The sequence below is a fragment of the Rhinolophus sinicus genome, linkage group LG14 (assembly GCF_036562045.2).
Source record: "Rhinolophus sinicus isolate RSC01 linkage group LG14, ASM3656204v1, whole genome shotgun sequence".
In the NCBI taxonomy this organism is placed as follows: domain Eukaryota; kingdom Metazoa; phylum Chordata; class Mammalia; order Chiroptera; family Rhinolophidae; genus Rhinolophus; species Rhinolophus sinicus.
Window position 1 is genome coordinate 53,093,998 of NC_133763.1, and position 115,163 is coordinate 53,209,160.

The window sequence follows — 115,163 nt, forward strand, 5'->3', positions numbered from 1 at the left end:
GGTGACTAATAACTAGAAAGATACGCTTTCCCCCCAAATAACCAAATCAACACTTTTTGTTATTTCAAAGAAGCTGCAGAAGTGAACTTTTCATTGGTGACAGTCAGCATATTTGCATCTGGACCAGTTTTGAGAACCAAATTCCAAACCCTAGGATACAGAAACACGTGCTCACCACAGGCGTCTTCTCACAGTAGGCCTTTCTCGTGGTTTTTTTTCACAGTAAGTAAACTGACAACAAAGTTCGTGATAAATCATAAAGGTAACAATACTATGAAAATTCATTTCCTAGCTTAAGCAGTAGTAGTTGGAGAAAACCGGTCTTTTAAAATATTTTTATACAGTGTGAACCGGTCTTTGTATATATAGCACGGGAGACAGCAGGCTTTAGAGACCCAGTTCATACAATCAGATCCTAGAGTGATATATATATTTTTTAATTTACTCTAAAAATACAAAGCAAATTGAATTTTAGGGACAAAAATTAAAAGCAGTTCCACAAAGACGAAACAAAAGGTAGCAGAAGTTCTGTATAATTATCCAATAAGAAAACAGTTGTTGAGCCTTGTGAATTTTCAGATTTTTTAAAAATCAGAAATGAAATCTTTGTTGTGTTTTATGCTATGACGCAGAATTATAATAATGATGCCAGTGTTTAATTATAGTGGTGATTCTTAAACCTTCTTATGTACGCTGATATCACTGATGTGCTGAAATGTTGCAAAAGTCTACAGAGATGGAGAAAACACAAACTTTCTTAGAAGGGTGACCAGCAAGAATCATCCTTTGCCAGACCCTCAAGTTGTGAATTTCCATGAATTCTAGAGCTGAACCAGGACACTCGAGAAAGCTTTCTCTGAGGAGCCCACTATTCACTTACTTTCCTTCTGCCCAAGAAAGGGTCCGACATTACATGCTTTTCTGGTCCACACAATCTTTTTCTGCTGTCTTATGTAAAAGCCAAGAGCCTGTTTGTTGGTTTGTTTGGAGACCAGACATTCCAGCTAAGAACTAGCACATTTCTGGAAAACTTTTAATATTCCTGGACTCCTGACTTACCTTTCCCGAGGGTCACACCCTACTGGGAACATTCTACTCCAGAGAGTGGAGGCAATTGGTAAATTATGACTTTTTTATGGAGAACTACTTAATAAGGAGAAAAGGGACAGGTCAGTAACCAAGTGTCATGGAATGGATTCCAGGCCAAAGACTTTCTGAGTTCTCAGTGAAAGACCCCCACTTCCTACCAATGATGATGGTGCCGTCCAGCCTTGTCCCCTGAGATGCTTGCTGGGTATGGACGCCCTCTGAGATGTGAGAGGCCTGGCTGGGCTTTTGGTGGCTGACCCTTAGTGCAGCTTGCTATGCACGGGGTAGAGTAAGGTCATGTGTTCCGCCCCCTTGAAAGGCAGCTTCTCATTGGAGTAATAGTGCACCACTTCCGGGATGCTGTCAAACACCGCACTCATCTGGTTCAGTGTGTACTTGTTGTCCTTGGTCTGAGCCACTATAATATGGACGCATCCTTGACTAGTCCTAGAACAAAACAGAAATCAAAACGGAGACATGAAGGCGCGCGCAGGGGATCCTCCGCCCCCCGGAAAGCAACCCCAGCAGGATTCAGAGGAGGGCAGGTCCTCATCCGTTCCTGGAACCGTTATATACAAGCACACATGCATTCAACACTCCAGTGGAGCTCTTGGGAGCCTCGCAGCCCTCGGCTCAATGTGTGTCACCCTTGATACACACACGTTATCAGGTACCGGACAAACAAAACAAAAAACAAACCCCAGTCCTTCCTGGCCCCCAAATTGCCAAACTTGCTGACGCCCAAGTATGACACCAAGGTGAGACTGAAACTCACCATCTGTGTCATGGCTGAAAGGATAAGTGTAAGGCTTCCTCTTTCTTTCTTCCCCAAAGAATACGTTAATAATAATAATAATAATAGTAACAACCTGTTTCCCATCCCACCTCAATCTGGAAAGACTGTTCCTGGTCATATGTAATGACAGCTGGCACCAAAGGCTCCAAGATCTAATCCATGAGCCCCAGTTTCAGGAACAGAGCAGAGCTATTCCTGGTATTGTGTATCTGGTGGCCTATCCCGTTTTCTGAGCTGTGCTGCTCAAACACCCTCCCGCCCCAACCTCTTTCCCCCACAGTCTGATTGTTTCAGCTGCAGGGGCTCAGCTTCCTCAGGAAGGAAATGCTGTTAGGGCCCTTGACAATGACCCTCCAATATAGCACCACTGAGCTCGTGGAGCACCGAGAATTTCCATGATCCAAGCTCCACCAGACCGACCAGGCAAAAAACGAATGTTCTGTGTGCAGACTGGGGGAGTAACAGCAAGTCAGCGATTCCTTCTTCACCAGAAGAAACAGGTTATCAAAATTGCAGTTGGCATTTGGACAACCAAGGGGTTTGCTGTATTTACATCTCCAAACACTAGGGAGTTAAAGAAGAACGACTGACCTGGCCTGTTAGAAATTATCCTTTTTATCAGGAATTATTCCTCTGGTCAGAGGACCTACTTTAGACCAGGTAATGTAAGGTAGAAATGGACTAATGTACACTGACAATGAGTGGTATTTACCCAATACCAATTTTGCATTCTAGTCAGAGCATTTCATAGTCTGTTGTCCAAGCAAATGCAGCTTATTTTCTGGCAATACACGCCCCTGTGGACCACCTGCAAGTGGTATCTTTTTTTTGGATTATGCATCTCCCCACGAAAGAAGACTGTCACAGCGCACCCCCCTCCTGTACCCAGACGGGGGAGCCCATGAGGCTTCCAGACTCACTTTAGTGCAATGGAGTACCTACTGGTCCCTGACTCGCTATTTCGAACCAGGTAACCAGCTTCTTTGCAGGGTTGCAGTCGACTCTCAGCCTCAGCCCGGGTGATGGCACCATGATACCAACTGAAAAATGGGGAGACGGGAGATGGCACGAGCGTCAAAAGAGAAATCATTCCATAAGGCGTTATTTAAAATGCACTTCTGCTGGAAGCTCCGCAGCCCCAACTAGACCCTGCTTCACTGTCAGGACAGACAAAATGCAGATTTGGGTACTCCTGGGTCACAAAACCTATTCATACAAAAGGAAGCTAACAGGGCTAGTGTCATTTTAAAGGTTTTCACTCTAGACAGGAGGAGATTAAACACCAGGTTCTAGGGATGCAGTGCACAAAGGCACTTGGCTTTGAAAGCGGGTTTTCCTCAGTAAGCCCCGCCCAGACAAGTAATAAGCAAGTAAAATGGGCCGCTGTGCTCCGCCCACACCCAGGCCACCAATGAGCTCCCAGCTACTGTTTGTTATGCGGCTGTGCCCTGACTCACGGCTGCTTCTCCAGTGGCAGGGCTGGGTCCACTCTCTCCCCCTCGCTGTGGTCAGAGAGGGCTGGCTTCAGGATCTTCTGGGTCCAGCTCTTCTGTCGGTGATGCTGCCTCGCTGTCTCCTCCTTTGTGGAAGGTCGTTCGGAGCCTTCGAACTGAACTGGAAGGAATGTTCTAGTTAACAGCTGAGGTCCTTGAAGAACCCATGTAAACTTCCAAGAAAAAACCTCCTGGTCTGCGTCAGCTTAGGAAAGCCTTTTCCCTCCCTCTAACAAGAGCTAACATACCCTGCAAACATGCTGGGGGGAAAAAAAAACCACCACCAAAAAACCCTGGGACAGCTGAGCTGCTGTCTTTGCTACCTGGCCACACTGCGAGCATCCACCGATGGCTACTTTTTCTAGTTATCAGTGTAAAACACTTTTAGAGAAGGAGAGGAAACCACCTGAATATAGTTCAGCATGTACTTTAAAAACAAAATAACAAACCTTAGTTCTAGTATATTTAGATTAAAAGACTAAACACAGTTACAGGTGATAATTCCTTGCAAGAGCGTGCCTCATTCTATGAAACCAAATGAACAGTTTTTACCATGAAATAATGAAACAAACAGAAAAATCAACTCCAAAACACAAAGACACTACTGGATAGAAACTACTGGAAAGATGCTAAGATATCCAGGTTGGAGAGAAGAGAGAGAAAATGAGCAGTGCCTAGCACAACACAGGTGCCCCATGGAGATTTGTGAGAAACAAGAATAAACGAAAACTAAAACTGACCGGAAGGTTTGCTACTGAAAATATGACCTTCTCTCATGGTTTTGCTGTTAGAGGAAAAAGGCATCCCTATTTTTTTAAATCAAAGGCCAAAGAAATTATGTGGTCAGCCAAGTAGAAAAACTATGTCCTGGGATAAACAGGAGAATTACCTTTAATACCTATTGACAACTTACGTATCAGCTTCCTCTTGAGTTATTTTAAAAACTCACACTGGAAGAACTGATTCCTATTTTTGACCTAAAAAAAAAAAGGAAAGCTGGCTTCATCCAGCTTTCCAAATACCCTCACCTGTAATCCACTTAAGCCAGTGCTGCCATGTAATTATAGGGGTTTTAAGGGGTTTGGGGGCGGCGGGGGGAGGGGGGGAGGGGGGGAGGGGCAGCAAATAAGAGTTGGAAAAACTGCTCCCAATTAGATGGCGTCAGACAAGGGTTTTCAATAGTCATTTAAGGCATTTCCAAAACAGTTGGGCACTGCGAAGAGAAAGGAAAAGAAAGATGCCCAGAAGGATTAAAGAGAAATGCGACAGTAAGGGCTCTTCTTTAGTCAGGGTCTTCCAGCCAGGCCCAATTTTTGTTCCCCCATAAAATTCCTTGGGAAGAGACTTGCAGCTGAGGGACAGAAAGAAGGTGGCGTTGGCTGAAAGGCCGGGGGGGGGGGGGGGGGGGGGGGGGGGGGGCCCCCCTCCCCGCCCCTCCCCCGACGCCGCCCCTCACCTGACAGCACCCGCACGATCTGCTCCTTCTTCCACTCCCACGGCTGCTCGTACTCGGCCGCAGGCCGCTCGTCGTCCGCGGGCAGCCGGCTGTGGGCATCCGCCGGCCGCGCCTTCCGCTCGGGGCCCGCGTCGGCGGCCGGCTCGTAGGGCGTGTCGTACAGCTGCGGCGGCTTCCCCAGGAGGTCCTTGGAACCCCGTCTCTTGGCCGGCGCCTCCGACTTCGCGCCGGTGTCCCCGGGCTCGCAGGGGCTGTCGAGCAGCTGAAGGGCTTTCACCAGGGGATCCTTGGAGCCTCGGCGTCTAATTTCTGAAAAACATGCACCACACTCAATACCTTGAAAGAAAGGTGCCATGGAAGCACGGGACCTGACCCAGTGACCTCTTCCCCTCGCACTGTCCGTTCTTTACAGGGCTGGTGACTTCCCAGCTGCTGGAAGGCGCCTACAACCTCTCCCCTCCAATCACCTGAGCCAGATAATGGGACCAAGTCATGGACCAGGGGTCACATCTGAAGACAAGTGCCCCGCTGGGGGCCCCTGCAGCTTGTGACAAGAGAAGTGGCCTGGGGCAACCTGTTCCACAGAGCTGGCCCCCAGTCGCGCTGAGTTTGATGCTCTGCAGTTTTTAATGTTGTTAGGAGGCGGAGAGCAAAGTATTTTAATAAAAATCAAGGGAGAGTTTACTAAATTCAAAGCAGTGGGCCACACACACTGCAGGGAGGTATTTATGTACATTAGACAGCGTTCTTGTCTTTTAGGGGGTTTTAACGTAGTGGGGGAAGCCAGACATGCACAAATAACACGTAACGTGTTATGTGGAAAAGCAACAGTAATAGCAGTTAACATTTATCTTCGGTGTACTATGCATTAAGCACCATTCTAAGTGCACTCTAATTTTTATACCACCCTGTGGATGGGTACTATTGTTTCCCTGATATTACAGAAGAGACCGAAGCATGAAGAGTTTAAGGAAATTGCCCAAAGCAGTAAGTGGCAAAGCCTGGATTCCAAAGCAGGAAGTCGGGCTCCAGAAGCCATACCCTTAACCACTACCCTTGGATTGACTCCAAGTGGAAGAGAAATGAGGATGAATTGACTTTGATAGAGAAGGTTATTTCCAGTGGAGGAAGCTGCATGAATGAAGATACGAAGGTGGGAACCGTAAAGGGCTTGTTCCCAGAAGGGGGAGTTGAGGGCTAAGTTCATAGGACAGAGGCCAGGAGAGGAGAGAGGTGGTGGGAGAAGCTGGAATAGTAGGTCAGGCACCAAAATGCAGAAGTTCAAAACGCAACAGGAGAAGGTTTCCATGGTTCCATATGGAATGGAGAATGATTATACTTGTTTTCAAACAGGTAAGGACCGTTACATTTGTGTTTCACTGGAAGATAACTCCATCACTGCGTACAGGATGGAATAAGCCAGAACGTATGGTCTGGATTGAGGCCTAGAAATGGATGCAAAAAACTTGATGCAAATCAACCAACCACAGCCAACCAGCCAGCCAGCCACTGTGGGAAGGAACCAGCAGTGTCTAGGGACTGACCCAACCAGCTTGGGGCCCAGAGGCCTTGGCCGGTAGAGTCTGGACAACCAGAGCTGCCGATATGGACCAATGGAAGCATCATGTGGTTCTTTTAAATGCCCATCAGGAAGCCTTCAACCTGTCCACCTGTCACAGTCAAAGAGGACCTTTTCAAACACAAACATCCCATCTCATCTCAGCCACGGACATGGTGTCCTCTCACTAGAGGCCCTGACTGAACTGGGCTGGGGTCCCGCCTGGGGGTGAGAGTTGAAAAAGCTCCCCCAGGTGATTCTAACGAGAAGCGAAGCCTGAACAGCATCTCCACACCTCCTGGGTCCCCATGTCCCCCTCTCAGTGCCTCCTGCTCTCCAAAGCTCATCTTCTCATTGCTAGCGCAATGCCAAGGAGAAGTGTTCTCGCGTATCTGAAGGGTATCTAAAGCGTCCACATCAGAAGGGTAGCTAGAAGAACTGTCCCGGCCCCAGGCCAGGAAAGGTGCCTGGGGTTGCCTCAGGTCTCCTGCACCTCTGGTCCAAGCCTCCTGACTTTCAATGCAACAGTTTTTTTTCTTCACTGCTGATTCTAGACGGAGTTATGGAAAATAAGAAACCAAAACATACTCTGCTCTTGGTTCCATTAAGATAAGGCTGGAGCTTTTTAAAAAAGAACTTTTCTATAGCACTCAGAAAAAGGAAAGAGAAAACACAAAGGAATTCAAAGGATGAATTTAGAAGTTTCAAGTTTCTGATCGGAGCCTACGCTGACCCTCCGTTTAGCCTGGCACAGAGGGAAACCTCGCCTCAATTCTGTCCCTGTTGAACTAAACAGAAAAAGACTCTATTCCAACCTTAAGACAGAAGGAGTCCTGCTCACAAGGAAAGTTCAGTAAGTTTGTGTTAAAACGATGGACAGTGATTAGAACCTTGAGTTCTGATTACACGTGTCTGAATTTTTCCTTTTCAGATGAGGTTCTTGCATTCCTTGACTTTGGGCAGTATGCACACTTAGAATTCGGGGACAAACACTGGAAAGCACACAACATAGAATGTTCCTTCCTGGGGTGGTCCTGGGATTGGGTGAAACCTGCAAAAGCATTAGCATCTTTTAAAATAACGTTTAATGAGGGGGAACAAAAGGGGCTGAATGTACAGGGGCCCCTTCGCCCCTTCAAGGGGAGTCACCTTCCAGTCCGTTCCAACACCTGGCTGCCCTCAACCTGAGGCACCATAGAAACAGAAACAATCGTGGGGCTGCGAGGCGACCCTTCCTGCAGGGAGATTAGCCCCTGACGTGCAGGGCTGGCTCCGAGAGGAAACGAGCCTGAGAAGGAGGAAATGGCAAGAGGAAACTACACCCTGGCTCTGCCGATAGAGGCCATTTACCCGGCAGACGACAGAATGCGGCCAGCGGGCTGCAGATAAACAGCCATCTGCAGAAAGCGAGGCCTGACCTGCACCAGCTAACGCACAGCCGGGGGGCGTGGAATGTAACATGGGCTCAAAATTTTCCCTTCCCCATTCCCAACTCTGAATGCACATAATTATGCCATTTACATTTAAACACATAGGAGGAGACTAAGACTTCCTTTTATTATAGTAAATTTTTGTACTTAGCAATTGATATTCCTCCAGAATTGTTCAGCATTCTCTTTGAAGAGGGAGTTCTCTCTTGGAGTGTCTAAATGATGGCTCTATTCATTGGGGCGGGGGGTGGGGGGGGTGGGGTGGCGTGTTAGACCCAGTATCTCAGAGAAGCCTTATGATGGGGTGAGAGACTTGTCACCCCATTATCACAGGTGAATAAACTGAGGCCACGTAGCAGTCAGTGGAGGAGCCATTTTATACTGACTCCGGAGGTGTCTGTATCATTCCTTACTTTACACCCCAAATAAAATGTTCATTATAATTTCTATAATGCCAATTTCCCCCTAATTTATTTTATGTTTTCAAAACTCTACACTTAGAGCCTCGGACAGCTCTATGCTCCTCTTAGAATCAGAGAAACGGCTGTTAGGTAACTTTTTCACTCACATCTCTTATCAGTGCTCAAGCTTTTGATTTACAATTACTTTAACTTTTCTGAACAAAAGCAGATACAGAAGTCCTGAAATTTAAGCTTAACAAGGGAAGGATAGACAAATCCGAAACAGTCTTCTACTTATATCTATTTTTTCCATAATGGCAAACTTTTAAAATAAGAGACCTGAACGATGAGACTCTCCTTTAGATTTCACTATTTAAACAAACCATCAAAACCATTTGGAGGCTTTCACACAGTGTGAGGGATATAAATGATAAATGTCTAAGTTTTGCTTTGTCTTGTGCACCTGAAACTAATTAATAAAAAAAAAAAAGAGAAAGAAAAAAAAAAAAAAAAAAAAAAACCATTCGGAGGCAACAATAAAAAATTTTGAAACCGTCGCAACCGGAGCCCAGTCCCTCATGCGGAGTGACCTCGTGTCTCCACTCGGAAGCTGCGTAACTGGGACAAATAACTGCATCTTTGTGAACCTGGGTGTCCTCAACTGTAACACAGAGACTTCTAACACTGGCTTCTTAGGGCTGTAGGATGTCGTCATGTGCCCAACTTGCGTGATACCAGCTGCGGGAGGAATTCTCACGCTGAATGAGGGCTGTGTTAGGCAGCTTCGTTCTAAGGCTGCTTTCAATGCCTCAGTTTTAATTTGGTGGCGAAAACCCATAATGCTAAATTATACAGAATATTTCTGCCCACGATTTAGCAGTAATGTTCCCGCGAGTTTAGCAGGGCAACAAAGAGCTTTATGTTATCTATTGCTGTGCATTCAAAGTCATATCTTTTAATGAACAATCCTTTGACTAAATCTAAGAGAGAACGTATTCATAAATGTATAAATTCTTAGCTTTTAAAAGAGCAAAGTTCTAGGAGGGACCCAGGGAGCTTGGGTCCCAGTTTTGTGGCCACAGGAAAGTACTCAATGCCTCTGAATCTGTTTCTTCCTGTTCCGAGGCAGACTGTGATTCTTATTCTCTACTTCATGGCACTTACCACACGTGTCAATGACATACTTTCTTCTGTATTGGTGGTAGGTCTGTTAGCCCCTGGGCTGTGAGGTCCATAAGGTCATGTGGGTCTTGTTCCCTGTATGCCCAGAGCCCAGCACAGGGCCTGATACATATGTAGTCAAGAAATATCTGTTGGATGTTATAACGTCATGAACAGTGTTCTACACACCCAAGATAGTGTTAAAATCAGGCATACTGTTCCCACTTCACAGGCATTAAAAACGCAGGACAGAGGCTGCGTGTTCCACAGTTAAATCATTCGTTAGTACCATCTCCTTCTCCTGCAGAAATGCTGAAACCAACTAAAAAGAAATCCCTAATGTTTCTCAAGAAATATGGGACATTTCTGAACTTGGACCTGACAACAAATCACACAAGAAGCAAACTGAAAAAAAGTAAAAAGGCTTAAAAAAAAACACCAAAAAAAAACCCAGCAGCAAATCTTTTATTTCCAGTTTCCGATAAACTCACTTCCTGTTATTCTGTCCAGCTGTGTAATGTACGGGTAGACTAAGAGGTATATTCTCCACATTGATTGAGAAGGTGCTTTTTGATATATATTTTAAGTGGAGAAACTTTAAAATTCACCAATATTTTTTAAAAGAGCAAAGAAAAAAGCTGGTAATTGAAAAAAGAGTTAGTAATTTTAAAATGTAAATCCAATTGAATGCACTGACTTTTATGTTTCTAAATGAATTTATTTATGTAAACTGTACAAAACGGAGCTTGAAACTTAATAAGTGCTTGAATATTAAATGCTAGTTATTACTATTGCCTTTATTTCATGTTGGACAATTTTGACTTTTCACTATACCCTTTGTGAGTCTCCGTGGCAAAGTGCCTTATTGTGTGTGAAATTCAAAGTGCTTTTGCATACATCATTTAATGTGTCCTGAGACAGCTGGGTATAGGAAGCAGACCACCGCATCTGGAGTGGGGCAGTCTGGTTTCTCTTTCTGCTCTGTCTTAACAAGTTCTGTGAGCATCATAGGCAAGTCAGATTCTTTTTGACCTTGTAACAAGGGCATAGCATCGCAGTCCCCTAGCTTACAGAATTTGGTGGGGATTATACGGAAAAAAATCATTTTTAAAAAGCACAGCACTTTCTCTATTATCACTACTAATTCCAGTTAAAGAGAAAGAGAGGAATAAAAACCCAAGGTCACAGAAGGGTGAATCAAAATGAAGCATTATTTCGTTTAGAATATCCTTTTTCCTCAATTTTATGGAGAAGTAAATCTTTCCCCCTCTTTTCCTTTCAAGCCTCTGATATTTTTTAAAATTCTGACTAAGTTCATTTTCACTTCCCTTCATTCACAGATTTCGTTCGAGGTCACAGTCCAGTGACCTTCAGGGTCACAGCCTGGCCAGGGTACACCCTCCCCAAGCCTGAGCCTTATCTCTGCAAGCAGAGCGCAGGGAACAGAGCAGCGCTTCCTGTGACAGCGCGTTTTCTTCCTGAAGCCTGTCTCGATCCTTCTAGGGTGATTACCCTTCTGCTCAAGTCTTCTGAGACTATGCTCACGGAGCCTGGGCTTGACAGCTTTTCAATCAGTTTTGAAACAGAAGAGACAGTCTTTGATATGTGACTGATTATTTCCCAGGCATGAAACCCATGGCACTCCAACCAGACTCCCTCCAGCCGGCATGCAGAAACTGCATTTCTTGTTACGGATTAAAGAATGCTTAAGGAAAATGAGGAGAATGACTAATTGGTTCTAAAATCCACAAAGCTAAATAATTAGTAAATGTATTATGTTTAAGCGTCGTTTACACCAGCTTAAGAGAATTAGGGAAGGAAAGAGAAAAGTTATATACCAAAAACGATTGCCTGGGTCACAAGTCAGAATTGCTTTGACTTGAAAGATTGTCGGCTTTGGTTTTAGGAGGTTGGCCTTGAGTGGCATGGCCTATGCCAGTATTTAGGAATCATTTCTTAGGAATCAATGTTTTTGTTCCAACATTGTAGAGCTTGTTGAGAAATCAATGTTCTAGTATAAGACAGAGGACCACGTCATGTTTGCATCTCTTAACAATTTAAGATCCTTTTAAGTATTTAATCGTCCTCGGTAATGATTTATGACTCCCGTTATGAATGTCAAAGCTTTGAAAGTAGCCAGGAAATGTATATAAACATCTTAAAACTAAAGATCACAGTCTGAGCGGCTCTGCAAACTCACAAGTGTCAGTTTACATAGACTTAGAAAAGCTTTCAAGATCCCTGCAAATTCTAAAACTGAAGGATACAAACCATAAAGGAAGTTCACTAGATATCTGACCTTAGTTTTGGGGTTCAATTCTGGTCCTACCGGTCAGCAGGATCTGGTTCAAAATGTTTTGCACCCTTGTCCCCAAATATACAGCAGTTACTATTTTACACATTCCCAGTGAGTGTGAGATTTCAGCCCCTACTAAGCAGCTCCTGGTTACAAACCTGTTATCATTTGCTGTGCATCGTAGGGTTCCATGTAACCGTCATTCTCTCCTACTCTCTCTGCGTCCCTTTGACCTTTTGTCCTTTTGGCATCATACGGGTCAGCGTAGTCTTCTAAAATGATGACCTGCGAAAGAACCAGAGGGGAGAGTTGCTGAGAATAGTCACACACCAGAAGGGCAGCGGTATCAAAATGGCTACTGACAACCTGCTGATCTGAGAAGAGGTCAAAATCTCCAATCAGTTCTGGACACCTTTTGAACTTGAGCTTGTTAGTCACCCAGCTGCACACATAACTGTTTTTTTTGTAGTATAATTGATTGTCAGCCATTCATCTAAACTCTGCTGATCCCCAGGGTTGTTTTCACCTCTTTTTCTCTCCCTAAGCAATAAAGCATTTGCTGGGTTAAAGGGTGGCAGGGGTGGGAGGTGGGGGGTGGGGGATGTCTATAGCTTTACAGCATAAAAAAGATGAACTCTGGTCTACCACCTTCCCCATGACTTTGGTCTTTTAAATGCCACCCAGCTGAGCAATATACTCATGGCACGTCAGTCAGTCACCCAGCGACCACTGCACGTCCACCAGCACTGGCTAGGGAGTCAAAATAAGACCAAAACCTGCTTCTTGTCCCCAAGGAATTTGTAACAGCTCTAAAGAGAAAGTCCTCATAAGAAGAAGCCTAAGAAATACGTCAAAACTAGACAGTATTGTGGGAGTTCCACGTTCAATAATTCACAGGTGGACTGATTCTCATGGGCTACATTCAGACAGAGTTTTGATCAGTATTTGTGTCAGAAAGCAACAATCCTTCCCCAAATACAAGGGGGCCTGGACGGTGGCGTGTGTGTAGTAGTTCTGTTCTGTAGCAGCCAGGTGGCAATGTTGGGGGTCAAGGCACCCTTCTCTGGAGGAAGCCCCAGGCCCTGGTCCACAATCTCTGATTACATTCTCCAGAAAGCTCACGGAGCAGGACCACTGGAGCTGGCAAGAAGAATTTAAATAAACGGGGAGGAGCCAGGACGAGGGGGCAGCCTAGATGAGAGCCCTCCACCTGGGAGGAGATGGCCTAAGAAACTCAGACGTCCAGAAGTGATGACCGCGAAAATAACCAGGCAACCACTGCCCGGGGCTGGGATTACCACTCACTCCTCGACTCCATTCTCCTGGCTGCCCACCCTGTGTACTGCATTCCCAGCGTACAGTGAGGAAACGCGGTGCACAGCCCCCAACTACAAGGTGCTTTCGATCTAGTCGGTCAGGTAGATTACTGACTAATATCTGGACGGACTGGGTCCTCAGCCGTCATTCCATGACTCCCCCCCCAGTGCCTGGCACAGGCTAGGCATGCTGTAAATGTCTGTGGAAGAAATGAATGGAGGAATGAGCAGAAATGCCCAGTGCAGACACACATGGTCTGCACTAGTGGCTTCTGACTTGATCCAGACAGGCAGCATGTTTGCAGCAGGGCAAGAGAAAATTAAAGTTCCCAGGACAGGAAGTGACTGCCTGGGCTGGAGTCTGAAAGCTCTATTTGAACTCATCTCTCTCCCCTTTTAGCACAGAAGAGCGGATTTAGAACGAACAGCCAACTCATCTCTTTAAGAATGGAGTGAGTCTCTTCACATCTCACACACCTTTTCCTGACTGCCTCATTGGACAGCACCCAGAAAACCTCGGGTGTGCGAGCAGCAGCTCTGCTCTCCAGATCTGCAGTTTTCCTGAGGGCATTTCCTTGTCCTGTTCTGTGCCCCTAATGCAATGGCGGCTGCACAACACATGGTCACGTGCTGTAACCTTGGGGTGCTAGTGAAGCTCTGAGAAACCCTTTATAGGGGGAACTGCAAAGGATGGAGCTTCCAAACTAGCAGAGCAGGGGGCTGACCAACCCCTTCCTTGAAGCTTTGAAATCCATACTTAGACAGTTTAGAGATTACCATTCTTTCTGCTCAAGCGCTACAGTTACACACCGCCTAGCTTTATAACTGCCCTGCATGTGGAAATTAAAATAAACCATATCTACATAGAGGTCCAACTGAACAAAGCAGGAACATCTCAATTACTCTTCTAAACTGCTGACAAAATGAAATCGACAGTACATTTCTGCAAAGTTCCCATCCCTAGAATGAGCATTAAAAAAAAAAAAATTCGAATGATTTGGAATGAACATTTAGAGGAGTCACCAAGTGTTCGAGAGGGAAACGCACCCTCAGCTTCCCGGAGGCATAAGGAACCCCAGGGCTTAGCAGGTTTCCTGCGCTCCTTCCCGGCATCCGCTGCAGCAGGGAGAGGTGGTCCAGGGAGGCTGTATTCTTACCGTGTCTTGCTGCTTAGTGGTCTTGCCCTTGTCCAGCTCGGGGCCCAGGGTGGAAGGGGAAGAGGACGCCGAGGACGAGCTGCTGCTGCTACTGGTGCTACTGCTGCTGCTACTGGGGTAGCTGCCCTTCCCGTTCTTCTCCTGAGTGTCCACTTTGATGAGCCTGTTGATGTAGGTGCTGCAGCCGGAGCTCTTGGCCGCGCCTCGGTGGGGCTCCTCGTCGGTGGTCCGGGAGTTCTTGCGGCCCTTGCCCGCGGCGGCCTGAATCAGCCCCTGCAGGCTGTCGCGGGACAGCCGGCTGTCCTTGGGGGGTCCGACGCCGGCCCTGCCGCCCCCTAGCTCGGCGGCGGAGTTCTTGCGGCCCTTGCCCGGGGTGGGCCCCGCGCCGCCCGCCTCCGAGTTCTTGCGCAGCTTGCCGCCCCCACCGCCGCCGGGCTTGGCCCGCTCCGACACGGTCTTCAGGTTCAGGGGAAACTCCTTGAACCACTTGGCCGCCATGAGGGGGGCCCGGCCGGCGCTACTCAGGAGCGTCGTGGCCGCGGAGCAGGCGAGCGAGGAGGCCCAGCCCAGACACGGAGAGGCGCCAGGGGCCGGGGGCCACTGCATTCCCCGGGGCTGGGGCGCTGGAGGCCGCGGCGAGACCCCGCGACGGCTGCTCCGCGCGTCCCCCGCCGGCCGTCGCCCACGCCCGACAGGGTGGGGCCCCTCTGGACCAGGGCGGGGGGCCCGGGGCGCCGAGCGGGCGGGCACAGGCCGCCGCTCCGGACACGGACGGCGACAGGCACTACGCACCGGGGCCCCGCCCGGGCTCGTCTTCAGCGCCTGCACCGCCCGGGACCTCCGCGACTCTCCGGAGGCGCCGGGCGCCGGGGGCTTCCCCTGCGTTTTCCTCCCGGAGTGGGAGAGGCCGGGCCCACGGAAGCCCCCGGACAACCCTGCCCACACTCCCAGGGATGAGAGGGCACGGAGCGGAGGCGGCAGGAGTGTCCCCGGCGCCGCGACAGACGGTGGACGGACGATGGGCCGCCCCCCCCTCCGTGCGCCCCTCCCCTGGGCGGTGGCGCCTCCCAGCCCTGCCACCTCCCGCCCATATCCGGGGGTGGCAGAGTGGACGCCTCTGCAGGGGCGGGTCTGGGGGTGCGCGTTCGGGAGTAGGTGGCAGCAGTTGCACGTGCTGGCTGGCCGCGCCCCCGAGCTTAGAGCCCCCCACTTCTGCACGAATAGCCTTCCATCTGAACCAAGCCGAGCGCTGCCTTCAAATGTGCCCAGGGTGCGCCACGTGCACCGCTCGCACCCGGGAAGCGGCCTGATGGCTCCCCAGAGAGCCAGGCGCGCGGGGTCCGCTCCATCCACGATCTCTGCAAACGCTATTTTGGGGGTGTTTGTGTGGAGTGCGTACTGAGAGTGGACGCAGAGGCAGCGCTCGCTCGCTCCGCACTCGTGCAGTTACACTCCCGGGAGCACCGCCCCGCGCCCCGAGGACCACGCTCTTCCCGCCCTCCGGGGCCGCCGCCGCCCGGGGATTGGTTGCGGGGAAGCGGCCCGCCCCGCGCCTCGCAGGGCGCTTAGGGAGAAAGCGCGAAGGCCGGCGTTGGGGCTGCGGAGTGGACGAACCTGACCCAGGAGAGGTACGGCTTGTTGGTTTCAGGCCCCGGGCTACGGGCGAGGGGTGGCGAGGACGGGGCGTTGGGAGGCGGTTGTGGAAACGGCACCCCCATTTCCACGCCAGGGTGGCAGGGCGCGCGGTTACAGCCGGGGCTGGTCGCTTACTTGCGGCAGGGATTTGCGGGATTTTGTGGTGGGACGATGGGTGGGAGTGGACCTCAGAGACTGACGCTGGGGTGCTGACGCTGACTGATGGGGAGCTCTTTGTGCAGAACTGTGGGGCACTTAGGTTTAAAGATGCCTCTGCCATCCCCCTCCCTTTGGAAGCAATTTCAAAACTTTTTAGCTTAAACTAAACGTGCAGCAGAGGCTCACGCAGTAGTTCTAGACCAGAGGTGTCCAAACTTTTTTCAACGTTTTTACCAAGAGCGATATGCGGTAAAATACACAAACAGCTGGGCCACTCACTCCAGGTGTAGTAAGTATTGCCTCACCTGGTTTATTTAAGTAAACTAAATATAGTTTTGGAATTTGCTGCGGGCCAATTAACAATGGATTGCGGACCGCAGTTGGCCCACGGGCCGCAGTTGACCCGTGGGCCGCAGTTTGGACACCCCTGTTCTAGACCCTCACATACAAGCCACCCATCACTTCATTTGTGTGAATGGTGGTTTGTGAGCTGGAATGGCAAAAGAAATGCTTGCTTACACGAGCCGTTCTCGAAAATGTATATTTTACCAAACAGAAAGCTTATATTGAGTTGTAATTTACGCACCATAAAATTCACCTGTTTTAAGCATACAATTTAAAGGTATTTACTGCATTTACAGTACAACCACCACCACAATCTCATTTAGGACTTTTCCGTTACCCCAAAACGAAACCTTGTGCCCCTCAGCAATCCCCCTCCCCGCCCCAGGCAGCTACTGATCTACTTTCTGTCTCTACAGATTTGTCTGTTTTGGACTTTTCTTGTCAGTGGATTCATACAATATGTGGCCTTTGTATCTGATTTATTTCTCTTGGCAGCATGGTTTTGAGATTCATCTATGTTGTAGCATTTATTAATACTCCATTCCCTTTTCATGGCCGAATAATATTCCACTGCACAGGTATCCAACATTTAATTATCCATTCATACGTGAGTTGTTGGACATTTGGGTTGTTTCCACTTTTTGCTATTACAGACAGTGCTGCGGTGACACTTATGAGCAAGTCTTTGTGTGGACATGTGTTTCAATTTCTCTTAAGTAGATACATACCCAGGAGTGGAAATGCTGGGTTGCGCGGAAATCTCTGTTGAACTTGTTGAGAAACTGCCAAACTGTTTTGCAAAGTGCCTGTGTCGTTTTGCTTTCCCACCGGCAACATGAAGTTTCCCACTTCTCTATTATCTTCCTTTTTTATCATAGCCATCCTAGTGGGTGTGAAGTGGTGTCACTGTGGGTTTGATTGGCATTTCCCTAATGAGCATCTTTTCATGTGCTTATTGGCCCCTTGTATGTCTTTGGAAAAATGTCTTATCAGGTTATTTGCCCACTGTTTAATTGGTTTATCTTGTTACTGAGTTGTACGAGCTCTTTTTGTATTGTTTGCTTGTTTGTTTTAAAGAAAACACACAAATAAGACACTTCTCGAGACCAAGCACGAGAGTGGAAGCTCATGACTTCTCCTTTAATTGATTTTATGGAGATTAAATGATTTTAGACAAATTAGCAGGCTATCATTTCTGAGCCTCCAGGACTTGATCTGTACAATGGGGTAATAGTGTCTAGCTCCTAGCATCTCTGTGAGGATTGAATGAGAGGATGTGTATTAGCTGTTTAGCATCTGACAGGCCCGTAATGGCATCTTTGAAAGATTCACGCTGGGCCTTTGCTTGGGAGGTGTTGGTGCTTGCCCGGTTCCAGACCCTGCAGACTTTTCTGGGGATCACCAGGAAATTGGAACTAACATCCATAGCCCTGATTCTGCCCATAAACCTCTTTTTATTGATCCATACTTATGTGTTTTAATTATCTTAATCGCTTTTAGTTCTATTTAAATTTAGTTGCAGCTAAAGTGGTTGTTTCCTCCCACAGCTGGGAAGAATTTAGAGGAAAGCGTCACCATTTTCTTTTAAAATTTAATGTTTTAATTTATATTTCTCATAAAGTAAGGGGAAAAAAAAACTTTAAAATTGCTTTGACAGCCTTCTTATCTGTAGGAAAAGAACCCAGGCTCCGGAATCACAGACCCGAGTACCTCAGTATTTTTAATAATCTTAAGCAAATCATTTGATGTCCTTGAGCTTTGCCCTTCGCATCTATAAAATAGGAAGATAATACTCCACAGGGTCATGGGAAAGGACAGTGCAATCCAAGAAAAGACCCAAGGCTACCATTTATCGAGCTCTTCGCACAGGCGAGTACTTTAAGCTCAACCACACCTCATCCTCCTGACCTAGGGCGTTTTGATTCCCACTTGACAGATAAAAGGTCTCTGGGCAGGACTCAGAGGCACATCCCTCTAACCCCATTCGAGCTGCAGGCTGGCCACCGTGCAGGGGTGGAGGTGGTTTTAAAGTTGCTCATGTCACCTGTATTTTCTATTTGCTGTTGTAACAAATTACCACTTGTTTTGTGGCTTAAACAATGCAACCCCCAGTTCAGTAGGTCAGAAGTCTGACACACGTCTCACTGGGCTAAAAGCAGGCGTCAGCAGGGCTGGCTGCTTCTGAAGGCTCCAGGGGAGAATCTTTTCCTTGCCTTTTCCAGCCTCTAGAGGCCGCCTTCATTCCCTGGCTGGTAGCCCCTTCCTCTGCTGTGTTCAAAGCCAGGGACAGAAGTCAAGTTCCTCCCATAATGCATTGCGTTAATCTTCAGCTGTTACGTCTCTGACTCTTCTGCCTCCCTATTCCACGTCTAAGGACTCCTGTGATTACTACATTGGGCCCACCTAGGTAATCTCTATTTTAAGGTCAGCTGATTGGCCACCGTAATTCCATCTGCAGTCTTACTTCCCCCTTGCCACGAAACTAACATGTTCACAGGTGTGGTAGTGTGTTTATGTTGACATAAGAAACATCCAAACCTGTAGAGAATTTTTAAGAGTTTATTGAGCTACACTGACGATAACCGCCAGGAAGCAAAAATCTCAACAGATGGAGAAAACGCTCCCGAAAATGGCAGTTTTGCAGCTTATTTTATACATTAGAATCAAGAGAGACCAAGGGGGTTACATGGAATCCATGGGCGGTAGATTAGGGAGATAGGAGAAAGCAAAGGGGGGACCTCTGGGATTGGATGAAAGTAAAAGGGAGAGACACTATTTTTACATTGTTGGGTGCAGGATAGTTAATAACATTTACAGCACATGGAGATGGGATTTGGGGGACAAGATAACAGTGAGGGGCTCTGTGGTCCGGTGCTGGTGGCTGTGCCCTGAGGGGTCTGGAAAAGATGACTCTGGCATTCCAAAGGTACAAGTATGTTATCCTAGGTGCAAGAAGGCGATAGTCAGGCTCACTTAGGTAAAGATTGAACTCTGTCGAGGAAGCTGCAGGTCTAGCTACCTGCCATGGCCCGATTTGGTTAGGAATTTTTATGTTCAGACCATCCTGTGTGGTTGCTATCGGTCTCTAAATTCGTAGGGCCTGCCATGCAGCCTCCCCTGAGCTTGTCGGGTTTAGTATGTGGCCCCTTTATCATCCACAATTATAATAAGGAATACCGTGTTTCCCTGAAAATAAGACCTAGCCAGGCAATCAGCTCTAATGCGACTTTTGGAGCAAAAATTAATATAAGGGCTGGTCTTCTGTAAGAGCCGGTATTATATTACGTTATAGAATATTTTATATTATTACATTATACTGTAGACCCGGTCTTACATTATAGTAAAATAAGACTAGGTCTTATATTAATTTTTGCTCCAAAAGATGAATGAGAGCTGATTGTCCAGCTAGGTCTTATTTTCAGGGAAACACGGTTTGTAGTTGGGCTTCTTGGGTTCCTGGCACAGAGCTCCTGAAACTCTTGGAATTTCCTAAGTGAGGAGAACAACAAAGGTGTCTTTTGTTATGTTAATCAGGTGACTTTTGGGAAGCCCCCAGGTAGTGAAGAAGGGGAATGGTTGCCAGGGGACCCAACCATGGGATTAGAGGGTTGGAGCTTTCTTTCCATCCTCCCCGCTTCTTTCTGCCCCATCTCTGGGAAGGGAAGACAGGCAGGACATCGAATCAATTGCCAGTGCCCAGTGATTTAATCAGTCATGTCTATATAGTGCGACCTCCATAAAACTCAAAGGACAGGGTTCGGAGAGCTTCCGGGTTGGTGAACACGTGACATTTGGGGAGAGTGGCGCCCCTGGAGAGGGCATGGAAGCTCTGTGCCCTTCCCGCACACCTAGCCCTGTGCATCTCTTCTAGCTGGCTGCTCCTGAGTTACATCCTTTCATAATAAACTAGTCATCTAGGAAGAAAATATTTCTCTGAAATCTGTGAGCCGCCCTAGTAAATTGAGTGATTCCCCAGGAGGGGGTTTCGGGAACTTCCAATCGCTAGCCAGTCAGAAGCACAGGTGAGAGATAATCTGGGCTTGCAAGTGCCTGGCACCTGAAGGGGGGAGGGGGCATCCGGTGGGACTGAGCCCTTAACCTATGGAGTCGGATGCTGTCTCCCAGTACACAGTGTCAGAGTTGAGTTGGACTGGAGGACACCCAGGGAGTGTTTGCAGCGTTGCTTGGTGGCATGGAGACCCCACATTGGAACCGGTGACCAGCATTCTTAATAGGGTCTGGGGATTAGGACGTCGACCCCTTGGGGGGGCGGGCATTATTCTGCCGGCCCCAGGAGCTACTCAGTCGTGCTGTGCTGGTGAATTATCCTCTAACTGTGGCTGGTTGGCTTTGCAGGAGGTGCTGTGGGGAAGAAGCTGCAGCATGTAAGTTGCTTGCCTTTGCGCTAAACAAGCCTCCATCCACCTAGGCAGCCTTCTCGCGCCTCTTCCTGCCTCCCCACCCAGAGCGTAGACGTTGTCCCCGCATTTCTTGCCTGCTGATTCTAACCCTAACTGTGCTTTACTTAGTAGCATGAAAAAGGTCCAGGGGAGGGCTTCCTGGCTTGGAACCTGAGTCTGGGAGAGGGCGGGGCTTATGCAGGGAGGGCCCTGCTTCTTATGCCCAAACTCCTTTTGCTGGAGTTCTGGCGTGGGACGGGGACACCAAGAACTGTGTTTGACAGGTCCTGGAGCAGCGGTGACTCCCGAGCCTCGGCTGAACTGTTGGGGAAGAATGGTGTGTTGGAGGAACAGAAGTCTCTACGTGAGTTAACCCGAGGGGCTGGGTGCTGGGACCCATCCATCTACACCTACATCTAATTAATCGACTCAGTTTCTATTCAAGGGTGAAACCTGGGATGCCCTTGCTCCCATCAGCTACCATGTTTCCGTACAGGGGCGGGGGCGCCCCCCTGCACTGCCGCGGCTGCTCCAGCCTCCTGGCTTCCCTTTAATTCTTACTTTCCCCCTCTACCATCTTCAAAGTGATCTTTCTAAACCCCAGCCGTGTCACAATCACCTCTGTGGTTGAAACCCTCCGCCCACTGCTCAGTGCCAGTGGCAGGTCCTCACGTGGCCTTGCCCCCTCTCGCCATGCACCCACGCACGGCCTGGCTCTTCCTGACCGCGTGTGGCTTCCCGCACCTCTCTCCGTGCCTATGCGAGTACTGGCCCCTCTGCCTGGGTTCCCTTCAGCCTCCCTCCTGCCCTTCCTCCCCTCCTCCACCTTAATTAACTCTGACACACAACACCCCTGGTCCTGACACTTCCCAAGAAAGCTCTGGATTTCTGCCAATGACTGTCCCCCGACCCTGAGCTCCGGCCTCAAAGCCAGTGATGAAACGCTGGGTCCCTTCCATAGCCTGGATAAGTGCTCGCTGAATGAGTGAGCACCGTATAACACTGTTCGTGAGGGGAGGACTGGTGTGTGTGCGCGCGCGCGTGCATATGTGTGTGTGTGTGTGAGAGAGAGAGAGAGAGAGAGAGAGAGAACATCGAAGAAAATGTGTTACTTATCATATGTTCCAACTCCTCTGAATCTTCTAACTTTATGCCTTTTTTTTTTTTTCTGGCTATTTTTCTTAGGATTCAAGAAAAGAGAGACCGAGGTGTATATCGGCAATCTCCCTCCGGACATCTCTGAGGTACCCTACCCTCTGAGCAGCTGCCTCTTTTCTGTGGTCGCCCCCATATGACTTACTAATCTGCTAGTCACTGAATCTCACTGGTGTGTAAAGACATCTCAGAGCTACAGACGTGCAGGCGGTCACAGCTGGTGACGAGGCTGACCGACCCATCACGGTGTGTCTTGGACTTTTCCTGGTTTTAGCGTCCAGCGTGGTTAGCCCCTACGCATCCCATGTTAGTCACCCCACTTATCACGGTGGGTGGATGGTGGGGCTGCAGTGAGGCAGCTTGTTTTTAGGAAGGGGCCTTATTAGGGTTCTGTGGTCACAGAAGTCTGCATCCATTTCACTTTGAAATGAACCAATGGAGTCCGTCGGCTGCATACGCAGAGAGTAGAACGTAGACAGAGCCTTTTTGACCGCGGGAATCTTGCTGTCTATTCGGGGAGGTCAGACCAACAAACCAGAAATAATTACAGAACAACATACGTACTTAAGTTGTGTCGTAAGTGCGTTTGAAGTACAGAGGACAGGAAAGCGGAATGTAATCTACCAAACTGAAGCATCCCCTGACTTTTATTTTTGAGCGTCTGCTATACGTAAAATAATGTGCTTGAACTTCAGCATAAAGAGAAATACCCTAGTCTTTGCACTCAAGGAGTTTAATCTTGGAAGAAAGATGAGCGAAACTAACTTTTGTGGAGACTCTGCTTCCTGCTAAACGTTTTCCAAAAATGTCCTGGTCTCCGTGCCCCCTCGCCCATCTTCTCTGCTCAAGTTGCACGTTATTCCCTCTGCACCGCATACTATGTTTTAATTATCAGGCTCCAGGAAATAGGGTAAAAGCTTCATTAGTGTGGTTTTGTTGAATACTTACAATTCTGGGTGGTGGGTGGTGTCTCCATCCTGGAGATGAGGCAGCGAAGGCTCTAGGAAGGGCCAGTGACTGGTCAGCCAGGAGTTGAATCCATGTCCAGTTGCCCCCAAGTACCAAGCCACACAATAAGACACGTAAATAACTCACCCTAAGGAAAGATGCACCTATTATGTTTTTATCTGACAGAGAAGAAAATGGGATTAGAACACAGAACGAAGCAATTCATTTTGACCCAATAAATGAAATCATGTTCAGTCAAAGGGGTGGGCTCGGGGGGGTCTTGGCACCTGATTTGATTGAATATGATTTCATTTATTGGGTCAAAACGAATTGCTTCACTCTGTGCTCCAATCCCATTTTCTTCTTTTTGTCAGATAAAAACGTAAAAATAGGTCCATCTTTTCTTAGAGTGAGTTATTTACATGTCTTATTATGTGGCTTGGTACTTGGGGGCAACTGGACATGGATTCAACTCCTGGCTGACCTCTGATTTCCCTTCCCCTCCTTGGCAGCCTGGTGCAACCTCTTATTTACAGTGAAATGGGTACAGGAGCCCCTGCAGGTGGTTCCTGCAGTGCCCGGGGGGTAGGCAAGGCATTGGGAGGTCTGCCACCTCTCTCCCTTGGCCCTGTGTCAAAGTCCAGCGCTGGGGTTGCTTGGCCTTGCTGCCCACACAGTGGGTGGGGGACTTTGGTCCTCATCCCCTCACAGGAAGAAGAAGCAGCCTTCTCCACAGTGCTTCCTTTCAACCTACAGACTCAGACCAGCCCCGTAAGAAAGACTTGAGCTAGTGGAGTAGAATTTGAACAGGGAATTTCTGATGATGACCCTAATGCCCCATCAAGAACACCTTCTTTACGCTGCGTACAAACCCACACATTTGCCTGCGGCAGTTTCAGGGTTGTTAGTAGACGATGAAAGTCTTGGAGCAGAGACAAAGGATGACTTATTACTCACAGCAATAACAATAGCCAGCATCTTTTTTTTTATTGCGATATAAATCACGAATCGTCAAATGCACTATTCTAATGTGTACAATTAAGTGGTTTTTAGTATACTCACGAGGTTGTGCACCCATCACCACTCATTCCGGAACATTTTCGTTACCGCCCAGATACACCCCACACCCATCAGTTGTCCCTCCTCCCCCCTCCCCGTCCTCCCAGCGCCTGGAAACCGTTCATCTACTGTGTGTCTCCCAAGGTACAGCCTGTCTCACTACTTCCTTCCTTTTTATGGCTGAATAATACTTTAGTCCATGGATATACCACAATTTGGGTTGTTTCCACATTTTGGCTATGATGCATAATGCTGCTTTGAACATTGGTGTACACGTTTTTGTGTAAACATATGTTCCACTTCCCTGGGGGATGTATGTCGGAGTGGAATTACTGGGTCACATGACAACGCTGTGGTTAACTTTCAAGGAACTGCCGGACCATTGTCCAAAACAACTGTTCCATTTGACATTCACGCCAGCAATGTCGGAGGATTCCAGTGTCCCCACTTCCTTGTGAAAACCTGTCTTTTCACTGCGGCAATCTAGTGGATGTGAAGTGGTGGTAGCTCATGGTGGTTTTGACTGGCATTTGCTTGATGGCTCACGGGCATCTTCTCATGTGCTTGTTGGCCATTTGTATACATACCTTCCCTGGAGAAGTAGCTATTCAATCCTTTGCCCATTTTTTAACTTGATTTGTCTTTTTGTTATTGACTTATAAATAAGAGGCTTTTTTAAATATATTCTGGTACATGTGCCTTATCAGATATGATTTGCAAATATTTTTTTTCCATTTAGTTGTCTTTTCACTTTCTTTATATTATCCTTTGACATGAAAAAGTTTTTAATTTTGAGGGAGTCTAATTTTCTGTTTTCGGTTTGGTTGCTTGTGTTTGCTTTAGGTGTCCTGTCTAACAAACCATTGCCCAATCCAGCGTCACAAAGATTTATGTTTTCTTACAGTGTTAACACTTATTTAGACCTGTGATCCTTTTTGAATTAGTGTATGGTGTTAGGTGGGGCTCAATTTCATTGTTTTCCATGTAGATATCCCTTCGTCCCAGCATCATTTGTTGAAAAGGCTCTTCTTTCCCTCATTGAATTATCTTGTCGAAAATCAATTGCCCATAAATGTAGGAGTTTATTTCTGGACTCTCTATTCCATTGATCTGTACATCTATTTATGCCAGTATTGCATTTGCTTACTATAGCTTTGTAGTGAGTTTTGAAATCTGTCACTTACTCTTGAACCCATGAGTGTGCTTTCTTCCCTCACCAGTTTTCTGAAACTGTTTTTGCTGACTGTACTCACCTACACGATGCCAGATGGATTGAAAACTTTCAGATGCCTTCTGTGTCCATAATTATGACAGAAGGGCAACCTGAAAACTCTCTCACAAGAAAATACTTGGAAAAAGAGGCTAACATATAAGAAACATCACTTTTTAAATGCATGCGAGGAGCTGAAATCTAAGAAAGTAAGGAAAATTGAGAGGGCACGAAAGAAGCAGGTAACTGCAAACCAGGAGTCTGGCCAGTGCCTTGGGTCTTTGCCTCAAAAACCAAAGGGCTGGGATTATAGTGGCCATCTGAGGGTAGGACATGACACCTTGGGTCTGTGCGAGGAGGGTCGTGGTAACTGACGCCATTGCAAAGGCAAAATCTTGGAAGAGCAGGGCCCTCAGTGAAAGTGTGAACCACAAGCCCTTTGCTCACTGGCCCCGGGGTGCTGTTGAGGAAGCTTTTCTGTATTGGCCTGGAAATGGGGCGCTTGGGGCTAGCAATCTCCCCAAGAACATATAACAATAGGTTTGGTTTTATGTGAATTGGGGTTTATATTTTACCTGCATGGTCTGGGAACCTCAGGCTAAAAATTAGCCATTGATAAAGTGAAAAACCTAATTCATGAAGAAACCTTTAAACTGAGTGGAAGGAAACGTCCGAAATCGGATAAAGAGCATCCACAGAAAATACCCAGAAAACATTTCCCTGGGGAGAGTATTTTAAAATCAAGCACAAGACATGAGTCCCTCTGCCACCTCTTCCATTTAACATTTTTATGGGCGGTCTTAGAGCAAGTGAGAAAAAAAGAAATGAAAGGTGTAAGAATGGGAAAGGAAAAATAACTGTCATTACTTGCAGACGGTTGCTTAAGTCGAAAGCCTAAAAGAATCTCAGGTGTTAGAATTGTTGAGAATTAGCAGGGTGGTTGAATATAAAATAAATATACAAAAGCCAATTTTATTTCCATACAAGGAGGTAGAAATCTAATGAAAGTTGTATAAGACATATATACGGAAAATTATGAGGTTTTATGGAAAGACATTAAGGGGAACCTAAATAAACAGGGAAATGCTGTTTTATGAATAAGAGACTGGTATTGTTATTTGAACCTGTTCCATATTTAAAGTAGGATGAAACAGGCAGTTAGATTAATGTTAGGAAAAGATTTTCAGTATAAGAGAAAAGATAAAAATAAGTAAAAACTAAGGCTAAGTGATAGGCATGTAGGCATCTGTTATACTATTTTCTAACTATGTCAAAAGTTTCCAAATAAAAATAAAAAGACACAAGAACATGCAAAAAAGGAGGCCCCACGTCCAAAGATGGGACAATTTATGCATCAAAACTACTGATGATTTCATTTGACTAAAACTCACCGATGATAAAAAAAGCAATCATTTGTAATGATGCCTAAAGAAGGGAGAAAGGAATAAAACTTGCTGGACGCAATAGAAGGTAGAAAGGCAACAGTTCATTAACGTAAAACTTGATAATTAAAAGGGAAAGAGTGTTTATCTTGCTTTTCTAACACACACTATTTTCAGACAAACAACCCTAGTAGAGGAGAAAAAGTCCTTTACAGAGGAAGTCTAGTTCATAAATGCAGAAGAAACTATGGAATTAGAAAAGCATCACTTTGCAGACCCATAATAAAATCCCCATTTCAGATAGTGGTTAGGGTTGGTAAATTGATTAGGAAAAATATTGATGGGTAGTTTGACAGTGGAGGGGTCAGTCTGTCAGCATCTGGACTTGCTGATAAATTTAGCATCACTAAAAGTGAGACACCCACATATAAGCCCCCCAAAGTGATGCATTGTTATTGGGCTAGAATACCATCTATAAAGTATTCCAGCACGCGCACACGTGGTCATAATGTCATAATATCTAAATGCTCAGTGGCTAATTTCCAGTGTAAAGGAAATGGGGGGGGGCGGGGTACAAGGTCAAGTTATTAATAAATGCTATCATAAAGAAGCAGAACTCTGTGTACAGGACGGCTGACCTGGTTTCTAGAACCAGTCCAAGTCAGGGAGAAATTAAAGTATGGGATCGGATACAGATTGAAAGAGATTTAAAAAACACTTCAGAGAAGCGACAGCCAAATATAATCAGATATTGTTTGGGTCCTGATTTGGACAGAACAACTGAAAAATATTTTTGAGATAGTTGGTGAAATATACTTATTAGTTGATAAGAAACTATTGTTAATCTTCTTAGTTTGATAATGGCATTGTATCTCCGTAATAAGAAAATATCCATTTTTGAGGTATAAAGTATTTAAGTGTGAAATGACGTGATACCTGGGATTTGCTTTAAAACCCTCTAGCAAATGAGGGGTGGAAAGGTAGATGAAACAACTGTGGCAGGATGTTGATGGTTGTTGAAACTTGGTGATGGGTTTCAAGGATTCATTGTACCTGTCTACTTCTATGTACGTTTGGAAATTTTTTTAAAATCACAAAAAGTGAAGTATATCCAGCATCTGAGCACGTAGCATCACTCACCACTGTTCCCCTGACCCAAGCAGCCATCCTCTCACCTACATCCCTGCAGTGGCCTCTGGTTTGTTTCCCTTCTGTCCTTGATCCCCTTCAGTCCCGTCTTCACAGCAGCTGGAGATCCTAGAAGATGGTAAGTAGATCTCAGCGCCCCTCTACTTAGCAGCCTCCAGTGGGTCCCCCTGAGGCCCCACACGAGCTGGTCCCAGCAGCCCTGTGCCTGCATCTCCTACGCCCTCTCCCACCCTCTCCCTTGCTCACTCCACATCCGTCCTGGACCTCAGCCCTGCCCCAGGGCCTTTGCACTTGCTGCTCTCTCCACTTAGCATGCCTTTCTCTCAGGTGTCACCGTCTCTAAGGGCCCTCCCTGGCCCTCCCCCCTGGATTGCAACACCCCACTCCCGTCCTCTCTTACTTTAGATGTCTCCTTAACACTTACCACTATCGAACTTACCATGCACATTACTTACTCACCTAATTGACGATCTGTCTTCCTCAGAGTAGGAGGGGGAGGGGTTTTTGTCTACTCTGTTCACTGTGCATGAAACATTATCTCGCACAGAAGAGGCACTTAGTAAAGATTCATTGAATGAGTGAGGAATAAAGACAGGAGGTTTGGACAAGTTTTTCAAGGATGTTTGTGATAAAGGAGAGCAGGAAAACAGTGGTAGCAGGAAGAGGACCTGGGGTCAGAGGTGTTATGTGTCTATAAGTCAGGTGGTAAAGACTAGGGCAAGGACAGGTCCTCCATGTCGAGGGGCGCTCACAGGGATGTGGGGAGGCTGAGAGATGTGCTGGCGGGGTGTGGGCGATCCCTTTTGCTGGCGTCTGCCTGCGTGAAATGAGAATCCACGTTATCAGCTGTGCGTGAGTATGTGTAGGACCTGTGTGTTCCTGGGTGTGGAATGGGGGCCACACACTGCACACAGCTGGACCCGGAGGGGAGACTGACCTGCACCCCCCAGCAGCGTGCATTCTGTCCTCACCTGTGCTTGGAGTTGTCCAGCTGCTGAATTGCTGCTGGTCTGATGGGCATGGCTTTGTTTAGCATACAGGGACCTTAACCTACCTGTCCGGCACCCCGTCCGTGGTCCATACACACTGGTGCCATAATTAATAGTCGGCTACAGATCCCATACCTGCTGTTTGGGGTCGTGATTGATCGAAGGGGATGTGTTGTTAAGTGAAACAGGTTATGAAGCAGAGGTACAGTGTGACCCCATCATGTTTGCATAGATGTGCAGTGCTTATATTTTGGGAGTAGGATTATAGGTGATACTTCTAGGTTGCTTTTCCGTATGTTTAAATGTACCTATAATAAACACTTAATGCTTTTGTAATTTAAACAGTTCTAGTCAGTTTCATTCCATTATTTAAAATGAGATGTAAAGGACTCCCTAAGGGGCCGGAGGCAATTTTAACTTAATGTAGCAAGCCTCCTGTCAAATCTATAATTGATCAAGACATTTTTAAATAAAATTAAACTATAGTCTTATCTGCAGTTTTGCTTTCTGCAGTTTCAGTTACTCGCAGTCTGAAAATATTACGTGGAAAATTCCAGAAATAAACAATTCATAGGTTTTAAATTATGTACCGATCTGAGTCGCGTGATGAAACCTGTGCTCTCACACTGCGGACACTAACTTTTATTTTTATTAGTTATTTTTGTTACTTTCTTATTTTGCCTCATTTATTTTATCTTAGGTGTGTATGTATAGGAGAAACCACTATATATAGGATTTGGTACTGTCCACAGTTTCCGGCTCCCAGTGGGGGGCTTGCAGTGTATATTCTGTGGATGAGGGGGGCCAACTACTGTATTAAGGGGCAGAAAAGAAAGTCGGAGGGCGTGTCTTCAGATGTGAGGCGTTCTTATCCACGGGTGGAAACAGTAACGGCATCTGAGGCGGGATGACCTCACTGGTAACATTGATTGAGGTCCCACGGATGTAAAGGTGTTGGCAACTTTTTTGTTTTTTTAGGTTTTTTTGGTATTTGTATTTGTGTGTGTGTGTGTGTGTGTGTGTGTGTGTGTGTGTGTGTGTGTGTGGTGGTGGTGGTGGTGGTTCTTCTCTCACCCTCAAGCACATTTTATGAAAACTAGTACTTCCTGAATCTGCTTGATAGTTTGTGACCTTGACTGCATGTTAAAATCCTCTGGAGAGCTTTTAAAAAATATCAATGCTTTAATCCCAACCTCAGAGATTCTGGTTTTGTTCATCTAGGATGGGCCAGCATTGCGTTGGTAGTTAAAAAAGGAAAAAAAGTAACTCTCCAGCTAAAGCTTATTTGCAATCAGCACTGAGAACCACTGCTGTGGAACAAGAGTTGGTGAACTTTTTCTGCGAAGGGTCAGGTAGTCAGTATTATACACTTTGCAGGTCATGTGTCTCCTTTGCCGATATGCAACTCTGCCACTGTAGCATGAAAGCAGCCTAGACAATAAGCAAATGAATTTGTGTGGCTGTGTTCCAATAAAACTGTATAAAAAAGACAGTGGGCTGGATTTGGCCTAAGGCTGTGGTTTTCTGACACTTGCTCTAGAAGATACAAAACTATTAAAAAGTTTCCTATCTTATTTTAATAATGGCAAAAGCTGGAGAGAAGAAAGCTGTAGTTTGGCATGATACAATGAAAAGAATATCGGATTTGAAGTTAGAAGCACTGGTGCAAATCCTGACTCGTACGTGGCTGTGCAACCTTAGGGAAGCCACTGAACCTCTCTGATCCTTATTTTATGCTTCTGGGAATGAGGACAGTAATAGTGGGCATTTCACAGGCTGCTTTTAGAGATCACATGGAGTAAGGTAGATGAACGTGCTTTGTAAACTGGAAATGCTAAGCTTGTTCTCACCAATTGCAATTGCTTGTAGCTCAGCCTCTTTGTGGACTCGTGTGTAAGAACCATTAAATATTTAAAAGTAAAGCCAATTAGAAAAGGTGAATGTAAATGTACCACAAACATGAAGACTGAGAAGAATGAGGTATACATAATGCATTTCTGTTTTCCTCAGCCAACAAAGTAACTTGAGATTGATTAGAAGATTTGTAGGACTAGTATACACTGTTTTCCCAAGATAGAATTTTCTAGGGACCTATGGGTTTTCATCATGGTGGTGGCATTCACAACTGCAGGGGGCTGCTGGGGAAGCCGAGGAAGGAGGGTGTGGAGAAGTGCAGGTGGGAGCCGGGCGGGAGGCCTGTGCGGTGGGGTCGGTGGCAGTGATTTTCCATAGCGGGCGGGCCGTCCGGAGGGAGTGGGAACAGAGGCATTAGGGGAGGCGGCTCTTTCGACACATTTGGCAGAAAAGAGGAAAGCTAGGGTGTAGCTCAAAAGGGCATCAGGGTTCGATGTTGCCTCAAAGAAAGTGGGTGGTGTGTGTATTGAGACAGACGAGGACGCCTGGCAAGCAGAGTGGGGGCCACTGGGGAGGGAGGCAGCCTGCGGGCAGACGGGGAAGACTTGAGAATGGGTAGGGGGAAGTGTCCAGGAAGGGGGCAGGCGACCCTATCCCTGGGCGCTGCCGGCCAGGCTGCAGTGAGGCAAGGGGGCAGGCGAGACTTGCATAGAAGGTGGTGGGTGGGAGCTGACCAGAGACACATGTCCACTCTCAGGGCGCTGCCCACTCAGGCTTCACTCTGCCCCATCGGTAGGACGAGCCTCGTGTATGTCCCGCCAAACTAGGAGCTCCTTGAGTGCAAGGCTAATGTTGAGTTCACATCAGTATCTACTGGGACACTCAGCGTAAAGCTTGCCCGGAGCACGTGTTTGCTGCAGGTCTGTTGAAGGCATGAAGAGAGAAATGAAGGAAGGTTTCTGTGAACACAAGACTGAGTCGGCCACGCATAGGAGGTTTGGTTAAAGCAGGCCACAAAACCTGGCGCCCACAGCAAATCACAGACCCGCATTAAGTCTGTGTTCAGTGGCTCACAGATTAGCTGGCTGAGACCCGGCTGTACGTGTTGTCTCTGGGTCTCTTTCTCTTCTAAACCCTGCCCTTCTAGGAGGATCTTCGGAACCTTCTGAAGGACTTCAGTCCGTTCCACGTGCACAAAGTCCAGAGCGGCTGCAAATGGTATGGATGAATCTTTGTTTTCTTTGGGAAGTGGCTCCTTTCCTCTTGGTCCGTTTTGCTGATGCACTGACGTTGCAGACTAGCTCATCAGCTCCCAAATCCATACCCACTGTTCCTTGGCAAAGTGACACCTGGGAGACCCCTGTTCCACATTTAACCTTCTGACTTGGCAGCCAATACTGTTTTGTGCATACAGCCTTGGTTTAGGAGTCCAGAGACCTGGGTTTAGTTTTGGTAACATGTCCTTGCTCTGTGTTGTGATAGGAGGTAAGTGACCTTACCTCCCTCAGCCTTTGTTACCGCTGCAAACTGGACCTCCTCATATTTTCCCTTTGTTATTTCCAAGGCAGTAACAGTGCTTTGAACTTTGGTGGGGACTCATATGAAGGAAGCCCAAAGCTGGAGCCATATGGTGTATAGTGACAGTTGGCACACGTCTTCTGATCCCCAGACCCCCAACCCAAGCCAGCCCCCCACTTGCTTGTGTATCTGGAAGCGCCCTGCTCTATGGCTGCAGGGGAGGGAGAGAGGAGACTCCCTGCACTGGGCTTGGCCCCCCTGCACCTCTCCCCTGCATGTGCTCAGAGCTGCCCCTCTCCTGACTTTCCAGTTTTGCATTCGTGGATCTGGGCTCCGTGCAGAAAGTGGCGCTGGCGGTGCAGGAGCTGAACGGGAGGTTCTTCCACAAACGAAAACTGTACGTGAATTCCAATAGAAGTTGTCCCAAGAGGACCCCTGACGTGGCCAAAAGGCCCCGGGAGCTGCCGGTACGTGTCCCACCTCTCCGTGCTCTGGTGGCTTTACGCTCCCTCTCCAGAGCGTGGCCCACCTGGCTTTCTGTCCATCGTCCTTCAGTCTGGTCTCACTGTGGAGGAGGTGGGGGCTTGGATGAAATCAGGCCACTGTTATGACCTTTAACAGTCAGGGGCAAGGTCCCTTACAGGAGACTTAGAATTTTTAAGGAAACGGAACGCCGTATTTTTGGCAAGGACGAAAAGGGTCATTAGGTACTTCATTCGGGGCTTGTTCAACCTGGGCTATGGGAATTGAGGTTTCTACTTGTGGAAGGTAATATAATGAGTATCTGGCTTGCACAGCCTTGTTCTGGCTGCTGGGGTGAAGTTAAGATAGAAGCGAACAAAATTTGGTCGTTCTTGGCAGGAAGACATATTGCCAAAATGGGAAGTACGGGAAGGGGGCAGTTAATGGTGGGGGTGGTGCGTGGTGGGGGCTGCAATCGTGGACAGAAAAGGGAGGGCCTCTCACTAACCCCCAGGAGCTTCCCTCAGGGGAGCTGGGCCTATTCTCACTGCAGAGAGCTGAGCCAGGCGCAGAGAATCCCACTTCAGGGTCTGAATTGTTAGGTTCGACTTGGCTGCATATACGAGGAAATCCAACAATGATGACGTAACAAGTTAGCTATTTTTCTTTCCTGTAGAAGAATTCAGGAGGCAGGAACCCCATGATGTTGTCAGGGTTCCAGGCAGGCAAAGAGTCGGAGGCCTATGTCCTCAGAAAAGGCAGATTCTCAGAAGCCCTGACCACTTTTCTACAAGCTTTCTTGTAGAAAACGGCAAGTCATGGCCTTAAATGCAAAGGAGGCTGGGAAATGTCGTTTTTCAAATAGGCATAGTGTTGCTAAACTTGGGGTTCTGTCGTGAGGAAGGAGAGAACGCATGTTGGCGGGCAGTTAACAGGGTCAGCTGTCGCTGGAGAAGCTGAGAGGTGGGTTGGAACCACCACAGTAATTGTCAGAGGTGGCCCCTTTGCTTGTTCCAAACGACTTTTCTTCGTTTCTCTCTAAACCGTAGTGTTTTGGCGAGCAGACTGGCACACTGTACTACGTACTGACCTCATAGCAGTCACCTACCACCATTTTCTCTGCCACGCCCTTTGATTCACTGATACCTTCGGTTTCTGGTTGACTGTCTTTCTCTCCTGTCATCACTCAAATTCAGGGTCCATGTGAATGGCCCGTCTGAGAGTCCGGACCATTGTATTTTTAATGATCTTTTCTTGCATCTGGTCACAGTTTCCCGTTCCCCGAGCTATATCTCAGACCTTGGCATTGCTCATAACCGAACATCTCCAGAGTATCCATTTCAGGCATCCTGTTCTGTCCCTCCCCGCTTCTTTGCAGCTCTCTTACTCTAGAAGAGTGGTTCTCAAACTTTAATAGCATCAGAATCAACTGAGGAGCTTGTTAAACAGCTTGAGCCCCACCCACAGAAAACCTGAGTGAGTACGTCTAGGGCGGGGCCTGGGAATTTGCACAAGTGCCAGGCGGTGCTGGTGGTGCTGGTCCTGGGACCATGTTTTGAGTAGCAAGTGTCTAAAGCCCAATGATTAGACACATTAGGACCCTAAATCCACTGCACCACCATTTCTTCACTATTCAACACATTCTTGACTCCCTCTCACTTTCCTACTTAGCTGAGATTCCATAGTTATAACTACCTTCGTTCAAGCATCCTTAACTCCCTTAACTCACTAGGTCATATCTTGCAAAACTCCGCTCCCAGTTGAACCCAGCCCTCTGCCTGTTCTGAAGCTGCCCTCTGAGCTGTTGAAGACGTTCACACCCCCTTGTTAACTGGTCTCAATGTGTGTTCCATCACAGCTTTCCCACTTCCAAACTGACCTGTCTTGGAATTCTCTAATCTTTTCTGCTATGCCCACCCAATCTGCTACCGTGTTTCCCTGAAAATAAGACCTAGCCGGACCACGCACTCTAATGCGTCTTTTGGAGCAAAAATTCATATAAGACCTCTTATATTAAGATACATTAGAGCTGACGGTCCAGCTAGGTCTTATTTTCAGGGAAACACGGTATTAAGCCCATCTAGTGAGTTTTTCATTTTAGGTAGTGTATTTTTCAACTTCCATTTAGTTATTTGTTTTTCCATTTCTCTGCTGAAATCTTCCATCTTTTCACCCATTGTATCTATCTTTTCTTTTACGTTCTTTAACATATTTATGATAATTATAAAATCATTTTCTGCCAATTTCAATCATCTGGGTCGTTTGTGACTCTGCTTTTATTGACAATTTACCTCCTTGATTATGGGTCAAGGTGTCTTTATAAATATAGTAATTTTTTATTGTATGTTGGCTATTGTGAATGTTATATTGTAGATATTTTATATTATGTTCTCTAAATAGTGTTGAATTTTTTTTCTAGCAAAAATGAAATTACTAGCCAATCTTTTCATCTTATTCAAGTTGAGTTTTTTTTGTTGGGATTGGTTGAGTTTTTTTTGTTGGGATTGGAGGGTTAGTTCTTGGACAAAATCCTTTTCCTAAGCCTTGGCTCTCCAGGGTCTCAGGAGAGGGTCTCAGGTGCTCACCAACGTCTCTCCACTCAGGCTGGTTGGAACTCCGTTGTCTCCCCAGCGCCATGAGACCTATGACACCTGTGTCCCTCTCAGCTCACTCTCCCTCACCCCCTACTGTGGCTTTTCTGTCGAAGGCCCTCCCAGAACTTAACCCTGCACACGGTCAACTCAGGAATCAACCCAGGATCTGAGAGGAGCCTCTCAATTTCTGGGACTTTTCTGTGGCTCCTTCCTCTCTGATCCCCTGTCCCACAAATTCGCGGCACCCAAACTCTTTCTTATCTGTGCTTCTTCTGCCCAGAGAGACTGCTGCTGACTGTTCCAGCTCTGCTTCCCTCTGCTGTGGTTGGAAAAATGCCCCAGGCCGAAGGCCAGCGTGATTGCGGCCTCACCTCCACCTCTGTATGTTCCTTTTCTCAGGCAAATTGCCCTCTGCTGTCTACTATCATTAGTCTATGCCAGAAGTGGTCAGTTCATGTATGTTGTCCAGTGTTAGAGACGTCTGGGGTGGGGGAGTCAGTTCAACAACACTAGAAGACGTTGTTGTGGGGCCCACCTTGCTTCCTTTTCTGATGGATGTGTTTTCCCAGGAACATACATTGGAAGCAAGTAACCTAAGTTTCTATACATTTGGAAATTTCAAAACACATTCCTGAGTAAGCAACACATAGGTCAAAGGAGAAATCGTAACAAATGTAAAAATACGTAGAGCTAAACAATAGGAATATAGTTTCCAGCAAAAGTTGTGGGATACGGTGAGACCAGAAATGGATAGTATTGAATGCTTAAATGAGCAAAGATGACAGGTTGAAGATCAGTGAGCTAAGAGTTGATTGAAGAAGTCGATAAAAAGTAAAAATAAACCCAAATAGAGAACAGACGGAAAACTTTTAAAATTTTAAAAAGATTTTTTTAAATTTAAAATTTGTAAGCAAAGCTGCAGTTATGTGTCAGTTATATCTTAATAAAGCATAAAAAACAAAGCTACAATAGAAGGTATTAATGGAAGGTATCAATAAAGCCAAAATTTAATTCTTTAAAGAGATTAATGAAATAGAAAAATCTTTGGCAAGATTAATCAAGAAAAAATGCGAAATGGGCATAAATTAATATTAGTAATGAGAAAGAGACCCAGCAGGTTCAAACAAAAGATAATGTGGTAATAAATTTAAAAGTTGAAGACATGGACACATTCCTTAAAATATATCATTTTCAAAACAGAGAACCCTGATAGTCCTATAACCATAACGTAGTTGACTGATAGTATATAATCTTCTCACAAAGAAAACTCCAGGTCCGGATTGTTTTATAGGTAAATTTTACCAAATTGACAAGGAATAGAAAATTGCAATAATATAAATTCTTCCAAAGAATAAAATCAGAAAGATACTCCCTAGTTCATTCCGTATGAGGCCAGTATAACCTTTATATCAAACCAGACAGAACAGCATAAGAAAGAAAAATTGCAAGCTGGTTTCCCTCATGAATACACACACAACATTTCTAAACAAAATATTGGCAAGATAAGGTCAATAGTGGCTAATGATGGTTGTATATCATGACAAGTTGTTTTTTTCCCCCCAAAATACAAAAGCAATTTACTATTAGAAAAACTATAAATGTCTTTCACTACCTTAACAGATTAGAGGATGAAAACCATATGATAACTTTGAATAGACACAGCAAAAGCATTCAATAAAATTGAGCACTAATTTATGATTTAAAAAATAAAGATTCTGAGCAGCTAGAAGTCCAGAGTAGAATAAAATTTGTTAAGGCATAAAGAAAAAGACTAGAAGGATGAGTTAAAATTAAGAATTTATCATCTTGAAAGATAGTATGAAGGAAGATAAATTCAAGCTAAAAACGGGGAGGAGATATTTGCAGTAATATGACCAACAAAGGATCAGGAAAGGGGTCCACGGACTTTGGCCAGCGGTTCCGATGCTTCTGCCCCACTGCCTGTTTTTATGCTGCTGGCAAGCTGAGGATGCTTCCCTGCCCCCCCACCAACTACACTTTATATTTTGAGATCATTTTAGATTGACATGCAGTTGTAAGAAGCAATACAGAGAGACCCCTTATCCTCTTTGCCCAGTTTCTCCCATTGGTGACGTCTTGCAAAACAATATCACAACCAGAATATTGACGTGGATACAGTCAAGACACAAAGTATTTCCATCACCAGCAGGATCCCTTATGTTGCCTTTTTATGGCCACATACACTTCCCTCCCATTAACCCCTGGCAACAACTAATCTGTTCTCCATTTCTATACTGTTGTAATGTCAAGAATGTTATATAAATAGAATTACGCAGTGTGTAAGCTTTCAGGCCTGGCTTTTTTCACTTCGCATAATTTTTTGGAGATCCATCCAGGTTGTTGCATATACCAACTGTGTTGATTCCCTTTTAATGCTGAGTGTTACTCCATGGTTTGCTTAACCATTCATCCATTGGAGGACATCTAGATTGTGTCCAGTTTGGGGCTATTACAAATACAGTTGCTAAACATTCATGTACAGAGTTTGTGTGTTTCTTGGGGATAAATGCCCCAAACTGCAGTTGCTGAGTGGTATGGTCGTTGCACGTTTACTTTTCAAAGAAAGAGCCAAACTTCCCAGAGTGGCTGTACCGTTTTACATCCCTGCTAGGAATGTCTGAGGGGTTCTCGGCATCCCCTCCAGTATTTGATGTCACTGCTTTTTATTTTAGCCATTCTGAGAGGTGAGTAGTGATACTGTGGATTAATTTGCATTTCCCTAATGCTGATGATGTTGAACATCTTTTCATGTGCCTGTTGCCATCTGTATATCTTTTTTGATGAATTCTTTTCGTTCCTTTGCCCATGTCCTAATTGGATTGTTTTCTTGCTGTTGAGTTTTGAGAGTTCTTTGTATATTCTAGGTACTAGTCTTTTGTTGGATATGTGGTTTGCAGATATTTTACTCTGTAGCTCTTTTTTTTATCCTCTTATTACTGCTGGGTGGGTGTGGAAGTCCAGACTTCCCAGGGGGTCTCTACTGACACCACAGGCAGGGGCGGTGGCGGAGGGGCTGGTTTTATACTGGTTCGGGGGTGAAATTCCTGGCTGCCTACTTGGCCTCCTGTAACACGGGGTGGAGGTGTTGGGGTGACTCTTCACACCCTCATGAGGGTGAAAGTCTAGGCTCCCTGCTCGTCTTTGCTGGTGAGCATGGACGTGGGGCCATTTGTGTGTGTGCATGTTTAGCTAGAATAGAGTGGTTATTGTCTCGAAGCTTCCTGTCACGTTAGGCTGTCCCTTTTCTGGTCCTTTGCCTAAAGAGAACAGGATTTTGTTGGGGCTTTTATTGTCTGAGCCCGTGGGTGTTTCTGGGTTCTTTGGTTCTAAGTCCATATACAAGGCGAGAAGAAAACCCGAGGCACTCATCACCGTGTCATTCCTTGGTCCCAAGGTCAAAGTCATCTTGTATTTGTTTTATATGTAATGTCGAGTTTTTAGTTGTACTTTGCAGAAGGAATAGGAAATGGCACGTGTGTGCCATCTTCCCAGAGTGGACGTTCTAAGAAAGGTCTTTACAATTTTAAATGGCTGGGTTAGTGGGGGCTGGGGAATCGAAAGAATACTATTTCACGACACATGAAAATCATATGAAATTCAAATCTCAGTGTCTGCAAATAAAGTTTTATTAGAAAACAGCCCCACGCATTCATCTCCTTATTGCCTCTGTCTTCGCACATTGGCAGAGTTGAGTAGTTGCGACAGAGGCCAGGGGGCCGCCAAGCCTGAAACCATCACTCTCTGGCCCTTTATAGGAAAAGTGTTCGCCTCTGGATTCAGATCCAGAATATTTTGGAAGAGCAAAATTAAAAACTCCCGAAAGTCAATGAGAAAAGGAAACAACCGGATAGGAAATTGGGCAAGAGCTCGGAGTACGCATTTTATAGACAAGGAGGCAAAAAAGCCACCAGCTGGTGCCCTCAGGCTGCAGTGTTGGCCTTTCCCATAAGCCTGCGCGGGCTGGCTGGTCTCGACGACACCCAGGCTCATGGGGTTTGCCACCACCTGCTCCAATGAAGGCAGCCGCCCCTGGTTTTCATAGCTATGCCCACCCTGGTAGGACTGTCAGCGGGAGGAGCTGGGCGTGGGGGTGTGAGAAGCTCCAGACTGAAACAACTGACTCCCACTGTTTGTCTCCAAGGACCCGTGGTCTGTTGTTATTGTTTTTTAATAGACGCTCTCAATTTTTTTATATGCTTCTGGTCAGTTTCCAGAGTCCTGAAATGGGTGTGTGTGTTTTTTTTTTTAATTTTATTGGGGAGTATTGGGGGACAGTGTGTTTCTCCAGGGCCCATCAGCTCCAAGTCCAGTCGCCGTTTCTTTCAATCTTTCGTTGTAGGGGGCGCAGCCCACCATCCCATGCGGGAATTGAACCGTCAACCTTGTTGTTGAGCCACCTGGCCGCCCCGAAACGGGTGTTTTTGACAATTGCGTCAAGTTTTACCATTGCTTTCTGGGGAGAGGATTTATTAATTGGAATATTTTGTAGTAAAATTGTTTTAGAGAAGAGACAATTAGAGGATGAGCTTCGGTGGTTTGCTTTTCTCACTTTTCTCACTTCATCCAGGTCTCCTCAGCTGTCACTTGACCAGCTGGCAGCAATGTCCCAGGACACGGAAGGAGACTGTTGACAGCTGGTGATTGATCTGGGCCACTGTGCTTGTGGCAACAATAGAATTAATTAAATCGGCTGCTTGGGCCGACACTGAGATGCCGCCTTGATCTCGGTGGCGTCCAGGTGGCCACTTCTGGGCTCCGCACGCGTCCTGAGAGTGCAGGTTTGTTTTGGGGTTCGGGCCTGGTATGGTGAGAATTATGTGGCTTTTCCTCCGAAAATTTCACAAGCTGTCAAAACGGGCTCGTTATATTTATGTCTCAAATCATTAGGGAATAATAATTAGGCCAGAAGTGGTTTCAAATGTCTCTGTATCAATAACAATTTTTAGCTTGAAACCGCTGCTGATAATTGCTCCTCGGGTCCGTGTTTAGAACAGTCCTAGGAGAGTCGGAATAAAAGGCACGTTCTGTGGTTGGGAGAGGACAGTTGTTTGCGCTGTCACTTTGCTTTGTTGTAGGGACACGGGGGTGGGGCAGAGGGTTTCCCGTGGAGGTTTGCTTGGGTCTCATGGCCGCCAGTGGTAGGGAGCCCACTGTAGGCTCCATTCTGATCGGTGCTGCGGGAACTCATTTAATGACGGGAGGAAGTCACTCATCCTGCTCCCACTTACTGAGCACCTACTGGGTGTCGTGTCCTGGACAGACGCGAGCCCAGCTAAATCTTCACGTCAGTGCAGATGGGATTGGTGGTACAGGAGGAAACCCAGCCTTCGAGAGTTCATAATTCGCCCCAGGTCATTCTTCCCCTTTCCTTCCATTTATCCACTAACCCATCCATCCATCCATCCATTCAACATATATATGTTTACGGAGAGCCCAGTAGGCACGCAGCCCCATTCTAGGCCCTGGGGCTACCTCGGCCGTCTCGAGGTAACTGTCAGAAGACCAGTGTGATTCTTATTCTCATGACTCTTCTATTCCAATGGACAGAGACATACAGTAATCCAACGAATAAGAAAATGCCAGATAACACGTGCCAGGCAGAGAATTAAAATGAGGTGATGTGATGCAGCGTGAGAGGTCTCTTCTTTCGATGGCCCTGAGGGAGGCCTCTGTGAAGAAGTGATAGATCAGAGCGTATCCTGCGAAGACGAGAACGTTCCAAGCTGACACCTGCCAGTGCCCCCACGGTGTGACGGGGTGGGACGAGGGGAGCGTGGGCAGAGAGGAGCCTGGCGGGAAGGAGGGTCAGCTCGTGGCAGCCGCAGTGAAGACTGGGTTTGATCTGGAGCCACAGTGGGAAGGCATTGGAGGGTTGTAATCGGGAGTGAGGTGACCTGATTTTTGTTCGTAAGAGATCACGTCTGCTGGGTGGCGACTGGATGTGGGGGCCAGTGTGACAGCAGCACTCTTTGCACACTTGCTATGGTCCCAGAGAAAGGTGGCAATAGTTAGGACTGGGGTGGTGCATGTATAGAGAGGGGTACGTGGGTTCTGGTGTTTGGAGGAAGACGTGACTTGGCGTGATGACGAGTTGGACACGGGGAACGAGATGAACTTGGCCTGAGCCACTCACTAGCTCTGGGTGTAATTTACTCGCATTGAGGAAGCCGGGAGGCTCTATTTTAGACACACGGCCTCGTGGCCTCTTAGCTGTCCTGTGAAGCGGGCGTCTCCGTATTTGAATTAAATTCCAGAGAGCAATTAGGGTTGGAGATGTGGAGTTGGGAGTCTGCCGTGTACTGTTGACTCCTGAAGCGACAGAGCTGGAGGTGACCGTGGAGAGGGGTCAGGGGAGCAGAAGACCAGGTCCTGTCCTGGGGTATGCCGGCATTTATTGGTTGAGCTCATGTAAAGGGCCAGCCAGTGAGAGAGAATGAAAACCAGGTGCGTGCCATGTCCGGAGAAGTGTTTCTGGAAAGAGGGAGCAGGTGGGACACCACAAGTCAGTCCAGAAACGAGACCATGAGGGCTCGGTGACGTGACTGTCACTGCTGACCCCCTGCAGAGCCGTTTCAGGGAGGCCCGGCTGGAAGGGATGACGCCAGGTGTGGAAGTAGAGAGAACTCTCAACAGGACTTGGAAGGAAGGGGGCAGAGAAAGGTGACAGCTGGATGGGATGCGGGGTCCATTCCAGGGCTTTACAACCATGCATAGCAGAGCGTGTTTCCTGGTGGGAGACGTCCACACGGGGTGCGGTGAGGGAGAAGGGGCATGACCACAGGGCAGCTGGCCTTGACAAGGTGAGATGGTACGAGACCCAGAGCCAGCAGAGCAGGTACACAGTGGCCAAGGTGACAGGAGGGATGACGTGGGGTGCATGGGGGGGAGTTTGGTGGTTTGCAAGGTGAGAAGATGAGGGACCCCCGTGCCCCTGTGTCTGGTTTGCCCCGATGGAGACGCCCGTTCGCCAGGTTGAGGTGGGCTGGGGGCGCGGTGGGTCTGAGGACAGCATGAAGTAGTCCATTCAGAGAGGAGAGGAAACAGGAAACTCACTCGGGCTTGTGGTGGGACTGCAGCATCTGTCCACATGGCAGTGGCGGCCAGACGTGTTTCCCGAGTGGGCAGCGGCCAGAGCAGGGCCCTTGGGGCCTCTAGCCGGGTTGAGGGTTTTCCTGGTGAGAACGGGGCACAGGGAAGCCCGCGTGACTTGGGGGGCATACCTTCCTGTTTCCATGCAGCCCCACACCCAGAGTAACCATTTGCACTTCCTCCAAGAAGTGCCAGCAGGGACCCCCCAGGCTGAGCAGCCCTGGGCTTCTGGAACCGTAGCCCTGACGGAGCTCCCCTGCAGCCCTCCCCCCGACCCCGTTTCTGAGCATCTTTTCTTTGCTTCGCTCAAGATCCCAGCGAGAAGGGAGAACGTGGGTGGGTGTCCCCAGTCAGCTAAAGCCCGTGTCAGCGCAGGGGCTGTTGACACTGTCTCCAGGTCCACCTGGAGTGACTCAACTTGTAAATCAACAAAAGTCAACACTGCCGTGCCTAAGTGACACTGTTCCTTTTTCTCCCAGGTTCTGCAGAAGGCTCCCCGTCCAGGATCGGCCAGAATCACCGGTGAGGCCCGACCTGCCATCTGTTCCCAGGGCGTGTCTTTGCAGCTCTTGACTAATTCTCCCAGCCTCCCTTCCAGCTTTGTCCCGTTTACCCCTCAGTGTAGCAATGATCCTTTGTTCTAGGACGCTTTCTTGACTAACGACTCTTACCCAGCACACTCTCCCCACCTGAGGATCTAGTGGCTGAGAATGGAGGGATGTGGCCTCTTGGCCCATCCTGTCCTACCTCTGCGGGTGGGACCAGGGCCTTGGGGGGAGGGGGGGACAGCTCTGATGCCTCCACGACTCCATCTTCTGCTTTCCAGCTTGTACACGGTTCATCCCTAAAACTCACAGTGACGCCCGGAAGTCAGAGACACCTAGGACCGCCGTCTTTGCAGTTCCCATGGAAATGAGGTTAGCGAGGTGTGGCGAGGCCACCAGAGCACATGGGGACAGCAAACATCAAATATCGTTGGGTCCCTAGGGGATGGGGGAAGGGGGAGGGGTGGTACCAGTGTGGGAGTGAAGTTTTCAGGAACTCCTGCGCCAGGCTCGGAGGCTGTGACCCACAGGCACCTAAAAGTGTTTCCATAGTTGTACACTGAAGGCCTGTGACTGTCCCCCACCCTGGACGCCAGATCATCATGTCCCCATGTTCTGCTTTAGCAGTGGACACCACCTTTAATGTCGGGGGCAGAGGGAGGGCACCAGAATCCTCTGAGTTCAGATGCTACAGGATGAGTGGTTTTGGTTTTCTCAGGGCAGCAGGCTCACCTTGCTGGCCACATGCGACTTAGGTGATCAAGTTATCGGAGTGGGTGGGTGAAGTTTGGCACATGTTAGACACAGGGAGGCGTGACTAGGGCATTGGACAGGTGTCCTGGGTTGGGGACAGCTCAACGTGTTGTGTGGAGGTTCCGGAAGCGCTTGGCAGGCTCACATCGGACCAGCAAGGGCTCTGGCCCATCTCTCCCGGGGGTGTCTCTGTTTTGGGGACTGCCTCTTCCCAAACTCTCCCACCCTGCACCCCTGCGTTAGGCACGTGTCTCGTCCCCATCTGGAAGGGGTGGGCCTGACCCTCCTGCTCAGGGTGGCTCCCTGGCCTGGGCCTCCGGGACAGGTGTCAGCCACATCCTTCACTCCGTCACCTTCTCTGTGTGGCGCTGCTCATCCCCAGGGGACCCTTCCTCGTGCTGCTTCTGAGGGAATGCTTCCGAGACCTGAGCTGGCTGGCCACCATCTGGAACGTCGGCGGGGAGGTCGGGCTGCTCGTGACCAGCGTCGTCCCTCAGACCCCGTTCTTCTGGGCCATGCACGTCACAGAGGTACGGGCTCGTTGGTGGCCCTCGGTCGTGGTGCCTTCTCACCAAGCCTTCCTGGGGTCAGCGTGGTGATGGGCCTGGCAGGGGTGGCATCCAGGACGACCCTGCTTCGGTCTCGTTCTCTGTCCCACCTCGTCATACCTTTGGTTCCCTTGGGGCAGATGAGCGGTGCTGGCGCCGCGGGTGACACCTGCAGCGACAAGTATGGCGTGATACAGGCAGTGACCCATTGTGTGTGTGGCATCCCCAGACCCTGCAGGAGAACATGCAGACGCTGTTTGGTGCCCTGGCTGTGGCCGAGGAGCAACAGCCCTACCTGCAGCCTTCAGTCGTGCAGCGCGGGACCCGTGGCCTGGCTGAGCATCACCTGGGCGATTACGGGTGGGCCTGGAACAGGTGTGTGCCAGGCGGGGCCCCTTCTTCCCTCCTCCCGACTCTGGATTCTCTCCTGCTCCTTCCTCTCTCGAGATCTCTGATCATCATCACTTCCCCACCCAAGGAAGGGGAAAAGCTAAAGGAACTCTGCTTCTCGTAGCCTTGACCTTGAAGCCCTGTTTGTCCAGGATGGGTGGAACAACCCTCCTTACCCCCTTTCCCAACCCCCGCCTCCGGCCAGGTGCTGGGTGGTGGACCGCGTGGACAGCTGGGCCGTGGTCATGTTCATCGATTTTGGCCAGTTGGCCACCATCCCGGTGCAGTCCCTGCGCAGCCTGGACAGCGACGACTTCTGGGCCATCCCACCTCTGACTCAGCCCTTCATGCTGGAGGAAGGTAAGACGCCCTCCGGCCTGGCCCTGCCGACTTCAGGCGCAGGACACTGCCTGCCTCCAGGACCTAGTGGGGCGTGGCGAGGGCAGCCAGGCCTCGGTGCCTCCAGCTGTTCGTTGGCTCTCACCCGTTTGGGGCATCTGCCTGCCCCTTGCCAAGCCACGTCTTCACTGTTAGTTTTCACACCTGGGTTCTGGGCCCCAACAGGTGCTGCCCCAAAAGCTGAGCTGTCTGGGTGCAGGGAGGGAAGGCAGGCGTCTTGCGTCCTACCCCTGCTCCTGCCGGAGCCGCTCAGCTGTCATGTTTTATGCACGAGTTCTGCTGGAGATTTTATTGGAAAAGGGTTCTGTAACAGAAGAAAACTGGATTTTGAAAACCAGTGGTAGGTGTGAGAGCACTGGACTCAGGGTCTTCTGACGGGGCCTCAGATTCCATGTCCTTGGAATGGAGGGGCCCCTTCTCAAGAGTGAGGTTAGGTGAGTTGTGAAAGGATGGAAGAATGCTTTGGGGGATCAGAAGGAGAAGCGGAGGTGAGCGCACCGGCACCGCGCCTGCCCTCCCCAAGGCTCCTTGGGAGGCCAGGGGAATGGTGCCCAGTGGTCAGGGGCGCCACCCAGAGGTCACCTTGGGTCACTGCATGATGAGGCCCCCTGCTGCCCAGATTGGGACTCACACCCCTGCCAAGCTCCGGAGTTCTAGGCTGGCTGAGCCTGACTGCTTGGGTATTGGTGGGTACCCAGATTAGGGGAGCTCCCTGCCCCAAAGGGCAGCTCCCAGTCTGTCCGAGAGACCAGAGTGCCCAACCCAGATACGGGGGTATGCTCCGCTCCCGTGTGGACGTTGAGTCGGCCCTGAGAGGGCAGGCAGGTGTCTGTTCAGTGTCCTCCCTGTATGATGTGGAAAGAAAGGCCCAGAGAAATGACAGGAGCTTCCTCACGTCTCATAGCAACAAAATGGCAAAGCTGGGGATGGAGCCAAGGTCTGGGGCCAGGGTTTGGGGTGGGGGCAGGATGGTGGGAACTGAGTGAGGGCAGACGTGCCTCCGTCCAGCATCTGGACGCTGGCTCATCCTGCGAAAGCGTCTTTGCCGCTAACCTGCCTTTCTCCAGCCCAAATGCGCAGAGCAGGGTCGAGTGAACTGTTTCCTGTCCCCAGATTTTCCCATTAGAGAGTGTAAAATCCCAGATGCCTGTAATTATTTTAGCGACAGTAGTGATGCCTCCTCCTTGTATATGCTCTCACTGCGCCCTCCCTGCCCCCCAGCATTTATCATCTCATTCTGTCCGGGCAGCCGGGAGCGGAGCGGCACGGACTCGCAGAGACTTGTTGGTAGGGCTGGTCTGCCGCCCCAGCAGTTTCCTGCAACCCTGGCCTCTTGTTCCCTGCCCCCCACCCCTACCCCGCCACCTGACCCAGAGCCTCCAAGGTTTTGTCGTTTTGTTTTGCAGGCATTTTGAGTTCATGTCAGGTGATCAACCGCATCCTCAAGGGAAAAATCACTGGTACTTTGAACTTGGAGGTAACTGCCCCTTTATCTCACCCGGCCACTCTCCCTCCGCGCCCACCCCAGGGGTTTCAGCTGCAGGCCACTGCCGGGCCAGGACCCCAGGACCCGGCATTCCCTTAGAATAAACCAATGTTATCCGTGGCTCGAGGGGTCGGGTGGCCTGGCTGGGGGCAGTCCTGCCTTCCCACGGAGACTTTCTCTTTCTCTTCCAGTCGCACATCCTGAAGTTTGAAGAGTTTAAATAACGTGGCTCCCACCGGCACGTTCCCTGCCCTCTCGTCTCCCTTCCACTCTCGAGGCCTTGGGGTGACAAAGGCCACACTGGTGCCCTGGGATCGATTTCATTCCCATTTGCTTCTACCCTTAGATCGCCTCTCAGAAAAGAGTGAAGTCTGTTTGTCATGTGTCTCCCGTTCCCCACTCAGCATGACCATTGGAACCAAACACAGGCAGCTCCCACGCGGTCGAAAGCCTCAGGTGGCTGTGTATTTCTCTCCTGATGCCAGTTGCTGGGGAATGGAGGGGCCCAATGCTTCGTTTTCCTGGCATTCCTGGCATCATAGAATCAGGTGGGAGCATTTCACCAGTGAGCCAGCACCATGGTGAATAAATGTTGGCATGTTGCACGATTTTGGGGTGATGGACTGCTGTCTAGCCAGCCTTCCCAGCCCTGCCCTTCTAGCCACGGGGAGGCTGTGCACGAGGCAGGTAGGGCCCCGCCCTGAAAGAGCTTGTTTCGTTTCTTCTAGCCTTCTTAGTGGAGGGAAGAAAATTGATTCAGGATGGTATGGCTGTGATTTTTTTTTTTTTTTTTTGTAATGTCATTTGGACCCGACACTTAAGGTCGTAAGAGAGCATTAGGTGTGACAAGAAAAGTGGAGGACGTTCCTGTCACTTCTCTGAGAATGGGTGGTGTTCAAATCCCTTTATGTCAGAGGAATGTGGACCCCCCATTATTTCTTTAAATAATTTATTAGAGCCAAACTATTTAAATAACTTTATTTGTTTCATCCTTTGGTAGATGAGAAAAATACATTACAAAATACATTGTACAGAGGACAGCTCACAGTACACATTACTAAAAACACAATCTACATTTCCGCCAGGGCTGGTGATAAGCTCAGAGAGAGCCATCGAGGCCATCGAGCAGATCTCAGCTCCCTGGAATGAGTTTTGCCCTCAGGTCCCCGTTTTATCCGACCTCAGCATATATTAGCACCCATATCAGGTGGGTGTGGGGACTTAGAGCAGCACTGAGGACGCTGAACTGTCTGTTGTCCACCTGAAGCAACAAGATATTAGTCCCTTGGAAGACGACGAGGGAAACGACCCATGGGAAAAGAGAGCATTCAGAACAGCGAGCTCATCCAGGCTCCCAGGCAGCTGTCCCCAGTCGGGGCTTTCTAAGACCAGCTCTTCGCTCCACCACCCCTGGCCTGTCATCGCTGTCCCCCAGTCTGTAGGCATCGTCTGTCCCAAGAGTCTGTGTCAGCCGCACAGCAAGCCTACTGACCAGGGAGGCAGGGGCACGTGCCACACACACATCACACCCGTGCTGACATTTTTAGACAGCATGTACAGACAGCACGGCACTGACAGGTCTAGCTCAGCAGTCCCCTCCCAGCAGTTCCCACAGCCTGGGGTGACGCCACACGTGTACAGCCACCCCCCTCAAGCTAACCTTTCCAGAGGACCCACCTGATGGGAGTGGCGTCAGAGAATCCAGTTTGCCGAACACCTTCCTTCAGAGCTGTGCCCGTTTGCTCTGACAAGCCCAAGTGAAGCACAAGACTGGCAGGTGAGCAAAGGATACCCTGCGGTGCCAGCACTGAGGGAGGGGGCCCGATGGCCACAGGGCGTGGTGCAGAGCCCAGAGGCCACGGCACGCCCTGTGGGACTGCCCCCAGCCCCACACCATCCATTCCACAGCAGTTCTGGGAAACAGCTTCTTACGCCTCCTTCCTTCTTTCCTTTTTCTTAGGAATTGGAAAACATCTGTGCCTAGGAAAGTGGTGCTAAGCGTTAAGGTCATCCTTCCAGCCTGCTACACTGGTTCTGCAGGCCAGGCTCTGCATTCCGGGGGACACTTGCCGGTCGGTCCAGGGGCCTGAGAAGCAGTGGGGGGGGACGGGAGGGACCGGCCCGGTGTGTGCTTCGGCTCCACCTTCCTCTGGCGTCAGCTTTGAAGGGCGGCATCTCGTATCTCCCGAAGCCACAGTGGACTCGGCACCCCGCCCCCACCCCAAGTAGTTCAGGGGATGGGGGTGGGGTGGGACGTGGGAATAAAAAGAAAGATGAGTCAAGACCAGCATCTTCAAATTAACAAACTGTAATTGTTTTCCCAAAGATACATTTTTTTTCATACACATCCATCATACACTGTAACCAAAAAAAGCAGTGTACATGAAATAAGAGAAAATAAATTAAAAATCCATAGCATAGGTAAGGAGGCTCTAGTCTGGAGCACAGCTGAGTTTCCAGCAATGTAAGGAGGCTCGAAAGTTTCTTTGATAAGAATGCCTGCTAGCAAGGGTTCCAGCCAGGTGGTTGGTTGGTCTGTCAGTCAGTCTTGAGTACGTGAAAGAGTTCTGTGTGTTTTTCCTTAGCGTTTAGAATAGCCATCATTGTCCTGCAATAGGCAGAGCTATCACGTCCAGGAAAAACGAGGGAGGGAACCACAGAGGCAGCGTGAGATCCAAATACAGCATTCAAAGGTAATTGGTCCAGTGGTGCCTGGGGAAGGAGGGAGGGACGACACTCCGGGGTTAGCCATCTTCCTTTGGGGGTGTGTACCAGCCTGCAAAGAAACCCAAGGAAACAGTGAGCTGGAGGCTGCAGTCCCCCCACCCCTGAGCCCCATCACTGAAGATGTCTCTGGGGTTACAGGAGGAAGGAGCCTAGGAAGGGCTTCTGAGTAAGGGGGGCAAGATCATAGGGCAGGGGAGAATGAGGGGCCTGCCCTGAGGGGACGGTGGGGGCAGGGGCAGCACCAAGTCTACAGGCGGTGCAATCGCTGGTGCTTTTCTGGGAGAAGAGGCTGTGGAGGGGACAGCTGTAGCCTTCTCTGCAGAACGGCAGGCGCCCTCCTGCTGGGCAGTAAAGGCCCCGAAACCAAAGGGTTCATGCTATTTGGCTGGAAGCGAAACCTCGGGCCGGGCCGGGCCGGCGTCCGAACGCCCCACCCTGGCTGCAGCCTCACCGTTTTTTTCGTGGATCTGCACCAAGGACTTGTAGGACTGCTGTGCTCTCGTCAGGCTGTACTGAGACTGGGGAGGGAGATGCCGCGTCAGGCCGCGCTGTGCCCTGCCTGCCACAGGCTGCCACCCAGCCACCCAGCAGCCAGGCTCCCAACCTGTGGCTGTGACTAGACCACATCCCCGCACCTGGAAGTCCCTTTGGGGCACAGTACCACAGACTTCCCTTTCCAGACCCGTGCCCTCCCCAAGGTCTCAGGGCGCCCCTCAGGCCGAGGCCTGGCCCGTTCCCACTGTGGGTGTCCCAAGGCCGCTCGTCCAGGCCATCAGCCCAGCCCCGGCCTGCTGGTGGCCCGGCAGCCCCGGCCCCTCACTTTGTTGGCTCCGAACTGCACCCGTGCCTTCCCCTTGACCAGGGTGGCGCTGATCTGCATGATCACGGACTCTATGGAGTAGGCACTGCTCCAGCCCTGGGGACAGGGAGGGACGAAGGAACAGTCAGCAGCGGTGCCACAAACCCTGCCCGTTCTCCAGCAAGGAGCCCTGCCCTTCACCCCCAGACAGGTCAGTGGGGGCAGGCCCCGCCCCGCAGAATCAAAGGCCACATCATGCCCATCAGCCAGCCGGCCGGGAGCTAGTGACTGGCTCACCTGTTTGGTGAGAAGTTCCATGCAGATGGCACCTCCGCCCAGAACATACCTGCAGAAGAAAGGTTAGTCAGTTGCACCCGGCCAAAGCTCCACCCCTTCCTCACCCTCGGTAATAGGAGCTGCCTCTGCTCTTGCCGAGCTACTCACCCTCCGGAGAGGACTGGAGACACAACCCTGACAAATGGAGGGTCGAAAGGAAAGTTGTCCTGAGAGAGAGACGGAGGCACCGGTCAGGGAAGGCGGCCGGCGTCCTCCACGGGCTGCCAGATGGGTCGGCAGCCTCGGCCCAGGGGGGCGGGGCGGGAAGGGCCATGGTCTTACCTTAAAGGAGAAGTTAAGGAGGATGAAGTCGGCACCTTCTTTTTCTTTGAGGATCTGGAGATCGTTGTGCAAAGCGCTGTCCTGGTCAACTCTGTGAAGAGCGAGTCTGGGCTCAGACTCCTGGAGGTCCCAGCGCAGGAGCTCCCGTCGGCTCCCACTCCCCCACTCCCCCCCCAAGGGGCTGATAGGCCCCGCCCACACCGCTCCTGGGCCCTGGAGGGACCACTCTGGAGGCCCCGGCCACACTACACCTCAGCTTCCTGTCCAGGGCCAGAGTCCCCACTCACTTGAGGAGTTTGACATTCCAATCATACAGACTGTCATTGACGAGTTCCACTGCATAGTTTCCTGGAAGGCAGGAAGAAGGCAGGTGTCAGGATACTCCAGCTGATGGGTGGTCCCTGTTACAGACCCCCAGGCTGAGCGGATAAAACAGCAAAGGCTCCCGGTTCAGCCCTGATGGCCAGGCAGCCAGTCTAAGCCACCGGCTTGGGGAAGCCCGTTCTGGCCTGAGCAGCTCGGAAGCACGCTTGTGGCCCCAGCCTCTTGGGGCCCCCGGTCATCACGTACTTTGTTGTGAGAGGTCCTGTTCAGGCCCCTCCCCGAGGCAGACTCACCACCTTTGAAGCTCTGTGACCGGTATATGTCCCTGAGCTCCTTCATCAGCCGGTCAGTGGCCTGTACTGAGCCAGACACTGCCCCCTGCGAGGGGGGACAGAAATGTATCATGGTCACGTGGTTTGCAAACATGCATTCTAGACCAAAGGGGCAGTCTGGCAGGTTGCTCAGAATTTAGGCAAACATGAGGCACTCCCATAACCCACCCAAAAAGGCGTCCACTCCCCAGACTGATTCGTGATAGCCTACCTCCCACTTCCCAGCAACCCCTGGGCCCAGCCTCTCCCTGGAAGGTACGTACATTTAGGTAATCTTGCCTCTGGTTCTTTTTAATTTTCTCTAGTATGGCCAAGTTTTCTTTTCCGATGCCATCATCTTCAGATTTCTTGCCCTCAGCTGGCTCTTCTTCTTTCATTTCATAGTGATCTAGGTCTTCCGTGTCCTGGGGGAGCAGTGGGGTGGGAGTGGGGCAGAGGAGGAAAGAAACCAACAGCGGCTGTGGAGAGGGGCCGTCGGCCTCCCAGCCCCACTGGCCCAGAGCCGCCAGCTCGGGAGCAGTGGTCTAGTAGCAGGCAGTGAGCACAGCCCTTTCTGTCTCGGGAACAACTCCCAGTCCCTTGCAATCTCAAGGACAAGGCTAACGTCCTCTGTCCTGTTCTCCAGCGGCCGAAGTGCAGGAAGACTGAGGAAAGCCAGCAGGGGCTCGGCCCTCACTCCCCAAACCGGCCCTGCTTCAACTGTCCCTGACACTCTCCCTTGGCAGCAGAAACTCTTAATTCCTAGAATGACTTTGGCCTGACATTGCGACTCAAAGCTCATGTTTCACCAGGTGGCTACTGCACCCAGGAGTTCCCGGGCCTGCAGGTCTAAGGGAGAAACCCGGGTCAGAAATCTGCCCGCCAGCTGCATCCCTCGGTCAGGGATGCAAAGGCAGCCACTGCCTCGACGGAAGCGAGGAAGAAGGTCCAGAGGACCACGGGGGAGGTGAAGTACACAGCGAGCCCCTCACCCACCCTCCCAAGTGAGCAAGCCGCCCACAGCCCGGCCTGTCAGACACCGGAGGGATGACACTCCCACCGTCTGAGCAGCGAGCAGCACAGCACATAGCACCGGTCCTTTGTGCGTCTTAAGACCCGAGCAAAGCTGCAGAAGCGGGGACATTAATCCAATGCTAGGAAACAAAGTGATCAGATTGATTTCCTGGCTCTGGCAGGACCTGGTAACACTAACCTCCTAAGTATTGCATTAGCCGCTGACACCTCCTGGAGGTTTATTGTGTGTCGGGTACGGTACACACACCAGCTCGTGTAACTCTTACAGCCACCGCGCTGTGATCGCTGTTCCCATTTTACAGATGAGATGAGGACGCTGAGGTCTAGTGAGGTGAATTCTCAGGCCCAAAGGCATACAAGTCTTAGGGGAGCTAAAATCTCAATCAAATTGTCTGGCTCTGAAGCTCAGATTGCTCATCATTGCTGTATTCTTCTGAAGTATGTTTTTAGAGAGTGTATCAGATCCCTTACCTAGCACGTAACCACGTCCTGTATGGAGCATTTCACATGCAATGCCTCATTTAATCTTCAGGACAGCCATATACAGTAGACATTATAATCCCATTTTATAAAAGGAAACTGCAGCTCAGTTAGAGCAGGTAAAACTCTCATACAGGATGAAAGCTGCGGTCTGACTCCAAAACCATCGCAAATTAACCTGTTGCTATTCGGTGCGGACAGATTTGCACTTGACTGTCTTTAGTGGTTGGATGGGGGTGCCCTGTCTCCTCTAGTACATTGGCTATTCCTCCAGGTCAGTAAACTGTTGTGGTTCCTTTGGCATTTTTCTCGCCCCCGTTCTAGGCCGGAGCTCCGTGTACTGGGCTGCTCAGTGCTGCTCACTGACAGGCCTTCCCGCCAGGCGGCCTCAGGCGGCAAGCCTACCTCAGGCATCTCCTCGTCTTCATCTTCTGAAGACACGTCCTCCTGTGTGCACTGCAGTGGGGAGAGGAGAGATGGGGGGTCAGAGCCCCAGTGGCTGCCTGGAGCGCAGCCTCTGCCCCGCTCCCCGGAACCTCCAGGACTGGAAGCCGGGTGCTGGCCCACAGTGCTGCCAGCCAGCCTCTCCACCAGCCAGAGGAAGCACCAGCCCAGGGAATGACTTCACAGCCAGCCCATTACTCTCCTCCTACCATATGCCAAAGAACAAAAGAGAAACAAATGGCTGTTTCTATCACCCACCTCACAAATCCCAGTTTAATGTCCCCAAGAATCCCGCCTTTGCTTAGTCGTCTCTAGACTAATATGGCGGTCCTGGTTCTTAACAAGGGGCCTGAGACCCCAAAGGCCAGCAGCTGACCCTGGTAAATCCGCCCCCTCAACATGGAGTATACTGCCCATGAGAAGGCGTCTGGACAAGACAGGCGAAGCTCCTCAGGCCCCATCCAGCTGGGTCCCCATGTGGAGAAGAAAGGGGCCAGCGTCCCGATGTGGGGTGTGTGGAGGGACTTGGGTGGCCCCGGCCCATCCACGGGCATCCCCACGCTCACCTGCTCCGCGGGCAAGGGCTGATCCAGCATCTCCACGTCCGGGTGCTGAGGGAGGTTATAGAGTTTACACAGGTCGGAGATGATCCGCTTCAGATGCTGCAATAGCTGGGGGTGGGGAGCACAGTGACGTCAATATTCTTTCCCACCCCAATCAGGAAGCATTCTTAGCCCAGACTCCAAAGCGGTACCTCGTTCTCTAGACCTAAAGACCCGTGGCCGTGGGACAGTGTCCTGGACCGGTCCCTCTGGCCTCAGGAAGCAACTCCCCTAAGAAGTCTGCCCCCAACAGTTCAGCCCACTGCACCACCCACTTTCCAGATACATCTTCTTCCACAGGCTGTCTTCATGACACCGGCCTCATAGGAAGGAAATGCACCGCACCCCAACAGCCCGGCCCCTCACCAGAGTATTCCCTTTCTTTATGTCCACCAGCCTCTCCAAGACAGCGGCCAGGTTAGGGTCATCGGACTCCACTGACCAGATGGGGGGCACAGCAGGGTACGACTCCTGAGGGGGAAAGAGCAGGGAGAGCAGTCAAGATGGGCAGTTCTGGGGAGAGCTCGGCTTCTGGTCCCTTTGCTCTTCCCCAGCGCCCCTTCCACACACACAAAAGCCCAGCCCAGCAGGTCAGCATCTAACCAAGAGGCTTCCCAACAAATCCTCAACCAGAAGAGGAAGCGCAGCCGAACGCAGGCAGGGAGGGAGGCTTCCTACGCCAGGCCCAGACCTGAAGCTCTCCCACACCCCGCCCAAGGCTTCCAGCCCGACTGCTCTGCAAACTCCATCGTCAGCTGAGGAAGGGATCACCTCACCACAATCACACTCATGTGAAAACAAGGAAAGGCTGCAGATCACTTTCGCTTTAGCTGGGGAAGGAGGAATAAAAGCTAGATGGTATCTCCAGAACCTAAAAGTGAAAGGGTAGCAGGAAGCCCCATCCATCCCCCACTCCCAACAGAGCCCCTCAAAGGCCAGTTCTCCCCACCTCTCCCTTGGGAACTTGCCACCCTCTTGGTCCAGGCGGAGGCTGTAGGGTTCCACATGGCAGACTGGGAGAAAGCAGCCTACGCTGCTAACATTCCCAGCATTCCTGAGCCACCAGACTCTCCCTCTGCCCAAAGCGAGGGGGCCAGTTCAGGCCAAGTCTCCTTTACAGGGGCCACAGAGAGTCTGACTGAGAACCTTCCACACCAACTTCCTGCCAGGGACAAAGACAGTAGATGGCCCCTGGCAACTGGAAGGGCAGCTGGAAGGGAGCAAACCTCCCCGTAAGAACTAGAAACTTAATTCAGGAACACAGTTAACTCCCGCGGTTGCCACGCGTGCCAAGGAGAGCATATCCATGCCTACTGGGGGTCTCAGCCCTGCCACAGCTCTCATCCCCAGTGCTGGAGGAAGACAAATGATCCAAGATGCTCAAGTCTTCACCCAAGCCACACCCCGTCCATCAATCTTTAGTAGGAAAAAAGGTGGCGGGGGAAATGGGAGCAAAGACATGGGACGCACGTGTTTTGGTGGGTCACCATCCAGACCAAGCGGAGGCTTGCCTCACCAAACCTTGACCCGATTTGATGGAGGAAAGAGACAGAAAACAAGAACCACGTAAAGTGAATTCAGGCCCCCAAGTGCACACAGTTCACAAGACCGTCTTTCCCCAGACTACTCCCATCTGCAGTCTGCCTGCCTGGATAAAGTCCTGTCCCCTGGCTCCCTCACCAATGCTCTGGCAGGGAGGGCTATCACAGCAGGCAGTGCCAACCGCTGGAAGTGCTACAGCAGGCAGCAGCGGGCAGCCCCAGATTACCAGAGGCCGGCCCTCCCCGATGATGTGTGAGGGAGGCTACGCAGGGGACACATAAGGGTCTCCCAGTCCAGCGTGCGCAGGCTGATACTCACTGGTGAGAAAGGGAACTGTTACTGCTCCCAGGGCATAGCCAGCCCTCAAACATCACCACCATTACCCGGAAAGGCCACCAACAGCCCAGGACAACTGGAGGTACCCGAAGGGAACAGGAGGGGAGTGGCAGCTCTGCTACCAGCTGGGGCAAAGGGAGGAGTCAGAGGTGACACCAGAACTGCAAAGGCGAGGAAGGAGCTGGGCTCCTGCGAACCCCCACTTGGTAGAATTCAGAGCCCGTGAGGGGCTGCATTAGAGATGCTGGGTAGGGATCCCACAGGTGGCACCGTCCTAAGTCACAGGTACCAGTGAGGAGGAGGCAGCACTGAAATGAGCCGAGTTCTAGGCAAGTCCTTGCAGCCCAGGTCAGAGCAGAGGCCTGGAGCCGTGAGACGCGAGTGAGGGGAAGAGAAGGGCTCTCCCAGGCGGCAAGGTGAGTCGTGAAGTAGCCAACATGAGCCCAAACCGCGGACCCCGGCATGTGGGTGGGTTGGCGGAAAGGGGCCGTGGCGGCGCCATATGTCGGGGTGCCCCTCACCAGGGAGGGTCAATGGCAGAGTCGGGGTGCTCGGCAAACCCTCAAGCGGCTGAAACAACTGTAACCTGGGGAGAGGGCGCCGAGCCCCAGAGAGGATTCGGCCTCCCAGGTCTTCTGAGATCCAGACGCTGTGTCGGGTCATCCTGAGTCCCTGACAAGGGGCCCCGGGGACACGAACGCGAGGGGGTTCTCACCGTGATGTTGCAGTGGATGCGGACGGGATCCCCAGGCACCGACCCCCGCGTGGGGAGCTGCGGTCCGGGCGCGGCCCCCGCCCCGGCCCCTCCGGCCCCGGCCAGCAGGAACTCGCAGCTCAGCTCGTCCAGGCAGGCGCTGGCAATGCGGAAGCGCTCGTGGCCGCGGTGGAAGATGGACTCCAGCAGCTTCAGCTCCCGCCTCAGGCAGGGCCCCGGCCCCGGGCCCCCCCCCGGGCCGCCCCCGGCCCCCGGCGCCGCCCCCTGGCCCCCCAGCTGCTGCCCCGGCCCCGGCTGCTGCTGCCCCTGCGGCTGCGGCTGCTGCATCCTCCGCTCCGCTCCGTTCCGGGGCCGGCGGGCCGGGAGCCTCCGGCCTCCGCTCCGGGCTCCGCCGCCGCCGCCGCCGCCGCCGCCGCGGTCCGCACTTCCTGATCCCCCCTTCGCCAAGATGGCGCCGCCGCCACCTCCGGGACAGGGCCCCCCCCTCCGCTCGCCGGCCCCCCCAGCCGCCGGAAGCCGCGCGCCCCTCCTCCTGCTCCTCGGCGGCCCCGCCTCCGGCCCCCTTCACGTGACCTCCCCGCGCCGGCCTCTTGCACGTGACCTCCCCTTCTTTCCCGCCCCCTTGTTCTCGACCGCCACCCTCCACATGTGACCCGCGGCTTCGGGCTCGCGGCTTTCAGCGCCTGGGTGCGTGTGTACGTACGGCGTGCGTGCGTGCGTGCGTGCGTGCGACGGCGCTCGTCGGCGCTCCCCTCTCACGTGACCCGGCGCCGCGTGCTCCCAGGGGCTACCCGCGCGGGACCCTGTTTCCTGCTCTGGGCCCCTTTCCCCGCCTCCCCGGCGCGGAGAGCGTGCTGGGCACTCGGTGGGCAGAGAAGAAAGAGCGACGGCCGCGCTCGCCGCTGTGCCGCCTTATCCTGCGCCCCAGGCTGCACCTCGGCTAGGATCCCTGCGCCCCTGCCCTGTGGGGTGGGTGTCGCTGTCGCCACGCTGAATGAGGGGCGCGTGGCTGGGGAAGGAGCCCGGCACCCGGTCACGGGGAGAGGCTTGGACTGTCCTCCCGCCCCGACCCCCAGTTCGTTGTGTGACCTTGATTCCCTCAGTTTCCTCATCTGTACAGTGCCTGGCGCGGGTAATGCCTGCGTTGCCTCCTGCCGAGGCTTGGAGGCGAGGAGACCGCGATGTGTCGTGCGACACAGAGAGCTGGTCGATTGTGCACGCGGGGTCGTGGGTAGCTGACCCTCGGCGCTTCTCAGACGCCGGCGGTGCGGACGAGGCCGGGGACAGGACGGCACGGGTCTCCTCGGCGGGGCCACGGAAGGAGCGCAGCTCCAGTCTGAGCCGTTAGCCTGGCAGGAGCCGACCACGTTCTCCATCCCAAGCCCAGACGGCTGGCACCGTGTCGCAGCGGTCTCGGCAGGAGCCGGAGCAGGCGGCAGTGCCCCCGGCCCTCGCTAGGGGGCACCGTCTCAAAGGACAAAGCTGGCGGGGGTTCCAGAGCCGCGGAGCCGGCGCTCCTCTGCCCGGGGCCGGTGTCAGCCCGTAAATGAGGCTGGGCCATCTCGCCGCGTGGACCGCTGGCCGGTTGGCCACTTGCCTCTCCCACACCGACCGAAGTGACTTGGCTTTTGTTGGGAGCTGACCGCGCACCTTGGTGCTGGGTGCGGGGCGACGCGTTTATCTCGCCAGTGGCAGCCGATCAGGGCCTTCGCTGGCTAAGTTGGTCTCTGGGTATTTAAAGATGATTGAGACACGTTCCTGGTCATCCTGGGATCGTTTATGTCCTTTGAGGAACCTGAACAATCAGCTCCATGTCATTGTCTGTGCAACTTAGTAGCATAAAAAGCTGTGGTAAGGACTCTCATGTATGGGGCACTTCCTAAGCCAAGGTACCTTGCAAATATTTCTAAACCCTCCTCCCCACCCCCAACATTGCAAAGGAAGCGTTTTTATCCGTTCTACACGCGGGAAAAGGAACGACTACCCAAGGATGTGTAACTAGTAGGCAGAGATCCTGGGCAGCGCGTTTCCAAAGTCCATGCCCTACCCCACTCTGCCTGCTTCTGACACTTTCTCAAGAGGTTTTCCCATGACATTTGACTCCAGCCCTTCCCAGGAACCTACAAGTGCAGCCATTTGGAAGATCCTGAAGCCCATATTTTATAAAGGGCTATAATTAGAATAAAACAATGTGATGAGACAGTCCCACAATACTGCACAGACTCTGAGTCCCCCAGTGAGGAAACTCAAAAGTCATGGTCACTGGGAAGAGATCTGCCTCTTCCTGTCTCTGCTGGTCTGTTCAGTGTCTCAGCTCTGGCTGGGAGAGCCCTCTGGCAGCAGCTTATCCCGTGGAGTCATATCCGGTGTTCTGCTGAAATGTGGACGGCCGGGGCATTCAAAATGGGAAGGAAGTGATGGGTATAGTCATTGAATTCTTGGGTGCCAGGGAAACAGGAGAGAATAAAATGAAAATCAGTGCCCTCATGGAGCTTACAGTCTGTTGGGGGAAACACGTGGTAAAGGTGGAGTCTACAAAGCCAGCTGACCCCTTAGATGTGAGAAAGATGAGCAAGTATTTACTGAGCACCTACTACATGCGAGGCACGGGATGCAGCATTGAATGAGGCCCAGTCCTTACCTTTTCTGTGCATTCAGCCCCGTAGGAAGCCAGACACTTCATAGACTGTTACACATCCAGGCACGTAATTGCCGTTATGGGTGCCTCAAGGAAGAACACGACCGCAGATCTGGGCAGGTGTCCTTGGACAAGTGGCGCGCTAAATTCTGAAGGATACGTGGAATTACTTAAGAGAGGAGGAAGGGCTGACACTGTCCCAGGCAGAAGGGACAGCATGCGCAAAAGTTTGAGGCAGGGCCGTGGCAAGTGGCAGGAATGCAAAGGCCTGGGTCTAGAATAAGGTAAGGTAGGCAGGGGTTAAATCTTGGCGGGTATTCAAAACCAGGTTTGGGAACTTGGGCTTTATTTTAAGATCAAGGAAGATCAGTAGAATTTTGAGAAGCTCTGCAGTCCTGGGCAACCAGTAGAATGGGATGCCTCAAAGGAGAGCTGAGTTTTGTGGGAAGGGTGAGAGTTGGGTTATGAACACGCTGAGTGTGTGGAGGGAGGCCTATGTGGACGTGGAGATGTCTCCTGGAGACATCTAGTGGGATGTGGGTTCTGAGCTCAGGAGAGAGGCTGAACCATAGATGTTAACTGCAGAGTTGGCTACAGCTGTCCTCTGAATTAGACCATGAAGGGAGTAACACAGCTGAGTGGAGAAAACATGGGGAGTCAGACAGAACTGGGCGTGCGATGTTTGGGCAAGTTCTTTAATTTCTGTGGAACTCAGTTTCCTTCTCTGTAAAATGGGCATGATACTCTCAGCCTTGCAGAGCAGGTCATTGTGCCAGTTTAGATGAAATGAGATACGTAAAATGATCAACACAGATGGGCAACATTGCTCAACAAATGTAAATACCACTACTGCTATGATTAGTGTTACCACTACAAAGTCAAGGGGTCCTTAGCATTCAGTAGACATTTGGGGGGCTTTGCTATGGGTCAGACACTGGACTAGAAGACAGACAAGATCCCTGCTCTCATGGCACTTACCTTCTAATGCAAAGAGTCAGATACCAGATGAATGAATGACCAGAAGAATCAGACTGGTTCGTAGATGCCAGGAATAGAGTCATGTGGGAGAGGGTCACTGTGGATTACTTTAAGTCCAGTAGTTAGGGGGTGTCTCCCTAGGGAGGCGGAGTTTGAGCTGAGACCTGATGAAGAGAGGGCAGGCCTGTCAGGCGCTGGGCACGAGCACTGCGGCAGAGAGAGCAACAACCTCAGAAACCCTGAGTGAGGACCCAGGTGGCAGGACTGCAAGTAGGAAGTTAATGATACCCTGGCTGAGAGCAGAACCCCAGCTCTGCCAGCAGTTAGTGGGGTGACAGCCTGTGTGTACTTGAGTTTCCGCATCTGTAACAAGGAGAAGATCAGATGGTACCTACCTCATAAGGCTGTTGGGAGGATGAAGTGAGATGACTCATGAAAAGTGCTTAGAATAGTGCACATAGTTAAGAATGTGTGTGGTTTTTTTTAAATAGGGGATCAGCGTGCCTTGAGTCCAGTGAAAGAAAAGAGACGGGGCTTGGGGGGTGGGAGATAGAAGATGAGGCCAGTGGGAAAAAGCAGGGCCTGGATTATGGAGTCCATAGTCAGTTGTTTGAGTTTCATTCCAAGTACAGTGGGAAACCACTGAAAGATTTTAAGCTGTGAGTGGCATGATCTGATTTAAAATTTTCAAAGATCGTTCTGGCCACTGTATGTCAAATGGATTGTAGAGATTGTTTTCCCCCAAGGGTCATGTGTTATCAGAGTGAGCAGCGGTGCTTGTCTAGGGGTGTAGCGAGTAGCCTCCCTGACTTGCTCCCACAAGCACAGCATTCTGTCACCGACTCAGCAGATACGTTCTGAGCGCTTGTGCTTTGCCAGGGATTATAGTGGGTACTGGGGTGCAGAGACAAATAAGACACAGTCCCTGTGGGGAGTGCCTGGCACAGAGGGGGGCTCCTTACCTGACAGCTGCTACTCATTTTATCACTTTTTTTTTTTTAAGACTTTATTGGGGAAGGGGAACAGGACTTTATTGGGGAACAGTGTGTTCTTCCAGGACTTTTTATTTTTTCAAGTCAAGTTGTTGTCCTTTCAGTCTTAGTTGTGGAGGGCGCAGCTCAACTCCAGGTCCTGTTGCTGTTGCTAGTTGCAGGGGGCACAGCCCACCATCCCTTGTGGGAGTCGAACCGGCAACCTTATGGTTGAGAGCCCACGGGCCCATGTGGGAATCGAACCGGCAGCCTCCGAGTTAGGAGCATGGAGCTCCAACCGCCTGAGCCACCGGGCCAGCCCCCATTTTATCACTTTTGTTGTCTTCTTACACCTGCCCGCAGGAGCACGTGGCAGTGGGTGAACTGCAGCCAGATGCGACCCACTGTAATACAGTCCGTCAAAGACACGCCATAGGGATCAAGAAAGGAAGGGCCCTGACGGGTGATGGGCATCAGGATTAACTCCCCGAAAGGATGCGAATGCGGAAGTTACATAAGTGGAAGTGTGTGTGGGGGGCATTGTGAAATAACTGAGTCCTACAGTAGAGGGAGGTGGGGAAGAACGGCCCTGAGACAGAGGAGGAATGACTTAGGAGAAAAGAGCGGGGTGACGAGGCAGGGGCTCAGCATAGGCGGGATTGTGGAGACGCTGGCCGTCGGTGCGCTCGCCTGAGGCCCCACGGTAACGCTGGTCCTGTCAGTCCTCCTGGAGGTCAATTTAGCAATAAATAGTTAACGGAAAACTGGGGTGGCTCAGTTGGTTGGGGCGGGAGCTCTGAACAACAGGGTTGCCAGTTCGATTCCCACATGGGCCAGTGAGCTGCGCCCTCCACAACTAGATTGAAGACGATGAGCTGCAGCTGAGCTTCCAGAGGGGCAGCTGGATGGCTCACTTGGTTAGAGCGCAAGCTCTCAACAACAAGGTTGCTGGTTCAATTCCCGTGTGGGATGGTGGGCTGTGCCCCCTGCAACTAAAGATTGAAAATGGCGACTGGACTTGGAGCTGAGCTGCGCCCTCCAGAACTCGATTGAAGGACAATGACTTGGAGCTGATGGGCCCTGGAGAAACACACTGTTCCCCAATAGTCCCCAATAAAATTAAAAATAAATAAATAACCAAAAACCTCAATTTCACTTGGAAATTATCAAAGGTATGTGCAAAAAGGTGCCTGCAGTGGCATACAATGCATCTGTTAACATCATTCATCAAAGAATATTTACTGGTATCAAGAGATGTTTGAGAAATAGTACATGAAAAAGGAAGATTGCAAAGCTGTATTACGGTGTGCTCCTTAAAAAAAAAATGTACGTGATTTAGTTATGTACCCAGCAGAAATGCATGTATTTTTACGCCAAAAACATAAACAGGATTGTTCATAGAAATGTTTCGATAGCCCATGATCAGAAACCACCCAAATAAATAATGGTATATTCCTACAATGGAATACTCTGCAGCAGTGACGGTGGATAAACTACAATTACATTCAGTAGCATCCATGATTCTCACTAACATAATGTTAAAAAAAAAAAAAAGCACAAAAGACTGTGATTCCATTTATATGAAATTCAGCAGGCAAAGTCCATCTGTGCTGTTAGAAGTTAGAGTAGCGGTTACTTTAAAAAAAAAAAAGGTTTTTTTTAATTGTGAGAAAATACCCATAACATAAAATTTACCAGTTTAACCCTTTTAAAGTGTACAATTCAGTCCATTCACAACATTGTGTGACCATCACCTCTGTCTGGTTCCAGGTCTTTAAGCAGCTCCCACTGAGCAGTCACTCCCATGCCTCCCCATTCCCATGATGTTACTTTTGAAGAGGAGGGAATAATGCCTGGGGGTGGGGAGACATAATGGGGCGGGTTCCGGATATTAGTAATGTTCTGGGGTGTGTTTTTTTTTTTTTTAATCTGGGTGGGAATCATATGGCTGTATTCATGTTGTGAAAATTTATCCAGTCATACACTTATAATTGATATACTTTTTTATGTGTGTTATGTCTAAGTACACAAAAATTTAGAGATCAATTGATTGTAATGCCTTTCAAGAGAAAATGTTTCTTACCCTCAGAGGGAAAGAGAATGTCACACCCGACGTTGCCTCGTCCCTGTTTTGCGTCAGGGCTGATACTTCTGTCTCTGTCTATCACCCTCTTCCTGGCTGCCTTTCTTCCTGGAGGATATGAAAGGAGTGTGTGTGTGTGTGTGTGTGTGTGTGTGTGTGACACAGGAGGAACAGAGGGTGTTGCAGCTCTCCTTGGCCCCTGGGTGGTTGTGTTCACTCCCTTCCAGGTGGGAATTCATCTTGAAGTCAATCTGGAGAATTTGAAAAGGGAAGGTAGAGGTCAAGGTGAGCAGGCTGCCTGGCCTGGCCTGAAAGGAGCATCAGGGAGCGACCAGGGGCTTCAAGCAGGCAAATGATGCTCTAGTCTGTTAAAGCAGAGACAAGCAACCACTCCAGAGAGAGATTTTCATAAAAGAAGACTTTCACAGACTTCTATATAAAGCTCCCTGCCCCTCTCAGAAATTTGAAATGCCTTTAAGTCACCCTTGTCTTAACTGGCTTTCTCATCTTTCAAATCTCAGTTTTCCTCTCCATCCCCTCCGGGCACTCAGGCACTATCACCTCTTCCTCCTCTGTGCTTCCACAACACCTCGTTTCCATCTGTCCTCGTTTGCATAAGTACACGTGTAATAAGTCTGTGCTGCCAAACTCATCTCCTTAACAGATGGGACTGGGTCTTTTTGCGTCCTCAACACCTAGGCAGTAGATACCCAACAAACGTTGATCTGATTGTTGAAGGTGCGTCTTCTTCCTACCTTTGACCCTTTCCCCAGGTCGCATGACTGCACACATTACTTCTCTTTTCCGTAGGCTTTTATTCTTCATTCCATTCCTTGGTTCCAAGATTTCTTGAATTCTTCGGAGATCATTACATCGTTATGTGTGCACACGCCCTGGAGCTCAGGGGCAGAGCTATGGCCACTTCCACGCAGCACAGGGCCTGTAGTCCTCCCACTTCCTCTTCAGTCCTTCCTTTCCTGCTACTTATCCTGCTCTTCCTCTGAAATCTTAGGAACCGAGGACACATTAAATAAGTTGCTTTTAGCAAATCCTGCCCCGTAGGGTCAGCCCCTGCACCACAGCTCCTCTGCTGTCGTCATAGCCAGTCCACGAAATCAATCAGCCAGAGGGTCAATCCCTCCTATTGATGTGCAAATAGCAACCAAGGCTCAACTACCACAGGAGGACACACACGACCCATACGAGGGATACACCTGGAGCACCTGGCTCGGGTGACTAGGGAGACTGCCATTGGGCCCCACAGGACACGCTACTAAGACTGGGAGGCATAGCAGCTCTGCCTAATCCATAGAAACAAACAGGGAGGAAGCCAAAATGGGGAGACAAAGAAACATATCCCAAATGAAAGAACAACAACAAAAAAAAGCCCCAGAAAAAGAACTAAACAAAATGGAGACACATAATCTACTAGATGCAAAGTTAAAAGCACTGGTTATAAAAATGCTCAGTGATAATCTGTGGGAACTTCAACAAAGAGACAGGAAACATAAAAATGGAGATAGAAAACATAACAAAGCACCAGTCAGAAATGAAGACTACAATAATTGAAACAAATAATACATGAAAAGGAATCAAGAGTAGATTAGATGAAGCAGAGGATTTGGAATCAGCAATTTGGAAGATAAAGTAGCAGAAAACACCCAATCAAAACAGCAAAAAGAAAAAAGAATTTTGAAAAATGAGGATAGTTTAAGGGGCTTCTGGGACAGCATCAAGCGTACCAACATCGCATCATAGGGGTGTGAGAAGGAGAAGAGAGAGCAAGGAATTGAAAACCTAGTCGAAGAGATAATGACGGAAAATTTCCCTCACCTGGCAAAGCAACTAAGACATACAAGCCCAGAAAGCACAGAGAGTCCCAAACAAGATAAACCCGAACAGGCCCACACCAAGACACATCATAATCAAAATGCCAAAGGTTAACGATGAAGAGAGAATCTTAAACGCAGCAAGAGAAAACCAGTTAGTTCCCTACAAGAGAGCTCCCATAAGACTGTCAACTAATTTCTCAACAGAAACTTTGCAGGTCAGAAGAGACTGGCAGAAAATATTCAAAGTGATGAAAAGCAAGGACCTACAATCAAGATTACTCTACCCTGCAAAGCTATCACTTAGAATCAAAGGACAGATAAAGAGCTTCCCAGACAAGAAAAAGCTAAAAGAGTTCATCACCACCAAACCAGTATTGCAAGGAATGTTAAAGAGACTAAGAAGAAAAAATATCAAAAATATGAAGAAGAAAATGGCAAATAAATACATATCTATCAACAATTACTTTATTTTTTATTTTTTTAATTAACAATTTCTTTAAATGTTAATGGATTAAGTGCCCCAATCAAAAGATATAGGGTTGCTGAATGGATAAGAAAATAAGACCCTCACATATACTGCCTACAAGAGCCTCACCTCAGATCAAAAGACACACACAGACTGAAAGTAAAGGGATGGAAAAACATATTTCATGAAAATGGAAATGAAAAAAACAAAAACCTGGGGTAGCAATACTTATACCAGACAAAACAGACTTTAAAACAAAGGCTATAACAAGAGACAGAGAAGGACCCAGTGATTCCATTCTGGGTATTTATCTGAAGAAACCTAAAACACTGCTTCCAAGGGACATGTGCATCCATATGTTTATTGCAGCATTGTTTACAATGGCCGAGATATAGTGGCAACATGGAGGTCCATCCCTGGATGAGTGGATAAAGAGATGGTACATTTATACAATGGACCATTACTCAGCCATAAAAAAGAATGAAATCTTGGCATCTGCAACAACATGGATGGCCCTAGATGGTATTATGCTAAGTGAAATAAGTCAGACAGAGAGACAAATGCCATATGATTTCACTTACATGTGGAATCTAAAGAACAGGAAAAATGAACAAACAAAACAGAAATAAGCTCATAGATACAGAGAGCATTTTTTTTTTAGTTAATTCCCGTTCCATGTTTGTTTGTTTTTTTCTTTTAAAGATTTTATTGGGGAAGGGGAACAGGACTTTATTGGGGAACAGTGTATACTTCCAGGACTTTTTTCCAAGTCAAGTTGTTGTGCTTTCAGTCTTAGTTGTGGAGGGCGCAGCTCAGCTCCAGGTCCAGTTGCCGTTGCTAGTTGCAGGGGGCAGAGCCCACCATCCCTTGTGGGAGTTGAACCGGCAACCTTGTGGTTGAGAGGACGCGCTCCAACCAACTGAGCCATCCGGGAGCTCAGCGGCAGCTCAGCTCAAGGTGCCGTGTTCAATCTTTAGTTGCAGGGGGTGCTGCCCACCATCCCTTGCGGGATTGAGGAGTTGAACTGACAACCTTGTGGTTGAGAGCCCACTGGGCCATGTGGGAATTGAACCGGCAGCCTTTGGAGTTAGGAGCACAGAGCTCTAACCCTCTGAGCCATCGGGCCGGCCCTACAGAGAGCATTTTGATGGTTGCAGGATTGGGGGGGTTGGGAAGGATGAGTGAAGGGGAGAGGGGATTAAGAGGTACAAATTGGTAGTCAATTGGTAGTTATGGGGATGTAAAGTATAGCACGGGGAATATAGTCAGTAGTATTGTAATTACTGTGTGGTGTCAGGTGGGTACTGGATTTATCGGGGTGATCATTTTGTAAGCTATATAAATGTCTAATCATTGTGTTGTACACTTGAAACTAACATAATATTGTATGTCAACTGTAATTGAAAAATAAAAAAAAATCTTTAATTTTGCAATTAAAAAAATAAGTTGCTTTTAGCTGAGCTTTTAGAGAGGAAATTCCCCCTGAACATTAAAGGATATCAGCCCTTTTCCTTACTTTTTGAGCTCTCACGATATGCCAGGCATTGTGCTGGTTCATGATCTAGCAGGAGAGGCAGCCACAGCCTTAGACTGATTGATTTACTCATTGGCATCATCTGGAAACATATAGCAGGGCACTTGACCAAGTCCTTGCTCAGGCATAGCTTCCTTGAGGGACTGCCATTTCTGCCAGACTTTCAAAGTTACGTAGAAGGCGGTGGAGGGGTAATGGTAACAAAAGAGCCAACGGAGCTATGTGTTTAGAAGGCCCTGGAGTGTGGAGCATGGAAGGAACAGAATGTTCAAGGATCTTAAAGACATTGCAAATAGTTGAAGTGTGGAGCTGGGGATAGTGGCCTAGATGAGGTTGAAGAAATAGGCAGAGCTGGAATAAGACACAGCCTTGATGTGTGATAGGCTGCTTTAGTCAGGACTCTTTTGGTGGAAAGTGCCAAAAATCCACCTAAGAAAAAAGGAAGCCTTTATTGGCTCAGAAGCTAAAAGTTCAGGGCTTTCAAGATGAAAGATGTCATTGAATTTTGACACCCCTCTCTTTCTCTCTCTCTCTCTCTCTGTCTCATCTTTGCTCTCCTTTGTGCTAGCTTAATTCTTGGGCTGGCTTCTGTGAACTGGTCCTCTGATCCCCCCGTCACACAGAAGCCAAAGGCTGGAGTGGGAGGGAATGGGGGTGAGAAAGGCTGATTGATAAGAGCCACGATCCGCCCACTCTTCAAGACCTTCAAGGTTACCTTCTTCTCAGGCTGTGTCCAGAAGTCCGCACCGTAGACCCCCTTGGGGGAGGACAGCAAGCTTGGCTTTTCAGGGGGTTGTGGAGGTAGGGAAGGGAACAGGTGAGGGGACTCTGTCCGCAGACTCCAAAGCTCTTTGTTTTCTTAAATAGTAAACCCGCAGCGCCCAGTCTCTGTCTCTGCTGCATCCTCAGCCTTCTGGGAGGCAGGATTACTTAGGTTTGGTAAGAGAAAAAAAGGAGGGCGGGGTCCCAGAAACTCCTCCCGACTTCCGCCCCCTCTTTCTGGCCCTGGGTCCGTCTGTACTAAGCGGGTCCTGACCTAGTCGCACTGTTTCTTCCCTCCCCTTCTCACACAACCTCCAGGTCTTGCCCCAACTTCGGGGCTTCTGAACTCCTCCACCGTCCCGTGAGCCGCCCTTCTTTCGCTTCGCACACATCCTGACTAAGCAGACCCGGCAGAAGAACATCCCACCCAGACACCCATTCTTTCTGGGACCCGGCGCTTCCGCCTCCGGGGCGGAGACTCCTCCCCTCACCGTCCCAATTGTATTCCCTGGAACGGCGGCCGGAAAGCCTCCGCCTGCTCAGACCGGGATAAGCGAGAAGCTGGTTCCTTCTCGCAGCCTGCTCCTTGAGCCCCAGAACCACCGCGGCGTCCGGCACCGCAACCCCGAAGGCCGCCGGCACCGCCTGGGCCCAGATCCCAGCCAGGCGCGGCTTCAGCACCACGGACAGCACCCCGCCCGCGGCCCTCGGGCCCGCGGCGCACTCCCGGTCTGGGCGAGGCCGCGAGCTATGCCAGCAGCATGGCCCGGCGCTCCGGCCCCATGGCGCAGCTCCTCGGCCTCCTCCTCGGGCTGTGCTCAGGTAATGACAGGTCACCGCGCTCTGTGTCACCCTGGTCAGGCGCAAAGGTGGACGGGAGGGGTTCCTAGAGGTGAGGGAGTCTGCCGGGGGTGCAGGGAGACCCTTGGGCCTGTCGGTTGCCCCTGGGAGACTGCGCTGGGAGGAGGACGTACTAAGGACTACGTGATGCAAGGGAGAGATAGCAACCTGGGCCATGGTGGTGGGGAGGGTGTGGGCAGAGAAAGGAAGGAAGGAAAGCCCCAGGCTTGCTAGGGAGGCAGGAGGGCAGACTCTAGCGCTGCCATTTGACTCCTTGTGAAACATGATCTCAAGAAATCTACCCGGTTCAGCACCTTCCTTGGCGCTCCATCATTTCCCGCACCCCACGTGAGGCTGCTCATTCTGGTCACTCCACAGGGGCAAGACAGGAGAGGAAGAGAAATGCCATTTGAACTGTCGTGTAGGGTGGGACAGGGGACTTGGAAGGGAAGAAGCGCTGCCAGGCTGAGGGCCCGGGAGGAGCTCCCTGGGGGGCGGGGGTGTGTGTGTTTGTACAGAGTTGCAGAAGGAGATACAGTGGATGAAGAGCGGGTGCCAAGGGAATGAGCCTTCCATACCCGCATGTTATCTCACGGGGGTCGGGGGCGGCGCCTGTATACGGGGAACTTGGGACTAAGTATGTGTCCTGACCCACAGATAAGGCAGCCCAACTCTTCTACTCCAACCCAGTGCCTTTGAGGGTGGGGGTGGGGTCACCGTCACAGTCACATGTGGGGGCACATGATGTGACTTGCACACATAGATGGGCATTGACTGAGGGGGAAGGGTGTATGGAGGGACGTGAATAACTGTTCCCCTTTGACCAGCCCCCAAAACTATTCCTGATTTGTAAGTATCTTCTAGGAGAAGCCACAGACACAGAATTCTCAAGTATGTTGAAACCACACTCTGAGAACTTGCAGGAAGAGCAGGTCCTTGCAGAATGGGTACTTAGGAAGCGTCTGTGTAGGGCTGTCTGGGCTCCTTGGTCAGTGATCTCGGGGAGAGGCTTTTCAATGGGGGGCCTCCATGGGGTAACCTAAGCATTTTGCTGTGTCCTTGGGAATGGAGCTGTGCGAAGCTACAGGCTCCCGTGTGGCCCGGGCTGTCCCACTTGCCCAGGGAGTGTGGGGTTCTTGCCGACTTACCTCCTTCCCCCACCCCTGCTCAGGAGTCTGGGGTACAGACACAGAGGAGCGGCTGGTGGAGCACCTCCTGGATCCTTCCCGCTACAACAAGCTCATCCGCCCAGCCACCAATGGCTCTGAGCTGGTGACAGTCCAGCTCATGGTATCACTGGCCCAGCTCATCAGTGTGGTGAGTGTGGGTCCCAAACTCTCTGCCTAGCTACGAGGTCAGCACAGCCAGAATGTATTCACATGTGTGCTTACGCCGCCGGTGTTGCCAAGGCTCGGGAGGTGTGGGCAGGGCGTGGGTGGTGGTGGTGGGTCCACAGGCTGGGGGTTCTCAGCAGCTTCCCTTCTTCCCTTCAGCATGAGCGGGAGCAGATCATGACCACCAACGTCTGGCTGACCCAGGTTAGCGCTCTTCCCGCCCACAGCCCCCTCTCCTCATCCCTGCTTTTCTTTCCTTCCTCCCCCCGCCCTTCCTTCCTTCCTTCCTTTTGCGCTCTCTCTCTCTCTCTCTCTCTCTCTCTGTCATCTTCCCTCTTTGAATCGCGCCAAGAGAGGCAGAAAAGTATACACTCTGGAATCCTAAACAACCGCATTTGAATCATGGTTCTTCCACGCACCAGCTCTGTGACTTAAACATGTTCCACTCTGCAAGGTCCACTTTCTTCTTTGTAACATGTACATTCTGATACCTTGGCTTAGCTGTGCAAATGAAATGAGAGAGTATTTCATGAGCCACAATGGCTGGGCAGAGAACTCACTGTGGGAAGGTGACGGCTTTTCAAAGCTTCCTCTTGTCCCTGTCATTGACCTTGAGCCCCGCCCAGGGCAGAGGCTGGTCCTCCCTCCCTCTCTCCCTTTCCCAGGAGTGGGAAGACTATCGCCTTACTTGGAAGCCTGAGGACTTTGACAACATGAAGAAAGTTCGCCTCCCTTCCAAACACATCTGGCTCCCAGATGTGGTCCTATACAACAAGTAGGTGACCTTGGAGCAATGGCCAAGCTGGGGGAGACCATGGGAGCACTCAGGGAGGGAAGGGGTCTTGGGGAAAGTAAATTAGCTTATGCTGCGGGGAGAGAAGGGACTTTTCATTGGCACCGATGCAGTCACTCCCCAGACAGACAACCCAGGCCAGTGCGGTACAATGTGGACAGCCACGGTGACTTGACCCAGGGCCAGCCCTCTCCCAGCCAATCAGGAGTCCCAGTGTGGGGAGCTGCAGTGGATACAAAGAAGGATTGACAGCCCCCAGTGCCCAGACTAATTCATTCAAAAAGAGGCTTTCCTGCAGGCTTGGAGGTGATCAAAGAACCTGGAGGCCCCAGTTTCTCCTCCAGGTTCCATCCCCTCTCTGAAATAATCCCTTTTACCTCGAAGGTCCCAAACCACTAGTGGGACCACCTCCTGCTCCCACCTGCCTCTGTCCCCCTCCATTGCTTGGGCACCTCACTCTGGCCTCCCTGGTTCCCAGAACTTCCCCACCCTCCTGTGAAGCCACCAGCTTACACAATGCGTGACAAGTAGCAGCCGCGTGCCCCCACCCCCGCCCTTCATCGCTGAGGGGTTTCATAGGCCGGCTCACCAGGACACCTTTTCTCCCCCACAACCCACCCAGGTCCCCTTCTTGCTCAAGTCCTGCTCCATTTCCTTATATCCCGGGATGGTTGCCCTCAGACTTGGGTTTCCCGTCCCACGTGTCCCTCTGGCTTTCCTCTCCTCGCCTCCCACTCGGGGCTGGGTCGGTGGGTGGGGGTGGAGGAAGGCTCAGGCCAGGGCTGACTCTGCCGGCCCCTTGGCAGCGCTGACGGCATGTACGAGGTGTCCTTCTACTCCAACGCCGTGGTCTCCTACGACGGCAGCATCTTCTGGCTGCCCCCCGCCATCTACAAGAGCGCCTGCAAGATCGAGGTGAAGCACTTCCCGTTTGACCAGCAGAACTGCACCATGAAGTTCCGCTCGTGGACCTACGACCGCACGGAGATCGACCTGGTGCTCAAGAGCGACGTGGCCAGTCTGGACGACTTCACCCCCAGCGGCGAGTGGGACATCGTGGCGCTGCCGGGCCGGCGCAACGAGAACCCGGACGACTCCACGTACGTGGACATCACCTACGACTTCATTATCCGGCGCAAGCCGCTCTTCTACACCATCAACCTCATCATCCCCTGCGTGCTCATCACGTCACTGGCCATCCTGGTCTTCTACCTGCCGTCCGACTGCGGCGAGAAGATGACGCTGTGCATCTCCGTGCTGCTGGCGCTCACCGTCTTCCTGCTGCTCATCTCCAAGATCGTGCCGCCCACGTCCCTGGACGTGCCGCTCGTCGGCAAGTACCTCATGTTCACCATGGTGCTGGTCACCTTCTCCATCGTCACCAGCGTGTGCGTGCTCAACGTGCATCACCGCTCGCCCACCACGCACACCATGGCGCCCTGGGTCAAGGTCGTCTTCCTGGAGAAGCTGCCCACGCTGCTCTTCATGCAGCAGCCGCGCCACCACTGTGCCCGCCAACGCCTGCGCCAGCGGCGGCGCCAGCGCGAGCGCGAGGGCGCCGGGGGCGTCTTCTTCCGCGAAGCCCCCGGGGCCGACTCCTGCACGTGTTTTGTCAACCGCGCGTCGGTCCAGGGCCTGGCTGGGGCCTTCGGGGCGGAGCCCGCACCCGCCGCAGGCCCGGGGCGCTCCTCCGGGGGGCCGTGTGGCTGCAGCCTCCGGGAGGCGGTGGATGGCGTGCGCTTCATCGCGGACCACATGCGGAGCGAGGACGACGACCAGAGCGTGAGTGGGGCTTGGGGCCTCGGGCGCGATGCGGGGCCGCGGGGACCCTGGGATCCGGAAAGCGGCGGCGAGGCGTAGACGCTCACAGCGACTCGGAGGGGAGGATCCGCCTGGGGCTGTGGGTTTGGGCACTGGTCACGGTTCTCGGCCGCCACCTAAGTTGGAGAAGGTCCAGGGTGACCTTGCAGCTTCCTCAGGACTGGCAACCGGGACGAAAATGCCCCGTGTGGGGCATCGTTAGTGTCGGGAGGGCAGCCAAGGGTGGGACCAGGCCCTTCTGGGTTGGCACTTGGCTTGTGGCCGTGGCCCCAGGAGTCCCTCCCCGCCGCTTCCGTTTCCCAAGTCCAATTTGTTAATTTTCAGCTTTTAGCACAAACGGACACTGAGTCCTTTGTGCGCCCCACGGGGGCGAAAATTGAGGACAGTGGAAGGGGTGTGTGTAGAGGGGAGGGGTTAAGAGGTTCCGCAAGCCCGCTGGTGGCGGAGAGGACAGCCCCAAATCAATATACTGTTTTTGTGCTTCTGGGTCCCAGGGGGCAGCAGCCTCGTGAAATATTTATGGATGTGGAGGCAGGTGGAGGCGAGGGATTCCATCCGGCTTTTGCTATGGCAGCTCCCCAGAAGGGGACTCCCATGGTTTCCGCACCTGGGAGCCAAGTCTGATGAGTTGACATCCCCCCACTTTGGGCCGTGACTGGCCCCGCCCCGCGCTGTCTTCCGGTACCTGGCTAGTTCTCGGCTGCGGCTCGGTGTTGCCATGGTGACTAGCGACGTTTCCGCTGGGACGCTGCCATTCCGGTTTGGGGGTGAGGAAGGGCGGGCTCCTGCACTACTGTTTGGGGAGAGGAGGAGGGGGACTTCCGAACCTGGCGTTTCTGGTCCCAAGAGGGCAAGATGTCAGCCTGGAGCAGGTGCTCATGGAGGAAGAGGGGACCGAGGCTGGAGGAGAAGCGGTGGCCCGCTCAGAGCCGGCAGAGGCCAAGTGGGAGACGCGGGCGTGGCGCGGAGGTGCAGGGGCTCCGCCAGCTGCGTCACGGCCTGCGCCTCCCCTGCCGCAGTCCACTCGTGTCATGTGCATTTCCTGAGCTAGCAGGGTGCTGAGGGTGCAGTGACCTACTTGGATGCCTCACAGGCATCTCAAACTCCACGTGTCCCAAACTGAAGGCTGGGTCTACACCCCCACCCACCCCTCCCATCTTTTAATAAATGGCCTCACCTTCCACCCAGTGGTTCAGACTAAAAACCTGCAGTGATCTTCCCACCATCCACATCATCAGAAGTCCCGAGCTGTGAGCACAGCCTCCAAAATAATCCTCAGCTTCACCCTTTCCGCACCATCCCCACGCCCCCACCCCCCACCCCCGGTGTAGGCGTTTATCAGCTGGTGCCTGGACCACAGCAGAGAGTCCTAATGGTCTCCTGGATTCAGCTCCTGTGCTTCTCCATCCAAACAGACAGCGCCTCTCCTCACCTTGTGCCTTCTGCCCATTCATTGTTCGGATCACTGTCTTACCTGCTTGACTGTCCTAAGCAAGCTAAGCTCTTTCCTGCCTCTGCACTTTTGCACATACTGGTCTCTCTGCCTGGAATGCCCTTCTTTGTTTCTTTTTTACAATTATTGCTATTAATATTAATTTTTGATATACTGTTTGAGAGTACGTTGCAGACATTGTGATCCTTCATCCCAAATACTTCTGTGTATCTCTCCTACGAACAGGACACTGTCTTGCATACCTCAGGCTCAGTGATCAAATCAGGAAATTTAGCATCAATGTCGAAAGTCCATATTAAAATTTTCCCAGTTTTCTCAGTAATGTCCTTTGTAGCATAAGCCCCACCACAATCCAGGATCTGAAATGACCTTCAGTTGTCCCGTTTCTTTCGTTTCTATCCATTTGGAACAGTCCTTCAGCTTTGTCTTTCATGGTATAAACATTTTTGAAGGGTCCAGGCTGGTCGGAGGTCCCTCCATGTGTTTTTGTGTGATTGTTTCTTTCTTCCATTTATTCCTGCCACAGCTGGCTCCTTCTCGTTTATCAGCTGTGACTGTAAATGTCACCTCCTCACAGAGGCCTTCCCAGACCATCCCTTAAATCATATCTTCCCCCCATTTCTCTATCTCAGTCCTTTGTTTCCTTGTAAGCACCCTCCAGGGTGTAATTCTTTTATTTTCACTTGTTTTGTATCCATGTCCCTCCGCAGACTGTAAGCCTTGGGCCATGTTTGTCTCACTCTCACTGTGTCCCCAGTGCCAGCATGATGCCAGGTCCACAGTAGGCACACATGTGACACAAATGCGTCACTATTCAGCGGCTGACTAAATGACAATGTGCAGTCGCCTCCTTCCCAGCCCCCCGCTGGCCAGGCTGCAGAGGAACACCACGTGCTAAGGCCCAGACTCAGGCCGGAGTGGGGTGCAGGGCTTCGTGACAGCTCTCAGACCCACACAGGTCACTGTCCCAGCACACAGCTGGGACCGTCCTCACCCTCGGGCCTGCATGCGCCACTGCTGCTTGTCAAGTGAGGCGCAGAGACAGCCACTCCTTCACGAACGCAACACCGGCACTCTGGGTTCCAGATGCTGGGATTACAAAATGAATCTGACAGGGTCAGATTTAGGAGCTTGTAGCGGGGGCACAGGGAGGACAGACATGCAAATTGAAGTGATAATACAGTGCAGTAAAAATACTGCCATAGAAATGTGTACACAGTGCTGGAGGAACCCAGAGGGGTCGCATTCATTCTGCCTGGGGGAAACAGAAAAGCCTTCATAGAAGAGTTGGCATTTGATTTGGGCTTTGAAGGATGTATAGGAGTTCACCAGCTAGAGAACGGGAGGACTGGAACTCTACACAGAAAGGCAACCCAAAGGCACAGAGACCTGAGAGGACACATTGGGGTTTGGTAAGTCTGGGTTACGGCTTGCTGGAAGATAGGAGGCAGGCTTATATTGTCACGAGTGGGTTTGGATCTCAGATTTGGGAGTTTGCATGGTCCTGAATGCAGTGGGGCTGCTGGAGGCTCTACAGCAGGCCGGATTGGAGTCCTGCTTCAGAAAGGTCACTCTGGGATCCTGGAGAGAGAGCAGTGGTGTGTGTGTGTGTGTGAGAGGTGGGACCTGCTGATATCCAGGCCACTCCTATCGGGCATCATGTGACTGATACCTGGGCCTCCTTTGTCTCCTGTTCAGGTGAGTGAGGACTGGAAGTATGTCGCCATGGTGATCGACCGCCTGTTCCTCTGGATCTTTGTCTTCGTCTGTGTCTTTGGCACCATCGGCATGTTCCTGCAGCCTCTGTTCCAGAACTACACCACCACCGCCTTCCTGCACGCAGACCACTCGGCTCCCAGCTCCAAGTGAGGTCCCAGCTTCATGCTCCTTCAGCCCCTGGCGCTCTGTGGTACAGCAGTTTCCGGTGGAAGAGGAACGATGAGCTACCAGGAAGCGGGGCGCTGCCCCCAAAGACCCATGCTTCCATGTCACCTGGAGCCCTCCCCCACCCTCGGCCCACACCCAGCCAGCCCCCCCGCAGGCTGGCCCAGTCGCTCTCCTCTCGCACCCACCCCGGTACCAGTGTTGCTGGGGGAGGATGAAGGCTGAGAAGTGGAGGATGGACGTCTGTTGGAGCCTTGCGGCCTGAGGAAAGTGAAAGGGAAGGGCCGAGAGTGGACAGACTCATCCACTGCCTCCACGGCACGGCAGAGGGCAGGGAGGAGGAGGCGGCAGGGCCAGGGGCTCGGACTCTGTGCCACGCTGGCCTGACACGATGGCAGCTCAGACGGGAGCAAGAGGAGAGCGGCCCGGGTGACGGCCGTCTGCCCTGCTCCCGTGGACAGCAGCTGGGCTGGGTGGGCCTCACAGCAGGTAGAGGCTCCTGCTGGAGGGGCAGCTGGAGCTGTGGTCAGACTCCTGTGGGAAGTTGCCAGCCCCGTGCCACCGCCCCTTCTCCTAAGCGGCCCAGGGCCCAGCCCAGGGGCCCTCCTCTTGGTGAGGAAGTCTCTCCCAGACTTTCCTCTCCTTGTTTGGCCAGGGTGTGGTGGGCAAGGCTGGGTATTGGGAGCCTCTGAGCCCCGAGTCGCTGCGTGACCTGCTTGGAGCCTGAGGTCTGAGTACTGGAACTGTGTGACAAGGGCAAGTTCACAGGCTGGTTTTACCCCCAGTTGAACTGACCGGTTGCTTGAAGGAAGTAAAGGAAGGATGTCAGCTGTAAGCAGACCCAGCCTTTTTGCCCACAGTAGAGCTGGCTACCAGGAGAGGAGAGAGCCGGCGATGGAGGCCAGCTGGGGTGGGTGGAGGCGGGAGGGTGGCCCCTCACTGCTCTGCTCTGTCCTCTTTGGGCTCCGTTCTGCACTGCCAGTGGCTCCCCCGAAAGCATGCCATCCTGTATTCTGACACTGCTCCCGGGGGGGCAGCTGGAGGCCACCTGGCCTGTTATGCCAGGAAACAGACCTTCTGGGATCTCTGTCCCCGCCCCCGCCATGTGACTGACTCTGATGTATGGTCCCAGCCTGTGTTCAGTGCCTGGCCAGCAGGTGGCAGGTCACAGACGGGCCAATCTGCCAAGTGCACCGAGGTGCCTGCCCGACAGCTGTTCTCTGGAGCCCAGCTGGACTCCGGCTACTGCAGGCACAGCAGAGGTTGGGGTGCAGGTGGGGGGGAGGACACAGTGTCTGCGGAGCAGCACAGGAATCAGTCTGGATTCTAGTCCCAGCTCTGCCACTTACTCAGCCAACGTGAGCAAGTGCCTGCCCGCTAGGTCTCAGCCTCCTCGGCTATAAAAGGGGGGCAGTGATGCCTTCTTTATGGATGGGCACCACTGTGAGGATGCAGGGCTTGTGAAAAGCCCAGTGCTCGCCTTGGCACAGAGTACATGCCCCACCAATGCGGAGGCTCAGAGGCAGGCAGAGCCAGTGGGAGTGGGGGCCCCTGTCACATCAGTCTCCCCCAGACTCTCCCTTACCTGAGCAAACCAAGTCATGCCGACAGGACCTGGATGTGGGGGAGCCGAGAACGGGAGGGGCTGCTCGGTGAGTCTGGCGGGCCGGGCTCTCTCGGGAGCATGTTCAGCCGTTTCGCGCCATTCCTGGGTTGAGCTCTGGCCTTGGCCTGGCCTGCCTCGGTCAGCTCCGCCCTCCCCGCTGCAGGTATGTGCCAGGGCCCCAGGCCGACCTACCCCTGTACTGGCGGTAGAAGCATGTCACTGGGATGGCAGCCAGCAGCTGTGTGAGATGTCCCCAGCGCATTTGCCCACCTGCCAGAATGGGCTTCTGGACATCTCTTCTGGGTGGGGGGGGCAGTGTCTGGGCTTCATGGAAACTCCATAACAGCAAATGGAGAGCTGCCTGCGTTATACCTGCACCCACCTTGAACTCAGCCCTGAGGAAACATCCCGAAGCCTGGAACAGCAACTGGAAAGGAACCCTCCCTCGGAAGGGTGGGGCGCCGCCTGAGGTCCCTCCTGGCTCTCCCCGGCTCCTCCCGGCCTGTCAGCCCTTCAGCGGCTGCTGTGGGCTGTATTTGCTTTAAGTTCGTCCCGCATCCGACTGTTGTCCAAGGTCGACAGCAGATGGCGCTAGAGGGGCTTAGCGAGCCCCGTGTCCACCTCCTGTCCAGGACGCATCTGACACAGGAGGAAACCGAGGCCCGGAGACTGTTTGCTGCCTGACCTTGGATAGCACCTAACTCTGAACTTGTTCATTCTCATCTGTAAAGTGGGGGTGACAGCGGGATGCAGGGTTCCAGGGCAGTGCCATCCCTCCATCTCTGGGTTCAGCCCTTTGGGGGCCTCTCAGTAAGGAGGGGAGGGCAGAGGCGGAGGGAGGAGGGCTGCCCTGTGCCGGCCAGGTGTTACCACGAGTCCCGGCCAGGGAAGCGTTGGAGAATTGAGTCTCTTCCACTCGGATCCTGCCCTTCCCCGTGGTGTGGTGTTCCCTTGGCCTCTGTGGTGGGGTCGTCTCTGGAGAGAGCTGGGCAGCCAGCTCAGCACCGCGCAGGACCGGAGGCTCCGGAGGGAGGTAGAGACGCTGGATTGGAACCCAGGTGGGCTGAGGGGGGCAGTGAGAAACCGAGCTGGGATGGTTTCCATCCGGAACGGCGAGGCCACAGGCGATCTACTAGCCATTTTTTTCTGGAAAGAGGGCCTGCACGGACGCTCCGCGTTTGACAGTTGGCACTGCAGGAGGAGGAAGGCGGTGTCCTGGCAGTGGGGTCGTTAATACTGGCACAGCTGATACTAAGTTATGGAAAATGTAAGCGCAAACAAGACACGGGCAGCCCCCAGCTGGCCTTTTCTGAGAGGGAGTGTCTGTGGGAGAAGGTCCCTTCTAAGGAAATAGGGAGTGCTCTGTGGCGGTTTGGGGGCTTTGACCCCCTTTCTCGGTCTCCCCCCCGTTACAGGACTAGTTATTTACTGAGGGCCCGCTGTGGGCCTCCTGTTTCAGATGGCTGTTCCTCACAACCCTGTTGACAAGAGAAAAGCAGGCTCAGAGACAGAGACGCCAGCTGGGAGCACCGCTGCACATGAACCCTAAGGCTGCCCCGAGTCCACACGCTCGCTGTGGCCTCTGGAGGTAGGAGCATGATGGTCTCAGGGTCTTCTCTGAATTCATTCCCCAAGCCAGAGCCGACCCGGTTCCCGCCGTCACCCTCTGCTTCAGGCAGAGTTGGGCTGGCGCCAGCGTCCTGCACAGCCCCACTGGGGCCAGCAGCCTCCCACTCGCCCACCCAGACCAGACAGGAGCAGCAGCCACCTTTTAACGTTCATGCCAGCAGGTCTGAGCTCAGCAATAGTCACATGGTTCCTCAGGGACTGTAGGTGGAGGAATCGTGAGGCCCTCACTCGGTGCCCCCTCCCCTGACCCCACCATGGCCTCCATCTTCTGTCCCTGGCATATTTGCCCTGGTCTAGCCCACTGCAGGCCACTCATTAGGAACTCAGGATTCTCGTAAAGAAAAGTTCCCAAACAAGTCTTGTCTGTTATATTGGGGGGCAGGGGGACCCTCATGGGCCAGGGTTGGCAAATAGGGGAATGCTGGGGAAACTGCACTCAAGAGGTTATAGATGTCACAAGAATCTAAAGAAAAGGTTGGTGGTAACAGTTCAGTTGTGATTTGTTGTTTAACAAGTCCATTTGTTAGATGGAGGTGAAATGGCTGAATGGCTGGGCCTGTACTAGACAGAGCCCTGAAATGGCTCCTCGGGAGGCCCCTCTGTAAAGGGACCTAGAGGACGGGTAGAGCTGAGGACCAGTGTCCCCAAGGCAGGGATGGCCAGGGCCACCTCACAGCCCTGCACCCGGGGAAGTCGGGGCTGCGGCATGCAGAGGCCAGACCTGCTCCCAGGACACTGGTTTGATCTGGGCCCCAATCCTGGAAACGGGATGAAATCCTGGGCCTCCTCCGTGAGATGCAGGCTGAACAGCATCTGAAATGGGATGAACACAGTCCGGCTTCCCGCTCCCCCTTCACCACCCCCAGGAGGCTGGTGGGGAGCACGGCCTGGTTCCCTCTGTAGACACGCTGGGCACTCGCCACAGGCGTGAAGGAAACTGTCCACCTTCTAGAAGGGCCTGGTCACTACATCCTCCTCCCATGGAACCAGGAGCTGCCTGAGAACAGAGGGCACAGGCGCTCGAGGTTCCTGGTACATCACGGCAGGCAGACGCACTATCCTTCCCTGTCTTTAAAAGACTGTGCAGCTCACTCAGCACCATTTCAACAGACTGCACAACACCCATTGTTCTGGTCCTTACTTAATGCGCCCCAAACACGTCACTGGCCCTCCTGGTCTGTTGTTAACATCCGTACAATGGATGAGGAAGGAGGCCTCGCTCTGACTTACAGCCTTGCCGTTCTACCTGCTGCTTACATCATTTGTATAAGATCCAGGATGAGTCTCACGGAAATTCTGGACTCAATTACGAGGTGGAAAGTGGTGTCTTCTCTTTGAAATCCAAGACGGAGACATATTCTGGATGCCATCTCTGCAGAGGCAAATGGCTTGTTTCCTAAGACGGCAGCCGAGCCAGTCCCACAACTTGACTTCCAATACGCACCACCCTGCAGGCAACACAGTGAGGCGAGTGGCCCAGGGAGGCTGTAGGAAAACGCCCCTCGGGAGAGGTGGGGTTCTGTGTATAAATCATGATATTGTTTTGGGATGTTTTCCTATGCTGGGCCTTGGAATCTCGCCTATCAAGTCTCTGGGGACAAGATATTTAGGGGTGGGCTCTGATGGGAAGGGGGGTCTGATGTACCTCACCACAGCTCACCTCCCGCGCCAGCGCACGGAAACAGCACCTGCCTGTAGGTTCGGGAATGGCCCTCTCTCCAAGTGTGTCAGATACAGCTGGTGCTGCTGTCAGAAAGCCTTCTGCCCCGTCCCCCGCCCCTTCTATAATACCGCCCCTAAGAAGCCAAGACTTGAAAGCTTTCTACCAACCCAGATTCTTTTTTTTTTTTTATTGAGGAATGTATCTGTTAGTTACTGTTTTGAGGGGAAACAAAAGCGGAATCAACAAAACTGCAACCATCAAAGCTCCCGAGTCCAGGGAGCCTGGGCTCCTTCCCACACTCTGCTCTTGGGGTCACTGCTGAGACCCCCAAAACCAGCAAAGTCCCTTCCACAAGAGTCAAGGAAACGGGTTCAAGCAGCGACGATTTTTACAATTGATTATTTAAAGAATGGACTATAGCCACAGTTTAGACAAATAAACTACAAAGATCATTAAAAAAAAAAAAGTGAGGGAAGGGGTCTGCTTATTAAAAACAAAGACTGGACAAGAAAGTGAAGAGGACACTGCCCCCTCTGTCCTGTGACACAGGCTCCTCCCCAGCAGACACTGGGGCTCAGGGGCCTCACTCTCCCTACAGCAGAAACCGAAGGCTGCACGGCTGCCTGACAAGACCCTGGGGTGAGTGGGGCTCTGGCTTCGGGAGTCACGTGCTCCTGGGTAAATCAGCAGCTGAGTCACAGCTCTGCAGGAGGGTCCCATGCCCGAGGGACCAGAGGGGCCACCCGCCATCTGAAGCAGCAGGGAGACCAGCTGTCGTGGGCAGCCTCACTAATGTGCCCTCAGCTGTCACGGGAAGGGGGGCAGGCCTGTCGCAAGCCAGAACACACGCAGTTTCCCTACCAGCTCCTTAGCACACGCTGGTGTTCCGCAAAATCGTCCTTAGTGTATTAAAAAGGCGTGGGTTTTCTCATTTGGTCAACTTTTGGGAACAGTAGCCACAACACACGAGCAAAACTGTGAGTGTGGATGTACATACTGCAGAGGTGGGGCAGGCGGGGGGGGGGGGCTAACTAGTCCACAGTCTGCAGGGCTGGGGGACGACGGAAAACAATTTGAGGGCCCTGGCGCGCTCACAGATAGAGGAACCCTCTCAATAAGAGTCTGGCTCGGGTCTCCAGGGCTCAGCCTGAGGTGTAGGCCAAGGGCTCTGCCTCCCAGAGTCTGAGGACAACCTGGCCTTTTCCCTACAACTGTTGTTGTATGTCAACCTTATAAAGATTCCCCGACAGGTCAGGAGACCAGGTCTGTGATCAGCCCATGAATGACCTGAAGCTATCTGGCAAAAAAAACAAAAAAACAAAAAAAAAAGCACTTGGCTAAATGGTAAGTTGTATCTGAATTTTAAATCTGTGCAATTGCAGGCGATCTGTCTGTCGCAGGTAAGAATCAACTTGCACAGCGTTCTTCTTAGTCAACGCCCCTAGCTGCCACCGCCATGAGACCTGTGTCCAGTGAGCAGGGACCTGACCCAACGTCACTTATTTGCCCTGACTCTTGCTAAGTCCTGATTGGCTAAGTGCAGATGATTTGCCCTCTAGGATTTCCCCAGGGCTTTTCCCTACCAGGCAGTGGGGGTTCTGGCCCTAATCCCTGCCACAAATTCCTAGGAATGCTTTAGGAAGGGTGGCTGGGAGCATGGCAATAGACCAAGGCATGTCTGCACTCCCTGGGAAGCGGTGTGGGTCATCCCTGCAGGGGACACCTCAGCTACTGCTCAGGCAATGCCCTCAGCCGGCTGGCTGGTCCTCGCCTCCCCTGCCACCTGGGGAAGGGACACTCTTCTGAGTGGCAGCTTTCCCTGTCTCTGCTCATCCCCTGCAACCCCAAGCTGGCTAAAGTGCAAGATCTGACAATCGCTGAGCATTAGCTGTAGATTCCGATTACACTTGGCATTGGGCTTTAGCTGACTGCAGTTCCAAACTCCTGCCCTCACACGTTACAGCACGCCTGTAAGTTCATCTCTTTACCCTCTTGGAGGACAAGGAGAAACCGGTCATAGGAAGGAATCTCCGAAGGGGCGGAGGGAAGCAGAGGGGCCTGCAGAACCCACAAAGGAACTCAACCGTCCCTGACGTGATTGACAGCGCTGACGGAACCTAATTAAGACCGCGGGAGGTCAGCGCAGCAGACAGAGGGAAGAGCAATGGGAAAACCAAAACGGAAGTGAAGAGGGAGCGGCTACAGGTGCTCAGGGACTGTTTCCGCTTTGGGTGGAAAGGAGAGGACCCCTTCCCTTTTCCCTTCGGTCTCTGCCTCTGCTTGGGAAACAGAGGGAGGCCTGGTGAGACCCGGCCTGGTCTTCCCGACAAAAGCAGGATAACCCCAAGTTCTCAGCATCACTGATCGCAGTTCATTCGAGAGAAGAGAGAAAAGAGAGGAGAGAGAGGAGCAGAAGGGAAGGGAAGGACACCCCTGGGCCAATTTGGTGAGGAATGCTACAGCCCCAGTGTGGTACACCCTAACCCGTCAGTCGTCACTGGCTCACACTATACTGAGCAGAGGTAAAAGTTCTTTTCCTCCTGGGGTTTGCTTATCCAGTTGCCATAGCCCATGTCCTTCAGGCTTTTCTTGAAGTAGTTCTTGGCCGTCTCGTAGTCACTGGCAGCTCTCTTGGCCTCGCCGTAGGAGAGTTTAAGCAGGTCCCTGCGCCCCCGGAAAGAGCAGAGCTTCTTAAACTGGAGGAAAATGTTCTTTTTGGAGACCCGGGACAACTCATTCCGTGGCCTGGAGAAACAAAGGCACTCACTCATCATCCAGCTGGGACCAGAAGGGGTGGGGGCCCCGGCAGAGACGCGAGGCGGGGTGGGGAGCTCTCAGCGCTGCAGGTTGGCAAACGTGCTGGCCCCTGCTCCTTACCCGTCCACGGTCCCCCGGGTCCCATCCAGGATCTCCAGGTCGTAGCCGTCAGCCAGACACCAGTTGACGCTCGTCTCCTTCGTCTTTCCGGACTGCCTTTTGGAATCGTATACGCTGACTCGGCCAACCTAGGAGTCCCGGGAACACCGGGAGGAAGATGGAAACCTCTTAGGAAAGAGGTCGTGGAGCAGGCCCTCGAGGGCGCAGGGGAGAGGAGTGCGGGCACGACCTGCCCCTTATGTCAGACTCTCTACACGTACCACGCCCACCTCGACTCAAATTCCAGACCAAAGGGAGGAAGCCGTGGGCATTCTAAAGGCGGAAAGGGTAAGTTCTTGGGGTACCAACTAAGCCCCGCCCCCTGCCCACTCTACGTTTTTGCTCTGTGGACAGAATTGCTTGAAAAGGAGAAAAATGCCAAGGAAAAAATGGATGGGGTGGAAGCACCTTGGGGTGGTTGACAATAAAGGGGTGTCGTAGTCCATCCTCAAATGCACTCCCATCTCTTGTCACACGGCAGCAAATGGCACGGGTCAGATGCCCTTGGCTGAAGAGGTAACCTGGGTATGAAAAAGAAATGCACACGCCTGTTTGCACCAAATGCTGCTAAGAGGCTGAGGCATCTGGTGGTGGTGCTGGGGTGGGGGTGGGGGTGTCTGAGGGTACAAAACAGCGCTGTCAAGACAGAAGCGGCGCTGCTGGGAAGCACCCAGGGCACACTCGGGGTCATCAAACACTCAAGGTCATCAAACAGATACAATGTATCAGGTTTCAGGCAAGGCCAAGGGCTGTGGACATCAAGGAAAGAAGACACTGCAGCCTTAGGCTGCTGTTTCTATCAATTGTCTAGAAGAGACTTGCCTGGCATGTCCTTACTTAGGCTTGTTGCCTAAACCAATCTCCCCATCACAGTAGACTAGCCACTCAGCATCAAGCACTGACTAGTGACTCAAACACACTTGGAAAAGGGGAGACAGCACCCTACCACCTGGCAATGAAGCATGCAGTTTGCTGAGATCTGGGTCCTACAATGACAGACTGGTTCCAGTTCCCAAGACAGGTCCCTTACCCAGAGTAACGGATTTGAGGTACACCGGCTGCAGGAAGTGGGTCAACAGGGCCCCCTGCAGGCCAAGCACGTTCCAGCGCAGGATTTTGTCGCTACAGGACATGGTGCGGAGTCTCTCCCCAAGCCGGATGCCGTCCCACGTTGGCACAATGTCACTGGACTCCACTGGGATGGTACCTTCCCCTGTGTGCGAGACGTGGGTCAGACCCACGGGGGCCCGGACACAGCACTCTCTGGCGTTCTTTATACTTCGCTGTGGGCCAGCGGCTGCCCACTCCTTTGTTCTTCATATATTTCATAGCACCTACTATGTGCTGGGCAGTCATGGTGAGCAAACCAAGTAAGAGCCTATCCCCCTAGAACGTGTATGGGGGTGTGGGGACAGAAAGGGAACGGAATAGACACAAAACAGTAAACCAGTGCACACGTTGAGGGTTCTAAGTGGTGACTGCTCTGACGGCTTTCAGGGGGCTACGCGGGAGGACAGCGGGGGCACAGAATTGAGGGGAGCGAGACACGAAGGACGAGAAGGAACAGCTGAGAAAGTGTTTTGGATGCAGAACAGCGGAAGCTGAGGCCCGAGGGCTTTGGTTGTTCGGGGAGCTGACTGAGGCCTGGCTTGCTTCTGCGTGAAGTGCAGAGGGAAACCATATGGGGCGGGGCTTTGGGTTTTTACTAAACAGCTTTACTGAGAGATAATTCACCTATTTAAAGCATACAGTTCAGTGATTTTTAGTATATTCACGGAGGTGGGCAACTTTCATCCCAATCACTTTTAGGACATTTCATCACCCCCACAAAGAATCCCACGCCCTACTCACAGGCACGCCCCATTTCCACCCACCCCCTAGGCAAGCGCCAATCTGCTTTCTGCCTCTGGATTTGCCTTTCTGGACATTTCCTATAAATGGGATCATACACTATGGGATCTTTTGTGTCTGGCTTCTGTCACTTAGGTTTTCAAGGTCCAGCCACGTCGCAGCGGGTACCGGTATTCCAATCCTTTGTGTGGCCAAACTATACTCTCTTGTATGGACACATCTCATCTCGTGTATCCACTCATCAGAGGATGGATTTGGGTTGTTTCCACTTTTTGCTATTACGAATAACGCTGCAATGAACGTTTGTGCCCACGTGTTCGTGAGGACATGTTTTCATTTCTCTTGGAGAGAAAGACCGAGGAGTGAGTTGCTGCACCACATGGTAGCTCTGTGTTCACACTTTAGGGTTTTGGGAAGGGAAGTGACAGGACGGGGTTCATGTTTGCGGGTCGCTCTAATGACTACAATGGCCTGAAGGGAACAGGAGTCGTCGTGAGGACACAGGAAGAGACATGGACACAGTGGGGAGAAGCAGCCAGCCCCCGAGACCTCGAGCCAGCAGCCAACTGGGCCGCAGGGGCGCCCAGCACTCGGCGGCTCCGTCACCTCCTCGGGGCTGGGCTCCGCATCACTTTCTTTGCATTTGCTCCACCCTCCTGAGGTGACCCCCTGAATTCCCGCGGCTGATAGGACGACAGCTCCCAAATCGTGATTTCCAGCCAGCTCCCTCCTGTGAGCTCTGGACGGTGCTGTGATCTGGAGAGTTCTGCGGCTCCCCAATGCAAGCTGGAATTCCCATCATGCTCGACCTTTCCTCTCACCCTCTCCCTGTAAACAAGACCCTCGGACCCCAGCAGCTGATGGCCAAACCGCGGCAGCCGGGCCCTTGCCCTGTGATGAGTCTGGGCTTGGCCGAGTTCTGGGGGGACGGCAGAGGCCGTGTCACTCACCGTTCTCCACCTTGGTGCGGAGCTTGCCTTGTTTGGGGTTCTCAAAGACGGGGTAGTGGCGGGAGTCTGTGCTCTCCACGGCACGGTCGCTGCAGGACTTGTCAAAGAGGGCGCCGTCCCCACATGGGGCCGTGCTGCAAAGCAGGGGCCTCTATTAAAACTCGCCAGTTCCCGGGGCTCAAGGACTGGCGGTGTTTCTGGCCACCGCGGGCGATGGGGCGGGCAGGTGTGTACATGAGAGCCGCTCGACACCAGACACGTGCAGAATGGAGCGAGCGAGGTCCGGTGAGTCGGCTATGGCTTAGGGACCAGGACGGCATTGAGACGCCCTCCCGGGAGCCGGGCAGGGCCAGCGCGGTGGCCGGAGGCCGTACAGACCTGATATAGAGATGGAACGACACGGTCTTCTTTATCTGGAGCTTCTCTCCCCCCTTCACGGGCTCGAATATGCTGTCCTTCGCCGTCTGGGGGTTGTACTTCATCAACTCGCTGTAGAGAAACCTACAAGAAGAGAGTCCGCTCAAGACGACGGTGGGATTCCGGGGAGAGCAGTTGCTTCTGTAATCTGACCTCAAGTAAGGAAGAGCCTTAATGCTGCAGCCCTTTCTCGGTTCTCAGTCTGAAAAGGTGGGGGAAATTCTCCAAGGGGGAACCTCAGATTTGCTCAAGCTCAGTTAGCTGTTCGGATCAGTTTCATTTCTGCCAAGAGCTCCTGGCTCTGGTGGCTGTAGGGGTTCTGGGGCAGACCAAACGGATTCCCGGACCAGGGGAGGCTATGGCTTTTCCCCGAGTCTCTCCACTGGTTACAGAAAAGGTGAACTGGAGGAGAAGGCTGGCCATGGGGTCGTTTCTAGGTCCTCACGTGGAGGTGAAAGGCTTCCTCGTCCCTAAGGACCAAGAGGTCATTGTCCTTTTAAAAAGGGTGTGGGGCAGAGTTGAGAGGAAAAGGGAGAGCTCCCAACGTCAGGCTGACAAGCGGATGCAGCCTGGGTCACAGGCTCAGAGAGACGGGCAAGCACAGGCTGTGGCTGCGGGGCTGCCCTGCCATGGGGGGTGGGGGGCGCAGAGCCACAGGTGTCCCTCACCTGATGAAGCCTCTGCGGGACACAATCTCTGCATGGCAGTCGTTGACGGTCTCGCCCTTCAGGCTGAGAGAGTCCCCTTTCACACAGCGGTTCCCTGGGACGGCATCAAAAGCACATGTGAAGACACCCAAAGGTGACGACGAAGAGGGTAGGGGCTGTTTGTTCTTACAGCTCGAAGGCAGAAACGGCCTCCGGTAGCAGCCCCTGACCCCCGATCCCCGACTCCCTTCCCTAGGACATGAGAATTCACTCCCCACTCGGAACTCACTGGACTAAATGAGAACCTAGGGCTCTTTTCTCCTGCCATAAACTCAGCCACACGGGCTTCCGGGCCCCTTGGTGGGCGGAGAGGCCACTGACCTGTCCCCAAGCTGACCACGACCCCCAGGTCTTCGGAGTCTTTCTTCATGATGATGGCAGCCAGGATCTTGCGGCCCAGCAAGGAGGGCTGGAAACTGTTGGTGAGCGTGTTGAAGCACCGGTGACTCAGCATGGCGATCTGGTCGTGGAAGGTGCTGCCGGTGAGAGGGAGCTGTGGGGACAGGGGGCGTGTCAGGGCCACAGGGCCTCCGGGCTGCAGCCGCCAGGCCTCAGCGTGGGCGGGAGACCGCGCTCTGCGGTGGTGGGCCGTCTCCCCCCCCCCCCACCTGGCGTCCCAGCTCCACGTGGGAGGAAGGCTAACGTGAAAGCCCAGGAATAACTGAAGGACAGCGAATTAAAAGCTCACTCCACCCAGAGAGGAGTCAGCTGAACCCCCAAAAAGGTAGCACAAAAGGAGACGTCTTAACTGCCTGTGGCTGTGCTTCTGGGGACCCGGAGAGGAGGACCATAGTTCTTCAGAGACTGGCCCTGTCCCTGGGGTTACCTCTGTGAAACCCATGCGCTCGGCCTTCTCGTCCTCCCCAATGAGCACGCGGAGGGCGGCGTCCGCCGCGTCCTGCTTGCCTTGCTTCTTGCTGTGCGCGCAGACGGCTGGGAACCAGCGACCCCCGACTTTTGCTTGGTACACGAACCTTGGGATGAGAAACAGGAGGTAGAGACAAGGCCCTGACCTTGACGGCTGTTCCAGGGCAGGGCTGGTCCTGCCGACACACGGGCCCCATCACCGCACAGCTGTTTCTAGGGCAGCAGCTCCCAGACTCGGGGCCTGTAGGAATCGCAGTGTGATCGCCGCTGGGTCCACGCAGCAGCTTGGACTATGACTTATGTAATAGATTCCTCTAAATTGACTCTTCTAAAATGTAAATAAATTTAAAAAGGGAACTTCATGTCACTCCTGTAAATGGAAAACCAGTCTCACTTGCCGTAACTTGAAGGTGGCTGTAACACGGAGGATGATAAAACCATGTTTTTAAATTCTGACGAGATACACCTATCCTTATTGTAACGGGAGTTTAGCAAGTGAGAGAGGGTGTAAGGCAATAGTAACACCGTATGTGGACGTTCTTCAGCAGAAATGAGAAGGGAATCAGTTCCTCCCCACTTGAACCGCTGTTTTTTAATTCTGCCTGATTTTTTCAGTATCTGATTCCATTTCCTCATTCATTTCCTGATGAGCCCGAGAGGTCTTAACTGGAGAGGACAGAATGTCAAGGTCTGCCCTAGACCAGGGAACCAAACTTTTACGAGGAGTTATTTTTTGATTCCTAGAAGCCTTGATGTGCTGTGGAGGAGGGGAGCTTTGCTGTCTGACGTACCCACACAGCAGGGAGGTGGGCGGGTGCACTGGGGGTCCCCCCTGTCCTGGCGGGCATCTCCACACACAGAGGGAAGAAAGAGCAGGATGGAGCAAAACGGCTGGGCGTCCAGCAGACACGGTCTCAAGAATCCTAGCTTTCCATCAGACCCTAATGCACTGGCTGGGGACTCGGCGATGGCTAATCCCGCTGCACATGACAAAGCTCTGGTGACAAGACGCAGGCACCCGGGAGCAACAGGAGCCCACGTTCACGGGCACCCACACCCAGCTTCTCACTGCGCCTCCGCTCCTCTCCCTGCTGATGCCAGCAGGTGTGTGCGGGCCCAGAAATTTCACTCCTGAAAATTTATACTACAGACAAGTTTGCACACGTAAACACAGACAGACAGAACGAGGGTATTTACTGCAGTTCTGTTTTAAGTAGTGAGACCAAAACCAACCTAGATGTCATTGGAAGGTGGTTAAACAATTTTAAAACCAGAAAGAAAGGAAAACGTGCTAATACACGCATGAAAATTTCTAGAAGGATTCCAGAAACTGGTAACAGTGTATGGATCTGGGGAGGGAAACCAGAAGTCTGACACAGAGAGGAGACATTTCATTGCATGCTTTTTAAATCGGCTTGAATGATTTTCTATGTATATAAAGTAGTCCTTTAAAAAGTAAAATTAGCTAAAAAAAATTTTTTTTAAAGGGCCCTGCTCACTGGAGGAGTGGCCCCTGGACTGCGTTCCCTCACTGGCTCTGCCCTCACAGCTTCCTCCCGAAGTGGGAGCAGTTCCAGGTTCAACATTAAGTGCACTGCTGGCTTTTAACTTCAGACATGTATTTTTATCACGTGGAAGAGGCATCCGATCATTTCTATTCTATGAACAGATTGTCTTTTTTTTTTTTTTTTTTTTTAAACTGAATGGATGTTGATTTTTACTAAATGCCCCTTTGGGAATCTCTGGAGATGCTCATGTGATTTTTCTCCTTTCATCTATTAATATGGTAAATTATAATAATAAATATCCAAACACAGACTACTCCGTGCACTGCGCCGAGACACCATTTTCCACATTGTAGAATGGCCAAGATAAAATGTTGATAATACCATACTTAGTCGTGGTGTAGGCGAAAAGCCATTCTCATGTATTGTTGGTGGAAACACAGACTGGTACAGTCTCGTTGGGGGAAAATTTGGCAATATTCACCAAACTTTCAAATGCATATAAACATGTTATTCATTGCAGCATTGTTTATAACAGCAAGAGTTTGGAAACAATCCAAGTATTCATTAGTAGGGGCTGGTTACATCAATCACGATAATCCTGGTATGTGGGAACACGATACTTTGTAGCTATACACAAAGAATATAAAGTAATATGGAAACTCTCCATGGTAATAATACTGTTACTTGCAAAAAGCAAGCTGGAGATCATGTATATATGTACTTCTGTGTAACAAAAGGGAACTATACCTGCTTGTATTTATATAAGAACACTATGAAACGATATATAATAATATAAAGTTATTACATGTTAGTGTGGGTGTGTGTGTGTGTGGGGGGAGGGGCTGGGCCAAATGTGGAGAATGGGTGAGAATGAGCTTTTTACATTTTTTATTTTTGAATATTTTTATTTTGGATAGTCTATTACTTACTAAAAAAAAAAAAACTTTTAAAAAAATGTATATGACCCATGGCCCAGAAATTTCACTCCTGAAAATTTATACTACAGACAAGTTTGCACATGTAAACACAGACAGACAGAACGAGGGTATTTACTGCTGTTCTGTTTTAAGTAGTGAGACCAAAACCAACCTAGATGTCATTGGAAGTTGGTTAAACAATTTTAAAACCAGAAAGAAAGGAAAACGTGCTAATACATGCATGGAAATTTCTAGAAGGATTCCAGAAACTGGTAACAGTGTATGGATCTGGGGAGGGAAACCAGAAGTCTGACACAGAGAGGAGACATTTCAATTGCATGCTTTTTAAATTGGCTTGAATGATTTTCTATGTATATAAACTAGTCCTTTAAAAAGTAAAATTAGCTAAAAAAATTTTTTTTAAAGGGTGCTGCTCACTGGAGGAGTGGCCCCTGGGCTGCATTCCCTCACTGGCTCCGCCCCCGCATCCTCCACCACTAATGCACACCCTCCCTCTCCTGCGTCCCAGGCTGTCCCCGCCCTGTGACGGGCTGCAGTCAGGACTGGAAACACTCACTTGGGCTCGTGGGGCGGTCCGGACTGGTCCACCAGCTTGAACTCAGCTGCAAAGCCGTGGGAGCGGGCGTACTCCAACAGGCCGCCCACGGGGTTGGTGTTCAGGTAGCGGACGAGCTCGCCAATCCTCCTGACCTTGGTGGGCATCACAGATTCCAGGTTATCCAACGATTCCGTGTTGGCACTTCCGAGCTGGAGGGGAATGAGCCACATCGAGAGGGACCTAAATACTTCAGGCAACTCCGAGGGGCTCCTGGGCAGCCCTCCACCCCCCTGTGCATTCTGAGCCGGAAGTGGCCGCACCTGGTTCTCGGAAGGTGTGGAGTTGGTCGCCTCCCCGTGCAGGGCCTTCATCGCTTCCTCGGCAGCCATCTGCTTTGCCGCTTTCTTGCTGGGGGCACTCGCAGTGGGGAACGTGTGGGCTCCCATGGCAACACAGTACTGGAACCTGACAGGAGAGGAGAGGAGAAGGGTTAGACGGTTTTGACTGAAAAGAGGTACCTAGCCTTCGCCAGGCTGCCATCCTTTACGACTTGGCATTTCCTCGCACACAACACTCTGTGCCTTGGCCCATGCAGTCACTTGTGCCTCGAGGGGCTGGTGCCTGTTCCCTCCTCCTGCCCCCGGTCCCTCTTAGCCTGACTGACCCCGACTCGGTTCTTAAGCATCGACCTAGTTTCACCTCCTTCACGAACCCTTCTCTTGGACATGGACGTCTGCAGAGCCTCAGAGCAGAGCTTCTCGGGTCCACCCAGGTCTTGAACCGCTTTGTCCCACCCCCAGTAACCTCTAGCCATGTATCTCCCTAGCGCTGGGACCCTGCTTCGCCTTTTGAATTCCTAGTCCCAGAATCTCTGCTCCGCAAGCAGCAACCACGCCCACCAGGCCCCCCGATCTTCCATAGTGGAAACAGGAGTGATTGCTCTATGAAATAATCTGCCATCTCTGAGGAGGCAAGGAGGAAATGTATCGCTCTCTGTTTTGAGGAAACCTCAGCACAGATACATGGTACAAGACATGTACTTGGGGTCATGGGCAGGGCCTTCTCTGGATAGGAGGCGGAATTCACAGGAGCTCCCCAACTTCTGCACACACTCAAGCAATGTAGTGACGGGGTTCTTCCCAGAGAAGAAGGAAGTTGCTGAAGGGATGGTAAGCTGGGACTCTGCGGTCTGGAGAAAAGGAGAGACAAGGGGGAAAAAAACACAAACAAACAACTAAGAAAACACTGGCTAGTCCATCACAGCAGAGGGAATGGGATGGGAGGATTTTTTCTTTTTTTTTTTTGGGGGGGAGGGTCAACTACGTGTTAGAGGCTGGCTTCTCGAAGATGGAGGGCTGTGGGGACTTTCTAAGCATGGCAGGAAAGGGTGAGTTATTTAAATGTTCTGGGTCTCTTATCTGCCAAGAGAGGAGACTGGACTTGGTTCTCTTTAACACCTCTTTCAACTCTGAAATGCTGTAGCCCTAGTCGGTGGTGGTGGTGGTGGGGGGTGGTGTGGCAAGAACGGGAGCTGGGTGAGGGGGCAGGGTGGGCTGGGGGGTGGAGGAAGGAGGAGGCAGGTGACTCTGAGATATAGAATCAGTTGTTAGGCCGACACTGCTTCAATGTCGAATTGCTTCCACATTGCTTTTCAACATTGTTAAAATCCTGATCCTTCACCGAAAAGCGAAGTAAGGCACACGGTCCCCGAGGGCGGGACGCCTACCTTGTCCGATCCCTTCTCTGTGGAGCAGTAGTACGGCTCTTCTGCTCTGCCACTGTCCTTCGCCTTCGCCTCCTCGAGCAGAATTGTCATGGCTTTCATAGCTGCGTCCTGCTTGGCCACTTTCTTGCTGCCAGCTTCCGCTGGGGGAAACTCTCGGCCACTGATGACAACTTGGAATTTAAATCTTGATGGAAAGTGATTAGATGTGTGAACACTAGTCTAAGCCTCCCTTCTGCCCTCTCCAAAGAGATCTTCACCCTGGAATGCCTGCTACGCTAAGGGGCTGTCGGACGTGTGGAGGACATGGAGGGCAGGCCAAGGGACTCCAGTCCCTTTGGAGGCTCAGCCTGTCTCTACTTTTTGGAAACACAGCAGCCAGTGACTCTCTCCCCCACCGCTCATGACAGCAAACATGGCCACATGTGACACGCATGCAGCTCAGGGGAAACCCTCTATCCCTCGGCAATGAATCGAGACAGATGAGCTAAAACCTCCATTTCCATCTTGTTGGCAAGCAGGAAGCCTTCATTCTAGAGCAGCTGTGGCAGACGGGCTGCCCGAGGGCAGGACCCAACGCAAAGGCTTCTCACAGAGCAGTCTCCCACTCCGTGGACACCTGCAGGTATCAGGCACCTGCCAATTCTCGGGTCCTGTTTCTGTCCCCAACCTACCCACAGAGACACACCAGTCGTCTGGTTTTCTTTGAGTCCTTCTAGAACTCTATTTGCCTGAAGCCTGAGATGAAAGAAGTTCCCCCTCGTTATGTGGAAAACCAAAAAGCGTTTGCTCTGGGCCTCTGGACCGAGCTTAGACTTCCTTTGCTCGAACTTCCAAATTGGTTCAGCTCTTTGCTCAATCTGGGATTTCATTTAGAAAAGTAGGTCAATTTCTTATTTCCTGGGTCTTCGGAAGTATTTGAACAGGGCATCAATGTTTCTTACGGCTGGAGTCCAAAGAAAGGTCCATCCCAAACCCCACTGCTTCTCCCCAATCCCGGGGAGGAAGTGAAAGGAGGGAACCGCAGCCCTTCAGCGTCCACCCCAAACAGAAACAAACCAGTCCAGGCCACGCCCCCTTCTGGACAGACACACCCCCTTGACGGAACAACTCTCCTGCGATGCCATCCCCGTGTCCTTAAGACGGTCACAGAAGGAACAAGGGGCGAGCTGGGAATCCCTGCCCTCTGAAGCCGCCTGGGTTAGCAGATAGGTCAGTGGGGTCCTCTCCCGTCCTCACGGGCGTGCTCTCTAGCTGGGGCGTGCAGCCACTCAGTGTCAGGGGTTCAGCTATCCCCCGGGTCCTCCTGCAGCTCCTCTGCCCCCTCCCGCACCCCCATCTTCCTCCATCTGTCCACTGGCCTCCAGGAGTCTGGCCAGCTGTCTGAGTGAGGCCATTTCTGATTTCACAGAGTGTGTACCTCAGAACTGCCACCTTCGACAGGCAGCCAGCCAGCCATGCACTCTCTACACCATCCCTTCCCTACAGGCAGGGGTGAGGTGGGGGGCGGGGGGCAGGGGAGCCCCACCTGCCTGTCCTGTGCCTCTCTGGGGAACTCAGTGTAGGGAAAGGGGGGGAAGGGAGTCACGTCTTCATCACCTCTGGCCTCAGGAGGCAGGCATGACATGGACGTAGGAAGAAAGCTAATCATCCCCCAAGAAGCTTCACTTTAGCCACCAGGGGCCACCTCCCTCTTGCTCAGCCAAGGTTCTGGCTGGTCCGAGGCCTACGTTCCCTGCTCAAGAGCTGCAGGAAGTGACAGCAAGGGTGATCTAGCCAAAGGGCAGAGAAAGAGGAAGAGGACGGGGTGCCATCACACGGCACTGCTCAGGAGCCAGCGGACGCTGCGTCAGAGCAGCAGCGCCTGACCCCAACCCGAGCAGTTCCTGGGGTCGCTTACCGAGGTTCGTGGGGTGGTCCGCTCTGCTCTATGAGGTTGAACTCACAGGTCTGACTAGCGAACTGGGCGTATTCTAACAGACCGCTGATGGGGTTCTTCAGCTGGCACTCTGCCAGCTTCTTGTAGGGCGAGCACCGCGGCAAGCCATGGCTGTAGAAGGAGGGCATCTCCATGATGGCCCGGAACTCACCTGGGGCCGCGCGGATACTGTTCAAGTCATCGGGGATGTCATCTGTGGCCCACTGGCCATTTTCAAAGTCAACATACCCTGTTTTTGAGGGGCCATTGTCCTGAGCAGGTGGTTTCAGTTTTACTGGCTCTGGTGTGAGCTCTTGCCCACTCTCTGTCTTTATGACCGGCTCCTGCCCATTCTCCACTTTTACTGGCGTCTCCACGCCGTCGGAGGCATCCGGCATGGGGGAGCTACCGGTGGGGAGCTCGGGGTTGCTGTTGGTCTCGGGGGTAGCAGCTGGGCTGGTTTCGGGAACACTGTTCGTGTTTCTTTTGATCTGGAGCCGCTCTCGCTTCTTGTCGGTCAAATGCCACATGGGAGGGGTTGTCCCTTGTCTGTAGACGTCCCCCTGCCTTTCCAAGTCAATCAGCACAGCATTGACGTCCCGGGCCCTCGTGAGGCCAATGTTTTTAGCTAAATTCAGGGCGGAGGAGCTCAACACGTGAAAGAGGTGCTCGCAGATTTTCTCCCTCAGCTCAGCCATGTCAAAAGGCTCAGGAGGGTCTTCCAAGCCGGATGTGGGGTTGCTGCTTTCCGCTTCGACACGGGGGTCTGAGGGTGGCGCCCCCGGGCCCGGACCGTCTGCTCTTGCTCTTTGGCCGTGCTGGTTCCAAGTCTGAACCGACACCAAGAGACTCCACAGTGGGGGTGTCCCTGCGTCCCGGTGTATCCTGTACTTCCTTGCTAGAGAGTATAAGACACGATTGACTTCCCTCTTTGGGACTTGGAGCTTCCTGGCCAGGTCATGGGCTGTGGTGGCCTTCCCTTCGCCAAGCTCCTGCAAGAGCTCTAAGACCCTCTGTTCCTGATCCTGGCTGATACTTAGTTCCTGGAAATGTACGGACAGCTTGTCAACACCTCTCCATGGCACAGTCCTGCCACGTGGGGGAGGAGGCTGGAACCCTCTCTGGAGCGCCTGACTTCTCAGAGGCACGCCCCTGGGGACACACCAGGTCTCCTGTTGCCTGCCTCTGGCAGGTGGTCCTGGAAAACTTGCCAAGAGTCCAGGGAAGAAGGGTGGCAGTGGAGATGTCTGTTTTCCAGGTAGGGGTATCTTTGGGAGCCGCCCCTTGAGAAACTCTATTTGCTGGAGCTGGAAACTATTAGGATAAGATCCCGGCTCTGACTGCTGGTGTCTGAACTTGTGCTCATAGCCTGGATGTGGATGGAGGTGGCGTCTGCCGAGGGAACACCCCTGCAGAACAAGATGGAAAAGAAAGTGAACTAGGACCGCAAGGGTGAGCCTGGCCCTGCAGGGGCCCCTGCCAGGGGAGGGGGCCTGCACCGATTCTAATGTCTGGGAAGGCGAGTGAGACGAGGGCTGGTGACCCAGCTGGGGGGTGGGATGCCTTGCCCACGTCGTAAGCACGGCCCGGGGACCCACCAAAGGAAGAGAGGGAAGCAGGAGGTTAAACACACACAGCTCTCAGGAGTATGCAGGGGTTCTGACACCCCAGCGTGGCCTCTCCAGCAACCTAACGCATTCTTTTCCCTCCAGCAGAATTTTAGGGAGCTAAGAATGAATCTTCCCATTCATCAAAACAACTACCCTTTTAAAAGCACCAAACAAGCATATAAATGTTTTTTTTAAAAAAAAGAAAACCAGAACAATAACCTAAAACGTCAAGGGAGCCAGGGGGCCAGAGAACGCACAGTCCCCTTGTCTCTAAAATCTATCCTTCGGATGATTGGAACAAAAAGAGATATGTAAGTGGAAACCCAGCCGGCGCGGGGAAGGGCGGCAGGAGCACACAGCTTCACTGCCATTGGGGGGGGGGGGGGAGGCAGAATCTGGCTTCAGGGGCGCTGGAAGATCCCTCAGAAAACAGGCACATCATTCTCACGCTTCAGTGTGGTGCCCAGGCCCGGGAGGGAAACTGGGCACCTCTGCCAGGATGACTGGAGTTGGCAGTGTCTGCTCCTGGACACACAGCCCCATCCGCCCACACCCCGTCAGCTCCCTCCCACGGCACGCCACGGACACGTGTGTCCTTCAGCAGCCGGGTCTACAGGGCACAGCTACCCCACCTCCTCACACACTGCCGTACACCTATCAGAACACAGCCTGACCCGTCTCCCACACGCACCCACCGCTGCTCATCCTCGCCCCTTGGGGTGGACGCGGGCGGTGCTTCTGGACTCCGGGTGGGGGCTCTCAGAGACTGTGACCTTCCCTGGGGCTTGCAGATCTGTGGGGGGTGGGCAACAGATGGGAACGTTTCCTCACGCTGGTCCCCACCATCTGAGTCTTCTGCACACAGCATAGCTGTGCCCTTTTTTCAGCCTTCCGCCCTCCCACACCGCCTATTGCAATTAGGGGATTTCAGGGCTCTTGCTAACCCTGCTCACTCAGGCATCCTGCCCGGCTGCAGACTCCCTCAGTGACCGCCACCACGCCCACCTTTCGGCCACCAGTGCCTTGTCCAGCTTCTCGCGCAGTCTCACTGTTACTCTAGTCGGGGCCTCCACTAACCTGAAGCTCCCTTCTAGGGGTCAGTAAACTTCTCCCGGAAAGGACCACATGGGTCCCCCACACACGGCAGCCGCGTGCAGTGTGTAAAAGCTCCTTCACAGAGCAGGAGGGCGGTGACACTGCAGGCTCCTGCTCTCCACTGACGGCAGCGTCCCTGGGTTTCTACAATTTCCTCTCCTTCCTCACAGGACCCCACTGTGGCTGCCAGTCCCATCCGTCCCCATTCCGGCCTCACAGCCCTCCTCATTCAGCCTGGAGCTCACGGCCAGTTCCCTTCTCCCCCCAGGGCCCACTGCCCCTTTCTGTTCCAAAGCTTCCACACGGTGCTGGAGGACACTGACCCTCGCTAACGGGACCCTGTAAATTCCTCCCCTTGAACTTCACGAGGCTGCCACTGCCCTTCGGTAGCCAGTTCAGGTCACCAGCACGCACTGGCTGGCTCACTGTGGACTGAGCTCTTTAGAAATTCTCCTCCCAGTTTGGTGACACTGCTCCAAGGTCCCCTCTCATCTCTTTTTCCCTGTCTGTCCCTGTCCCTTTCTTCCACCCCAAGGTCAGCACCCCCAAGGCCAGCTTCAGGGCCTCTTCCTCCTTCCCCAGGCTGACTTCCTCCACCTAAACTGGGCCTCTTAAGAAACAGTGTTCAAGTCCATTATCTCCAGCCACCACCCGGTGCTCAAGCTTAAGACTTGAATTTCCGAATGCCTAGACAATCTGTCCCCTCAGAGATCCTGCCACTGCCTCAAACGCCACATATCCCAACCAATTAATCCTTCCCCTCAACCCAGCCCCTTCTGCTGTTCCTGTCACTGCTGACGGCACCATTCCCATTTAGCTATTAGGCCAGAGTAGGAGTCACCTGTGTCACCTGCCTGCCTTCCTCCCACATCTCCCACAGCCTGTCTTGCCAGCACCCCTGTCTCTGCCCTTACACGGGTTGTTTCCAGCTCCTCCCCTCACTGCCTCTTGCCCGGGCTATCACAAGCTCTCATCTTCCCACCTCTCCAAATGCCAGTCCAGGGGGCCCGCGTCTCCTGTGACTGCCACACGCCTGTCCTCCTTACAGATCTCCTGATATGTCACCTTCTCCAGGAGACCTCCTCCCCTTCCATCGCCTCCCGTGCAGCTGCCGTCTCCTCCCTGTGATCTCCTACTCAGCACTGCTTATACCGCCTACTTCACCTTTTATCACAGCTACTGAGTTTTAGTGGCGCACGCAGATGAGTACATCTGAAGGGCGATTAACAATATGAGGAGCCCTAGAAATTATACTCAACTCCACGCCCAGGAGGGGCTGCAGTCAACTCCACGGTTAGTCCCCCAGGGGACGAAGGACTATGCTTCAGTTATCTAAGCCAGCACCTGGCAGAGTTGATCCGGAACCAACATTTGGTGAATGAATGACCGCGTGACCAAGACACCCCCAGACACGTGGTCCCCGCTCTCTTCTCCTCGCTCTTGCTGCACACCCCTCCCCCACCACACTGCACGGAGGGCTGAGGCGTGTGTGCAGCGAGAGCCCTGCTCACCCAGGCTCTTCAGGGCTGTTCTGATTAGCTTTCTGAGTGGCCATGGTAAAAGAACTTTCTCCCAAAGTGGCTCAAGTCAGTGCCTAGCTAAATGCTTTCTAGATTTGAACTACTGCTTGGCTTAAACCTGCAAAAATATTTGAATGTCCACTGACATAAGAAGAGTCTACTAAATCACGACACACGCATGCTATGAGAGAGTACTTTAAGGAAACAAAAGTGATGCAATCTATTTGTCTTCACCTGGAGAAAATTTAGGAGCGACATAACGTTAAATTAGACAAGAAGAGCAAGCTACAGAGCGACATTATGCTACAATCCCCTTTTTTGTAAACAAAAGAAAAAAATCCATGACTCCGTACGGGAGTAGGAACACCGCTAGGATGGAGAAAGGAAAGAAAAGGACGCATACATTTATCAACAATCGTTACTGTAGGGAAAGATCAGACGGGTTATTAGTTTATTCTTTATACCCTCCCCTTTGAGTCCCCTAAAAGCCAAGTCAAACCCCCACCTGAAAAGGGCCCTCTGGAGTGCCACTGAATGGGAGCGACAGGAAGAAAGTGGGAGACCGGCCCGTGGAGGTCTCCCCGAAACCCGTCCCCGTGTCCCCTCACTCACTTCATGTCTATTTACTATGCAAACTACAGAAAAAGCCATTTGACATTCACTGCCCTGCCAAATTTCACTCCAATCTCAGATATTTAGGATCAAGAGATGAGCCCCCCACCTTTACCATTCGGGTTCCAGAGGGTAACATATTGGTACGTGTGGAAAAATGCTTTTCCTTCAAGTCAGGTGCCCTCATCCTTTTAAAGGATAGGGGTGTGTGTGTGTGTGTGTGTGTGTGTGTAAAACACAGCCACATACACACATGTATGTATTTTATAAAAATCTTTCTTAAAAATGGAAGGAAACTTACAGACAGTACAACTTATCCTTTTAGTGGACAATTCTGTAAGTTGCGACAACACAGAGTCACAGCACAGGTGGCCTCCTAACTACCAGATAGCAAGCCACACGGGGGCATTTCCATTTCCCCGAAACGTTTTATCACCCACGTTGCAGTCACTGCTTCACCCACACCACCCGCTGACAACAGGTGCTCTGTTTTCTGTCCCTTTCGTTTTGTTTTGGTTCAGAAGGTCGGATAAAGGGACTCACACAGCACGTAGCCTTTTGCGTGGCCTAATGCTTATGAGAGCCACCTATGCTGTAGCCTGTATTGGCCTTCCTTCTTTTTCTTTTTCTTTTTCGGCCAAGCAATAGTCCATTACACGGATGCACCCCCTTCTGTTTATCCCCTCACCTGTTGAAGGACATTTGGGTTGTCCCAGTTTTTCGCCATGACAAATCAAGCGGCTATAAAGATTCTCCTACAGGTTCAGAAGGGCTGTTTTTCATTTCCTCCAAAGCCTTCCGGAAGTGGAAAGAGTGTCGAGAGGTGAGTGTAAAAGCAAAGCGTTTTGTCCAAGTGGGGACAAAGGGGGGGCGCGCATCGGGGGTCCCCACGAAAGGGAGGGGGCCTTGCGAGACCTGGGCTCGCGCCTCGCTCCTGTCGGGGGCGCACGTCCCCCCCCCGCCCCCCCGCATCGCTCGACACCGCACAAGTAGTTAGCAGGACCAATTCCCGGAACAGTGATTCTGCTTGGCAAGAACACACGCACACTCGCAGCGCACACAGCTCAGGGCTGAACGCGAGCGCACAGGAAGCGACCCGGTGGCCGAGGGGGTTACCTGTCTCGGGTCCATTGCGCCCCGGAGGCATGTCGGGCAGTACGACCCTCTCCCGGTGCGACACGCCCCGCCCTGCCCTGCGTGGTCCTTGGTCTCCAGGGGCCAGGCTTTGGTCAGTGGAGTCGGGACAGGAAACAACCCGCGCCCGGGCAAACGGCTGCGGCTCAATTTCACTTTCGTTTCTCCGGAAGCACCGCCCCTTTGCGAAGTTTGGCCGAGAGGAGGGGCTTGGGCCGAGCGGCACCGGCCACTGGAGTCAGGGCTTCCAGATCTAATCCTTCCAAGCCTGAGAGGGGCAGGGTCCCTACTCTTCCTCCAGGAAAAGGGCCATAAATTCCCAGCTCCCCGTGCCCCTGGCCAGCCCCTCAGAGACATGGGATAAAACAGAGGGAAACGAAGACGCACTGGGAAGCCTAGCACTTCAGAAAGGGCCCAGGCGCTGTCCTGTGTCGCCCTGGTCCACACCAGTGTCCCCATGTCTGATGTGCGAAGCGGGTGTGGGCGGGGGCCAGATCTCTACAAATGACTGCCATCCCGACTGTGCACTATTTACTCACATGCCTTGATAACAGCCAGTAAAATGAGAGACAATAACAGCAACTGAATAATTCAGGATCTACATAAAGCCATCCCTGTCACCATCACCCCTCCGAGCAGGGGCGAAGCCCTTGCAGCCGTCTCCCCTTCCTCTTCACACCAGCTCTACAGGTGGGCGTGACTCCCAGACGACAGGTGGTCACAGAAGCTTTCCAGGTCTGACTGCACAAAACACACCTTTCACCATTCTTTGACACACGCTCCTTACACAACTTTCCAAAAGATCACTTCTGTTATCTAGAGGGAACACATTTAGTTGGTTTCGTGATCAGGCGTATGTGTCAACTCTTATTCAAGGTGTGGAGGAAAAGATTCTGCAGACCCTAGCACTCAACAGCCCTCTCCCCTGTGAGAAATTATTTTGTTTCATTGCAGTTTCAGCCCCACTGCTTTTGAGATTTACAAGGCAGCCCCTCTACAGCGGATGCCTTTCTCCACTGTCCTCCCGTTGCATTCACTGTCAGTCACCCTGGATTTCACTTAGTGTAGGCTGCGTCCTCTCTCCCTCTGTCTGGGCGGTCTGTTCCTCCGCTAGAACGAACTTCCTCCACTGCTTCTGGCCAAACAGTCTTTCAGGATCTGCTTTGAATAGGGTGGCTGCAATGTGTGCTTCCTCATTCTGTGCCTCTCCGTCCCTCTGCGCCGACCCTGCTAGGGCACTGTTACCATCCTCTGAAAATGCCTCATTCACTCATTGATCACAACCGCTGAGCACCTAATATGTGCCAGATTTGTTTACATACTGAGGACACGATGGGAATGCGAGTCCCGTCCTCAGCTAACAGGCTGGTGGGGGAGCCGTTGCGTCAACGTTCATCACAATCTTCTGAGTTTCTTGTTTACACATCTGCCTTTAGAGCTGAAAAGTCTTTTCTTCTCTGGGCAGCGAACATGTGTTATATACCGCCCCCCCCCGCCCCCCGCAGTGGTGACCTTCAGTAGGTTGGTTTGTTGAGTGAATAACAGACTGCTTGGTCGGAAAAACAATGGGCCAAACAGTGGTCCAGGAACTTGACACAAGAAATTCAAATATCAGTAAGCACGTGGAGCGTGCTCAGTCTCACCCCCAGGGGGACACGCACAGAGTTCCCGCCCACCCACCGGACAGGCCACATTAAACATGTGATCGGGCCAGCTGGGGGCAAGGATGCGAGCAGCCCCTGGTCACCACAGGGGACCAGCTCACTGTCACTCCGGAAAGGCATGAATAGTCACGCCCTACAATTCAGCGACTCCACTCCGAGACCTGGAGCGTGTGCAGGAACTTCACTGCTCATTATTCAAAATAGCGCCCAAACTGGAAACAAATATCCACCAAAAGTGAAATGTATAAATGATGACATACAGCTACGATGGAATATTATATTGAGACAAAAAAAAAAAAAGAACTAGGGCCACAGGCAAGCCACAAGGTGGGTAACTATCGAAACATGCTGTCTGTCGAGTGAAAGAAGCCATAAGCATACTATAAGGTTCCATTTACATAAAGCCCTAAAGCAGGTACAACTAAACTATAGTCTGCACTGTATAAAGGATAGTATGTGTATGCCACATACCACAACTTTAAATGGTAAAAAAGAAGAACCAACTCCCTAGAACAATTCCAGCCTGTTTTCCCACATTCTATTTTCCACTGAAGTCAGTGAGTTGGATCTTACCTCTGCGTTCTTGCCTTCAGGCTCAACAATCCCACAGCCTTTAACCCTTGTACAAGAATGTTCCAGAAAAGCCATGATCACAACTGTCGTGCAGAGGAAAGTGCACCGCTGCCGCCTGCATCCCTTTAGTCTACCACGGGAGGCAGAACGGACAAATCTGTTTGCTAAGCTGAGGGTCAGTTGGTGCCTTGAAGAAAGAACAGCTCCGTGATTTAACCTGAGCAGCTCAAGTAACCACAGTCTTATTCATAAACCTTTCATCTCCTCCCCCCAGCAATTGTTTCGGCGCCCATGGGCCTGTGAGGTGGTGACGTAAATCTTTGTGCTGTTTGATGGCAGGGACTCAACCAGTTGGATGCTCTTTAAAAAATTAACCAGAAGTACCAGGTTGATTATAGAAAATATAGATAGACAAGCAAACACAGTCAAAATGACTCCTAGTCCCCTCCTTGTCAATTCACTTGTGCCTACCTTCCCGTGTTTTCCCGTGCAGAGAGGCACCCTGACCCCAAGCTCCTCTTCTAAGGCAAGTGCTCAAGTGCCCGCTGCCCCCGGGAAGTAACCCCAAATGCAAGCCCTCCTATGTACATACCACTAAGGGCTACATACTAACAACCGCCTAAGAGATTACGAACTGTCATCTAAAAGAGGGTACATATGAAAAAGCCCCTCCCTCGTGGGTATTCTCGGAAGTCTGGCTTTCACACCACCGGGCTCCGTTCAGAACGTGCCTTCAGGGGCCTGGACCTCCCAGGTTATGGGGAGGCTGCCTTATCTTCTGGCTACTGAGCTGGTTTTAGTTTCCAATCGCTGCTATTGTTGCGTTTTCACTATAAATAACGGTCCGTCTGGCTTGCTGTGGATCTTCTGTTTAACCTCACTGCGCGCCGGCATGCAGATTTATAACAAGCGTTTTCAGTCTGCAGTTTCCTCTAAGCAGACTCCTGCACATATGGGCTCCATCCACTTGGATCTTCTTGCTCCCTATGGTAAAGCAGATGTCTGCAAACTCCCTCAATATTTGCTCACAGTGACACTGCAACAGAATTGCACTGCCTGTGAATGTATGCTACTGAACTTGTAACATAGTATCAGAAAAGTCGTAACTTCCCGGGTTAGTTTTAAGCACTGAGGGCATTGTTTTAGAATAGGATAGACATGCACATAAACAAACTCAGGTTATCTTCATTCCTAGGAAATAAATAATCCATCGACTCGCTAGACACACATCTATTGCTCTCCTCTTTTTGTTGTTTCTTTTCATTTCTTTATCATTGGGTTTTTTATTCCACTGTAACACTTACTGCCACCTCAACATAATTTTCAAAATTCTCAGGGTCTTCCCACAATCACTCCACTTGCTTTGAAAACCTGCAAGGCTTTGTGTAGACAGCAGAGTGAGTTGCCACCTGGCTGAGCGGGGCTCCCCCTGGCATTTCTGCTCATGTATATGCACTTGCGTGTTAATGACCAGCCTGGCTTTTGCAGTTACAGGATACAAGGGATGCCTCAGGTACTCCCAGGAGAAACAGAAGTTTCCGGAAGTGCCTGTCCCCAATCAAGTTACCCCGTAAATGACAACGGAAAAGCGGTATTCATAACTACGTGGAGGTGCCAGGCATACGATGGTAGGTATAATCATATATGTTGATTAAATAAAAACACTAACACGCGAAGTCAGTGTGTATGGCTTGATCTGTTTCACAGCAAAGGAGGACATCGGAAAGGAGAAGACCGACAGCCGTTCACTGCTGGTACGTTTTTGTGCTCCAAAAAAGTGACGTAATGTTTGAATATGTTCATAATAAAAGTTAAAAAGCACAGTAATCAAAATATGAAGACAGACAGGGAATCACAGTTAAAACCCACATGCAGGACTGAGCAGCTAGGTCCTGCCACACACTTAGATAAGAGCACACACGTACAGCACTCTCATGGACCAGCGCTGAGGTTGATCTCAATCGTCATGACCACCTTATGAAAGAGATCCACGGTGACTGCCCTCGTGTTACAGAAGAGGAAACTGAGTCAGAACAAAGTCATAGAGGTTGTTCAAGGTAACAGAACCAGCGACTGGCAGAGCCAGGACTCACTCAGAGTGGGTGCCCTTGGCCTCTAATACCAAGCTGCCCCACCAACATGGCATTCAACAAAAGGCAGTTCACAAAAAAGGAAATTCAAATACCTGTCAAGCACGTGGGGAAATATTCAATCATACTAGTAACGAAAGACATGACAATGTAACACGATTTAGGTTTTCATTCATCCAATTAGCAATTTAAAAAGTGAGATCACGCAGTGCTGCTTGGGGACTGATGCCACAGCCACCCCCACCATCTAATCTCACACTCTGGGGGTCCACTCTGGCCCCCACTCCCACAATGTTCTCGCCTATCATTAGGTCACCGCCACCTTGTTCGTTAAACCCTTCAGAGGCTACCCACCGCTCTGGATAAAGGTCCAAGGCCAGTGTGCCCGCCCCCGCTAAGCCTACCCTAACCAGACCTCACAAAAGGCACCTGCCCAACCGCCACAGAGCACTGTAGCAGCCACGAAAAAGCCGTGGCACGGTTTTCTCCTGTAGTCCTAGCCCTATGCCAGAGGGCAGCGGGCACAGAAAGTTCTAGGGCCATAAGCCTAGGAAGCTTTCTTCATACGCCCCATCACCAATTAGTCACATTTGCACCATCACTGGATTAATCATAATGGCTGTTTCCTGAGCAGCTTGCGTCTTGCACCCACCCCCATGACCCAGCAGTGCTTTGGCTACAGAAGGTACTCAACAGATAACTGTCAGATGAGCATGCATTAATGATTGAGTGAAAGAAAGAGAAGGGGGCAGACACAGGCACTCTGCTATGCTGGTAGTTAAGACGCAACTGAGGGTTCAGCTTTTCCACAAAGCACTTGACACTGTGTGTCAAGTCTTAAGCATGTTCGTAACCTCGGCTACGAACAATCATTATTATTACCAATGTAACCCTATTGTGTCGTTATCATGAATAAATGTAATAACAAATTCATAAAAATCGACCTTGAGGTGGATGATTTGAAATCCAGGATGAAAACATGTTCGCCAAAGTATCGTTTACAATAGCAAAAATCTGAAAACAACTTTCAGGTCCCACACTGGAGACCAGGCCGAGTAGATTTGGGTGGTCACAAATTACAGGACACGTGAAAGTGATATTTACAGAGTGAATGCCATGGGCCATGCTCAGTTCACAGGAAGTGGAAGGAACATAAAATTGTAAACAGAGAACAGCTTTTAGCTTTGAAAAACTATATGCCTACGTGGCACAGAGTGCGAAGCGCCTACCCTGGAACGGTGCCTTCCTCCCTGAGAGCCCCGATTCTGTCCACTTTCCTCGGAGAAGCCCGGGCTCCCTCCCCAGGCCAAGGGGCTGAGTCTAACAACCTGGTCTTGGAGGTTTCATCTCTCGGCAGAGATACAAGTGATACGGCTCAGGGCAACGAACACACCAAGAAGTCTGTCGGGCGCATTCTGTGACAAGGTTCCTTGCTGTGCATGGAGACGCCTCAGGATGGCAGGACGGAGGGCTGGGGCACTGCTGAGCTGCCATCAAGCAACGCTGGTGCTGACCCCCCCCCCCCCGCACCCCGTGGGAAAACCAACATGGCAGTGCACAGAAGACACCAAACTAAATAACTATTAATAACGTCAGACAGGTAGAGGGCCCCGTGATTTTATTCATTTTGATAGTTTTCTACAATTTTCAAGTTTCCTATACTAAAGCATCCATCATTCCCCCAAAAAGGGAAAAAAGGTGGTAAGAAAAGATAAATACACATTGCGTGAAACTTGCGTTTAAGAAGCTCAGTCTAGTCATAGAAACAGCCATGTAAAGAAATGATTCAACTCTGATGTGAAAAACCACAAGGAGACACACCTCACAGCTCCCAGAATGGCTAAAATAAAGAGAAAAACTCCCAATACCTAATGTTGGCCAGGATATGGAGCAACCAGAACTCTCGTACACTGTTGGTGGGAATGTAAAATGGTACGACCATTCTGCAACACCTCAGGCTGAACACACAGCTACCTTACGACCCAGCAACTGTACTCCTGGGTGGTAACCAAGGAAAATGAGTAGAAATGGCCCCAGACAGACTCAGACAAGAATGTTCATAGGACCAGGGGTAGCAGGAAGGAGAAAGGGGTGCTGCTGTTTAAAGGGTAGAGAGTTTCAGATTTGCAAGATGAAAACATTCTGGGATGTTTCGCACTGTAACTATAAGTAACACTAGTAAACTATACACTTAAAAATGCCTAAGATGGTAAATTTCACGCTATGTGTTTTTACCACAATAAAAAGAAAAGGAAGGGAAAAAAAAAGAATGTTCACAGAGCTTTATTCTTAACAGCCCCAAACTGGAAACAAACCAAATGTCCATCAACTGAAGAACGAACCATCGATGTATGTTCAGAAGATACTGACACACGCAACGTGGTTGAAAGAAGCCACAGACAAAAGTACGTGTTGTATAATTCCACTTATAGGAAATTTCAGAATAGGCAAAATGAATCTCTGAGGACAGACATCAGGACAGCAGTGGCCCTTGGGGACAGTGGAGACTACAAAGGGGCATGAGGGAACTTTCTGGGGGGATGGAAATGTTTTCTTTTCTTGATTTGGATGGTGATTAAATGGGTATAGTATGTATCTGTCAAAAGTCACTGAATTCTGCACATATAAAGTATGTGCTGTTTATTGTTTGTAATTATGTCTCAAGAAAAGAGAGTTAGGAAAACACTGGTTAGGTAAGGAGCCACATTCATTTTCTTGGCTACACACTCAGAAGCTGTGAGGGGAACAAGAATGCTTCTTTAGACCAGATCAACAGCCACAGATAAACACCGTTTCATGTGGCAATTTATGGAAATGCTAAGAACATTAAAATAATGAGAATTATACATGTATTGAATCTCAGTTTTGTGAAATTCTGATAAATTGAGCTTTGATATTCTGATAAATTACTTTAAAAAGGAAAAATACATGATACATTAACGTAAGGATCTTTAAAACAAAACATAGACCTTTAACTAATTCAAACCGATTTTATTTAAAACATTATACAATATTTTCACCACATATCTCGTTAAAATCTGAAATAAAATTGAATGGTAACTTTTTAAAGTAGTATGTCAAAAACCAAACCAGAAAACACTAGAATACAGAATCAAGAAAAACATTTTAAAGCTAACAAGCAAATAAAAAACAAACAAAAAAATTGTCTACAGAAGAATGAAAAATAAATTTTGTATGTGTAATGATAAAGCCAAAATTAGATGGCAAACAACTTGGAAAAATATTCACAGCAAATAAAGGTTTTTGTTTGTTTGTTTGTTTGTTTTTTTTATAATAAGCACATACTCATGGTTTTTAGAGGATTTGTATAATTATAAAAATAACAGAACACAGTAAGCGACTAGATAAAATATTAACTGAAAACTTACAAAATGGAAATAAAAATGGTTAATAGGCATATGCAGAAAGAGTTCAAACTTAATCATAACAAAAAATGCAAATTAAAATGAGCCAGTGTTTTTCCATCCAGCTAAGAGTTTCCTTTAGTTAAAATGCCCAGTCCTGGGGAGGGCAGGGGAGACGGAGGCACAGTGAATGTTTAGGCATCTCAGTGTCAACTGGTCGTGACCTTTTGGGAAGCAAGTCAGGACTGAGCAACACAAACGGACATTGCAGCTGGGAGGAAGCGGGGCCTGGGTGTTTCGGGGTAAGGCTGGGGTTCATCAATCGCCTTCACCCCAAGTCTCTACAGTATCAGTGTGAGAACTACTCATGTTAGAAAAGAAACAAACGGGTCATGCCCACCTCCCTTTTTGGTTTTGTGTTGGGGGGTGGGTGTGACATGGGTACCCGAAAGATACGGCAGCGTGATAACCAGGAAGGTGGCTCTGAGGTGGGGGTGGGGCGTTTGGATAGGGTTTGGGCCGCCCTTGGAGAAAGCTGAAGGACAGACAGGGCTCCGGGCCAGGGGCCCCCCACCAGCTCTGCCACGCGCCGGAGGCAGTGGTGGGAGCAGCAGACGCACCTGGAAGACAGGTATGGAAGGCCGAGGTGTAGACCAACGTGAAGAACACGGCGGGTGGGTGTGAAAACCAATCAACGCCAACAATATCTGCACACAGTCCAGTTCATTTTATTTAAGAGCTATAACTGTAAAACCCTAAGAAAAGGTCAGGAAGGAGACACACACCAAGCTACTACTAGCAGCTCTACCTTTGGAGAGTGAGATGGGTGGGGTGGAGAGGGGCCTCGTTTCTTTTATAATTTTCTAACCTGAATACATATATATATATATATATATATATATATTTAGCCTTTCTTGAGAGTTTTGGTATTTAAAAAGAAAAAAAGTTTTCAAGGTCCCAAGCCTCGATCCCAGAACTCTGGTGCCTGGTACATTGTAAGTGCTCAGTTAAATGTTTTAAAAAATAAATCAGGAAAAAGACTCAGACTATGGAAAAGCCTTACTGTACATCCTATCACAGTTGGGAAAGGTTTGGGGGGAGTGCACCACCTCACGGGATGGGATTTCCACGTGGCTTCTCCTTGGGGCCCGACCCGTGGCCTCCGTGGGTTCAGACAGAGGCACAGGGGAGCGGTTCTGCCTTTCCAGGATGGGCCTGCAGTTTAGCATTTACAGTGACAACTGTATCTACCATGCAGAGGGGAGTCCTCGTCCACGGGATGCTGGCATTTTCTCCCTGTGGGCAGATTTTCATTCATTCGTTTAATAAACATTTATTAAGCACATACTATGTGCCAGGCACTGCCCTAGGGCCTAGAGATACAGCAGTCAATGAAACAAAACCTCTTTTCCTCATTTTTTTCAGGAAGCTGACGTCCTAGTGAGGAGAAGAGAAGCAATAAATACACTACAGAATGTCCACTTGGTCGCAAGTGCTATGAAGGCAAATAATGCCAGCTGGGGGGAGGGGTGAAGCACACGGGGCAAAGAGCTCCTCTGTTGTCAGGGGGCTCAGTGTAGAGGGCTGACCAGTAAACCACCGTCAAACAGAAATCAAACCCGCAACAGTCTTGCGCTGAGGTGTTTATGGGAACCCGGAGGACTGCCTAACTCGCATATGGAAGCCCAGGAAGCCTTCTGGGAGGAGAAGGCTGACAAGGGTCCAGAAGGAAGTCAGCCGGATGACACAGTGCAGGAAGGTGCCCTGAACAGCAGGTGCAAAGGCACAGAAGGGACAAGAACACATGGTCGATGCCACAACGGAGTAACAGTGTGGGACTGGACAAACCAAACCAGGTGGGTACATTCCCAAGGGAAGGCTCTGAAAGGGCCTCAAAGTGGGCTATGAGCGCACGTGCCACACACATGTAAGGTTTCTGCCTGCCTGGTACCTCTGCACTTCCCATCCCATGTGATTACGGAGAGGCAGCTATTCCTGCATCCCAGGAGTGGGCTGGGGACACAGAGCTGTCCCATCATGGAATCCCTACCTGCTTGCCCACAGTGATTAGTTTATAATGCAGCGGTAAGGTCACAGACTAGTGGCTGCCAGTAGTCAGCCTTTGCAGGATGTATAGAGAAGACAGCGGGGGAGACTGGGGCCAACCAGCAAACAGCAGCAGAGAAAGGCGGGGCCAAGAGAGAGTCGTCAGGATTTCATTTCAGCCTCATGATCCAGCCGTGCCTGAAGCTCATCTTTGGACTTTCTAGTCAAATGATCAAAGAGGGGAAAACCCCTTTTCTGGTTGAGTTTACACTGGGTTTCTGCCACTTGCAACTAGATGAATACACCCCCTTTTGGGGAAAGAGCTTCACTGTGTGTGGTAGTGGTGGGGTACAGAGGGAAATGGGAGGATGGGTCACGTCAGAAGGTTTCTCCCGTTAAGTTTGATAAAGACAGTGAAATACAAGTCGTAGTTTATATGGGTTATATAAGCCTTGTGAGTTCCTAATAATTCACCACACCCCCTAAATCATCTTCAAACAGAGCCAACACTGAAGAGCTCATCAAAAACATCAAGAACATTATGTTTAAACGCACTTTGCTGTTCCCACGTTAATGCATATCAGTCACAGATCTTTCCCAAATATTTAATTTTGCAACAAACTTAGTATTTTGAACTCTATGTGTGATACCAAACAATCATCCAGTGTTTTCCAGAAAACTTAACTCGAGCAGCTGTACCCAGTATGGTCCAAGCCTCACAGACGTTAGAGCAACATAAACTGCCGTATCTCAAGAGATCACTACGAAAGCCCACCAGCTCAGACCCTGCTATGCACATCTCTGAAAACTCTAATCAGGTGGTCACAGAGAGTACCAACCTTGGTCTGACACACAGCTTCAAATCTTTATACCCACAAAGATGCTCATATTACACTGTTATGGTATAAAAATAGCTTGGCTTACGGGCGCCTTTGTGTATTAAGCAATGGGTCTCCTTCCAGTAGAAATAACAGTACCTTAGATCTTTTTCTTCTTTCCACGGGCATTTACCAAATATCTACTGTGTGCCCACGATCCCAGCACTGGGTGCCCGTGAGCCTTTCCTTTTTCTTTGGGTGAAAAGACCAAATCTCGTTTCACATCTGGACAGTGCTAGGTAAAATAAAAGACAGTTGATCACTGGACAATTTCAGATGTTATTCTTGCAGCAAATACTGGCCCTCTCCTCTGCTTCTGCCTCCCTTCCCCCACGACCCAGTGGCCAGGGCTCTAGCCACCGAGAAATAACAAACTACATAGCCTGAGGGCCTGGATTCAAATTCCAGTTCTACCACTAGCTAGTGTGAGGACCTTGGCCGAGACTCAACCTCCTGCACCTGTAAAATGGGGCTGACGCTTACTGCTCTGTGTGGCTGGAGGGATTAAATAAATGAGTGTAAGTAAAGTGCTTGATACAGTGTCAGGCAGGCAGCAAGCGCTCAATAAACAGAAGCTGGAATTACTAGAATAAAGTGAGGCCTTAACCTCTTTCCAGTTCTAAAATGTTATGAGGTCTATAGTAGAGAGAGAGATGATGGGTTTTGAGATTCCCCCTCCCACCTACTCGCCCGCCCCCAGGTCTGCTTTCTCACACCTGGCAGAATAGCAAACATCCAAAATAGCAAAAACGTTCCCCTGCTTCTCAAGCAGCTGTACCAGTGGGAAACCTTCAGCAAGGGAGCCAGTTCAAGTGCCTGGGGGCTGTGCCCTTGCTAATAATAGCTAGACACTTCAACTTCTGACAACAACCCTGCAAGGTAGATATAATTATCCTCATTTTGTAGATAAGACCAAGTAGGAGTAGAGAGGTTAAATAACTCACTCAATGTCACCCAGCTGGTACACTGGCAGACCTGACTCCCAAGTTCACGCCCCTCACTCCCAAGTTCACGCCCCTCTCCTTTGGTTCCCTGCCCCCCCCCCCCCCCCCCCCCCGTACAGCAAGCACTCAACTGCTAGTCCAATAAAGAAATAAGGAAAACTATATTCCAGGACCTCTGAAGCCATGGGAACAAGCTTCTTTGGTAAAGAGAGAAGCTGGCATCATCACTCACATTCGCACGACCGTTTATTTGATGCTTCTGCGTTCTCTGTTCCCACTGACCTGCTCTGGCAAATCGGGCTCCCTCTCCCGCCACAGCCACGATGCAGGCCTGTGTGCGAGTCTCCTCCCTTACCCGCTGGGACGCTGCTGCTCAGCTAACCGCACGCGGGGACTCCCCACGCTGCCTTTCAAATCCAACGACAGGTGGCCCTTTTTGAAAGGGAAGTTTCCCAAACGGTGGCACCAGCACGAACACCCGAGGCAGGCTTACCCTCTAGTGGGGCGCAAGAAGGAAGCCAAGCCGATGAAGGCAGGGGAGGTGACGCAACGAGGCCTCCCGCACAGGGCCAGCCCCGGGCGGCGTGCGGCGGCCGTGACCCCGCAGTGGGCTCTCCGCGCGGCCGCCTACGCCACCCCGGTGGCAGGCACGCCAAGGGCGGCGGATGGTATCGCAGGGATGCGGCGCGGGCCTCCGCAGCGAGGTCGACCGAGCGCAGAAAGGCGCGCACGGGGACGCGTCCCAGGCGCCCAGCAATCCAGCCCCTCTCGGAGTCGAGGGGGTTGGCGACAGGGAAACAAGGGCCTCGGGTACCCAGCTGTTGGGCTGGCACCGGCGCCGGAGCATCCATGCGCCGCCCCGGCCGCCCACGGGCGCGCGCACGCGGGCGCGCGCACACACGGCGCGGGCGCGCGCACAGCACTCGGGCCCCGGCGCCCGCCTCCCCGCCCGGCCGCGCGCCCGCCCGCTGCCCGCAGCCCCGCCGGGCCCCGCCGCCACCCTCGGAGCCCACCCGGCGGCCCCGCGCGACCCCTCCCATCAGCGCCGGGCCCGCAGCGGCGGCGCGAGCCGGGCTCCGGGCCCGGGGAGGTGATGGCGGGGACGGCACAAGTGTCCCTCTTACCGGGTCCTGCGCTTCTCCGGGACGCAGCCCACCGCGGAGGCCGCCGCGGCCGCCGGACCCTCCCCCCGCCCGCCCGCCCCCACCACGTAGCCCTCTCTACCTTCGGTCGGAATCAATGGCCCGGTCGCGGCTTGGTGACATCATGGGCGCGCCGCGCGTGGGAGGGGGCACCACGTGATTCCTGCCTCTTTTGTTTGCGTCCTAGTTGGGCCGGGGTTTGTGGCTGGTCCTCCTCGGGCTTCGACCCATCTGGGATTGGCGCCGTGTGGGCGCCGTGGGGCGTGGGGCGTGGGGCGTGGGGCGCTGCAGGTTTGCGACGGCCTTGATCCAACTCGTGGTTGGGCCAGAACTGCCGTAATTGGGCCAGCAGGCCTGAGGCAGTCAGCGCGCAGCATCTTTAAAAAACAACGAAAAAATGGACCTTGAGTACATCACATCAACAATGCACTCTATTAATAATGCGCTATAAAGGTAGTCCGCGGAGGCCCTTTAGCTTAAATTATTTTTTAAATGATGTAATGAACACCCCCTTGAACTCTCCACCGCACCACCCACCACCCCAACCCAAGAACTAAACTACCACCAATAATTCTCATCTGCTCTTAGGGTTCGTGCTCCCCATCCTTGACCTCTGCCTCCCCCTCAGAAGTAACCTGCGTGATGAGTGGTGTCTACACAACTCTTACGTTGCTTTAATTTCTTTTCACATTTCTGTGCATTGTTAAGCAATATATTTTTTATAAGAACACCAATCCCATTCACGAGGGCTCCACCCTCACAACCGAAGCAGCCCCCAAAGGCCCCACCTAACACCATCACATGTGGCGTGAGGGTTTCAATATATGAATTCTGAGGAGACAACAAGCATTCAGGCCATAACCCCAAGATTCATCTTTCTTGTCCAGTGAAGTCGCATGTCACTCATTTTCACTGCTACATAATCCAGTATGTAAGTGTATCGTAATTTATCCATTCTCCAGCTGCTGAACATTTATGCCATTTCTGTTTTTTTGTTTGTTTGTTTTTTTGCTATTTCCTACAGTGCTGCTGTCAGCATTGCCTTTCGGTGCTTCTGTACAAAAATTTCTCTTGGGTATATTTACCTAGGCGTGGAATTGATGGGTCTCGGGAATATCAGTGTTCAACTTATTGTGGTAGTGCCACAGCTTTATTCGAAGTAGTTTCTCCAGCTTATATTCCTACCAGCATCCATATCTTCTCTAACACTTCAGACTTCTTGATTTTGGGCAGTGAAATGAAAGTTAAATGGGAGTTAAAAGGCCTTGTTGGCATATCCTTGAGGTTAAGCATCTCATATATTTATTTATTGGCCACCTCTAATGCCTTTTCTGTGACAGGCCAATGTTCAAGGTTCAAGGACTTGCAATGTAGGTCAAGGAAACCTATATGACCATAAGGTGGCAGGAGGACACACAAGCTTTATTTGGGTGAGCTTTGACAGATTTGCGTGCAGGAGAAGTCCCTCACAGAACTTGACAATCCTGAGACTATGGCGGACACGGGGTGGGGGAAACACATTCAGAAGCAGAGTAGGGTGAGGAAATCCCAGATGTTGAGGTGGCGTTGCTAAGCGGCCCAGCTGGAAGTCTCTGGGTTTGAAAGATCCCAGAGCAGCAGCGCCTGAGGTCTTTAGAACCACAGGGTTTATCTTATCTATGACTAATAGGTGAGTGGACAGCAGCTCTCAATGG

General features: G+C 51.2%; 5 protein-coding genes and 2 long non-coding RNA genes across 13 annotated transcripts; 3 read left to right on the forward strand and 4 right to left on the reverse strand.

Moving 5' to 3' along the window:
* Positions 1–416: 416 nt before the first annotated feature.
* On the reverse strand, positions 417–15,183 carry SHE (Src homology 2 domain containing E). The gene is made up of 6 exons (XM_074318821.1): positions 14,154–15,183; positions 11,839–11,965; positions 4,835–5,143; positions 3,343–3,499; positions 2,806–2,925; positions 417–1,536 (listed from the first exon to the last, which is right to left on the reverse strand). Exons 1-6 carry the CDS (start codon positions 14,757–14,759, stop codon positions 1,350–1,352), a joined length of 1,506 nt encoding a protein of 501 aa, XP_074174922.1. The 5' UTR covers positions 14,760–15,183; the 3' UTR covers positions 417–1,349.
* Positions 15,184–15,412: 229 nt separating this feature from the next.
* On the forward strand, positions 15,413–46,851 carry TDRD10 (tudor domain containing 10). The gene is made up of 13 exons (XM_019711893.2): positions 15,413–15,781; positions 20,649–20,677; positions 20,977–21,056; positions 21,878–21,936; positions 31,586–31,656; positions 32,267–32,423; positions 42,602–42,644; positions 42,949–43,039; positions 43,803–43,950; positions 44,198–44,343; positions 44,564–44,718; positions 46,164–46,234; positions 46,435–46,851. Coding segments are annotated over exons 2-13 (1,056 nt in total). The 5' UTR covers positions 15,413–15,781; positions 20,649–20,675; the 3' UTR covers positions 46,468–46,851.
* Positions 46,852–48,535: 1,684 nt separating this feature from the next.
* UBE2Q1 (ubiquitin conjugating enzyme E2 Q1) lies at positions 48,536–56,644 on the reverse strand. Its single transcript, XM_019711802.2, has 13 exons — positions 56,177–56,644; positions 53,950–54,054; positions 53,548–53,652; positions 52,943–52,993; positions 51,307–51,447; positions 51,005–51,089; positions 50,675–50,735; positions 50,388–50,478; positions 50,214–50,272; positions 50,067–50,115; positions 49,791–49,886; positions 49,422–49,488; positions 48,536–49,019 (listed from the first exon to the last, which is right to left on the reverse strand). Exons 1-13 carry the CDS (start codon positions 56,501–56,503, stop codon positions 48,988–48,990), a joined length of 1,269 nt encoding a protein of 422 aa, XP_019567361.2. The 5' UTR covers positions 56,504–56,644; the 3' UTR covers positions 48,536–48,987.
* Positions 56,645–67,699: 11,055 nt separating this feature from the next.
* Positions 67,700–80,933, forward strand: CHRNB2 (cholinergic receptor nicotinic beta 2 subunit). Its single transcript, XM_019711876.2, has 6 exons — positions 67,700–68,262; positions 69,452–69,597; positions 69,774–69,818; positions 70,280–70,389; positions 71,214–72,189; positions 75,380–80,933. The coding sequence occupies exons 1-6, from the start codon at positions 68,202–68,204 to the stop codon at positions 75,548–75,550; spliced, it is 1,509 nt and encodes a 502-aa protein (XP_019567435.2). The 5' UTR covers positions 67,700–68,201; the 3' UTR covers positions 75,551–80,933.
* Positions 74,848–75,478, reverse strand: LOC109434690 (uncharacterized). The gene is made up of 2 exons (XR_002135854.2): positions 75,354–75,478; positions 74,848–75,262 (listed from the first exon to the last, which is right to left on the reverse strand). It is a non-coding gene; the product is annotated as an uncharacterized LOC109434690 (long non-coding RNA).
* Positions 80,934–82,432: 1,499 nt separating the features above from the next.
* ADAR (adenosine deaminase RNA specific) lies at positions 82,433–113,655 on the reverse strand. Of its 7 annotated transcripts, none has more exons than XM_074318957.1 (16): positions 113,452–113,565; positions 111,483–111,618; positions 94,779–96,205; positions 92,882–93,065; positions 92,196–92,344; positions 91,476–91,620; positions 91,174–91,364; positions 88,131–88,278; positions 87,626–87,797; positions 87,266–87,359; positions 86,559–86,681; positions 86,181–86,314; positions 84,410–84,592; positions 83,788–83,900; positions 83,341–83,468; positions 82,433–83,208 (listed from the first exon to the last, which is right to left on the reverse strand). In XM_074318957.1, the coding sequence occupies exons 2-16, from the start codon at positions 111,510–111,512 to the stop codon at positions 82,971–82,973; spliced, it is 3,459 nt and encodes a 1,152-aa protein (XP_074175058.1). In that variant the 5' UTR covers positions 111,513–111,618; positions 113,452–113,565; the 3' UTR covers positions 82,433–82,970. The 7 variants fall into 7 exon arrangements, with proteins under 7 accessions (XP_074175058.1, XP_074175057.1, XP_074175056.1 ...); XM_074318956.1 differs by lacking the exon at positions 113,452–113,565 and adding an exon at positions 112,821–113,219; XM_074318955.1 differs by lacking the exons at positions 111,483–111,618; positions 113,452–113,565 and adding exons at positions 100,322–100,428; positions 100,750–100,926.
* Positions 84,587–88,632, forward strand: LOC141568615 (uncharacterized). The gene is made up of 2 exons (XR_012491782.1): positions 84,587–84,736; positions 85,366–88,632. It is a non-coding gene; the product is annotated as an uncharacterized LOC141568615 (long non-coding RNA).
* Positions 113,656–115,163: the final 1,508 nt, after the last annotated feature.

Coding starts and splice junctions, on each gene's coding strand:
- SHE (XM_074318821.1), bottom strand. CDS start 14,759: ATGCAGTGGCCCCCGGCCCCTGGCGCCTCTCCGTGTCTGGGCTGGGCC. Junction 5,144..11,838: donor TGCACAGCAAATGATAACAG/GTTTGTAACCAG, acceptor CATGTTTTTCAG/AAATTAGACGCCGAGGCTCC. Junction 2,926..3,342: donor CTGCCACTGGAGAAGCAGCC/GTGAGTCAGGGC, acceptor CCCATTTTTCAG/TTGGTATCATGGTGCCATCA.
- TDRD10 (XM_019711893.2), top strand. Junction 31,657..32,266: donor GTCCAGAGCGGCTGCAAATG/GTATGGATGAAT, acceptor CTGACTTTCCAG/TTTTGCATTCGTGGATCTGG. Junction 46,235..46,434: donor CTGGTACTTTGAACTTGGAG/GTAACTGCCCCT, acceptor TTTCTCTTCCAG/TCGCACATCCTGAAGTTTGA.
- UBE2Q1 (XM_019711802.2), bottom strand. CDS start 56,503: ATGCAGCAGCCGCAGCCGCAGGGGCAGCAGCAGCCGGGGCCGGGGCAG. Junction 53,653..53,949: donor TAAAGAAAGGGAATACTCTG/GTGAGGGGCCGG, acceptor CCCCACCCCCAG/CTATTGCAGCATCTGAAGCG. Junction 49,887..50,066: donor TGGAACTTCTCACCAAACAG/GTGAGCCAGTCA, acceptor CCCTGTCCCCAG/GGCTGGAGCAGTGCCTACTC.
- CHRNB2 (XM_019711876.2), top strand. CDS start 68,202: ATGGCCCGGCGCTCCGGCCCCATGGCGCAGCTCCTCGGCCTCCTCCTC. Junction 69,598..69,773: donor TGGCCCAGCTCATCAGTGTG/GTGAGTGTGGGT, acceptor TCTTCCCTTCAG/CATGAGCGGGAGCAGATCAT. Junction 72,190..75,379: donor GCGAGGACGACGACCAGAGC/GTGAGTGGGGCT, acceptor TCTCCTGTTCAG/GTGAGTGAGGACTGGAAGTA.
- ADAR (XM_074318955.1), bottom strand. CDS start 100,360: ATGGCGAAAAACTGGGACAACCCAAATGTCCTTCAACAG. Junction 91,621..92,195: donor GGCCCTGCCCATGACCCCAA/GTACATGTCTTG, acceptor CTCTCCTGTCAG/GTTCCAGTACTGTGTTGCCA. Junction 86,315..86,558: donor TCGTTCCATCTCTATATCAG/GTCTGTACGGCC, acceptor CCTGCTTTGCAG/CACGGCCCCATGTGGGGACG.